This window comes from Prunus mume, linkage group LG7 (assembly GCF_029339155.1).
Source record: "Prunus mume cultivar Tortuosa linkage group LG7, ASM2933915v1, whole genome shotgun sequence".
In the NCBI taxonomy this organism is placed as follows: domain Eukaryota; kingdom Viridiplantae; phylum Streptophyta; class Magnoliopsida; order Rosales; family Rosaceae; genus Prunus; species Prunus mume.
In genome coordinates, this window is record NC_142704.1 from 19,625,086 (window position 1) to 19,763,877 (window position 138,792).

The 138,792-nt window shown below is 36.7% G+C and overlaps 17 protein-coding genes, 4 long non-coding RNA genes and 1 other non-coding gene across 39 annotated transcripts in view; 11 read left to right on the forward strand and 11 right to left on the reverse strand.

The window, feature by feature from the left end:
- The first annotated feature begins 4,121 nt into the window (after positions 1-4,121).
- Positions 4,122-6,077, forward strand: LOC103337316 (cyclin-dependent kinase-like protein). The gene is given in 3 exon segments (XM_089042095.1): positions 4,122-4,351; positions 4,491-4,565; positions 4,567-6,077. Coding segments are annotated over 3 exon segments (1,479 nt in total). The 5' UTR covers positions 4,122-4,255; the 3' UTR covers positions 5,875-6,077.
- Positions 6,078-11,402: 5,325 nt separating this feature from the next.
- Positions 11,403-20,270, forward strand: LOC103337270 (SNARE-interacting protein KEULE). The gene is made up of 21 exons (XM_008240429.3): positions 11,403-11,833; positions 12,486-12,544; positions 13,270-13,351; positions 13,859-13,937; positions 15,160-15,210; positions 15,324-15,420; positions 15,558-15,590; positions 15,793-15,918; positions 16,017-16,208; positions 16,302-16,385; positions 16,464-16,562; positions 16,638-16,714; positions 17,270-17,366; positions 17,903-18,028; positions 18,114-18,209; positions 18,284-18,403; positions 18,484-18,561; positions 19,188-19,378; positions 19,566-19,656; positions 19,745-19,834; positions 19,954-20,270. The coding sequence occupies exons 1-21, from the start codon at positions 11,761-11,763 to the stop codon at positions 20,005-20,007; spliced, it is 1,995 nt and encodes a 664-aa protein (XP_008238651.1). The 5' UTR covers positions 11,403-11,760; the 3' UTR covers positions 20,008-20,270.
- Positions 20,271-21,717: 1,447 nt separating this feature from the next.
- Positions 21,718-25,351, reverse strand: LOC103337271 (photolyase 1). Of its 5 annotated transcripts, none has more exons than XR_016122375.1 (9): positions 24,820-25,351; positions 24,279-24,619; positions 23,955-24,195; positions 23,623-23,731; positions 23,444-23,480; positions 23,159-23,217; positions 22,652-22,733; positions 22,498-22,569; positions 21,718-22,266 (listed from the first exon to the last, which is right to left on the reverse strand). XR_016122375.1 is itself a non-coding variant. In XM_016795734.2 (9 exons), exons 1-9 carry the CDS (start codon positions 25,327-25,329, stop codon positions 22,093-22,095), a joined length of 1,674 nt encoding a protein of 557 aa, XP_016651220.2. In that variant the 5' UTR covers positions 25,330-25,351; the 3' UTR covers positions 21,718-22,092. The 5 variants fall into 5 exon arrangements, 3 of the variants coding, with proteins under 3 accessions (XP_016651220.2, XP_088898223.1, XP_088898222.1); XR_016122374.1 differs by having other exon boundaries at positions 23,444-23,522; XM_016795734.2 differs by having other exon boundaries at positions 23,574-23,731.
- Positions 25,352-30,446: 5,095 nt separating this feature from the next.
- LOC103337272 (uncharacterized) lies at positions 30,447-35,365 on the reverse strand. Of its 2 annotated transcripts, XM_008240431.3 has the most exons (3): positions 32,691-35,365; positions 32,001-32,028; positions 30,447-31,300 (listed from the first exon to the last, which is right to left on the reverse strand). In XM_008240431.3, exons 1-3 carry the CDS (start codon positions 34,972-34,974, stop codon positions 31,222-31,224), a joined length of 2,391 nt encoding a protein of 796 aa, XP_008238653.2. In that variant the 5' UTR covers positions 34,975-35,365; the 3' UTR covers positions 30,447-31,221. The 2 variants fall into 2 exon arrangements, with proteins under 2 accessions (XP_008238653.2, XP_008238654.2); XM_008240432.3 differs by lacking the exon at positions 32,001-32,028.
- LOC148915692 (uncharacterized) lies at positions 35,350-36,350 on the forward strand. The gene is made up of 2 exons (XR_016121909.1): positions 35,350-35,510; positions 35,943-36,350. It is a non-coding gene; the product is annotated as an uncharacterized LOC148915692 (long non-coding RNA).
- Positions 36,351-39,053: 2,703 nt separating this feature from the next.
- On the reverse strand, positions 39,054-39,126 carry TRNAK-CUU (transfer RNA lysine (anticodon CUU)). Its single transcript has one exon. It is a non-coding gene; the product is annotated as a tRNA-Lys (tRNA).
- Positions 39,127-39,944: 818 nt separating this feature from the next.
- Positions 39,945-43,268, reverse strand: LOC103337273 (uncharacterized). Of its 5 annotated transcripts, none has more exons than XR_016122328.1 (3): positions 42,741-43,261; positions 41,971-42,244; positions 39,945-40,804 (listed from the first exon to the last, which is right to left on the reverse strand). It is a non-coding gene; the product is annotated as an uncharacterized LOC103337273 (long non-coding RNA). The 5 variants fall into 5 exon arrangements; XR_016122327.1 differs by having other exon boundaries at positions 41,971-42,227; positions 42,741-43,260; XR_016122326.1 differs by lacking the exon at positions 41,971-42,244 and having other exon boundaries at positions 42,741-43,268.
- Positions 43,269-46,386: 3,118 nt separating this feature from the next.
- On the reverse strand, positions 46,387-49,505 carry LOC103337274 (methylsterol monooxygenase 1-1-like). Its single transcript, XM_008240434.3, has 5 exons — positions 49,017-49,505; positions 48,046-48,368; positions 47,267-47,414; positions 47,145-47,177; positions 46,387-46,805 (listed from the first exon to the last, which is right to left on the reverse strand). Exons 1-5 carry the CDS (start codon positions 49,344-49,346, stop codon positions 46,731-46,733), a joined length of 909 nt encoding a protein of 302 aa, XP_008238656.1. The 5' UTR covers positions 49,347-49,505; the 3' UTR covers positions 46,387-46,730.
- Positions 49,506-58,787: 9,282 nt separating this feature from the next.
- On the forward strand, positions 58,788-61,168 carry LOC103337276 (pentatricopeptide repeat-containing protein At4g22760). Its single transcript, XM_089055865.1, is given in 3 exon segments — positions 58,788-59,774; positions 59,777-60,794; positions 60,933-61,168. Coding segments are annotated over 2 exon segments (1,734 nt in total). The 5' UTR covers positions 58,788-58,885; the 3' UTR covers positions 60,622-60,794; positions 60,933-61,168.
- A 1,553-nt stretch (positions 61,169-62,721) lies between these two features.
- On the forward strand, positions 62,722-64,551 carry LOC103337317 (PPR containing protein). The gene is made up of 3 exons (XM_016795641.2): positions 62,722-63,289; positions 63,592-63,799; positions 64,061-64,551. Exons 1-3 carry the CDS (start codon positions 62,942-62,944, stop codon positions 64,309-64,311), a joined length of 807 nt encoding a protein of 268 aa, XP_016651127.2. The 5' UTR covers positions 62,722-62,941; the 3' UTR covers positions 64,312-64,551.
- A 2,159-nt stretch (positions 64,552-66,710) lies between these two features.
- On the forward strand, positions 66,711-67,805 carry LOC103337277 (uncharacterized). Its single transcript, XM_008240436.3, has 2 exons — positions 66,711-67,460; positions 67,554-67,805. Exons 1-2 carry the CDS (start codon positions 67,079-67,081, stop codon positions 67,718-67,720), a joined length of 549 nt encoding a protein of 182 aa, XP_008238658.1. The 5' UTR covers positions 66,711-67,078; the 3' UTR covers positions 67,721-67,805.
- Positions 67,806-70,379: 2,574 nt separating this feature from the next.
- LOC103337278 (Cornichon family protein) lies at positions 70,380-73,417 on the forward strand. Its single transcript, XM_008240437.2, has 4 exons — positions 70,380-70,781; positions 72,033-72,214; positions 72,839-72,961; positions 73,060-73,417. Exons 1-4 carry the CDS (start codon positions 70,710-70,712, stop codon positions 73,091-73,093), a joined length of 411 nt encoding a protein of 136 aa, XP_008238659.1. The 5' UTR covers positions 70,380-70,709; the 3' UTR covers positions 73,094-73,417.
- A 3,297-nt stretch (positions 73,418-76,714) lies between these two features.
- LOC103337279 (Nucleotide excision repair, TFIIH, subunit TTDA) lies at positions 76,715-78,291 on the forward strand. 3 transcript variants are annotated; one of them, XM_008240439.3, is made up of 3 exons: positions 76,715-76,825; positions 77,399-77,462; positions 77,952-78,291. In XM_008240439.3, exons 2-3 carry the CDS (start codon positions 77,428-77,430, stop codon positions 78,127-78,129), a joined length of 213 nt encoding a protein of 70 aa, XP_008238661.1. In that variant the 5' UTR covers positions 76,715-76,825; positions 77,399-77,427; the 3' UTR covers positions 78,130-78,291. The 3 variants fall into 3 exon arrangements, with proteins under 3 accessions (XP_008238661.1, XP_016651362.1, XP_008238662.1); XM_016795876.2 differs by having other exon boundaries at positions 76,731-76,825; positions 77,404-77,462; XM_008240440.2 differs by having other exon boundaries at positions 76,812-76,888.
- A 673-nt stretch (positions 78,292-78,964) lies between these two features.
- On the forward strand, positions 78,965-82,604 carry CLP2 (CLP protease proteolytic subunit 2). 2 transcript variants are annotated; one of them, XM_008240441.3, is made up of 9 exons: positions 78,965-79,187; positions 79,297-79,340; positions 79,430-79,502; positions 80,448-80,568; positions 81,014-81,151; positions 81,241-81,357; positions 81,728-81,796; positions 81,905-82,000; positions 82,257-82,604. In XM_008240441.3, the coding sequence occupies exons 1-9, from the start codon at positions 79,102-79,104 to the stop codon at positions 82,392-82,394; spliced, it is 882 nt and encodes a 293-aa protein (XP_008238663.1). In that variant the 5' UTR covers positions 78,965-79,101; the 3' UTR covers positions 82,395-82,604. The 2 variants fall into 2 exon arrangements, with proteins under 2 accessions (XP_008238663.1, XP_008238664.1); XM_008240442.3 differs by having other exon boundaries at positions 78,966-79,175.
- Positions 82,605-82,852: 248 nt separating this feature from the next.
- Positions 82,853-83,592, reverse strand: LOC103337318 (uncharacterized; the record flags this gene model as incomplete). The annotated part of the gene is given in 2 exon segments (XM_008240479.2): positions 82,853-83,547; positions 83,550-83,592. Coding segments are annotated over 2 exon segments (600 nt in total), but the record flags the coding sequence as incomplete, so codon positions are not given.
- A 2,117-nt stretch (positions 83,593-85,709) lies between these two features.
- Positions 85,710-87,303, forward strand: LOC148915693 (uncharacterized). 2 transcript variants are annotated; one of them, XR_016121921.1, is made up of 2 exons: positions 85,710-86,957; positions 87,050-87,303. It is a non-coding gene; the product is annotated as an uncharacterized LOC148915693 (long non-coding RNA). The 2 variants fall into 2 exon arrangements; XR_016121922.1 differs by having other exon boundaries at positions 85,710-86,317.
- LOC103337281 (AT hook motif DNA-binding family protein) lies at positions 87,111-92,475 on the reverse strand. Its single transcript, XM_008240443.3, has 5 exons — positions 91,591-92,475; positions 89,432-89,499; positions 89,023-89,154; positions 87,820-87,981; positions 87,111-87,649 (listed from the first exon to the last, which is right to left on the reverse strand). Exons 1-5 carry the CDS (start codon positions 91,949-91,951, stop codon positions 87,416-87,418), a joined length of 957 nt encoding a protein of 318 aa, XP_008238665.1. The 5' UTR covers positions 91,952-92,475; the 3' UTR covers positions 87,111-87,415.
- Positions 92,476-106,625: 14,150 nt separating this feature from the next.
- Positions 106,626-109,819, reverse strand: ACR7 (ACT domain repeat 7). Its single transcript, XM_008240444.3, has 7 exons — positions 109,376-109,819; positions 108,811-108,856; positions 108,564-108,678; positions 108,393-108,460; positions 107,718-108,284; positions 107,507-107,611; positions 106,626-107,412 (listed from the first exon to the last, which is right to left on the reverse strand). Exons 1-7 carry the CDS (start codon positions 109,435-109,437, stop codon positions 107,050-107,052), a joined length of 1,326 nt encoding a protein of 441 aa, XP_008238666.1. The 5' UTR covers positions 109,438-109,819; the 3' UTR covers positions 106,626-107,049.
- Positions 109,820-117,607: 7,788 nt separating this feature from the next.
- Positions 117,608-118,725, reverse strand: LOC148915694 (uncharacterized). Its single transcript, XR_016121984.1, has 2 exons — positions 118,145-118,725; positions 117,608-117,988 (listed from the first exon to the last, which is right to left on the reverse strand). It is a non-coding gene; the product is annotated as an uncharacterized LOC148915694 (long non-coding RNA).
- A 1,001-nt stretch (positions 118,726-119,726) lies between these two features.
- On the reverse strand, positions 119,727-122,535 carry LOC103337284 (F-box/kelch-repeat protein At3g23880-like). Its single transcript, XM_016795911.2, has 3 exons — positions 122,237-122,535; positions 120,397-121,665; positions 119,727-120,068 (listed from the first exon to the last, which is right to left on the reverse strand). The coding sequence occupies exon 2, from the start codon at positions 121,637-121,639 to the stop codon at positions 120,410-120,412; it is 1,230 nt and encodes a 409-aa protein (XP_016651397.2). The 5' UTR covers positions 121,640-121,665; positions 122,237-122,535; the 3' UTR covers positions 119,727-120,068; positions 120,397-120,409.
- An 804-nt stretch (positions 122,536-123,339) lies between these two features.
- Positions 123,340-126,655, reverse strand: LOC148915695 (F-box/kelch-repeat protein At3g23880-like). 4 transcript variants are annotated; one of them, XM_089041388.1, is made up of 3 exons: positions 125,743-126,135; positions 124,097-125,441; positions 123,340-123,588 (listed from the first exon to the last, which is right to left on the reverse strand). In XM_089041388.1, exons 1-2 carry the CDS (start codon positions 125,868-125,870, stop codon positions 124,109-124,111), a joined length of 1,461 nt encoding a protein of 486 aa, XP_088897514.1. In that variant the 5' UTR covers positions 125,871-126,135; the 3' UTR covers positions 123,340-123,588; positions 124,097-124,108. The 4 variants fall into 4 exon arrangements, 3 of the variants coding, with proteins under 3 accessions (XP_088897514.1, XP_008238669.1, XP_016651395.1); XM_008240447.3 differs by having other exon boundaries at positions 124,097-125,424; positions 125,743-126,131; XM_016795909.2 differs by having other exon boundaries at positions 124,097-125,454; positions 125,743-126,131.
- A 10,936-nt stretch (positions 126,656-137,591) lies between these two features.
- Positions 137,592-138,792, forward strand: part of LOC103337285 (ATP-dependent Clp protease ATP-binding subunit CLPT2, chloroplastic) — a 2,923-nt gene continuing 1,722 nt past the window's right edge. The window contains exons 1-3 of one of the 2 annotated variants that reach the window (XM_008240449.3): positions 137,595-137,937; positions 138,057-138,095; positions 138,192-138,301. In XM_008240449.3, the coding sequence (XP_008238671.2) occupies positions 137,699-137,937; positions 138,057-138,095; positions 138,192-138,301 (388 nt within the window). In that variant the 5' untranslated portion in view covers positions 137,595-137,698. Of the gene's footprint in view, positions 137,938-138,056; positions 138,096-138,191; positions 138,302-138,792 lie in introns of both variants that reach the window. The other variant, XM_089041549.1, reaches the window with a different exon arrangement.

Sequence of the window (138,792 nt, forward strand, 5' to 3'; positions counted from 1 at the left end):
TTCATCCAAATAATAAAAAATCATAGAAGAACATATCCAATTAGAGAACTCAGATAAGGAAATCCAAAAACAAAGAATACCCAAATGGTTTTTAATGGTTAGATTACGATATGCATGAGAAGCAAGGATGGCCATGGCCTTCAATTGATAGTCAGATCTTCAACCCGGAAAGAAACCATGAGGCCAAGAGAGAGAAATAACACGATGGAGTCTGATGCGAAGCGAGCGATAGAACATATGAAGGTATTTTGGCGTTTTAGAAAATTACATAGGGTTATTTTTGGTGTTTTGAAATTTTCATTAAAGGGAGCCAAGTGTTTCCCGTGTATTCACTTGGCAGGACTTCTATGAAGAAGCATTTCTCAAGTGCTTCTTAAAAAACCACTTCAAGCGCTTTTGAATATCCCACACCAAAGCGCTTTTACAATTTCTGCCAAACATAATTTTTAAAAGATAGAAGTGTTTTTACCCATTTAGAAGCGCTTTTAGCACAAACGTACTCCTAAATGAGCCCTTAGGTTCAAAGAAAATGGTAGCAACTTGTTTTTTGGTGTTTTCATAAAATATAATAGGGTAATTTAGGTAAAAAATGTCCATTCCGATTCATCCATGATCAATACCACCTCCCTCATTCAAAATGCAATTGCCTTATATCAAGAATTAAAATCATGATTACATGTGAGTCCCGCATAATTTTTCATTCCCAACATGCAAGTAAACAAAGGAATAGTCAGAAATGGGACCCCATTCCTCTCACCCTTTCCAAGTAAGTAAAGATGATATGTCTTTAGGCCTCGTTTGGTTCATAGAACAAATTTAAGGGGAAATCATTTCTCCATGATATTTCCCAAGTGATGGGAAATGGAAGATTCATTTCCATATTTGGTAATGCTAGGAAAGTAACTATGAGATATCATTATATTTCATTTCTCATGTTTGTTTTGAGTATGAATGAAAAACAAAATTGTTATAAATTTTCAATTATACCCATATTAAATCAAATAAAAAAAGAATGCATTTAATGATATATTGTAATTCTAAATTATTAGTAGGGACAAAATAGTCATGAAAAATGTTTATTTAATATTTGTTCATTTTTCCAAACTTTTTCATGAGGAGGGAAAATAAAACTCAAGTTGGGAGGATGACTTCACTTTTCCCCTATTCTCCCATAGGCCGGGCAACAATTTCTTATGTCTGGACTTACCAAATATGGAAAAACAATTGATTTCTCATCCCTAAATCTCATTTTCCATGAACCAAACGAGGTCTTAGAGATCAAGGTGAAATCTTGAAGGCTCCAAGGCATCTTAGCTTCAACGAAACCTCCATATTTGGGTTAAATTCAACTACAATAAAGAAGAACTTTCCTCACACACATTAACATGGTGACATTAAGTGTCGAACTTAAGACCCTTTCTCTTAAGTGTTAAATACGGCTAATCAGCATAAGTAAAGAGAGTGGGGTTTACCTGCGCGTGGTACTTTACAGCAGTAGGCTGATAGACCATATAGATGACACGAGTCAGCGGCTAACTTTGATGGCACAAATAGGAGAGAGCATCAGTCTCCTTTCTTATCGTATGCATGGACCACTCCACTTGGCGATGACTTCTCTCAGCCGCACTGTCTCATTTATTAACTTCACATGCTCACCCAATCTCATCCGTTCAGACCCCAAAAAAAAACACAATCCAATCTCATCTGCCTGACTTCCATCAAATCAAAAAGCCCAATAAATGAGGGTAGATGGGGTGGTTCTGAGAATTGAGAGGAGGGAATTAAACATAGCATTAAATGTTGACACCTTCCAAAGACATCGTCTTAAATACATCACTCTGATTGAGTCTTCTTTTTTAGCTGCTTCATAACTTCTCTTAAAATAATTTCCCCAAATTTCCATATTTCTGAGCTCTCCGATCTTGACCCGCCAGTTGGCTTCACACCGTGAATGTCATAGTTACCTCCTCCTCATGCATCTTCCTATTGGAAAACCTAAATTCACAACAATTTGTACTAGAAGCCTATGTACGTAAACAAAAGCTTTACCATTCGAAAACCTAATTTCATGTTTACTTATTTGCAATGAAAAAGTCGTAAATCAGAAAAGGAAGAACGAGTATGCAATCATCAACTACTCCCCTGATCAATTTACATATTGATTGCACTAGTATTGAATTATGAATTTTAATGCGAAGCACACATTAGTAAATGCAAATTAAGAATTAGAATAATTCCAATGTAAGTAAACATGCCGTCAAAGATTGATATGCAACAACCCTCTAATTAATGGCTTCCCTTCCAGGTATGGTAATATACGCGATGCAACTAATGGCCTCATGCATTTATATATGTAGGAGGAGGCTTTAGAGCATCCACAATGGGTTCCCTAAACTACATTTTTAGACAAATTTTAGGGAGATGAATGATAAAAATGCAACTCCAACCACACTCCCTATCCACCTCCTAAAATAAGGAGTCCTTTAGGAGCTCCTAAATCTGAGGAGAGAGAAATGACTCCTAGTAGCTCTCTATAATTTAATGTTGCTTTATTTAATGAGTATTTCAAACATTTATTTAATGCTAATCATTTTTTTTTTTTTTTAATAGAGATTGACTAATCAAAAAAGAGTTATAACATTTATGACTCTCCAAATTAGGGAGTATGGTTAGGAGTTAAAATTTTTTAGAGAGCTCCTAAAATAGCTTTCTTATATTCTTAGTTAAATTTTAACTAAGAAATAAATAACGTCATTGTGGATACTTTTAGAATTAGTAGCCCACATTACATAAATAAGAGGCAGAACAACAAGGAATAATGAACTTTTACTCGATCCCTGATTTTGATGCACACGACCCAGCTCTTAATGGCATTGCAGCATTCAAATTACATTTCTACAACTTATCAGGTGGACCAACAAAAATTAATGCATATATATATGTATGCAGTACTTCAATGTGAATGTGAGTGAGCACTACTCTGTTGTTCCTCCTTGTACTCGTTAAATTAGAGGACGCTTGTTTAGTTGAGGTTTTAATTGAACTGTGGTCTTGCAATTCAAATACAATACATGAAGTGAGTTTTTGAGTGAGATGCAGAGATATACAAGTGAGTGGAAATGTAATTTGTCCGTTCATATTTGATTGAATTGTTGTGAGTATCACCCATTTAAGATGGAAATGCTCCATATAATGTTAATTGATTTTGAGTTTGATACTCACATTCTAACATCGGATCATAACCATGTTATTAACTTGGCAAATCCAATTATCCCCCATCATCCCATAAGAGCAGTTCCACCGGGAGGCTCCAGCTTATGCAAGAGGTCCCCTAGGCCCCCAATATGGTTTCCAGCACCCAAGTCTGCTGGGCAAGAACCGAGCTCCACCAAGCTGACCTAATGTTGACGTTATTGTAACGTTTGCAATCAATTTAAATAACAAAAGAGTTGAAGGAAAAAAAAAACCAAAAAAATCATAATTTTATTTATTTATAAATACATAATCATATTCTTCACTTCAAACATCGAAACTCTATACAAATTCCTCTCATCATATCTTATGTGAATAATAGTTATCCTTAGGTTGCCATGATAATTGGTAGAAAACCAACAAAAAAATAACTATGACATGTACTATTTATGTAAATAGTAACAGCCATTACCTTCCATTGTCTTTTTTCATGACAAATGAGTGAAAATACTCTAAGAATCGCTCACAGTACACATAATGGAGTGTGTTGAGAGTATCCTACTGCTGATATGGAAACCTAAAAGAGCTTAAAAGATATTGAGTTTTTACCTAATTCACTTTAAACGTGTTAAGTGGGTCTAGTGGGTCAAAATCGAGTTATTAGTGTTTGACAATAACCTGCCTAATAAGTCGTTTGTTATGCTCCTTTATGTAAGTAACCCTGCATTATCTAAATAAGCTCTAACCCATCAAATCAAACTAATTATTATCTTATCGTTTTGGATGCAAGCAACAAGCTTAAGCTTCATTTGACAGCGCGTGGGAACCAGTTTGCCTCCACGGTGATCCATAACCATGATTACTACACGACAAAAAATCAAACATAAGAAAATGAAAAAAAAAAACAAAAACAGACTGAAACACAGAGCGCAAGCAAAAACAGAGCACGAGCAAAGCAAGCACAACCCAAAACTCAGGAAGATAATAATGAGAAAAATTATAAAAAAACCCACGTATATAGATATATGGCCATGACATCCGCTCAACTGAACCGACCCAAACAATGCCACAACAAAACAACACACGAAAATCAAACATGGCTCCTCCTCCTTCCTCCAAGTCCCCTCCTCCTCCTCCTCCACCAACCCATTTCACCCCTGTAAGTGTTGATGCGTTTGTTTCTCGAGAAAATGATAGAAAAGAAAAGAAAATTTCCATCTTTCATATGCCTAACTAAAGATACCCATTAGTTAGTTGTTTTATTAATGGTTTGTTTTATTTTTGTTTGTTGGTTGCAGATTCAAGAATGTGATAAAGAAGGGCAAGAAGATGGGGATTGTACGGACATAGGAGTGAATACTACCACTCCAAAGCATCCACCACCCAACGCCGCCTCCTCATCACAAAAACGGCAGACGCCAAAACACAAAGCGCTCCGACTCTGCAGATTCAGTCACAGCGGAAGAAGCGGACGACGGGTCGGTTTCCTGCAACAAGTGTCGTCCAAACGCCAGGGAGAAGATCTCCGTCGTTCCTCTGGACAACAATGGGATTCACAACAGAAACGCCTCGTCGTACATGCCGAGCCCAAACGGCATTCTCAAGTCGATTTTGTCGTCATTTACTCGGAAGAGCCCGAGAACGCCGATGGGGGCCTACACGACGGCGAGAGAGGAGCAGTGGAAGATAGCGGTGGCGGAGCTCTCGCACAAGCTGGTTCACGCTACGAGGAAGAGAGACGAGGCTCAATTGGAAGCCTCGAGGCTCAAATACTCCATGGCCGAGCTCGAGAAGAAGCTGAACAAGCTCGAAATCTACTGCCACAATTTGAAATCTGGGCTTGACGAATGTAGCGGCAGCAACAACTCGTCGCCGTACCAATTGGGCAAGTCCCAAATCAATCGACGGCGTAGTTTTGGTGGATTCAGCTCAAACGACGTCGTCGAGAAAGTGGTGTTGGAGAATTTCTTGGTTTCGGTCTCGGAGGCCCGGAATTCTATCAGGGGTTTGAGCAGGTCGCTTACTCTGCAGCTCCGGCACATGGGTTTCGGCAAAGTGTATGAGAAAATCTCTGGTCTTCTTCAACCTTACGACGTGAAGCTCTCGTGTTCGAAAAACCCAAGAAGCTTGCTTTTTTACCTGGAGGCTCTGCTGAACAGAGCCTTCTTCGACGAGTTTGAGTCAGCTGGGTTTCAGAAGAACTCGTCCAGCCAAATCCTGAACCCAATGGAGAGGTGCGAGGCGAACTACACGTCGTTTAATGTGCTAAAGGGCTTGACTTGGGATGAGGTTTTGATCAAGGGGACGAAGCATTTCAGCGAGGAGTTTAGTGGGTTTTGCGACAGGAAAATGAGTGAGATTGTGGCTATGTTGGCCTGGAACAGGGCTTGGCCTGAGCCATTGTTGCAGGCTTTCTTTGGGGCTTCAAAGAGCGTCTGGTTGGTGCACCTTTTGGCCAACTCGATTCACCCGAGCTTGCCCATCTACCGGGTCGATAAAGGGGTCGGGTTCGACCCGGTTTACATGGAGGACATGGGCGGAGACAAGGCCGGGAAGCTGGTGCCGTCTGTGGTTAGGATCATGGTGGCGCCTGGGTTCTATGTGTATGGGAGTGTGGTCAAGTGCAAGGTGCTCTGCGGGTACAACAGCAGCAACAAGGATTTGGTCCAGTCTCCATCTTAATTATAGTTTAATTAATCAAACTTTTTGAATTTTGATTAGATTGTTATACTTAATTTGCTGCTGTTTTGATCTGATTATGTGGTAATGATGGTTGTGTTACTTGTTAATGTTATGCGGTGTAATTTGGTGCTTGCATGGGATGTTAATTTTTTACATTTTGGGATCAAATGAAACTGGAAACTGGAAAGTGGCAATTTTTTTTTAACCAAAATTTTGTTCTGTTTGTTTGGTCCCTTCTGATCTTATACTACTAATTATAAAACAACCACTAAAACTGTCTTCATCCAACGGTCCTATTTTATGAAAAGTGGATAGAATCATAAGAGTTACTCAAAATATATAGGCTAACAAAGATTAAAGATGCTTCTCTTGTGAATCATTTTTGGATATTCTAAATCCGACCTGTGCTATATTTTAGTAGATATATGCTGAAACGAATTGCTCACGCTGGGGAGCCGACGAGTGAATGTTGATGCACGTCAACGAGTGAGGCCAACGAGTGAATATTGATGCATGTGAAGTTCATAATGCATTAACTGTTCAATTTTGCCTACGTGTATTTTAGCGTATCATGTTGTGCAATAATGAAGGGAAGCTAGTCTTCTGAGTATTGCAAGCACAGTACCCTATGGCAGAAGCTGAAAAGCACAAGTCGTTGTTGAGCCAAAGATTTTTGACAAGGAAATAGTGTATTCATATTCATATGTAAGGAAATCTAGTCACTCCTTGGGATCAACTTCAAGCATGCCTGCAATTTCATTTTGGATTTTCTTTCACTGTCCTAGTATAAAATACACGGGTCAAACTTTCACGGTATACAATGTTCTTGAGGAGTGAGAGAGACGTTTTGATGTTTCTTTCTTTCTTGTTCTTTTGCTTTGTAGGGCTGATGGGGAGATAAAATTATCATTGGAAAAAAAGAAAATGTACTGGGCTTGGAGTTTGGTTGGCAAAAAGGCTAGTGTGTGTGGCATATATGAACTTTTCACGTGAATTTTCATATTAATCAATATAATCATTTTATTAAATTTAAGGGAAATTATTTGTCAAATAAATACTGTGAACTAATATAAAAGTTCACATTTATGACCCGTATATTATACCCTCACCATAAAACAACTCCTCTATCAAAACCCTAAAACCATTCCCTTAAGCTTTTTATGTTACGCAACTGTTATTGACACATCAAAAGCGTCACTATGCATCTATTCCGTAATTTTTACAAAAGAAGCTTTGTTCATGCAAATTATTCTGATATTTAAAATATACGGAAAAAAAGAAAAAGATTTAAAGGTATGACGCGATGCCACTAAAATTTATCAGCTAATGATTTCTCCAGGAAGATTGTTCTCCACCAAGCTGAGATAGAGCGGAAAGGCACACATGATTTCTTGTGTTTCTTTGCCCCACTGTGCAGTTGTCCCTCTGAGACCATACAACACCGCCTCTTTACAGGCTGGAGATCTACAAGAATTTGGATTTCTCTGAATCACCCCATCATAACATTTCTCAGTTCCTCTGAGATTGGTTTTATCTGAAAATTTTGAAACATTAAGGCCGTTGGTAAATGCCAGAAGTGGCTCCAGCAGAGAGTGCCGTATTCACGTCTCTGCAATCTCATGAATGGCAATTGCTGATAAAAAAAAAGTATCTGCAATCTCATGAAGGACAATTGTTGATAATAAATAAAAAGCATATGTAATCTCATGAACGACCGTTGTTCATTAAAAACTCCCAGATGCCAACTTCTTGGGGTGGGGTGCGATGCCAACTTGCGGATGGGCCAAGTGGTGGTTGATGGGGCTGAACTGTGGGGTCTTGTATATATATATATGGCCTGGAGATCAGACAAGTGCCTCCGGGACACTCTGAGCTGCCACCAATGCCATTTCTTCAATTTGAGAACTAGGGCCAATACTGGCACCTCCGAACTTATGGTACCTTTGTGATGTCGCTCTCTTAGCTTTCCGTTATGCATATCATTTTTTTAAGAGAATTTTTTTATTTTAAAAAAAAATTTGTGGAAAACAAATAGGATTAGGGATAGGCTTATAAGCGTGGTGAAGATTAAAAAAAACATTTGGGAACTAAACAAAGTAAATAAGGGATCCAAATCTAACTTCTAAAAAATAAGTGAGTAAGGCCAGTTATTTTTAACACGTGTTAAAAAAGTATAAGTGAAATGAGTGGATAATTAGAGTAAATGTGGGCCAAACAAAAAGTGAGATTGTATACAATGGGTAAGGATTTTACGTTAAGAATTGGTTAAGGACCTTTTTTTTTTTTTTGGTCGAAAGATGAAATTCATTCCAAGACCTCACCCAAAACGGGAAAGGCACAGAAACAACAAATAAAGCAACCTAGTAAGGAAACACAAAGAAACTAACTAATCAACAATATCATATAAACATGAACAAACAAACTGTCCAAGATAATGATATCATCATATAAACAAAAATAAAAATGACAGAGCTAACTGGATTAAAAACATCAAAACAACCCAGTAAGCAAAACAACATCAAGCACAACAGAAAAACTAAACCACAACAGATTTGCCACCATAAGCCTACTCTCAGAACAACCCTAAGGAAAGGGAAACAGAACCATGAGACATGAAAGAGGCGGTGCGAGCACTCGAGCCGTAGTGGTGCCATGGCTCTATACAAATTTCACAATGTACGCGAGAAGTTGCATTTCAAGTTAGCTGTTGTAGTCAAGAGATGAAGCTAGATCGAGAGGGGAGAGAGAAGGTCTGAGTGATGAACGACCAACAAGAAGCTCAATCTCCACTAAGTTCGAAATCACCAATACACCTAAAGGAAGGCAAGGACCAATCAGAGGATAGCCAAGGACAATGTTGAGAAGATTGGAAGAGTGAAGATTTAGGGGAGCACACATGAATAGAGACATGAAGCCCTACAAATGAGCAAGAAAACTCGAGCATGTCATTAGCTCTACACACAGAGAAAGCTTCGGGCCCAGCAAAATGGGGGCTAGAACATATGGCGGAAGCAATCGAATAGGAGTTGAGAGACGTGCGCGCAAGGGCAAACCTGAAAAATGCAAGTTTGGGCCTTGAGCTCAGATTAGGCCCATGACTCGTCGATTCAAAGAGAATGACAACGCGAGTAGAATCCACTGCTTTGCCATGATGTATGGGTTTTTTCGGGCATTCGAGATCGTTTAGTAGCCCAAAATCCAGTTTTTGTGATTGAGTTTTTGGAAACTTTGTTATATTTCCTATTTTAAATCCTTGTTTATTCCTAGGGTTTCTAGGGTATTTAAACAACTTTAAACCCGTGGTTAGGGTTATGTTATGTTATTCCATATTATCAAAAAAACTAGAGGTTCCCTTATTTCTTCATGGTGGATTCTAGAGTTGTGTGTTTTAAGCCTAGAGCTTGTGTGTTTTAGGCTAAAGCTTGTGTGTTTTAGGCTAAAGCTTAGTCATCAATTGTCACAATTGCGTTAGTATCCATATGCTTCGAGAGGAACCTCAAAAGAGAAACAAACAATGTTGAGAGGGAATGGGGAGGGGCCTCCCCCTCAAAGAGATAAAACGACGCTAAAGGTTGGGTGACCAATTTTCGCTAGGGTTGGGATCTCAGTCATTCATTATATGTGAACTATTAAGGTAAAAGAATAGTTTTTTTTTTTTTTTTTGACTCAGGTGACAAACAATGAGAATACTCTTAAATAAGAGTATAGATATATGCTGCTAATTTTCAAAAAAAAGTTATAGATATACGTGAATTTTTATTGTCCGACAACTTTTGTAGATGTTTATCAAGTTATGAAATTACCTATAAGATGACTAATAGTGCCTAGAGGGGGTGAATAGGCAAATTAAAAATTATAATTAATAAATAAAAATAAACTTCAGTGACTTGATTGATATGGCTTATCAATCCTAAAACATGCAGAACATAAAATAAAGAAACACACATAGAGTTATTTTACGTGGTAAAACCTCACATCTGGGGAAAATTCACGGGACTCCTCAGTCCAAAACAAATCCACTATAGAACGATGATTACAAGAAGCACTCACATACTTATCTTAGACACACTCTAGATCATGTTGACTGATGTCTTTGTAACTCAACTTTTGTCCTGGGATGACCTACCAACTCTCCTTATGTTGAACCTGATACTTGTCATGATTGGTTCAAACTCACTGGAGAAAAACTGTCACCACGGTCTTAGTGCCCTCAATCGTACGAGTTACCAATAAATGCAATATGAATGATAAAAGTGTTTGATAAATCACCAAGTAAAATATGGAACACTTAATGATTTATCTCGAATAAAACTGCAGTTTAAGCATGCAAAATTGATGTTCAAAAGTTGTGAAAGATGAAGAAGACAAAGGTCTGCTTTTATATGCTTTTTGCTCCACCAAAAAATAAAACCACATTCAAAAAGACGAGACTGATTTTCACACAAATAAATTCAATCACCAAAGATTTTTGTCATATTCTAAAGTTAAGGAACTTGTGGTCCAATCAATAGGAAAATAAAAACCCAACAAAGGAAATTTATGATAATCCCACCATTAAAAGAGTCCTAATATTTTTAGGTCAACTACCAAGAATATCTCAACACATTTAATAATGTGATCTGATTAAAACTTGATTTGCAAGTGAATTACTTAAAAGATAAGTAACAAATCATGAATGAAAGAAAGAAAAAATAAGGAAAAAAAAGATATTGCAAAATATGCCTAAATGAGATGCACTCCTAAAAGGATTCTAATTGATTAAAATTCAGGAAGATCACTGAAATAAAATTATATTAGATTCCAAAAACGTTCCTATTATGAGTGTATGAAAAATGATATGTCTTACCCTTCAGATCAAATGTCTAATATGTGTTAAGTCACATTCTAAAATTCGAAGATTACTGAGCTGTTTCAATCCTGTATTTTATGAAAATTAGAGACATCAATTTTGCTTCAATCTTACAGCTAAATGACACTTCCAAACTAATGCTAAGTTCTAGAAAATACCAACACAGTTTCATACTAACAAGTTCATTATGTTATATTGTGATATAGATTAATCATATTTAATTATCTTATTAAACGAGAGTTTGCACGAAAGATGCAGAAAGAATGACAAGAAGCTTCACATCTAAGTTTTTTTTAATTTATTGGAATAAACCACAAGAAGTTGACAGGCCTGAAAAGCATTCTTTTGTATGGTAACTACTAACTTGGTAAATACCTGAAATAAATTTATTTACAATTTTACAAGGGTCATTGTAGATTCAACCGAACGTCATTTCTTTCTATTTATTTTATTTATTTTTTTGAAATATAAAAATACAAATTTATAAATAAATCCAAGCATGTAAAAACCAGAAATGCATGTAAAAACAAAATGCCAAAAAAGAAAAAGAAAAAGTGAAATCTTCGTCAAAGCCACAACAACAACTGCAGCAGGCATAGAAATTTCCAAATTTTCCTCTGAAAAATCTCGACAACAACTACAAGAAAATAAATATAACAAATGAGAAGAAGAAGGGATCAAGTCTTTTCTTTTTCTCAATTTCTCTGTCTCCCTTTCTCTCTCTTTCTCTCTCTCTCCTCTTTCTTTCAGCCAAAACGCGAAATGTATATGCCGGTTCAACATTCCCTCAAAGTCAACACGTCACCAACCCATTACCTTCGGAATTAAAATCATTCATTTTCGTAATTAACTTCCATTTGAAGAAAGAAAACTAGAAAAAGAAAAAAGAAAGGCAAATTCCATTTTCTCTCTCTCTCTCTCTGTGCGACCTCCACCACTGCGCGATCTCTCTCTCTCTCTCCCTCCCCGAGTCTTCCTGCTCGCGAATCGATCGGTCTGGAAAGGAAGAAGAAGAGAAAGGAGAAAAAGCTAGGACTATGTCGTTCTCCGACTCGGATTCGTCGTCCTATGGCGGCGACTACAAGAATTTCAAGCAAATCAGCCGTGACCGTGAGTTCCCTACCTCTCCCCCTTACTCGTTGTCCTTTCAATTCACTTCAATTTCTTTGATTATGCATTTGAATAATTAGTGGCCATCTTATTCAAGCTGTAGGTAAACGAATTTGTGTTCTAATTGGTTTAGAGTTTATTGGATACTGAATGATTTTAGTGATTTAGTAAAATGGCAGTAGCCGTTCAGAAATTAGAAGTTCAATGAATTTATGGAGTTAGTAATCTGTGACTGCATCTACAATTGGTAATGGATGAACTATAAGGTGAGATAGCTAGCTTATGCTGTGTACAATGTGGGAGGACCAATTATCCGTTGTGGTGCAATTTGCACCAGCTAGGGCAGAGTGTATAGGTTGAAAATCTTGTGATAAAGTTCAGAATTCTTTTATAGGGGTGTTGACCAGCTTGTTCTAAAATATGGATCATCATTACCTGTTTTTCATGATTGTGGAGAACTCATTTTGGATTACATTCATTAGATAAGTTGCTGTTACTCTTTATGATTGATGCCGACGACATTGTAGTTTTGTTATTATAAATGTTGTTAGATATCAATATGTTAAAATTAGAGTTTGTTGTGTGGCCATTTTCTGACAGATCGCCTGGTAATTGATCTTTTTTGGTTATTTATCCCAAATTTTATGTTTAGGATTATTGATTGAAATGCTTCGGTCCTGCAAAACGGGGGACTCAAAAGCAACCTGGAAGGTAAATGCAGCTTATATTACGATGTCATTCGTGGTAGATATATGCACTGCTTGTGATTATTTTGGAGGATTCATGCCCCCTTTTCTCTCTCCACACGCATTTGTATACATGTATATCTATTATGTATATCATGTATCTGTCTTTTGATTTATAAATTGATGTGCAAATAATTGAAAAGTGTTTTCATATATTGCATATAGTTTCAAGTAATATAGTTGATAATTTTTTTTAAATTTCTGTAAGTTTAGTATTGTATTTGTAACTTTTAAAAATTAAAAAAAAAATTGTATCAAAATAAGTATCAGGAATTTTTTTGAACGTCAGCAGGAAATACATGTCGTTGATGTGCTTATTATGTGTATACTGCTTGTTTTTCTTTTGGGTCTATGATTGATAAAATTCACCAAGTGTACTGTTAAGGGTGTTTCTTAGTTTTATGTACTCTGGAATATATTTGGTCAATGAATGATTTGATCAAGGACTAAAGGACTCTTAACAGTTGGGAACTGTGACACCATCTTTAGGGTAATGAATTATCATAGTTTCTTTTTATTTTGTTAACCCATTTGCTCTGCAATAAGCTGCCACACATTGAATTTTCTCACACTGGCTAATATCCTCTCTCTCTCTCTCTCTCATAAACTGGTTGATGATTTTCAATGTGATAATTTTCTTCTTTGGTTACCTGCACGTTTCATGTCGTCCTTGAATCTATGTCTCTGCAGGTACTTATTATGGACAAACTTACTGTTAAGATAATGTCTTATGCGTGCAAAATGGCTGATATTACAGACGAAGGCGTTTCATGTAAGAATCAAACGGACCTTTCTTGAGAAGGTTTTTTGCTCTTTTGGGTGTTGTCTTGGTATTAGCTTTCTGCCCAATCTATGTTGTTACCAGTTGTACGAAGAAAATGCTACAATGTTATTATCCTCCTCTCTTTTTTTGGTCAATCACAATTTACCTAAACTTAGAACAGCATGCTGCATGGTTTTTCTTATGTTTGTGCTGTTGCTGTTCTGGCATTGCCTTATGTTTGTTTAATCTGTTGTCCTGTCTTATGGGCTGAGGTAAGCATTCAGTGGTCCAGTTAGGCAAACTGATAGACAGTTATATCTCATGTGATTGTAGATTTGTGAAAAAAACATCGTTGACATTTTAAGCTAATAAGTGGTTGCCTGTTTTCTTCTCTCCCTTAAGTTTTAATTTTTTTGTAAGCCAATCAATTATGATTATATATTGGTATTCCTTTTATTACATTTTCAGTAGTTGGTTTTATTTCTACTAGTTAACGGAATTCGTATTTTCTTGCAGTGGTTGAAGACATATATAGGCGAAGACAGCCATTGCCTTCCATGGATGCCATATACTTCTTCCAGCCTACCAAAGAAAAGTACTACTGATTTAATTTTTTTCGTGTTAATTTTTACTATTAATGTTATTAAGTAAATGATGATTGATACTTATTAGATAGATTGGTTCTTCATCCAGCCTTCCAAAGAGATGTAATACTTTTTAAACTTTGTTGGGATTAATTTTCACGACCAATTTTTTAACTATATGAAAATTGATACCTCTTTTATAGGTTAATTGTACTTTTTCTCTGTTTTACTCAGTCTCTGCTTTGCTTTTTCTTGCTAGTTCTTTTTGTCTTTTCCCTTAGATTATATTTAAAAGTGAAATTAGAGTTAGGTAATGAGGGGGCGGAGAGGGGGAGGGGAAGGACTTGGGACTAATGCCCTTTCTTTTCCCCATTGATGTAAGAAGAACTAAGAGCTACCCTTCTAATCTAATGTCATGCATAGGTGGACTGCTTTGTGAATCTGTATTACAGAACATCATTATGCATTATACCAATTCTGTTTTGAGCCCAAACGTGAGAGAGAAAGTGAGAGCACATTTTGTTATTAAGTATGCTGTTATGTAAATGAGTCAATCTATGTGTTGAATGTATTATTATTGTAGCATTTTGGTACTATGGTTCCTTAATGAATCTTTCCAGAATCTAAAACCATTTTTAGTCATCATCCAAATAACTTAAGCTTTAAGGAATATTGGTAACTAACAGAACGTATCATGATAGTGGAGTGAGAGATCCTGTATTCAAATCCCTACAACTTAACCTTGCAGTTTATGTTATTTCGTGTGTTGGATTCTCTAAGGGTGGAGAGAGGCTCACACTTGAAGCGAGGTTAGAATATAAAGTACTTAATGGTGCACATCCGAACAACTTAATCTTTTGGGAGTAGTGGTACAATAACAGAACTTAACAATCACAAGTTGAGACCTCATAATTTAATTGAATTATTAACTACTTGAATTTGGTTGGAATGGTAGTTATTGTGTTAGTCTCTGTTCTTAAACCGCCTGTTTCCGGTTGAATTTCTGTTAGATATGTTTTTGACCCAAAAATGTTTACTTTTTCTTTCTCACCTCTGTTTCTGGAATCATAAGCAATGTTCATGTTTTTTCTTTAAAAAATTATTTTGGGAATAGATGTGAAATAAGAAAATGTTCTCAGTTATGGTAACGTCAAAATTCATTTGTTGCGTTTTTAACATCAGACATATGGATGGAAACCTTTCTAACTCTCTCTCTGTGGTGCTAATTTGCAGTGTGATCATGTTCTTGTCTGACATGTCTGGAAGAGCACCATTATACAGGAAGTATGTGCAGGAATATCAGTTATTTTTCTTGTTCTAGTTGTTTGTGTGATTTTATCATATGGAAGTCTGAATCTTTTAATGGTTTCTCCCCGTGTATTTTTTTCTATGTGAAGGGCATTTGTTTTCTTCAGCTCTCCTATTTCAAAAGAATTGGTTGGTCACATCAAGAAGGATGCAACTGTTTTAACTCGCATAGCTGCATTGAGAGAGGTTGCATTTCTTTTTCATGGAAATTTTTTGTTCTTAGATTAGTGATTTTGCCAAACTTTGTGTATCAGCCAGTTGCTTCTTTCTTTGTTATTGCTTAAACGTTTATCATCAGATTCTAATTTTGGATAAATATGCAGATGAATTTGGAATATTTTGCCATAGACAGCCAGGTATGTGCAGTCTCCTGATTTGTAGTCCTTATTTATATAACTAAGATATCCCTTTTTAAAAGAATTTTTTTTTAAAAAAAAATTCACAAAAATTTAAGGTTCAAAACATCTTAAGTTGGAAAATCATTTATAGATTTTTACAGTGATTTTGTTCAAAACTAAGGGTTCATTGACTCTCTATTCTGTAATCGTCTTTGCCCAGGCTTTTGTCACCAACAATGAGAGGGCTTTAGAGGAACTTTATGGGGATGAGGAGGATTCACGCAAAGGAGTTGCATGTTTGAATGTGATGGCTGCTCGTGTTGCCACAGTTTTTGCTTCGTTAAGGGTACATGTTGTAATTGAATGTATTTTGATTGAAGATTTTAGTAAATTTTATTTATTTATTTATTTTTCTGAAGCACCTATTTGCCTCTAATTTCCTAGGAATTTCCATTTGTCCGCTATCGAGCTGCCAAGTCACTTGATGCCACCACGATGACCACATTTCGTGATTTAATTCCTACAAAGCTTGCTGCTGGGATCTGGGATTGTCTCATGAAATATAAAAAAACCATTCCGAACTTCCCTGAGACAGAAACATGCGAGTTGCTTATCCTTGACAGATCTGTAGATCAGGTTTTTAGGTGCATGTGTTGGTTATAAAAACATATCATGCTTAGTGGTCCTTGTCTTTATTATTATAATGAATATTCTCATCTGAATTTTCAGATTGCACCTGTCATACATGAATGGACATATGATGCTATGTGTCACGACTTATTAAATATGGATGGAAATAAATATGTGCATGAGGTAAGTTGAAACATCCATTTATGTACATATGCTTTCAAATTTTGTGATGGATACTTTATCAAGGAACTGTATGTACAGGTTCCAAGCAAAACTGGTGGTCCACCTGAGAAAAAAGAGGTTCTTTTAGAGGATCATGATCCAATCTGGCTTGAGCTTCGCCATGCACATATAGCAGATGTATGTCCTGTGCCTATACTTATCTTCTGGGATTCCTTAGCTTTTTTATTTTTAATCACAAACTACCCTTGTCAGGCTAGTGAAAGGTTGCATGAGAAAATGACTAATTTCATAACAAAGAATAAGGCTGCACAAATCCACCATGGTGCAAGGTTCGTGTGTATTTACTCTTAAAAACTGTTATAAGCGACGTACTTATTTCTTTTTTTTAAATGAATTCAAATTATTTATTTATTTCCTAACTTTCCTTCAATATGGAGATAGCTATAAGACACCATTTTGGCCAGAATCTACATCTGAATGAAAACTGGTTGGCATGTAATATTACATAAAATACCCTTTTATCATTTGAGTTGTGCCTAGGGTTGCTCTATAAAGGGCAATGCAAATGTCTATCTGGGTTTTGCTGACACCTGGAATGACTCCACTGTGTAAGATATTTCCATAATGTGACTGCTCCCCTTCCAAAAAAAGGATATGTGATTTGCTCTTTTAGGATTTTTATTATTGGTATTTAAATTTAACCCAAATTTGTGTATAAATAAAATAATTTGATCTTTAATCATTTCCATGCCTTTTTTTTTTCTTCTATCGATTGTATCATACGTGAAAATTTCTGTTTAATGTTTGGAAGCTTATGCAAGTCTATTTGGTATGTCAATTTCTGTCTGGTTCTGTTTCTCACCTAAACATTCACCTTTATATAGAGATGCTCGGGAACTATCTACGAGGGACTTGCAAAAGATGGTTCAAGCATTGCCGCAATACAGTGAACAAATTGACAAGCTATCCCTTCATGTTGAGGTTAGTTCTTTGATAGAGTATCTAATTTAAAGTATCTGTTTGATTTATAAAGTTCCAACAAGTTAAAAATTGGTTTAAGGATTTAAGTTGCTTAAGTATATACGAAAACAACTTATGACAGTGGAGTCTTATTTGTTGTTCATTTGTAATTTCTATTATCTAATAAGGTTCTTAAAAAAAATGTGTTTCTCAGCCTTTAAACGAATGAATTATATGGATTGAGATTATTCCTCCAACCAATTATCCTTTTGCCAATAGCTTATTTGGAAGCTTTGTCCAAATTTGTTTTCTTTTTCCTCCTTGAACTTGCCAATATCCTATTGGAAAAGATAATTTGAGGTTTCATTTTTACCTAACCAAGAGAAGCAACACAGTAGATCAAATTTCTGTTTCACAGAAAATACTAAATAAAAGTATAACGGGATGGGGTAAGATTTACATTAGAAGTGACAGCATATTGAATGACCAAAAGAAATTTCAAGCTGTTGACTTTAAGTATGATAGCCATGGCTTTAGGCAAAATTTGTTTATTCCAGATTGCAGGGAAAGTTAACAGAATTATCCGGGAGCTTGGGCTTCGAGAACTTGGACAGCTGGAGCAGGATCTTGTTTTTGGAGATGCAGGAATGAAAGATGTGATCAAATTTTTGAATACAAAAGATGTAAGAAACTATAGAAGTATATATATGGACGCACCAGATTCCTTGTCATCATATTTTGTAAATAACATATACCACTTTTATGCAGGATACGACTGGTGAAAATAAGTTGCGGTTGTTGATGATTCTTGCAGCCATTTATCCTGAGAAATTTGAGGGTGAGAAGGGTCACAATTTGATGAAGGTTGGTACCACCCCAGGTCAATCAACGTATAGCCTTAGACAAGTGTTCATTGTGATAAATTTCTTTGTTTTCAGTTAGCAAAATTACCACCCGATGATATGAATGCTGTGAATAATATGAGATTGCTTGGGGGATCATCAGATACCAAAAAAAGCTCAATAGCCACTTTTTCTCTGAAGTTTGACATGCATAAGGTGACTGTATATATTAGAATTTTTCTTTAGTTCTTTCAATCGGTTCATCGATATCTAACAAGAGGCTATTCAATTATCAGAAGAAACGTGGAGGTAGGAAAGAACGTCCAAGTGAAGGAGAAACATGGCAGCTTTCGCGTTTTTATCCCATCATAGAGGTACCTTTTAGTTGGTTTTGTTTGTACCCTTTTGAGCATATATGGAATGAATGGTCTGGCTTGTCATATGATTGGATGTCAGTTTATGGTAATGCTTCCAATCTACCTCTAAAATGTATTGGTTCCTGTTTTTGGGACAATCAAACCAAATATAAATGAGTAGCTTGTCTGTTAATTTGATGGCCATGGTGTTGAAGCTTTTGAATTCAAATGAAAAACAAAATATTAGTACTGATACATATTTATAATTGCTCATGTTAAGGTGATTGAGTTTTGCATTTATAAAACCTTTATGAGAAGGCATCTAATGATTCAATAGTCCTAAATAGAAGCTTTTGTCTCCTTGAGGGTTTACTGTGCTAGCAAAGAGTGAGTCCTTTATTGTTGGGGTGGGCAGGGTATTGTTTCTAGTAGTGTTGTTATTGTTAGAATAGAGAGGAGACTTGGAATCTTGGAATTGCTACTTCTATTTGGCCTGTGCTTCATTTTATTGATCTTTCTTTATAATGTTTTCTTGTATTCAAATGGATCTTTCATCACCATGTCGTGAGTCTACTATGCAACTCAGTTCCAATGGTTAAACCTACAAAGTTACGGATTTTGTATCCAAAATTTTCTCCTTTCAGGAACTTGTAGAAAACCTTAGCAAAGGTGAACTGTCTAAGGAGGATTATCCATGTTTAAACGACCCAAGTCCAACTTTTCACGGGACATCACATGGTGCAGCAATACATCAACCTCCAGTTGCTCATTCAATGAGATCAAGACGGGCACCAACATGGGCACGGCCGAAGAATTCTGATGATGGGTATTCTAGGTATCTTGTTACTCTCTGTGTGCTGAGTTGTTATTCCCTTCATTATCAAGAAACCCTAAATAATCAGGGCTACTTATGGGATTATGCATTGTGAAACCTACCATATATAGTAGTTGTGTGTCCTTCCAATGATTATTTATTTATTTTTCTCATAGCTGTAATTTTATTTTTTTCCTGCTGCCTGTAGTGATTCAGTATTAAGGCATGCTTCTAGTGATTTCAAGAAGATGGGACAACGCATATTTGTAGTTATAGTAGGTGGAGCTACTAGATCAGAGGTACAAAAGTGTTCCACTTGTCCTTAAATGAAGTTATGATAATTGCTTTTTCTTGTTATTGAGCTGAGAAATCATGTTTCATTTTCAGCTTAGGGTTTGCCACAAGCTCACAACTAAGCTGAGGAGGGAAGTTATTCTAGGCTCCTCATGTCTTGACGATCCTGCACCTTTTATTACGGTAATGAACTTTAGTTTTGATCTTCAAAGCTTGAGTAGACCTAATATCGTCAGACAAGTTCTACCATCCGCACCAATTAGCAGTAATTTTAAAATGCTGTTGGCTGTTTTAATTTGCAGAAACTAAAAATGATGACGTCAAACGAGCTCTCATTGGATGATCTCCAGATTTGAATGTGGAGGATGCCATGGGAAAGGCTGGGAATGACATTGGTTGTCGCCAATCCAATATGTAACCATAGATGCGTGCATCATCTCATTGTATCCATATTCTTTTCCTTTTTTTTTTTTTTTTTTGTAAAGACCCTACCTTTTGATTTTGGTAGTGGCGCGTTAGACATTCTAGATGGAGCTTAGGCTCTGTTGTTGGTTCTGTGAATCTGTATTATATTGACATGCTGAATCCAGTATTAATATGACCATTAGAAATTCAAAAATTTGAAGCCTAACAACTTTTCTCGTTGCAATGAGGATTGGCACTTTGTCCATTCTAACAGCAGTCCTGATACTTTGCCCAGGATGCTTAGGCAAATCTCCATGATCATTAAAAACCTGTTGATTTCGCCATTTCCAAACATACCAACAAATGAACACAAACAGGGTGCACCAGTCAAAATGCACTCCACTTGGCTTTAGACAGCAAATTCCTTAACAGCCGTGGTTTAATCGGCAAGAAAAAACGTACTTTGAACATTCAAAAACAAAGCCCAAACCTCCCTAGCCCTTGGACAGAACATGGAGGAGAGATTCAGAATACCATCCGCAAAAATTGCAAGAAGGGTTAACTCCCTTCTCAACCTCTGTTCATTAGAAAGCGCTTTACCTTGTAGCGCAAGCCAAAGAAAGATTTCCAATTTAGGAGGAATATTCCACTTCCATAACAGCTTCCAGCTTCTCCAAAATCACTAAAGAGAAGATTATAAGCAGATTTAAGTTAGCTGAAAAGGCCCCAAACCCAATGGGATATTTAATAATTCGTTGCACCACCTAAACCCTAAACCCTAAACCACACTCCTAAGACTCTCTCCACATCTCCCTTTCCATCTCGCCATGTAAAACACTTCAGAACCATGTAAAACACTTTTCCAAGTGGAATGATCTAATCTGGTTTGCAGACAAGGATCCAAAATAGATTGTCCCCTAAGGATCCAAAAAAGAACAAAAAAAATATCCAAGTTATTTTGCACGAGCAGCCAAAACAAGAAGAACCCACTCTGTTGAGAATGGCAAAGGTGAAATAGATATGGTGTTTACATGAAATATTTTTATTTATTTAATGCCCATGAATAAAGAGACTCAATGGTTTACTAAGTGTTTTTATTAGACTTTGGGTCTAGTTTCCGTTATATAATTGGATTTTGCTTTGCAGAAACAGGCCAAGAAGGAATGAGGAAGTACCCCCCAGGCAACACAAGAAGGCCAACCAGAAAAAACCCAAACAGGGAATAGTTGGCAGGAAGAAGGAAGTAGCCCCCGGCAGCATGAGAAAGCCAACCAGAAAAAACCCAAGAATGATGGCAAACCGAAAAGAAAGCGGATGTAGAAAACAAGCTGGAATGTAAGACGATGTTAAATGCGAGAAGGATTAGAGAGGGAGAGAGAGAGAGAGAAATCGACTTGGATTGTAAGAAACCACAAGTGACCATATCAGTCTCTCCCAAAAGCCTCTGTTGGTCTCTGTATTAGTGCATGTTTCTGCAAACTGTTAAGCTTGAATGGATTCTTTTGTTGCACAAATTGGAGAAGAAGGGACATGCATCTGTTTGCTTTTTATTAATACTATTGGGATAACTATTTGGTAATGTACGGCTGAAATATTATTGACTTTCTACTACCTTTGGGACTCAATAGACTCATGTACAGCTGAAATATGATCATAAGCAATTCTGCACTAAAAGAATACATTTATAACTCAAGACACTTTTTAACTGTTTCTGCCAAATGCATGAAAGCTTACAATAGTTTTTCTATAATAAGGCGGCTTTCATGAAATCGATAAATACATTCGCCAAAAAGGGGGAAAAGAAACAGGAATTCCAGTACACAATTGAGCAACAATAAGACCTAGAGCATTCTAAGAGGCATAAAACCTGGCACCAAATGGCTGCAATTTGGGCGGAACCGTGACAGCTTGGAATATAGGTTTTATTGAGAAGGCCTGCAACTCTATTACCTATCTTTCTTTATAAACTGTCTTCTAAGTTCTAACTATGCTTTCGATTCTGCAGATTACTACATTCACTTCAATAACCCAAAGCACTAATAAGTGCAGAGTTCTTTTGCCTTTCTACCAAGTAGACTTTCTGCTTTTCTCTTCTTGGTTTCACCAAGCCTCTTTACATAGGCAATGTATCCATCCACATCAAATTTCCTTTTGCAGCCTGCATAGTTCATGTAACGTATTTTCCCAAAAATTGGACGTTCCTTCCAACCCTGAAATGCCATAATGAAGGATCAAATGAGAGAATCTTTAAGAAAAGATGAACATTCTAATTTCTATGCGATTCATAAGCTCATGGAATCCAGGACCACATCTAACCTAACATTTGTAACTTTGTATCGCATCCAGTTATCGATGGAAAGATTCAATTATGGAAAAGTTAAGATGAAATACAGCTGATATAAAACGCATCACCCAAAGCAAAAAGAGAAATGGACACAGACCTGGTCGTGAACACCACATACTGACCACATGCAACCAACATACCCATTCGGATCCCTTCCATCTATTTCATACTGCAAGAGTTATGAGGCAAAGAATCTAGGTGAAAATTTTGTAACCACCTCCATAAAAGCATTAGAGAACTTAACTTTTTACCTTGTTATTTAGGTATATGGATATTTCAAGGGCTTCTTCAGGACCTCTTGTCCACTCAAGAATCTTTTTTGCCCAATACATCCTGCACATGACTTTCAAAGTCTCATTGGGTGGATAACAAAATCAAAATTTCACACAAGAAAATTTAAAAAAGTAAAACCAACAAATTTTTCTGTTGTGAAAGAAAACATTACCAACATTACGATATTGGCAAGTGAAATGAGAATGAAAAAGTAAAAAGAAGCCTATTGGGACTTAATGAAACACTAACACAGCATGCGATAATAATGTAAGCAAACATAGCAACCACAATGGACATCATGCTCAGTAAATAGCAGCATTGCATAAACAGGAGGACATAACTCCATAATTTTGTTTTTCTTAGAGATTAAGACATAATAATTCAATGAGAATCCACGAAGTTTACAAATATCAGAAAACATTTATAAGCAGAACAGTAAACCATTAAACCATGAAGAGAATATAATCCATCAAAAGGTTACTTGCCGCATAAAACCATGCATCTTCCCATAATAAACCATCTCCAATTGAGAGGCATTCCAGAGCTGAAAATCAAGAGCACAAGAAATAGAAGGTCAGTAGAGATTGATACAAAAGAGGACCCAAAGACATATAACTGAGTTCACAAACAAATACATAATCTGCACAAAGCGCAATCATAGTTATATAAAGGTTGAACAGGAGGAGGTAGGATAACCTAGGCAATGTTCACATACACCCAAAATCTCATTCAAACAAGACATGAAAGACAAGCCCAGAAAATCAACTTACAGGATCGGCTGTTTGCGCCTTCTCCAATTGCTCCTTACTGCAATTTCAGTATTTTGTTCAGATAGTTCATAACCAATCACTTCACAAACAAATATAGCAGAGAGCAACAAATCAAAACCAAGATACTGACGTGTAAATATGTTCTCGCTTATCAAAAGCATGGTCCATCAAAGTCTTACGTGCCCATTCCCATGCCCCTTGTAATGAATCATAATGAGGCTGGTAGAAGCAGAAGTTATCGGCAAGTTCTCGGCGCACAATCAACTCCTCTACAAATGCATCGACTGCCTTAGATACCACGTAGAAATAGGAGTTAAGCAATATATCATACACAATAATTTAGCATAAAGCAAGAGACGAATTAATGATATATGACAGCAAACTGTACTAGGTTCTTGGTGCCCTGGCAGAGTCACACAACATATAATGCAAAATCTAGAGCAAAAACAAATCAAATAGTCCGACTTCAACTTGATTAAGAGTAGTTAAACCTGAATTTGATATTACTAACCTCAGGACAGAGTTTCCGGATGCTACGTGCCTCTAAGGCGCACCTCTGTGCAGATATTTGCCCAAAATGCAAATAGGGAGAAAGACCCGAGAGACCTCTTGGTTTCAAAGGGTTATTCCGGTCTGACGAATAACCCTTCAACCTTTTCGTCAAGAACCCATTTTTGCTACCCATCAAAACTTCCATTGCTGCCTTTTCTCCCGGTTCACACCAATCGATTTCAGTAACTTCTGCTCCTTTCCTAGTTATACACAAGTACAGAATCAACAATGGAATCCCCAATAATCCCAACTAATTGTCAACCAAAGTAAAATGACACCTAACCTCAAAACTTCGTCAATGAGGCTATCCCAGTCAATCAATCGACTAGTGCCCACCCATTTTGTAACTGGTGGCTGCAGCATAGGAAATTCGATTAGGTACTCTGGAAGCTTTTTGTTTATCTTACTCCTTATAGTCCTAGCACTATACTCCAACTTCTCTGATGCCGCCCAAAGGGGCACCACATTGTGTGCATCAACTTCATGTATTGTCACAAAATCACTAACCCTCTTGCAAATTTCCTCTTTACATTTCCGAACTTCCCGTAAGGGTGAGAAGTCCGTTACTAAAAGTGAAGCCCCACATTCACTCACAAAATTGGGTATAGTGTCCTCAGCATTTCCCTGTGTGTAAAAATAGAAACCAAACAAACAAGTCCCCATATATGAGTTACGGACCGTCATGAGATTCCAGAAAGCCAAATAAAGCACATTATTTCAGGGTAACAATCAATTCCAATTTTTTTTATTCTCAGAAAACACAAACAGATTACAAATGCAAAAAAGACCAAATGGGTATTTGAAAAATGTAGTCTTTCACTTACCCGGAAGAGAAAAAATGGAATTTGATGCGTTTCTTCAAGATCACGATGCAATTGTCGCAAACCCCTCAGCATAAACCCTAACTGGCGGGCTTTGGCGCCAAGAAACTGATCAAACAGATTGAACGCCACAGCCACGGGGACATTGGCCTTGTGGGCCTGCTCAACGGCGTGGATCAAGGCCCAATTGTCTCTAACCCTTTGGTCTCTGAACATCCAGTAGACCACGGGACCCATATTTTGACCCGCCGATTTGGACGCTTCTTTCAAAATCCGAACCCGACCCGGTTGCACGGCGGCGGAGTTAGCGGCCATGGATGAGTGGACGGTGAAGAGGAAGGGGAAAAGAGGGTGCTTGCTAACGTGCGCAGGAGGTGAACGGATAATGTGGGCCACGGTCGGTGGGTCGGTGTACGTTAATGGGGGAAGAAACAGAGAATGTGAAGTACGTAGGAAATGAGCGAAGAAAAGGAGGGAAACCAAACGGCTAAAGGTGTGGTTTTGAAAGGACATACGTGGATTAGTTTGAACCTCGGATTGGTTGTTAATACAAAATTTGGTTCTTATTTAATGGCCTTGGACTTTAGCCCAAACATAACTCCTCTGTTCCCCTTGCCCTTGCTGGGCTTGGACTTTGGCCCACCTAAAATATGTCTCTTGATCCATTCCTGAAAATCGGAGTTCATATCACGGTAATAAAAAAAACTTACATATAACAGTTGTATACGTATAAATGATCACATTGTATATACTCGTTATATGTAAGTTATAATGATTTGATACGATTGTCTAAGAATTGTGGTTTTGATTTTGAAAATTTAGATTTTATTCTTGAAATGTCAACCCTTGCTCATTACCATACCTGAACTATACTGATATGATGCTTAACAAAAGTACCTAACTTTTTTTTTCTTCTTTTGCTTTGTTTTTCTGTTATTGCCCAGAAAACCATTATTATGTCTATGACTTTCTTTATTTGTGGTTCCCCAACAGTTCTTAAACCACTTTCCCTAATTTTGGTGCCTCAATTAACGCAAACATTCTCTTCAGGCTACAACAGTGGGTTGCGTATGCCTTAATCATTGGAGTTTATATATGATATCAGTGTTCAACTAATTTTGAGTTTATAATCTTAAAAATTAGATGCTAATGAGCATTGAGTTATAAACTAATCTGCAGCCAAATTAGTGACACTCAAGTACTTACACTAACCCATGACTTATTTAGTTTTTTTGGACAAATTTTGATAACAAAACATGTATCAATGCATCATTCATCATTTCATAGTTTTTTTATTTATAAATATAAGTGATATTGTGAGAATGTGGGAACCAAACACGTGATCTCATCAGATGCATGGATAAATACTATTAACCACTGAAGATACATACCATCATTTGTTAACACTAATAAGGTTTTTCATCCCATTTTACATGGGCTAGGTTAGAAATACGACTTCTACTCTTCTAGTATTACAATTGATTTATTTTTCCTTTTAAAATTCTTCCACTCATACTCTCTTTCAATTTTGTGACTTGTTAGGTGTACCACACCAACAATTGTGTATTGTAATTGCAGCACATGGGAAAAACAAATATTGTTACAAGAATTTATGGGGAAGTCCCACTTAATTTCTTTTGTCCTAAGCAACCCAATTAGTTGGGAATACATATATGATGCACCCACCAAATCTAATTTCCAGATTCTATACAGTATAAAGTGGCTAAAGCTGAGACTGAGTATTGAGTACTAATGAGACATTTGGGCAAATGGGTAGTGGTTGGGTATGAAACTTTACTGAAATGACAACTTTCTTCTACATTGCCAAAAGCCCAAAAGGTGTATGAAACTTTGAAGTTGAAGTGAGAAAGATGAAGGGTAATTTAGGGTTCTTAGTTCCAGTCTTTCTATATAGTATATGGACTACAAAATGAAGCACACACTTTGGTACATATGATATAAAAATACTGACAAAGAAGCCCCAAAAGGAAAAGGTTAAAAATCAAAGGGTGCTGAATCAAATTATGGTAATTGGAGATTTGCCCCCACCATGAGAATTCTGTCAATGCCACCAAAAGCAAGCCACATTTTTAACATTAGTCAAATCATAAGCACCATAGTCACAAGCACTTAATAATATTGTTTAGTGTTAATTTTCTTATACTTACTTTTTCTTTAATATTTAGGATCTGTAACTGTTAATTTAATCTAACGAGCAGAATATTAAGAGAGAAACGCTAGCTACTTTTTCTCGATTTGTCTTTCTAGATTATTTTTTTACCTAATATTTTGACATGTGAATTCCACTTAAACAATAAACAAAATACGAATTAAAAAGATGAACGGGAGAATGACAAATGAGAACGATAGCCAGCAATTTGATATTAAAAAAGTAATTAGGGTTATAAGGAGCTAGTAATAGGATAATGACTCAGTTGAAAGAAATGGAAAGTATAGTAGAGTAGCCATGATTTCGTTGGTTGTCTGTGAAAGGTGAGTGTTAACTAACTAAAGCTTAATTAAATAATTAACTGAAATTGATTCATGTACATGAGATAGAAATTAGAAGGCTGCTATTCATTTCATATTGTGACATTTCCTCTGTGTGCACGTGAGCAGTTTCCTTCAGACTTTTTATTCACAGTTTACGCCAGAAATAATAACATTTGCTTCTAATGTTAATCATGATTATCTCAAGTCTACAAGAGTTTTCCACATGCTTTAAACCAAATTATGACAATGTTTCTTTTTTCAACACAAGCGAGACATTGGAGAAGGAGGATTCGAACACGGGACCTTAAAAATTAGTAGCACGCGCTGGGATGTGGGGGCTTGTTTTTTTTTTTTTTGTCTTCGCCTAGAGTCCCTAGAATCTTGCTCAGTTTTTATCTGATGCAGATGATGGATCATGAGATCATGCATGAAGCCAAGCTGCAACTACAAGTAATCACAAACAAAACAATTATGAATTCCAATCCAGCAGTCAATAGCATCAGCCCCAAAAAAACAAAAACAAAAACAAAAAAAGAAAAACCAGCAGAGCCGCAGCAGACTGAAAGTGGACCACGTGACTAGAACAAGTCTTCTAAGACTAGAAGTTGATCAGATTTTTTTCTCCTGCTCAGTCTGTTCCAAATATATGCATAAAATTCAATCAGACTCTCTGAGTGAAGACTAGGTCTGATCAGTCACCAACTTTCACGGATTTCGCAGGATCATGTGATGAGCTGAATGAATGGTCCAACTCTCATCACCTTCTTTTTGTTTTTGGTTTTGTTTTCTTGTGTTGTTCTGTTTTTCTTTACATCTATGACAAGGTACCATTTAACCAAATTTGAAAGTAAAATAAAATAAACTTCCTTGTACCAATCAATTACCCAACATGCTAAGATTCTGGGTTTGTTTGGTAATTGATCGGGTATAATGAGAGTATGGCAGCATTCTCTCATTGGACTCAATATTAGACTCATTTGTCACTTGGTGGGATGGGAGACGTGCTCCATTTCTCATCCTTTTCCAGCCTCAAATTTCTCCTATTTTATGTCATGCACAATCAGTAAAATCCCATAGTGAATTTTCTTAGCTTCATGGAATCATGGTAAACTCAACCTAAAATCAGTTGGTGACGAGTGGAAAGGTCCATTATCTTTATATGCGTACAACTACTCTGTACTTTTTTAAATTTGGGATAAACTCGCAACACTATAATAAAAAGTAAATGTGAATTTAAATTTATAATTAAAATTACTTGGGACATCTTCCAACCTCATAAAGAGTTCTCACCTTCAGAAAGAGAAAAATATCATTAGACTAAAATTGCAAAACTTTGATAAGATATGGGTGAAATTTACATAAAATTAAGAGGAGATACTTTTTGACTTCCCACTTTTTTTTGTTTTTATAGAAAGCAAACTAACTTCATTCAAATCAGATAAACATCATACAAACAGCCAAAGTTACTGAAAATTTGTAGTGCAACTAAATATCTACCATGTGAAATAACAGTGAAAGTAAATAATTTCAATATTTATTTCTGTGTGAGAAATGAAGCGTGCCAATCGAGGAGCTGACCTCTGTAGTAAAAATTGGTGGTCCATGGATCATACTATTTGGTTTGAAACTATATTGATTATGTGACAGTCTGGTTCCAATAACATAATTTGGTTTGAAACTATAGAATTTGGATAATTCATTGCCAGTTGTGATTATCAATTCTTTCGATGTTATGATGCTGATTCTGCTGAAGCAGTAAGATGAAAATAGGCCCAGTAAGTGCTTGTCTTTGGTAAGAAAAGAAAACAACAAGGACCACAAGCTTGCAAAGCCCCAACAGCCAGCACTGGCATGGCTGCATGGGTTAGGAAATTTAGAAGAAAAAACAAAGAAAGATAATTAACTAGTTAGGCTACTACTGCAAGAGTAGATTATAAGAAAATTATTTCAACATCTCAACTACTTCATCATGCTTTAGTTTTTAATTTGCACTACCTCTAATTATATAACGACGCGTGGTGAATTGAGATGATACAAAAAACAGTACTTTTATAATAAGTCAATTGCGTTAATCATTCTCCTGAAGGTTAAGTTCACACCAATAATTACAGCATTAGCCATGGATTTCACATAATCCCCACTGCTAATCATATATCCTCTTTCTGTGAGTTGATTGCAACTAAAATCAACATTTCTTTTTTGGTCGAAATAAAATGAACATTTTATGTAAAAACTAAGAAAGCAAAGAAAAAAAGAGATTGATAATGAGTAGCATTGGAATAGGGAAGATTCTTGTATAAAGAGAGTGTCTTCCTATGATTAGTATTATATTTCCTTTCCCTTTTACAGCAGAAGAATGAGTGGGGAGAGGGAGAGAGACAGAGACAGAGAGGCATAGTTGGTGAGCAGTCAGTGTTAGTGACCTCTGCCGACAAGGATTTCTGTCTCTCACAAAAAAAGAGTAATTAGGAGGTAATTAATATATTAATACCATAATTAATTCTGTCTACATTTCTACTCACTTCACTCAACCATCTAAAAGTGAGAGAGAGAGAGAGAGAGAGAGAGAGACCCACAAGAATACTTGATTGTGAGGTGGTGGGTGTGAGTTGGTGAGTTTTGAAATTAACCCCAGCAGATAAAGAGAGAAATTTGCTAGCTGTGTGCAGTTTCTTGAGAAGAAAAAAAAAACAAAAAAGAAAGATCTGCGGTGCAGAGAGCAGAATGAGAAAAGCATGCATGAAAAGATGCTGAAAGAACCTGTTATAGGTCTCCCTACTTGGGATACTACTTTACCTGGAATGAAAAAAGAGCAGGTGACTAGCTATTTTGTCAATCGGTTGGTTCCCATAGTCATTACCAAATAGTACGGCTGTACCATATACCATTCTGCAATATGTACAATATTTGTTTTTGCGACTCTTTTCACTAATAAAGATCTCCATAATTTATCTTCTCAATTTCGACTCAATTACAAGTAATAGGTAATTACGTGACGTAGATTTACACAAGATTTGTGTTCCGGAATAAAAAATGAGAGTTATTATTGACATTCTAGAAAAGTCGCCTTATATTTCTTTCATACGTTTTTGTAAAGAAATAGTGCATGATGATTTTTCTTAAATTAACGATAAGAGTTCCAAAAAGAATAAATAAATAATTATGCGTAAACCATGTGGTTGTAAACAAGTGATTAGACAACTACATATACATAGAGACGATATCGATGCATGCATCAGTTTCGAAGACCACTAGCTGTTAAATATGTAGTTTTTCAACTCCAAGAGGACTAAACAAGTCAAGGACCCCAAATGAAAAATGAGCCTAAAACTTGGACTGTTGCATCGTTCTCAAGCATCTTCTGTGTTGCTTCATGCCGACAGTCTTCTTTTGCAATTGGGTTCTTTCAACACCTTTCTTGCAATCATGGGAAGCATCGCCCAATTACACTCTCTCTGCATGAACAACTTTCATGAAGCTTTGGAATGTTTAAAAGAGAAGTTATCCCAAAAACAAAGCTCTGTGATTTGATTTGATGGCAGAAAAGAAACCCTCTGATCCTATCTCCATGACCAAACCAAAGCTTGGAAAAAGACTTCCACTTCTCTCAGTTTTTTTTTTTTTCATGGTGATGTGGGGGCTCCACTTTTTCGAAGGACACAAAAACCAGAACCAAATAAAAGTGGATGAGATAGAAACAGTTAGAAGTGCTCCTCCAGCTCTAAAGCTTTTTATGCTCGAGGTCTTTACAAGGCTGTTGTTGACCCCCACACTTTCTGAAACTCAGCTTGCCATTCACCCAACCCATTTAGTGCAAAGCTCTCTGCTCCTCTCTGCAAAGGACACGTCATTGCAGAAATTTCAGGTCAAAAATCCTTTCTTTGGATCCCTTTTTGGCAAACCCTTCTTTTGTCATGGTCCAATGGTTATGCTAACAACCAACCATCTTAAGGTGGCCTCTCCAGTCCAATAATATCTTTGTCGAATGCTTCTGCCAAAAAAGAGAGGAGATAACATTAGCATAATTCTATCCAGCTAATTATGCAGCTCAAATAACTGTAGTTAGTGATTTCACATCTAAACAGAAGTTGTCAACACATAGCAAAACTTTTCTGGTTTGGCAGATTGGATAAATCCAAACTCCAAACCCACAACATTTCTGTGATTAAACTCGAAGAACAACTTGATTCAAGTCCTTCAGGAACCTAAAGAAAAGTAAATTCAACACCAGAAGTGGAAAGAAACTGAAATTTTTATGAGTTGGGTTTTTGACTGGGCAGGTATTTTGATTGAAGAAGTAAAAGGCATGTCTAAGCATAACAAATAGAGATATTCATAAGAAACAAGATCGTTCAGTCATTTTATTGTCTTGGTACGAGGATGTTGATTGAATAAGACCTCTGGATAAGCAAATGAGGACCGCAAAACCCTCTGGCTTCTAATTCCTAAAAGATAAGCTGCAAGGTTTTGGGTGAAACCCTTCTCATGATTCTTCACCTACAGAACAAAGGAAAAGGGTTTGACTCCACACTTTAATCTAAAATTTCAGTTGGACTGTTGGACGATTTTGAAGATTAATTTTGCAACTTTTGCAGACAGAAAGTCAATCCCCTTTGTAGAAAATATACTTCATCAATAATGGCAACATGGAGGAGCTATTATTATGACAGTTGAATTACAGAAGAAAGCACCTTCTGCTTAGGATGCAAAAAATGGCTCCTGCAGTTTAAAAGCAAGATAATTGATGCAGTCAGTGATACCTTGTTCAGAAAGAAGAAAAATCACATAATTGCATTACGCAAATTACAAGCCAAATCAAAATAGCTACACAATCTATCCATGAGAATAAACTCTATTTTAGTTCTTTAATTATAGCTTAATTAGTTTAAACTCTATTTTAAAAAGTAAAAGGAGGAAAAAGAAAAGGTCAATCTGGAGATTTGATATTAAAACAAAGGAGAAATAATAAAACCTTCCCCTTTACAAAATATTATTTATCTCAAAGTACTTGAGGTACAAAAATTTTACAACATCCTTCCTGTTCTTAGCTCAGCATCCTCTTTCTTCACAAACAAGAAGTGTTCCTTTTCAGCAAACCCAAAAACTTCAAAATCATGCTAGGGTGAAAATGGGCAGTGGCTCAAATCATGAGGCTGTGCAGTACTAGAAATACAAATTCAATCCCTACAGTGTCCCTCTTTCCCTGACCTTACTGCCCTAAAATCTTCTAGAGAGTAAGTAAACAGGTACAACATGAAGAAAAAAAAAATAGTGAAAAGAATTCAATAAATCCTACAAATTTCAATTTCTACTCAAGGAAAAAAAAAAAAGTTACACTGAGGATGTATCAACAAGAACTTCAGTTAACACATCATCCTCACCGTTTGCTAAGGCAAGTAGCTCTGCATCCTTATCTTCATCACAGGAAAAATCCCGCCTCTCAAGTTTGGAATGAGCTGCAATGAATATCAACTTCTGTGCCTTGTCCATGCCCACCCTTGAGTGCCCATGGGCAGACACCCATCTCAATAAAGACCAATTGCATTTGAACCCACATGAAGTTGCATGTAGGAAGATGAGCCTAACTGCAACTTTCCCTAGTGACTTAAATTCAGTGAGGTATGTCTCCCACACAAGCCGACTGCTCTGTGGGTTAGCAATTCTCATCTTGCCTGTAATGGGATCCCTTTCCTTCATCTGTACAGCACGTGCATATACCGGATCAAGCCCTTCTGTTCTCCATTTCATGAGTTCCATTAGTGCAATATGGGCCTCCTCCCTCGTCACAAGCCGGGTTATGAGCTTGTCCACATCCTTCTCCTGCTCTGGTGTCAACAATTTGAAAGGTGGAAGATACTTCCCACTATTATCCCTAATCAAATAAAGTGGATCAAGTATAAATGCAGCAGCCCAAGCTGGATGGTAATTCTTCTTGAACCGCCTTTCAATCACCTTCTCCACCGGTTCTTCAGCAATGTGGAAATTGGAACACCAATCCTTCACTTTTGCTCTTAGCTCATCCCAAAGTGGGAGGCATTTCCCAACCAGTGGCCTCTCTGTTTCAATTTCTTGAGCCATATCCTTGATCAACTTAACCAAGGAATGCACTGCCTCCAATTCATTCCAAAACCCCACATCCCCAATCATCTCAGCAACTTCTCTAGCTGTTGGGTCCTCCATGGACGCCACTTTATAAGATTCATCCAGCAGGACCAACTGAAGTGCTCTGGCTGAGCTCAGAATATCCTCAAGCATTACATGCACTGATCCAAAGTTGACCATTTCAAACTCACGCAAGGGCACTCTTAATAACCCAGCATGACCATATTCTTGGGACTGATACTTATGAAAGCTACTCCTAACCTGAGACTTGTTATTCACGAAATTTGCAAGCTTGAAACAATTTTCAGTCACAGCCTTAAACAATGGAAGTTCCTTACTGAAATCCTTAATCAAACTATTGAACCCCTGAAACTGACAAGAAAGATTAACCATCCAGTGATTCTGAGTCTCTAAATTCCTCAATGCCTTGGACTTAAACTTGTCTGCTACTATTCCTACACACTGATGCACAACATTCCCACAAATGCTTGTCACTGTGTCCCACAAAACCTCCTCAGCATACGTAGAAGGCACAGAGCCACCCACAAACACAGCTCTCCTGTACAAACTAGTCCCATTGGGAAGATTCACAGTCAAATTCACAAGACCATCCTCCCCAAACGCACCAAAGCTCTTGTTCTTCCACCCATCAGAGGCAACCTGAAAGAACATGGCGTCTCTAATTCTGGCCTCTGACTCGGCCTTAGCTTCCTCAAACTTAGCATCGAGTCTTGACCCAGTGAACTCCCTCCGAGAAATCGCCGGTAAACCCACCTGGTTGAGAAAAGCTCTGAACTTCGGGTGCTCAAGGCTCGAAAACGAGACCGACCCACAAGACTCAAACACCCAATCAGCCAAAAAATCAAGCGCAAATTCCACCTGGGTCTTACTCAGCGTAGGCCCAGGTGAAGTTTTGGGACTCTTGAGCTTCTTCACACTGTCCTCCAGCATCGCCAGAGCTCCCAAGTCGTCTTTCCCACCGGATAACACCAAATGCGGCTGATGGGTCACAGCCGTTACCGCCGTATGAGCCGTCGCCGTCGTCGGAGAATAAGTGAGCTCGCCGCAGAACCGGGTCGGGTCCACTATCGCAAGCGGCGGAACATGGTACGACGACGTCGAGGCCGAAACCGAAACGGAAACCGAAGACGAGCTTCGCTTCCGATGGTTATGGTGGACCGGAGTGGGAGAGGGGGGCAAGTTGATCGTGGAAGAAGGCGAGAGAGACGAAATGGGTTTGGCGACGGAGTTGAAATTGGGGCAAGTCCCGCGCTTTAAATGCTCGGAGGCGGTGCGCGACGGGTTCGAGGCGGAGAAAACGGCGTCGCATAGGGAGCACCGGAGCTTCACCGCCTTGGGCAACCCAGTATCGGTGTTGTGGACCAGCATAGGCTCCAAGTGAGCCCAGTACCAAGCCCCTTTGCCCTTTATCGCCTTCGTCCGGACCATCACAAGCCCTTCGTACCTCTTGTGCACGGCTTTGGCCGCCGCCTCGTCAGCCGACGCTGACGTGTCCACCCCCAGAACTCCCACTGCCTGCGTGGTGGTGTTGGTAGCCGCCATTACCGAGGACCCAAGTGAGAAACAAAAAAAAACAAAACAAAAAAAAAAAAAAAAAAAAAGCAGGACAGAGTTGTAGGCACGCTAGCGAAATTTCAAGACTTTGAGGTCGTTGAATTGCAAAATCATGCAATTGGTCAGCCTCTTGTGACCATCGTCGTTGAAAGGAACACGACGGCGTTTTTGGGGTGGTGGCATTTGGCCGGAGGAGGAGAAAACAGCGGGGTTGGGCGGGTCTCCATTACCCGACCCGGCGATCTGGATATCTCAGACTCAGACTGAGATGGGTTTGGTTTGGTTCACTTAAGCTTGTATATTTCTTTCTTTTTTTCCTTTTTTTTTGGTTTGAAATTTTCTTGTTTGAGAGGCTCTGTCTCTCAGAGAAAAGAGAAATAGGGACAAAACCCAAGTGAAAGAGATGTTATGTAAGGTGCTCAGTGGAGGGCACGTGACGTCACGCGCCACCACGGTGAGCGTGGGGAAACACTGGTGCGTTTCGTTGATGGAATTGGAAACTACGACCGTGCGGTCACCGTGAGGTAATATTAATAATGCCAACACTCACAGTCTCACACGGACAGAAACAGTACCTGACATTGATCATCACCCCCTCCTCATTGGAGCGTGATCCGCACGTGCCATGCAGGGTTTTGGGGTTTTTGTTTTCATAAATTTATTTATTTTTTTTATTTTTTTTTGCTCTCTTTACTTTTCCTTTCTGTGTGTTGTTGGGTCTTGTTTGTGGGTCCTTGTGGGGAAGGGCTTTCTTTGTCTGTTTCTTTCTTTTTCTTTTCTTTCCGCAGATTACATAATTTTATTATTTTTATTTTTTCTCTTGCTCAATTTGAAATTTTATTGAATTTTTTAAATATTTTTAAATGGGAAAAATGGGGACCATTTCTGATTTTTTTTCCCCACAAGTTAATTTAGGTTTCCTATTGTGACTTGTTGTTCATGTGGTTTTTATTCAGGATGGAGACATAAAAGGGCAACCTAGGAATTCAATGAATTCCAACCAGTTCCTTCTGGGCCAGTGTTGACCAAGACAAGGAAGGAGAATTTGCCTTGAAAAGGGTCACCAAATGCCCCTCTCTCTCTCTCTCTCTCCTCTCTCTCTCTCTCTTCTGATTATTTAATGATGTCACAGATATTATAGCATTGTTTTATTTACCACAATAATTATATTATATTATTATATGTTGTAATGCATCCAGTACAGTCTCTTCTTTTTATATCTGTTTACTGTTTTCATTTTTTAGTGTGTAATTTTAAAAGCCTCAAAGAGTAGAGTAGGTGGGTAGCTGCCATTCATGGCCCAAGTGAGAGGCTGTGTGTACATCTTGACACAATCCCTTTTCATTCATGAACTTGCTTTTTTATATTGGATCCCTGTCGTTAATGTTTTCTCACTCACAACCTGTCACATATCTATATAGTAATTTCATTTAATAAGGATATGCTTAATCTTCAATTAGCTGTTGATTTAATTATATTTTTCGAGAAAATTTGTTGCGAAATGTGTCAAGTTCGAATTCTAATTTTGCAGATTAAAAAAAAAAAAGAATACGATGGTCACGTTCAAATCTTCTATTTATTGACTGAATAATAACGAGTAATAACTCTGCGTAGAGATATAATAATATCAGTGTACAGAAATTTGGGGAGTTAGATACAACTCTCACCCTCTCTGATTTTTGAATTCGGTTTTAGGGCGTTGTCCTGGGAACCAAATTGAGCATGAGTTGATTGGGAAATTAAATAGAGTTTCTTTTAGCCACCAAAGGGTCCATGAGCTAATTAAGTATTAATCAAGATTCACAACTGATGTTGTCAATAAAATTGACCCAGTAGTCAATTCCAATGGGTCAATAGCCACATGCCCAACTGTCATCCACATTCTGATGACCCAACCCATAAAATGGATTTGAAGTTTTTGCCTTCAATTACATACAAAGGATTTGATGTCTTTAACCCAAATTAGTTGGTCGTGTTGTCTTGTTCACATTTAAATTTTAAGTACCACTTATAAAGAGAGGCATTGATGTAGCCTTAATTAAGGTTTTTGGTTTTTTTTTTTTTTTTTCAATCACATATAAAGGATTTGATGTCTTTACCCCAAATTAGCTGGTCCTGTTGTCTTGTTCGCATTTAAATTCTAAGTATCACTTATAAATAGAGGCGTCGATGTAGGCCTAATTAAGAGTTTGTTTTTTAGTATTTTTTAAATATAAGCGATAGTCTAAATTAGAAGGGAGATGAATTTCTCTCGCACACACAAATGATGCCGTGATTTAGTATTAAAAAAGATGATTTGTAGATCCTCTTGTTTTGGCTCAACATATACGGCAAAAGGAATGCCAACAACATTGCAATTTTGGCAAGAAATAAATCCCTCGTAGGCTTTGTCATTTTCAAAACTTGATATTTCTCAAGAATGGCAAGGATGTTTCTAGTTTTAAAATGCAGAGGTCTTTGTCCACTTGGCTATTTCAGGTTCTCCTTTTGGACTTTGGATTTGACAAATCTCAGATTGAACACATGTTTATAATAAACCTTGTGGATATAGATAATGTCAAATCTCAGATTCAGAGTTTCATTAGTAAACATGTTTTGGCTCCTCTTCCTCTTCTCCAAGCTCCCAGTAGCTTCTTACCTTTATACTTTTTTTTATTGAAGAAAAAAATGTAGGTTATGATGAAAGATTGGGTCTACCACCACCAGATGGTGAATGGTTAATTTGCTCAAAGTTTACGCTATCATGAAAATTTGAAATGATGGATTTATTTATTCAACATTTGGTACAAAAACGACTTTCACTAGTAAATTATTCAACATTTTGGTACAAAAACGAATTTCAAATGATGCTCAATCTGTTATCTCGTGCTCTGACGCGGTTTATGTTAATCGAAATCATCCTTGATTGATCCTGTTATGGATAATATTGAATCTCATTTGTTTTTAAGCAAGTATTAATGACGTATCTATGTATAATTAATTTGGTGAGTCGAGAATAGTATTATTATTGGTATAAAATTATTGTGATTCAAAATTTGATTTGTTAATATTATAATCGAAACACATTACGTGACGTGAAATTATCGCACACAAAATGAGACTTATAAAATATGTACCGGATCATACATACACTTTTGTAAGAAACCATACACTTTGACCAAAACATGGATTAAACACATACACATTGATTTGCACCACCTATTAAAACATGGATAGATGCATGGTTGCTGAAGTGTTGTAATCTCCGAACTCATTCATTGGCCATTATTAACTTTAAATTGGTGCAATCTTCTTTTGTTTTCTTGTATTTTACATTAGTGCAATGATCTAACTCTCATAAACTTTGATTATTTTTCTTTTTTATTATGCTAGCTAGACAAAAATGATATATTAAAATAAAATGAGGATGTTGAAACTAGGTCAATTGACATGCTACCATTTTAAAAGTCTAACAACATCCATGAGTTTGTGTTTGCTTAGGAACCTAAATCCATGACGAAAGTGAGGAGAGATGCTTGGATACAACCGGAGATGTATCCCCATGGCATGCTGGTAATGATTAGGTGAGGGATCAAAGCCATGTGTAAATGGCAAGGATTAAGAAGCTGACATTCCCCTAATGATTCTTCCATAAAAGAAAAGCTATGGAATCTAGGAAATGATGAGAAAGCTCATTTTGCAAATTCACCTGCTCTTCAAAAGTAGGGGGAAAAGAAAGAAGAGAAAAAGCTGGCGGCCAGATGAAGCACATGATTGATTGCAGGGGCCACTGTAATGCGTTTAGGTGTAAGTTGTAGTGCTTTACTTCAACTCTGAGGATTAAGATTTTGTCTGCTACAGATGAGATGATTACCTGATGGCTTAATTGGCTATGGACCCTTGATTAGCGTCTGATTATTATAATGGAAATGCAATTTCTATTTTATTTTTGGAAGAAAGAAGGAGAAAAAACAAAGAAGAGGAACGAAGGAAAGAGAAGAATTTATTCGAAATTGTAACAGGGAAGACTGGGCCGCATGGCATGAGCCGAGAATGGCGGGTTAACTTTCAAAAAAATTTATACTTGGCGCCCACCGTGGGGCTCGAACCCACGACCACAAGGTTAAGAGCCTTGCGCTCTACCAACTGAGCTAGACGGGCAATGTTTGATTAGACGCCGCCTTATTATTATTAATAGGAGTCCCACATCGGGAAAGTATAATAGTAATTTGCACCTTAAGTATAGGGGTTTCATTAATAATAGCACCAAGGCCTTTGGGATAAAACCCCACACTTATAATAACCAAAAAATGATATATTGGATTTAGGTGGCTAAGTTGGGGACAATATCGGTGCTAGTGGGTGGGCCTATGCGGGTTTGGTACTAACATTGCATAGGACCGGTGGGGTAATCCTACGAGTGTTCGATACCAACACGCATTAGTGTGGGTGGTGGGCCTATGCATTGGTTTTGGTGTGTATCAGCACGCATAAAATGAAGGTCAACTACTAATAGTACCGAGGCCTTTTGTAAATTTTTTATTTGCATCCTCATCTCTTTGTATTAAATTACTTTGTATAAAATTTTGTATTAAATTACGTATTAAATTACTTTTTCAAATTTGGTTAAACAAAATTGAATTATTTACTACAACGTTGAATTTATCTAGAGACCCCAAAGACAAGAAAACAGTTGTGATTGCTTTCAAAGTCCAGCATCTTCCACAATTTAAAAAATCAATCTAAATGCGGTGTCTTCAGTCCATATACAGTTGCATAAGCTAAGTTAGAACTGGAAACTGGCTCTGAAGAAATGCTATAACAAGTTTTAAAACCTTTTCAGTAGTTTTTTTGAATTGGGTATTGCACATGGACTTGAGGCTTCAAATGCCATAAGCCCACATGGCCCATTTGACTTTAACAAATCGATCACCAGGAGCATACAATTTCATAAACTGAAAGAGAATGGCAAGTTGAGATGTGTACATTTCATATTTTGATTTCATACTCCGGCTAAAGAAACACCGGCAATTAAATTTCGGGATCACAAACACTGCACGAGTTCATAATATTATAATTTGAACATTCTGCCAAAAACACAAGTCTGGACTCTGAACCTTACAATCTAACTGATTTTGAAATCCATCCCCACCCCTTCTCTCTCTGAAGCTACCCAAAATCACAACTCTGAAAAACCCAAAGTTAATCTGCCCCTGAGCCACTAAAAGCTTCTACTTTACCACCCTAGCATGGTGATGTCAACTAGAAAATCAGATGTTTCGTAGAGTTGTCACCAGTGAGAACAATACCGAAAGGGCATTTCTGCAGGCAAGGTTACGCAGTCTCCATGCTAATCAGATTTAAGATCTACAGTAGAATTATTATATGAACCACTGTCTTGGACACCAAAACTTTCCTCTTTCAACTGATATGGATCACCGAGATTGGTTAGACGGGAGAAACAAATGCAAAATCCAAGATAAAAAGACCTGTCATGCCAATTCAATTTTATAACTGAGGCGGTTGCCGGTAAGGCCGTAAGCAAAATATGGGGAAAGTGTGAAAGTAGTCCTGGAAGCAACCAATTGATAATCTCAGGAGAAAAGGTTTTGCAGGTTTACCTTCGTAAGGATCTTCTTCTGATACCTGTATCCCTATTGGAATTGATCAAGAGTGAATGATTGCCAAATCAATCAGCTAAGATCATTAGAAAAGCATACCATGTCAGTTCCATAAATGTAATCACAGCAGGTGAAAACTGAAGCAAAATTGCTATGGCTTTGTCCTCCAACATAGTGTTGGTAATCGTGGTACTTAGCACCGCCAGGGGAAGTCATCACTGTATAATAAACCATAGATTACAACTTGATCCACATCAAATACAGTGGTCAAACTTCAGTGCACAAGATACAAAACAAGCGTACAACGAGCAGATATTGAAAAGACACCATACGGTTCTTGAGGTTCTTGAGCTTCCTAAAAAAATATAAAAATAAACAGTATGGAATAAGTCATCGCAGACTCATACATGCAATCCAAGCAACTACCCTGAATTCATAGATTGTAGCAGTCTAACTAGCACATACAAGTTCTAAGGCTTCCTCCTCAGCCAACCCACTAGGGGACTAATGTAATACCCTATGTGACTGAACTAGCTCTTTATCCACAAACATTCCACCTATAAGGTGGCAGAAGCCTCACTAACGTAATTCTCTAGTATGCAGTTAATCTCATGGGTCTTTCACCATAGCAGTTGCCAAAAAATAACTTTTCATTTTTTGTTTTAGATCAGTAATCACCTCCTGTATTTGGAGCAACTTTCAACATTACAGGCAACCCACCACATGCAGCTGTGATCAGATACAAGTAAGACAATCACTTCTGGCAAAGGATTTTTTTTTTTGTATCAGCCCTTTCCCACATCTCTCTCTGAAGTGCTACCATAGTGGCATGAGGAAAGTATACATATCTGAATTATTATGTTAACAATAAGGCTTAAACACACCGATCAAAAATAACATTCAACGCACAAAAAGCTGACTCAGAAACCAAAATTCATGTACTACCTCTTGCAGATAAACCAAACGCATGTAGTGCTTGTATAAAAGCTTGACGATCAGCATTTAAGCATGAAAGTTGATTTGATAAAACTCATGCAACCTCCGTTTGAAGAATGTTTTATAACTATCATGGTGCTGAATAAGACATTATTGACCAACATTCAACCTATTTGCTTTTCCCCCCATAAATTTTATTTGTCGATGTGCAAATGATTACTTTTGCCAGATCATTCAAAGAAAAAGGCATTATTGTACTGATCCTAGACCCCGTCATTGAAGTGAAGGAACTGTTTAAGATCCTTCAAATTAAAAGTACTTTTACCATAGAATTCTATTAGTAAGGAGAGACAGGAATTCCAAAGTTGTCATTATTCAGTCACAATCAGCTAACGAAGAAAATGACCGCAAGCACCAAAAAACAAAAAGCAAAATGCAGCATGTGTACCCGCTGCGTGTTTTCAATGGCCCCAATCTGCTCCACAACCAGAATGTGACCATGTGGCCAGGAGCATATGGTGTTGCAAACCCAAATGGAGCAGTGTACTTATGGTGAACTCTGTGGATTTTCTCATACCCCAATTTGCTATGCAAAAATCTGTGAATGCAGTAGTTGGTATAATCTTCTACCAAGAAATAAACTAACAATTGGAAAAGCTTCTCCCATCCAGAAGGCAATGGCGATCCAGTTCGAATCCCTATTATCTGCTTGTAAACAGAATCTAAGCATATTCAAAAATATGCCCAAAGAGAAATTATTACAGGAAATAGAGGAGAGAAAATTACAAACTTTAATCACCCCGTAATTGATGCAGGTATGCTAAGAATAAAATACATAAATAAATGCCCAAAAAAAGTATTCTGAGGCACAATAATCTCAAAAATGAGGAAATCCCCCTTCCTCCACAAACCCCCCCACCCCAACAAAAAATCCTATTACACAAAACCTATAAGAGATACTAAAATAAAAGGAACCAACCCAATATTTTACAAAACCCCGCATACCCAATTCCACATATTCAACATTCTTCAAAACCACGCAATCCGAATTCCACAAATTCAATCATTTTCAAAACCCAGCAACAATTCCACAAATTCAATCATTTTCAAAACCATGCAAACCCAATTCACAAATTCAATAATTTTCAGTATCCCGCAAACCCAATTCCACAAAGTCGCAGATTGGAATTCAATGAACCCGAAAGACGAAATCCGAACCTGTATAGAAGGGTAAGAGACGAGCTGAAAATGGCCAACAACGAGAAGGAACATGCGCATAACATCCTTGTAGAACTTGAGCATTTCATAGAAGGGCAATCAGACTTTGGGCTGGATCTTGTAGCTGTCGAGGCCGGCCCATCTGAGAACCTCTGCGAAAACGAGGGGGAGAGGGACGACGGAGAAGATGACGAAGAGGAAGAGAATGTTGTCGGCCAGATAAAGCACATGATTGCAGGGGCCACTATATGTATGTTGGTGTAAGTTCGACTGTTCGAGTGGTTTACTTCAACTCTGAGAATGAGAATCACTAAGGAAGAAAGAAAAATAAAACTGACGAAGAAGAAGAAAGAAATTTTTTGAAGAAAAAGATAGAAAACATGAACCAAAAAGAAGAAAAAAAATTCGAAGTTGTAAGAGGGAAGGATCATGGGTCGACAAAGATTTTCAAAAATTAGTCTCGTCTACAACCGCGGGTATCGAACAAACGACCACGATGTTAAAAGCTTCGCGTGGAAGCAACTGAGATACACGAGCTTTTGTCGATTAATCATCGCATTATTAATTTTTATAGAGTCCCACATCGGGAAAGTATAATAGTAATTTACACCTTAAATATAGGGTTGTTAGGCTTTTGGAGATTTAAACCACACGCCTATAATAATCAAAAAATATATATTGAATTTAGGTGGTTAAGTTGGGGACAATATCGGTGCTAGTGGTGGGCCTATACATAGTGTCGGTGGGGTAATCCTACTAGTGTTTGATACTAACACGCATTAGTGTGTGTGGTGGGCCTATGCATTGGTTCGGTGTACCAACACGCATAAAATGAAGGCCTTTACTACTAAGAGCAACTCTAGCGCTGCTATCAAACTGGGCAAAGGCCCCTGGCAAGCCCAATGCACCGACCACTTGCAGGCAAGCCCAAGGGTAGATTTTGCTGGCGACACGATGTTATCTTGATGTCGTGAGCAAAAAAAAATCTAAAAAATTATAAAAAATTCAATTTTTTAATTAAAAAACCAAAAAATTATGGATGTTTTCCCTATAAATACATAACAATTTTATTCACTTTCCCTATAAATACATAACAATTATATATTTTGTTGCATATATATATATATTTTTTTTCTTGCCCTTGACTTGCCTTAGACTTTGCCCTCATGGGTGGAACCACAAATGCAAAGGCTGACACTATTCACGTGAATAGTTGCAGCTCTTGCTTGCCCTTACTTTAGACTTAGCTCTTGTGGGTGGAAGTGCTCTAATAACACTGAGCCATTTTGTAAATGTTTTAGGGAGCTTCACTAATATATCTAAAATAGGGGCTGAAATTATAAATAAAAAAAAATCACACATGGAATGCACTTTAGGAACACACCTAAAACTCATTTACTACATTAAGAAATTAGTGTTTAAGTTCTTATAAATTACATGACTGCCATTGATCAACCTAAAAAAGAAGACCAACACAAAAAACTTAAATAACACCCAAAAACAAGCCCATCCCAATTTTATAAAAAAAACCCAAATAATTTATTACAAACAAAAGGTCTTGAAAATCATAGTTTCATTAACGTGTCATGTGAATTAATGATTGTAATGTTTTACACCTTTATTGTCATGTTGATTAATTGTTGTAATGTTCCAGTTTATGGTAATAACACTGCTCTGTCATGTTGATTAATGGTTGTAATATTCCAGTGTATGGGCAATAACACTGCTAGTTTCCTATAACATCATATTTCTAATGCATGTTTACCCCTGTAATGTTCCAATGTAGGGTAATAACACTGCTAGTTTCCTATGATATCCTATTTCTAATGCATGTCTACCCATGTAATGTTCCAGTCTAGGATAATAACATTGCTAGTTTATTGTCATGCTGATTAATATATGTAATGTTCCAATCTAGGGTAATAACACTGCTAGTTTATTGTCATATTGATTAATGGTTGTAATGTTCTAGTTTAGGGTAATAACAATATTAGTTTCATATGACATCCTATTTATAATACATGTCTACTATTGTAATGTTCTAGTCTAGGGTAATAACATTGCTAGTTTCCTATGACATTCTATTTCTAATGCATATCTACCCCTGTAATGTTCTAGTCTAGGGTAATAACACTGCTATTTCCTATGACATTCTATTTCTAATGCATGTTTACCTCTGTAATGTTCCAGTCTAGAGTAATAACACTGCTAGTTTACTATTATGTTGATTAATGCTTGTTATGTTGCTATTTCTAATACATGTCCACCAAAGAAAAGATGAAGAAAGAACAAACTAGACCAACTCAAAACAAGTTGAGCCCAGATTGTTAATACTATTATGTCATAGAAGTATATAGTTAATACTCTGTCATAGAAGTACATTGTTAATACTCTGTCACATAAGTATATTGTTAAACAAAAATGAGATTCATAACTGAAATAATAACAAAAGTTGAATCGATCATCAAATCTTAAAATACATTTCGAAAATCAACTAAAATCAGAAGAGAAACACATAATTGAAGCAAAAGATAAAAATCTCAAGTCCAAACCAAACAACGACGACGACGATGATGATAACAACAACGATGATGTGGCGAAAGAGGAGTAGAGCTCCAAGATGAGAAGTAGAGCTAAGAGCATCTTATTGAGGTTTGTTCAAGGTCTTGAACAATCTGAAAAAAGAAAAAATCAATAGAAGCATGATTTTAGAATAAGAAATCGAAGGTGAAATATTGAAAATTGAAAATTAAAGATGAATAATATAGTTGGACATGAGATTGAGATTTAATGGAAGCTTCTCTTGCTCCAACACCAGAGAAAACACCAGCGAGAAAGGAGAAAATAAATCTGATTTGGTTTTTTGGCAGATTTGGGCATATTTAGTTTTATGGCAGATCTGATTTTTTAGCAGATCTGGACAGATCTGATTTTCCTCTCTTAAATATATAGTACAAGGACAATATTGGTATTTAACACACAAATGAACTAAAAACAACTATTAAATTAAAAAATTGACATTGAGTTTTTTTTGGGTGTATTTATAATTTTTTAATAATGTAGAGTTTCTTTATAAAACTATGCCTAAAATTGGGTATATAACTAAATTTCTAAATTTTTTATTCACATATCCACGTCTTTTCGTATAAGATTACATATCTTTTTCAAATCTGGCCAAACAAAATGGGATTATTTACTACAACGTTGAATTTATCTAGAGACCCCAAAGACAAGGCAACAGTTGTGATTGCTTATGATACTCTTCCAAAGTCCAGCATCTTCCACAATTTATGTTTATTCAAGCCTCTGAAGGCAATTGGATCACATAACTACGGGGCCTTTTCACCGTAGCCATCTTTCTCGCTTTCAGAAAACAGTTTAACCAGAAGGCGATGAAAACATTATAAGCTGGAGAACTTTATGCGTTAGAACACCAAAAAATTGGATGAGCAATGCTATAACATGTTTAACAACCCTTTCAATAGTGTTTTTTTTATTTTATAAATTGGATATGGCGCATGGACTTGAGGCTTCAAATGCCATTTGGCATTAACAAAATCGATCACCAGGAGCATAAAAGTTCATAAACTGAAGAGAATGGAAATTTGAGATGTGCGGAATTCATATTTTGATTTCAAACTCCTGCTAAAGAAACACTGGCAATTAAATTTCAGGATCACAAACACTGCACGAGTTCATAATATTATAATTTGAACATACTGCCAAAAACACAAGTCTGAACTCTGAACCTTACAATCTAAAGTGATTTTGAATCTCCACCCACACCACCAACACCCCCCCCACCCAAAGCTACCCAAAATCACAACTCTGAAAAACCCAAAGTCAATCTGCTCCTGAGCCACTAAAAGCTTCTACTTTCCACCCTAGCATAGTGATGTCAACTTGAAAATCAGAGGTTTTGTAGAGTTGTCACTAGCGAGAACAATACTGAAAGGGCATTTCTGCAGGCAAGGTTACGCAGTCTCCGTGCTAATCAGATTTAAGATCTACAGTAGAATTATTATATGAGCCTCCGTTTTGGACAGCATTACTTTCCTCTTTCAACTGAAATAGATCACCGAGAGTGATTAGAAGAAAGGGACAAACAAATGTAAAATCCATGATAAAAAGACTTAGTGCATCAACGCATGAAACTAGTCCTAGAAGCAACTAACCAGTTACCAATTTCTGCCTAGAGGTAAAAGAAATTCACTAACTAAATCACCTGTACTATTATTAGAGAAAAAAAATATCAACTGGTTGCATTGATTAAATACATGTTGAGCTATATCAATCAGAGTCTTGATTTCCCATATGTTCAAGAACTAAAATGTCAATCATGCTCAACCGAGATGCCACAATACTTAATTGATAATCTCAGGAGAAAAGGTTCTGCAGGTTTACCTTCTTAAGGATCTTCTTCTGATACCGAAATCCCTGTTGGAATTGATCAAGAGTTAATGATTGCCAAATAAATCAGTTAAGATCATTTGAGAAGCAAACGCCACATCAAGATAGTATTTTACCTTGTCAGTTCCATAAATGAAATCACAGTAGGTGAACACTGAAGCAAAATTGCTCTGGCTTTGTCCTCCAACATAGTGATGGTAATCATGGTACTCAGCACCGCCATAAAATGGGATATATTTTGTGGGAGTCCAGGGGAAGTCATAACTGTATAATAAACCATAGATTACAACTTGCTCCGCATCAAATACAGTAGTCAAAACTTCAGTGCAGAAGATACAAAACAAGGATACAGTGCAGATAATGAGAAGACACCATATGGTTCTTGAGCTCCCTAAAAAAATTTAAAATAAACTATATGGAAGAAGTCATCGCAGACTCATACATGCAATCCAGAGCAGTTAGTCCTTCCAAAAAATTACTTTTCATTTTTTGTTTTAGATCTGTAATCACTTCCTATAATCAGAGTAACTTTCAATATTACAGGCAACCCACCACATGCAGCTGTGATCAGATATAAGTAAGACGATTACTTCTGGCAAGGGGCTTTTTTGGGTATCAGCCCTTTCCCCCAAAAATTTTATTTGTCAATGTGCAAATGATTACTTTTGCCAGATCATTAGGAGAAAAGGGCATTAGTGTACTGATCCTAGCCCATCATTAAAAGTGAAACAACTGTTTAAGATCCTTCAAATCAAAAGTACTTAGCATAGAATTCTATTAGTAAAGAGAGAGGATAGGAAGGAATTCCAAAGTTGTCATTATTAAGTCACAATCAACTAAAGAAGAAAATGACCGCAAGCACCGAAAAACTAAAAGCAAAATGCAGCATGCGTACCCGCTGTGTGTTTCAATGGCCTCAACCTGCCGCAGTGCTATCCACGACCAGAATGTGACCATGTGCCCAGGAACCATTGCTGGACCGAGAAAAGATGGGATACCAAGGATCAAAATCTCAGCCCAATGAGCATATGGCGCTGCAAACCCAATTGGAGCAGTGTACTCATGGTGAACTCGGTGGATTTTCTCATACCCCCATTTGTTATGCAAAAATCTGTGAATCCAGTAGTTGGTATAATCTTCTACCAAGAAATAAACTAACAATTGGCAAAGCATCTCCCATCCAGAAGGCAATGGCAATCCCGTTCGAATCCCTATTATCTGCTTGTAAACAGAATCTAAGCGTATTAAAAAATACACCCAAAGATACATTATTACAGGAAATAGAGGAGAGAAAATTACGAACTTTAATCACCCTGTACAGGCACAATAATCTCATTAAGAAAACTGAAAAGCTTCGTAAGAGTAACCCTTACGTTTACATGAAATGTGGACATTTTTTCTCAAAATTCACATGCCTTACGTTTTACGCAGAATGCAAAGCCCCCCCACCACACAAATCCCATTACACAAAACCGATAAGAGATACTAAAATAAAAGGAACTAACCCAATATTTTACAAAACCCGCAAACCCAATTTCGCATATTCAAAATTCTTCAAAACCACGCAATCCTAGTTCCACAAATTCAATATTCTAGGAAACCCCGAAAACCCAATTCCAAACATCCACTACTTTTGATAACCCAGCAGACCCAATTCCACATATTCAATCATTTTCAAAACCCAGCACACCCAATTCCACAAATCAATTATTTTCAAAACCCAGCAAACCCAATTCCACAAATTCAATCATTTTCAAAACCCAGCAAACCCAATTCGCAAATTCAATATTTTTCAGAATTCCGCAAAACCCAATTCCACAAAATCGGATATTGGAATTCGATGAACCCGAAAGAAGAAATTCGAACCTGGACAGAAGGGTAAGAGACGAGCTGAAGAGGGCCAACAACGAGAATGAACATGCGCATGACATCCTTGTAGCACTTGAGCATGTCAGAGAAGGGCAATCGGACTTTGGGCTGGATCTTGTAGCGGTCGAGGCCGGCCCATCTGAGAACCTCGGCGAAAACGAGAGGGAGAGGAACGACGGAGAAGATGACGAAGAGGAAGAGAATGTTGTGGAGGTAGAGCACGTAATCGGACTTGGAAGCCGAGTAGTTGAACCACAGAGTCTCGGCAAAGGTGAGGTTTCGGCCCAGAGCCGAAGCGGCCTCCTCGAGAGTCTGGTAAGGCAGCATTGGACGGTGCCGATGGTTCTCCGACGAGTATGATCAACGCCGGCGATTGGCGATTGGCGATGAGCTTGACGGTGGAAGAGAGAGAGAGAGAGAGAGAGGAGGGGGGAGATTAGGTACACTTAGCTGCAGGGGTGTGGGCTGGAGGAGGTTTTGTTGGTTAAAATATGCGGGAATTTTAAACAACCTTTTAGAGAATCGCGCAGTGGGCATCATACAATTATACTGACAGGGATGATAATTTTCCCAACTAGTAAAACTATTTTATTTTATTGCCCAAAAAAAAAAAAACTATTTTATTTTTTACTTTATTTACTCATCAGTGGTTTCATTTCTATAAATATGATTGCCAAATATTGAGATCTATGTTAATTAGCAAAAATTACGTGTGCAAAATTGACACGAAATCAAAACGGAATTGAGATAAAGATGCCGTGTTTTTCTCATGTTCGTGTATAAATATAGAAAGTAAATTTAGGTTTTAGCCAAAAAAAAATTTTCATTTTTGAAAAAGCCAAAGTTTTTTAAAAAGACAGAAAAATCTCTCAACTTTTCAAATCAAAGACATGCGATGTAAAGGATTCCTTAGAAAATCCAAAAATAAATAAGGGTAATTTTGTCCATTTTGACTTCTTTTAAAAAATTTCTCTCTCCTTTATTTTTTTACAAAGTCTCCCAATTGCCGAGCTGACATTTGACCCGAAATTTATATAAAGCACAATTAACACAAATTGACACGTTGTCATGTAAAGTTATGTTTCTTCATATAATGTGTATTGGACTTTGTGAGTAGTGTAGTTAGAGATAATATCAATATTGCTGGTTATGAGCCGGTTAATTCATTTTTCTAAAATTTAACAATACACACACTATATGTTATATTATTAAACCGTAAATTATTAGCATTTTGATGGATTAAATGTGAAGGATGGTTAATATAAAGTTTTGAAATATTTGAATATCAATGGTGGGGCATGCTATAAAATATTTACTGCAAAAAGAGGATATGTGGACCAACATGAGCCTGAGGAAGATCATGTTAACATGTAGCACTTGAAATGATATAAAAAGTCAAGTGCGGGTGGCTGGAGATTTCTGCAGCTCCGTGGCTTCAAAAAGAATGTCGTATCTTGGTTGCGCCACGTCAACAGTGGAAGCACGTGACATGCATGCATGCAAGCTAACTTTGAGACTTTTGAGTTGGAAATTAAAAAAAAACATTTAGGTTGCTTCTAGTTGTGCACTAAGGAACAAGGGGGAGGTCGTAACCAACGAAGCAAGATCCTGTTCTTATTGAAACAAACAAACTTCAAATTTCTTATTCTATTTCCAATGTTTTATATATGCATATTTTCTGCATCTCAGTGATGGGATGAAATTGGTTAAAAATTAGCGGTAGGGATTAAATTGGCGATAAAATTTAATATCAAAGTTAAATTGGTCGGAAAAAAAATTTAGGGTGAATATTTCGATAAACGTGATATTCAAGGTGATTTTCGGCAAATAACCCTTGATATTTTTATTTTCTTAATTTCAAGTGGGGCAGATTGTATTTATGGGGAAAGGAATTGCAGGGAAATGTTGGTCGATGGAGCGATGATAAAGACTAGAGAGCATACAAATTCCCTTAAAAATGAGGTAAAAGTGGGAACTATGTATGGTTTTATCTCATCAACTCATTTAGTTGACTCATTAGATGATAATCATGTAACATTATTCAAAATATAAATATGGAACTAGAGAATGATGAGATGATAACAAATGAAAGGCTTCATTTTTTAACATATGGTTTTATTGACGATATATTCTAGTAAGATAATACGGTCGTCAACGATTTGACAAAAATATTTATATCTAAAAAAATTATTGATGTGTCGGTATCTCTTTATACATGTTTGATAAAGAATAAAAAAGTGGATAATGAAGATCGAATTTGAGACCTCTTACAAACAAAGTTCTGATAATATTATGAAGAGAGCTTTGTCGAACAAACTATAATGATAGGTTAACACGCAGGCTTTGGATTCAATTAAAGTAATAATTAATATAAATAGAAATCCAACTTTACTCAGTCAGCATTCGCTGACCACGTTGTAAAACCCATGAATGATTGTATTGAAACATAAAATCGTGAATCAAGGACTTTGAGTCGCATCCCACTCATCTAATCAGATAGCTGATTATGAACTATGCAGATTTTAATAGTAGCATAACATAACCACACAGTATTGAAATAAGAAAATAACTTTATGAAAAGAAGAAATATAAGTCGGCTGATGATCATGAGAAAGATAAAAACCCTAATGCTCATCCGAAGAAAAAAAAAACATGATTTTACTTTAACCCACCCCCCACTTTCTCACTTTTATTCAGAAGTCATTATTTCCTTTGATGTTGAATTGAAACTTGAAAGTTTGCCTCATAATGGATATATGCAGAAAACGCAGAAAACGAATTGAGGGTTAAAAAAGAAGATGAAGCATGAGAGCATGACTACTTTAGTGTGTGAAAATGATAGTTTATTATGGACACCACCTTTATGCAGCTGCATTCCATCATTCAATTTGTTCTCTCCGAGTTTCAAGTTACATCTCTCTCTCTCTCTCTCTCTCTCTCTCTCTCTCTCTCTCAAAAATTGAATACTGCTAGTATTCTTCATACCTCAAAAGTTCATATCTTTACAAGAATCTTACCAAGTCTACTTTCTGATTTTTATTCCAATGGTTTACTCATACAGTCATAACTTGTACACATTTAGTGGGAGCATAAATAGTTAATCCCCTTTTAAATTATTAATTAGCTGTGAAATGTGAAAATTTTCAATCTCATCCATGTTGTTTTTGCAACAAAGCTTCCTGTAATGGATTGCATAAGACTGTTTGGTTAGTAAAATTGTGAGTTTTGAATTCTACACCTGAAACCTAATCTGGTTCAACTAATTTGGTTTGGTTTTATCATTAAGTAGGTTGAATCGGTTGTGCTAAGGTTGCGATAGGAATGTCGATCCCTACAAAAGAAAACTTCTGTACACTAAAATATAACTGTAGCCGTATCTCAAGTGAATTATACACCAAACACTAACATTCCCGTACCATGGAAAATTATTCTCCAAATCCATGACTCCGCATTATCTTCATCTGTTGAGTGAAATCAATTGAATGGACAAAGGACAAAATTATGTCAAAGTAGGCATCGAGATGGGCCCGAGCTTCACATTGTGGTGTGATCGGCCCCCACCAAAGCACCATTGATCAGTGGTACCATCTCCTCCTGTGTTGAAGTGGTGATGGTGATGTGACGTGTGCAAATGATTTGGTGCGTGGACTATCTTGACTCTAGCATGGGAAAGCCGACCTCTTTTTCTTATGCCTTGTCGTATATAAGATCATGATCTTTCATCAACTTTTGCTAATCCATGCTGATTGATTAGCAAAGCCATGCCATGTGACTGTTAATCTCCATGCTTTCCTCAAAAGGGGTTTTGGTTTTAGAATCAAGTGAGTCATTCTAGTAATTTGCTCCTACGACCATCTAATCTAAATGTTCTTTTCAAGTCTTCCACCATCATGATATTGAGAATCATTGTGGTCATTTTTGACCCAAAACTTGCAAATGCCCCTTCTCCTTCTTGAATTTACTTGTGCGTGAATCATGAGTGACACTTGGTCAAATTTGGACTTGCATGAGAATCTTTTTCTAGTAGCCTTTCATCCGCTGCAACTCAGCTAGCACTTTTGAAAAGAGAATTTCAAAATATTTCTCCAAATATAGATATTAATATTAGTGCACATATAGATTGATTGAGTTAAAATTCTGGCTTAGTCACTGAGTGCGGTCTAATTAAAAGAAGGCATGCACTTAGATATTAAAATTTTATTATTAAAATTAAACACGTGCTATTTTTTAACTAGATTATATTACCATTAAATACTGTCACGTGACAGAGATATCCCCACGAAAGTTTATCTTTAATATAATGTGTTTGTTCAAATGCTCGAGGAGGTCTCACTTTTACATAAGATTGTATTATGTGGACAACGGTTGGATTGCTGGAACAACTGGGGCTACAACAGCTGAAGGTAATTTTAGTAAAAATTAGCTTTTTAGAGAATGTCAGGATTTATTGAGGAAGGAGGAGACAAGGAAGCAGTGTTCTCGTATACAGTGGCTGTAACATGGAGATCGTTATACCAAATATTTTCATGCAGTGACAAAAAGAAGGGGCATGTCAATAACATTAAGGGGTTGTTTGATGACAATGGACATTGTCAATGGTTAGAGAATCCAAGTCAAATTCAATCGGTGTTGCTGTCATATTTATGAATCTTTTTTGTTCAGAGGAGGGATATGATATTGACGTGGTTTTGGTGGGTATTGAAACTTATCTTGCTATTCTAAATGGGGGAAATGGAGCTGGATGGTCTTAATCATACACTCTGTCTTGCTATTCTAAAATGGGGAAATGGAGCTGGATGGTCTTAATCATACACTTATCTCTCTTATTCCAAAGATACCAAACCCACAGTTTGCCAGAAAATATCGTCCAATCTGTTTGTGCAATGTGGTGTATAAGATCATTGCAAAATCCATTGCTAATCGATTGAAGTTAGTCTTGCCATCAATGATCTCCCCTTCTCAAAGTGTTTTTGTTTTTTGGCCTGGGAGATGCATATTTGATAGTAAGAGGGGCTGAGATTTTTTAAGTTGATTTTTAAAATTTTTTTGTTTTGTTAGAATGTTATTTTATTATTTTAAATAAATTTTTTTGTTAGTAGGTGGGTCCCACAGTAGACACGTCAGCATTTAACAATTGACTACACAGTTAACTTAACGGAATGATGAAATTGAACGATGTTGCAAATGTAAGGGTGTAAATTGATAAAATTGATACCCTAGAGTCCATATTGAGAACCACCCCAAACCAGCAGGGTGTCTTTTGTCGTTAGCCCTTATTTTTATTATGTACTAAAGGTTTCTCAAGTATTTTGAAACTGGCTGAAACGCATGAAGCTATTTGTGGTGTGTCAGTAGCACAGAACGCACCTTCCATAACACATCTACTCTTTATAGAAGATAGCCTATTGTTTGCTCATGCAAATCCAACTCAATTTGGCTTTAAAAATGTTGATACCGTTACTAACCGAGCAACTAGCTAAGCTAGATCAGCCACGTGCCATGCTTTGAGAGGTCATCACCTTAGCCAAAGAAGTCTTACCACAAGTCATTGCTCTAAGCAATGCAAAGAGTCCCACATTGGAAGATTACAAGAGGTGGAGACTCCCCTCACCTATAAAGAAAGACTACTCTTCACTTAGAAAAGGGTCTTGGATCTTGACCCTTGGGCCTTGGACTCTTAGGCTTTGTACCTTAGGCCTTGAGCCTTATTTCCTTTATCTTTGGGTCTAATCCCTTGTACAAATGTAAACAAACATTATCATAATGAGAACATCATTCTCCTTGGATGTAGCTTATTCATTAAGGGTGAATCACGTATATCTCATCTTCTGTATATTTATCGCTTGCCCAAGTCTTCACACACATGCTGAAGATCTTCACCTTCACCCATCATCCACCACTTCATACCTATCTAAGTTGATACCCATTTTTGACATCAACAAAAGAGATCTTTACTTTATATGAAAGAGCATCGGGCAAAAAAAAATTAACTTGGAGAAATCAACTATTACTTTTGGTCCTAACTTAGAACCTGCATTACATGGTATTATTGAGTCTATTCTTCCAATCCCTATGGTTCCTTTCATGAGGAGTATCTTGGTTTATCGACAATGGTTGGTAGGAATAAACGCCAAATTTTCTAAAAGATGAAAGACAGATTGAGAACAGGTGCTACAAAGTTGGAAGGGAAAGCTTATTTCAATTGTTGGTGAGGAAGTTTTGATCAAGGTGGTTGCACAATCGATTTCTACGTATATCATGAGATGTTTTCAGTTGCCAGTGAGCATTTGTAAGGAAATCCGACTTCATTGCTCAATTTTGATGGACACACATGGGAAGGGATAAGGGAATTCATTGGCTAACATGGGAGGATTTATGCAAGGCCAAGGATGGGGTTTGGGGTTTAAAGATACACAAGATTTTAACCAAGCCATGTTGGCTAAAATGGCATGGAAAATTCATATTGTACCACATTCTCTTATTACTCAATTACTCTGAGAAAAGTATTATACTAGGAGAAGGTTTTTGGAAGTCTATGCAAGTCATGGTTCCTCATATTTATGGCGTCGTGTGATATAAGGGCAAGATTTGTTGAAGAAGAGCCTTCGCTGGAGAATTGAGAAAGGTGAGTCAGTGGGTGTTTATGTTGATAGGTGGCTACTGACACCAACTACATTCATGGTCTCGTCCCTTCCAACTATTCCTATTACTAAGTATGCGATCCCATGATGCGATGCATGATGCTATATTTTATCTGCATTGAGTGGTATACAGTGAGAAGTGGATATTGGGTTGCTTGCTTTGAAAAACAAGGACAGAAAAGGAGGTTAAGGCAAGGGGAGTCTAGTTACCCAACTATACAAAGCGTGTGGAAATAGATTTGGAAGTTGAAATTACCGCCTAAGGCACGATTTTTCCTTTGGCGTGCATTAAAAAATGTTATTCCATGCCGAGCTATTCTTGCACGTCTACATGTGATATCCTCAGGTGTATGTATTCGATGTTTGAGAGCTGATGACGATTTGGTGCATCGTTGTGGTCTTGTAAGTTTGCACGACGGGTTTGGAAGTGTTCCCCTTTCTATTAACTAGTTGAGACACAACAGGTATGTTCTTTCATGGATCTTTTTACCATGTTCATACCACTTTCCAGGATGAGGATTTATGTTTATTCACGGTGATAGCTTGATAATTTGGGCTGAGAGAAACAAGAGTCTCCATGGAGGCGTAATAAGAGACCATTTTGCAGTTTATGACACATCACTAGCCTTTTATAAGGATTTTGTTGATTTATGTCCATCTCCTAAGTTACCTCGCCATGTTGCTAGCTACTTCTTGTTGGAAACCTATTGATGGTAACTTACTGAGACTAAATGTTGATGAGGCATGTTATGTGGCTGATAGAAAGATGGGGCTAGGAGTAGTAGTCTGAAATTCCAAAGGGAAATTAATGGGTGCCATGGCTAAACCGGTAATTGGTTGTCTTTCCCTTAATGCTTTTGAAGCCTTGGCTATGATTGCAGGTTGTCAAATGGCAATAGATGCATGATTCACAAAGCTGATTATTGAAAGTGATTGCTTGGAGGTGATTAACGTCGTAAACCGAACTGAATTTGACATGAGCATGGAAGAAGAGTCAATAGAGGAGCTGAAAGAGTTACTCCGTCGTTTTGTATTTGTATCCTTGCAACACCAACCTCGTACATGTAATTTTGTGGCTTACCAATTAGTCAAATTTACTTTATCTTGTAATGAGATATGTTATTGGATGGAATAGGGGCTTAGCTCACTTTTACCTTCAGGATGATTTGCGTTCTTTACATTCTATTGATGAATAAAGTTTTTAGAAATTTAGTTATATACCCAATCTTAGACATATTTTTATAAAAAAACCCTATACTTTAAAAACTATAACTACACCCAAAAAAACCCAAAAATTGGCAGTTGTCAATTTTTTCAATTTAATAGTTGTTTTTTAGTTTATTTGTGTGTGTTAAATACCTATATTGCCCTTGTATCATGGATTTGAGAGAGAAAAATCAGATTTGCCCATATCTGCCAAAAACCCACATCTGCAAAAAACCACATCTACTATAAAAACCAAATCTGCCAAAAAACCAAATCAGATTTATTTTCTCCTTTTTTGTTGGTGCTTTCTCTGGTGTTGGAGCAAGATGAGCTTCCATTGAAGCTCAATCTCAGGTCCAACTATATTTTGCATCTTTAATCTACAATTTTCAATATTTCACATTCGATTTCTTGTTTTAAAATCGTGCTTCTATTGTTTTTTTCTTCGGATTGTTCAAGACCTCGAGCGAACCTTGATCAAATGTTTTTAGCTATACTCCTCATCTTCGAGCTCTACTCCTCTTCGCCACGTCATCGTCGTCGTCGTTGTCATCATAATTGTTGTCGTTGTTGTTTGGTTTGGATTTGAGATTTTTGATTTTTTGCTTCAATTATGTGTTTCTCTTCGGATTTTAGTTGATTTTCAAAATTTATTTTAAGATTTGATGATCGATTTATTGTTGATTACTATTTCAGTTATGGGTCTTATTTTTGTTTAACAATATACTTCTATGACAGAATATTAACAATGTACTTCTATTACAGAATATTAACAACGTACTTCTATGACATAATAATATTAACAATTTAGGCTCAACTTGTTTTTAGTTGGTCTGGTTTGTTCTTTCTTCATCTTTTCTTTGTTGGACATGCATTAGAAATAGCAATATGACAATCATTAATCAACATGATAGTAAACTAGCAATATTATTACCTTAAACTGGAACATTACAAGGGTAGACATGCATTAGAAATAGGATGTCATATGAAACTAGCAGTGTTATTACCCTAGACTAGAACATTACAAGGGTAGAGATGTATTAGAAATATGATATCATAGGAAACTAGCAGTGTTATTACCCTAAACTGGAACATTACAGGGGGTAGACATGCATTAGAAATAGGATTTCATAGGAAACTAGCAGTGTTATTACTCTAGACTGGAACATTACAGCAATTAATCAACATGATAGTAAACTAGCAACGTTATTACCCTAGACTGGAACATTACAGCCGTTAATCAACATGACAGTAAACTAGCAATGTTATTACCTTAGACTGGAACATTACAAAGGTATACATGTATTAAAAATATGATGTCATATGAAACTGGAAGTGTTATTACCCTAGACTGGAACATTACATGGATAGACATACATTAGAAATAGGATGTCATAGGAAAATAGCAGTGTTATTACCCTAGACTGAAACATTACAGTCATTAATCAACATAACAACAAACTAGCAGTGTTATTACCCTAGACTGAAACATTACAACTATTAATCAACATGACAGTAAATGTGTGGAATATTACAGTCATTAATCAACATAACACATTAATGAAGCCATGGTGTGTTTCTAAAGTGCATTCTATGTGGGGGTTTTTTTTAAAAAAAAATTTCAACCCTTATTTTGGGTATATTAGTGAAGCTCCCTAACGTCATTAGCTTTTGGCCTTTAATAATTTAAAAAAAAAAATCTTCAAATGCCTTGAAGAATATCAGAAATCTTAGTCAAAAACAAAAAGAGAGAAAATCTCGGTAATCATTTGGACCACTACATCCCACTTCACAACAAAACAGGGCCAAGGAAATCCAAGTTGAACTCGGCTTACTGGGCCTTTAGGCCCAAGCCCATCATCAACTCAAACTTTGGTACTCTTATGTCTTGTCTAAGAAGGTGATCAAAGCTCAACTATCTGAAAGTGCAAAATTTGCCACCTGAACTTGGAGAAGGTTTTGAAAACTTGATCTCAGTTCTTCCCACTTCCTTTTCCAAAGCATGAAGAGAAGAAGAACATGAATCCAAATGGTCCAAATCTTGTATTTTTACTGAATAAAAGTCTCACCTTGAACCAACTAAAACAAATCCATGCACCCATTATCACCAATGGCCTTAACGACCTTCAGAGCCTCTTGCTCCGCCATGTCCTCCACTCAAATTTCACTTACTCTAGAACTATAGCTCAGTATGTGCACCAAATCCTTCACAATTTGCAAAACCCAGATGACTTTTCATGGGGTTGTGCCATTCGTTTCTTCTCTCTGCATTTCCAGTACAAAACGGCTTTGTCTCTTTACGTTCAAATCAAAAGGCTAGGACTGTGCCCAACTAGTTTTGCTGTGTCCTCAGCTCTAAGGGCATGTGCTAGGATTGTACATAAGGTGTGCGGGACTTCAATCCATGCCCAGGTTCATAAGTATGGGTTTTGCGGCTGTGTTTATGTACAAACTGCCCTTGTGGACTTGTATTCTAAACTGGGTGACATGGAAACTGCACGGAAGGTGTTTGATGGAATGACAGAGAAGAATGTGGTTTCTTGGAATTCTATCTTATCTGGGTATTTGAAAGCTGGGAATATGGAAGAGGCTCAGGTGGTGTTTGATGAGATTCCGAATAAGGATGTTGTGTCTTGGAATTCAATGGTTTCGGGGTATGCAAGAATAGGAAATATGGACAAGGCGTTTTTCTTGTTTCAACAAATTCCAGAGAGGAGTTCAGCATCTTGGAATGCAATGATTAGTGGTTTTGCGGATTGTGGAAGAATGGAATCGGCACGAAGCATTTTTGATTCCATGCCATTAAGAAATAAAGTTTCTTGGATTGCCATGATTAGCGGGTACTCAAAATGCGGCAATGTTGAGTCTGCTCGTCAACTCTTTGATCAGATGAGTGAGAAAGACGTGCTTTCTTTAATGCCATGATAGCTTGCTATGCGCAAAATAGTCAACCAAAGGATGCCCTTGAGCTGTTCAACCAGATACTTAAACGGAAGGTGAATATTCAACCAAATGAGATGACTTTGGCGAGTGTTATATCTGCTAGTTCACAACTGGGAGATTTGAAATTTGGGTTATGGATTGAGACGTATATGAGTAAGGATGGAATTGAATTAGATGATCATTTGGCTACTGCTTTACTTGACTTGTACACAAAATGTGGAGACATTGAAAGGGCATATAAGTTGTTTCATGGCTTGAAAAAGAGAGATGTAGTTGCTTATTCAGCGATGATCTTGGGTTGCGGCATAAATGGTAAGGCAGTTGATGCAACCAAGATGTTTGAGGAGATGGTAAGCGCCCAAATTTGCCCAAATTCGGTCACATACACTGGGCTACTAACTGCCTATAACCATGCTGGTTTGGTTGAAGAAGGCTACCGATGCTTTAATTCAATGAATGACCATGGAGTTGTGCCTTCAGGCGATCATTATGGGATCATGGTCGACCTTTTAGGCAGGGCAGGACAGTTCGATAAAGCACTTGAGCTAATAAGGAGCATGCCGATGCAACCTCAAGCTGGGGTGTGGGGAGCCTTGCTTCTTGCTTGCTCATTACACAATAATGTTGAGCTTGGAGAGATTGCCGCTCGGAATTGCTTTAAATTGGAGCCTGATAAAAGCGGTTATTATGCTCTTCTTGCCAACATTTATGCTTCTGCTGAGAGATGGGACGACGCGAGGAGATTGAGAAAGGTTATGGAGAAGAAAGGATTCACCAAGATTCCTGGGTGTAGCTGGATGCAATCAATTTGAATTGTTTTACAATTACAAGCTCAGAAGTACAACATGTGCAATAGTTGGGCAGAAAAAGTTAGAATTCCTGTAGAAAACCAGATGAATTCTGTGGACTGTCCTCAGCTGGCAAAGACTTTTCTCGTAGGTCTCCTCTTTTCATTCTTCAATTCTTTACCTAGCAAGGTACACAAGTAAGATTTTCTTGATCTTCAGCTAACTCCTTGGTTGAGTTTATGTAACAGTAATAATTGTTATTTTAAATCACTAAAGAAACTGTTTAAAAACAGGAATATTTTAGACCATCTCCATTTATTGTGGTTGTGTTGCAGCATTTGCTTTGTGCTCCATGGAATCGAAGCTGAAACTCTTAGAAGTATGAGGACTCATTTGGTATTCCCAGATTTGAGGCCGTTTTGTTTGGGCCTTAAAGAAAAGGCTTCCAAACTCTGTATATTTAAATATTTTAAACATGTTTCTTAAATAATAATAAAAACATGTAATCCTATACAGTATTTTATGATTTCGACAAGTTGGCCAAACTAAGGAGAAAGCAATCTGTGAATCATTGCTAACTTTAGATCTCTTTAATAGCAACTCCACCCATTTGCCCTTAGCCATGGTGAAGGGAGCTAAGCTACTATTTATGTGAATAGTAGTTGCTTTGCAAATAATATTTTCCGTTTCCACCCGTTGTCATGGCAAAGGGCACTATTCATTTTTTTTATTTTTTTCACAAATTTTTTTACCTCAATAATTAATTTGGATAATATTTTCGGATAAGATTTTCAGGTTCTTACATGTCAATACTATTCATATCTCATAATCGGATAAAATTTTCAATTTCAAATTTCATATAAATTTTTTAAAAAATTGGCTGGTATTTATAGAAAAAAAATTCATTAATTTATGGGTATTTAAAAAAAAATTTGAATTTTTCCAGTATTTTATTGCAAAAAAATTGGATGTCGTTGGATTGGAGGAAAAAATCATATCGGAGAGCCCAGACGACGCCATGTGACAATAGAAAAAAATTAAATGAGTGGTGACGCCACCAGCATCAAGAACAACCCTCGTTTTGGATATTGGTGAACTAGCCTTCGGCTAGCCCGAGTTGCGTGGGACCCACTCCAGCCCTTGCTTGGGCTCATCAACTGGAAACAAATTTTTTGTTTTTTTTCCCCAACCCGAGGCTCAGTGGCCTTGCTGGAATCGCTCTAATGGCATGTTTATTAATTCACAATCGAAATCAAAATAAGAGTTAAATTCCGATTACGAATTACTCATGCTTATTAAACTAATTAGATGACCCATTATTACCTAATGGATAAAATGTCCCACTCCAATACGTTATAACGACTTATTTTCAGGTGTTTTTGTCAAAGCCTAAAAATTTGATTTTGTGCATCATGTTTTAAATCTTGAAGTCACCGTCTTTTAGCCTAATTGGCTCGGTACAATCTGGAAGGTAGTGTTCCCTTCTAATTGGATGGACGGTTTGTCAATTTCTACGACAATATTTATTATTTTATTTACATCTTGTGCGCATGTACTCGTGAAAGCAATTTAATTAGGCATATTAGAGCAGTGAAATTCCATTTGCACCCCACCAATTACTTATTCTGGTGCAGGATGGTGGACGCATTATTTTCGTCAATTATTCTAATTTAGACCTGTAAATGAGTCGGATATGAATTAGATCATTCAAATTTGTTTGAATAATTTAACGAATTAACAAATTATGTCACAAGATCTATCTTCTATTAATGACATCAAATTCATATGAAAATCCGATCCATTAACAACTCTATCCTAACATACAAGTGGAGCAACCAGACAACTTGATATATTTATATTCTCTCACATGTCATGGCCAAAGAGAAAGGGACCTTGGCACACCTACACCATTCCTCACGCTTCAACACCTCCGTCCGCAACCTTAAATACACCCTCAATTCAATTGGCACAAGGCAGAAGAATCTTTAATAATATTCTCTCATGGTTTGGCAAAAAAAAAAAAACAAAAAAGAAGCAAGACCTCAAGGGCATTTTTGACATTACAAACCTACCAATAAAAAATAGTGATGTTGACTGAGAATAAAAAAAAGCAGTTATTACACTGTGCAGCACAAAGAACCTTTCCCTTCCCTCTCAAGCAAAACCCACCAACTTCCTTTACCCCCCTCAACTTCCATTTTCCATCTGAGTTTCTTCTCCTCTCAAATCTCAAAGCTTCCAAAACCCAATAAACAAACAACCCATATTCAAACTTTTATTTTCTTCCCAAATCTTAATCAACCCACTATTTATACTTTGATTTTACAACTAGATATTTATTTACATGTCAGAGAGGGGTCACCGGCGACGATCTCAGGCGACCAGAGGCCGGAAAGTAAGGACGCCGAACCCCTCGCCGTCGCCGCACCGACCGACGAGCTCTCAACCTCGGCGATCGCCCAGGCAGCACCACCATCACCACCACTCTAAGCCTATCAAGATTCTCAAGCGATGCTCTTCCGAGCCCATATTTTTCTGCTCGTCGGCTGGTAGCGATTTTGGGGAGGAGGGTTTTCGTGTTCGAGACCTGGGGTCGGATCCGGAGGGTGTTCTGTTCCGGCCTCAGACTTGTACGGACATCTTTGCTTCGTCTCCTTCGTTGATGATGCCCTTCTCCCCCAAGAAGCACGAGGTACGACGGTCAAAATGGCACACAGTTTTGTTTTGGCCTTTTCATTTTCATTTATTTATTTATTTTATTTTTATGTTTTTCGGAAGGGGATTTTTGGGTTTTGAATTGGGTTGAATTGTAGGGACCTTTTTTTTTCAATAATGATTTTCATTTACTGTTTAGAATATTTTGATAGTTCAAAATCATCTACATGACCTGCTTGTACTTCTCTCTGTTCATTTGAAGTTGAAACTAAAATGGATTAATCTTAATAAATTAGTATGAACTTAGGGAGCTGAGATGTGGTAGATTTGGCCATACAGGGATACATGAAAGATGCAAAGGTGGTTTTGAATGTGTCCGTTGAAGGAAGCCCGGGACCGGTTCGAGCCATGGTTAAGCTGAGATCTACAGTGGACGAGACAATCAAGCTTGTTGTTGACAAGTATAGCAAAGAAGGTCGAACTCCCAAGCTTGATAAGGATGAGGCATTGTCATTTGAGTTGCATCAGTCCTATTTCAGCCTTCAAAGTAAGTGAAAAAAGTTCGATTTTTTTGTTCAAATTTAGTCTGTTTAACAACGTAATTGCATTAGAAATTGAAGTTTCTCTTTGGTGAGCTTCTTGTTTTATCAGGTGAAAGTGTTTTTTTTTAATGTTGGACTGATTCATAACAAATCACCATTTACTTGACAGATGCAATGAGAAGAAGTTTGTGTACTGACCAGTGTTTGATTTTGTTCTTTCCGAACTAGGATTACAATTTTTGTTGATCACTAGTTTGATTGAATAGGTTTGGATAAATCAGAAGTAATTGGGGATTGTGGCAGCAGAAGCTTCTATCTTCGAAAAAACAGCAGCAATCACAGTAGCAACAATGGAGGATCAACTTCTTTCACCTCTGAAGCCGTTCCTGCGAGAGCAAACTCTCCTCCACCGTTGGCTCGCCCTGTCTTCTTACTCCCGAATTTTTTCGCTCGTAAACTTGGCAAAATCATCAGGAGGACGCATAAGCTTTGGAGAATCATAATCTGCATGAAATGAGCTGTACAAAGAACCCAAAAAAAAAAAAACCATTGCTCTAGAGTAACTCAAAATATTATTCATGTTGCTCAAGAAAAAGCCTCTAGATGCGGATGTCAACCGGACCACATCTATGCGATGCATTGTCGTCATTCTTTCTTCTTACCTTTTGAATTTGATTTATGTAATGCTGTAAAGATTCCCTTATTACAGGATTCACATGTATATAAATGAAGAACAAGAAAATACCAATTTTGTTCATTTTCTTTTTCTTCATTAATTACAACGTACAATTGCTTATTTATGTGCCCTGAATCTGTTAAATTTCATGGAAACGGGTCAGCGATCCACTACTAACAACACCGATATTGTCCCAAACTTAACCACCTACAAAGCCTAGTGGATATGATGGTTTTATCACAAAAAGCTTCAGTGATATTAGTAGTGGAACCATTCATTATATATTTTATTTTATTTTGTCAAGTTTCCGATGTGGAACTTACATTCTTCAACAGAATCTAGGATTTGCAAATTTACTCAATTTTCAAATTTGCTTCATGACTTTCTTTCTGTCAACTATTTGTATTTATCTAAGTCTCAATTGCTCTCATAGTTTCTTTAGGTTCGTTAAATCGATTTAGTAATTTCTCTAATGAATTCTGCAATTGTGTCTACATCCACAACTTAATATGTGCATATATACATATATGTATATTTTTTCGTTAATTAATTCAAAAGAGATTTAGACTTTCCTTTCTTCTTTTAAGAAACCAAAGTATTATGTGATCACAAACATGGTCTAGCCTAGTGGAAATGATCTTAAATTGCATATCAGTAATCTTAGGTTCGAATCCAAATGACATTTTGATAGTGTGTGGAAGAAAAATCTCCTCCTATAATGTCGGTTGTGTATATAAAAATAAAAGGGTGATCAGAATATAACATATGTTTTTTTTTTCCCTACATGGGCTGCCGAAAGAAATGTAAATTTGCGTGGCGTTAGTGTGAACCAAGAGAAAAAACTTTTGAGTTGTAATGTGGATGTCTTTATCTTATTCTTAACTTTTGACCATAAAAAGGGAGCTAGCACCGGCCAAGGAATGTTTGAGTTTCCACTACACCCTAATACTTAATACTTATGGTTGAAAATGTTCTGCCTCTTGCATATAATTTTGGTTTTGGTTCTGCTTCTTGTCAACTTTTAGTTATCATCTCTTTGGTAAATTCGTAAAAAAATCTTTCATTCTATTGAGTCATTTATCAAATAAGTTAGGAACATCTTTATAGGGCTCACTTTGCATTGTATTTCACTAATCCAAGCGTCTATTTTGGAGATATTCATTCAAAGATCATCTCTGCAAAAAAATCACTTGAATCTGATATCATTTGACTACTCAATTAAATTATTGAAATTTAAATGATTTCTTGAAGCACCGTATTCATTGATTTTGTTGGTCTTAATTAGATGTCTTAATTATTTTCAATTATCATGATTTTTTGTAAAGATGATCTCTGAATGAATATGTGAAAAATAAAGGGTTTGGATAGTTGAATTTTTTTAATCTTCGGGAACCTTAATGGGTGTCCCTCAAATAAAATTATTTAAAGAATTCCTATATATATAGTTATTTTCTCATTCGGATGCCATTATAAATAGGAAAGAAAGCATAAAAAAGTAGTAGAAAATACATGGCGTTTACACGACAATAACATCTGGACGTACGTATAGGAGAGAGTGATAATTTCATCCCATGAATTAGTCGACTTTACGGGTTGATTGTCAACTTTTGAGGTTTCCGCCATTCAAGGTAGGGACTCCAAAATGAAATTAAGCCAACAATAATATATTGAAAATTCTCTTAAAGGCAACCAAATATTTGTGTTCAGGCAAGCCATGGCTGTGCCTTCACGACAAGTCAACACCAGTGTTGTCCTGGCAAGTCTCCTCCTTCAACTAGAACACTCTAAAAGGTATTTTCCCATTACGGGCGCTTTTCGTTTGCTTCCACATCACGTGTCCCCAATTGATAGACAACAAGTCTTCGCCTAGTTAGGCTTCCTTATAGACAAAGGATTACCATGGAAATTGACAATAAAATGGAATCTCATACCAATCTTTAAGTCTTCATTCCAAACCAAATTATGCTTACTAATTGGTTACACGAACATGTAACTTTGGAAAGGAAAATAGAGGTACTACTACAATTACGTAACACTTTTTTTTGGAAAATACTACTACATTTACGTAACACTTTTTTAACAGAGACGATACACAATGTAATATATAAATGTGATTTCTCCAACATTTCTCGTAACTGTGTAACGTATGCGTCATCTTCTAGTTAACTAATCAGGGTGTTGTATCAACTCTCTGCTAGAGTAGAAAGAAACCCACAAATGTGGTCCCACGTAGATGAGTTTAACCAGTTGAGAAAATAGAAAAAGTTTTACTCATTTCCTTTATTAACAGTTGGAACCAGTGGCATGCAGCAGCCTAACCGTCGTAATAAAGTAAAAGTCCAGGTACCTTTTGAAGATACGTTACTTCTGGGAAGCTTCTTGCTTTCTTCTTTTTATCTGCAGCATATCGAAAACCTTGGACGGAAGTCTCTCTGTACTGTACCTCTCTACATTTGTCCACAGACTCGACAGCACTCAGCAGCTCAACTGTTCAACATATTATGACAAACCCCGACTCTCATCTCTCTCACTCTCATTTTCTCACACAAGCAATTCCACAAACACCTTCCCTACATTCTTCATTCTCGCGTTCTCGCAACCACAAACCATGATTCAACGATCACACCATTACCGGCGAAACCACCTCCACGCTGTTCCTCCGGCGACCTCCGGGAGGGGGCTAGCGCTTCATACGTTTCCTCCGGAGAGTCGCACCGGCGAGCTGGTTCGCAGGCGCGGCGGCCTCATCTCCGTCCCCATGAAGCTTTGGCAGCCGCCGGAGACCCACCGCCGGATGACGAAGCTCCTTCTAAACGTGACGATCGAGAGGAGCTTAGGGCCTGTGCAGGTGGTAATGTCGCCGGAGAACACCGTCAGCGATTTGATCAAGGCGGCCGTAGAGATTTACGTGAGGGAGAAGAGAAGGCCTTTGGTGAAGGAGACCGATCCGCACCGTTTCGAGCTTCACTACTCGCAGTTCAGCTTGGAGAGTAAGCAGGCACTTTGGTTGCTATGACGTGGCGTGCTATGAATGGTTGTTGTATTCAAGGCCTGTAATTAAATACTTTTTAATGTGTGTGCAGGTTTGAAGGGAGATGAGAAGTTGATCAAGTTGGGGTCTAGGAATTTCTTTTTGTGCAGCTCAAAGTCAAAGCCCTCTGCCAATCATTCCAATTGCTGCGGGGAGGCAAAGAAGGCAACCAGGAATTCTCCATTTCCTTGGGCAAAGTTTATGGATTTCTTGCTGTAAATTGATGTTGCCTTTTCATGATGTATTTCATCAATCATGCATGTTTCTATAACAAGTTTTCTCTCAAGTGAAATGTTGTGGTTTAGATGTGGAATTTTTTTTAACAAGCCGTTTGGTTAACATATTGTTATGATATCACATATGGGTCCTCCTTAACACTTCATACCTCTTCTAACATTGGAAAGAGAGTATTTCTAAATGGTTATTAGTCTATTCCTAATCTACTCTTAGCAAGCATCAAATTTGTGACGACGTCTAATGGGTCATACTAGATTGGACTATTTCAATTGAATTTGACAAGTATATAAGTTGTTGTTTGACATGTTAAGATTGGACAATAATTCAACATATTGTGTCTTATAAGTCTAATATAAACGGATATGACTCCATAAAGACTTGTTTGGACTTGATTCCAATTCAGTCCAAACCAAAGCCACCAAACGAGGCCAAAGTTTGTCATGATGTTTGATCTCCAGTTATACTTTTTTTTTTCCTTTCTCAATATTAGAATAGGTCATCCGTTCGAATTCTCTCTCCTCCATTAAATTAGAAAAAGTTTGGATTTTGAATGTTCGGTCTTACATGCATAAGACTGGGCTAGCCTTCGGCAGCCTTCATGGGCTTTTTAATTTTGTTAGGTGGATCTCGGTATGCTAATGTTTGATTTGATGTTGGGCCTATTTGACTAGCTCTTACTTGCACAAGTATTGGGCTTATGTAATTTTTTTTTTGTTTCTTTCTTTGGTCCAATGCTAGTATTTACTTATTTATTTTTTCTTAAAACATGTGAATTAAGGGGTTGTCATTTGGCACACGGACCCACGGGCCGTTGAGGGCCCACCCAACCGATTAATAAAATACAAATTTATAAGACCAATTAATAAAAATCATGATACAGCCTGTTAGTTAGTGGGCTAGGCTTGAATTCGGGTGTTTAAAGTCTGACCTAGATTATAAGCCCAACCTAGCCCGTTTGAGCCCATAAAAGCCTAGCTCGCAAGTTTGAAGTTTATCGAATTTCAGCCTTTAATAACAAAAATGTTTTTATCATCTCAATCGCATACACAAAGTTGATTTTCCTACAACTTTCATATATACTGTCATTCCCGCCGTTAGTAAATATGTTAAACCATTAATGTGGCAATAAATGTTCTACGTAGATCCACTCATATGGTGCCACGTAGTCTGACAATATTATTAATTAAATCAATAAGAAAATATTATGGCTTTTTATCACAAAACGTCCTTGACATTTGTGAAACTATCAAATTGCATTCTTAAAGTTTTTTTGTATCACTCATGGTCCCTAACGTTAATATAAGTGCTCTTAAATAGTTCATCTATAAAAAAACTTAAATTCAGGGATATAATCGTCAAATCAATTCAAAATTAGAATATATATATATATATATATATATATATATATATTCTCTCTCTCTCTCTCTCTCTCTCTCTCTCTCTCTCATCTTTTTGAACTTCCTGGCTGTAGCTGCTCTGCAACACCACATTGTCTTGCTCAGAATAATTTGAACCATTTGAGGGCCACTTTTATTGGTAAGTTTCGGTTTTCTAATAACTATGTATAGTTTTGAGCTTTTTTTTTCTCTTTCTGAAAGATCAAATTTTTGGGGGTATAAAACAATTTGAATTCATGCTTGTTGCTGGGTTTCTTTTATTTTTCTCATTTCCTTCCTAAATTGTAGCCCATGACATGTCTCTTTTGTGGAGTAGTTATTCATTGTTAGTCCATGACAAATTTTATTTTTTTTTCTTTTGCTGTTTGATTAAAAGTTTTATAAGGACAAAAGTTGAATTGCAACAAATATTTGATTAAAAGTTGTTTTTTTCTTTTGCTGTTTGTTTGGCTGAAGGCTACATAAGCTGGAATACTTCTTGTGTTTCCTTAAAAACGGCAATGAAGCAATCAAATAACATATGGATTTGACGCCAACAGTGCCCGTGTGGAGATTGGAAGTGTTACATTCAGTATGAAGGAGATGATCTGGGCTCGGTAAGTTCTCAGCATGTAAAGAGTAAGACAACTCCATCTTCGTCATCATCAGAAGCTGTCTTCTTCACTCCTTATGTTGGTCAAATTTTTAAACTGATGATGATGCTTTTGAATACTACAGCAATTTTGCTTGGAAGAAAGTGTTTTCAATTAGAAAAGCACGCTCAACCAAAAGCCAAAACTTTGGGATTTATAGACGAGATTTTGTTTGTTATCGGTCAGGATTTAATCAACCAAGAAAAAAGGCCAACGTGGAGCATCCTAGGGAGAGAAAATCAGTACGATGCGGATGCGATGCAAAGTTGTATTTGACAAAGGAAATTATAAAAAATATATTTTATAATTTTGAATTGATTTGATAATTATATTCCTGTATTTAATAGGTTTTTAATAAATGGACTATTTAAGAGCACCTATATTAACGTTATGGACTATAAGTGATATAAAAAAACTTTAAAAGTGTAATCTGATAGTTTCATAAATGTCAAGACGTTTTGTGATAAAAAGCCAAATATTATTAATGAATTAAATAAATAAATAAATATCCCATACAGACCCACTCATATAATGCCACCTAAACCTGGCCCACAAGCCCCAAATGGAGATTATCGTTTTTTGGTTTATTAAGGAAAAAAAAAAACAAAAGGTGGAAAAAAACCAAAATGGCATTAATCGTTCATCCTCGGGGCACCGCGTTGGCTTGAAAGACTTGACTACCATTCTCGATTCTCCTCCGACCGTCCCCAAAAAAAAATAATAATAAACGAAAGGGAAACTGCTCCGATCCTTTCCGTGCAGCCGCAGCAAAACGCTAAAGACCCAGCCGCGCGAACTGCGCTCACGCACCTCTGTTAGCACATCTCATTCTGGGGGCTGCTATCTGCGCACGTAGAATCGAACACACACACACACACACACGCACACAGAAGAGAGAAAGAGAGATTAAGTCAGTAGTGTGAGAGGAAGAGGAGGAAGAGCATGGAAGATCTCTACGTTTGGCTCATCTCCTTCTTCTTCCTCATAGCCTTACTTGCCCTGGTTGTTTTCCAGGTCAATCCCTAAAACCCCTTTTCATTGTTATTTAACTTTTTTTAAAATTATTATTCAATTTGACATGCATTATAATGAGCTCCTTTTCAATTTCAATTTCAATTTTATGGCTTAAAAGAAAGCAATCAAACAAACGAAAAAAGTTCACTTCTTGCTCGCCAAAATGGCACTTTTAGTTTAAAAAGTCTATTTATGTGTCACAGTGTGTGTGTGTGTGTGTTTTGACAATAATTTCTATGTTGGTGATACAAGAATAAAAGAATTAGGTACATTACTGGCAAATGCTAATAGAAAACATAGTGCAACTTGGAAGCTCATAGATTTAATGAAAATGCATTTTCCCTTTTGAGTAAGTTTTGTGTGTGTGTGCATTTTGTAATATAACATATGGGTTTCTCTACAAATTTAAAGTTCAACCGTGGATTCCTATGGCTTATAGCTTAGCTTAACTAGATATGATCCAAATGCATTTGTTCCTTCTATGGGCTTCTAATCTCTCTTATGGCTACTTACATTTGGTAGATTCTTAAAATCCTTTCTTTTTCTTTCTTGTTCGCTTACTTTGTCATTATTTCATAATGGGAGTTCAGTAAGTCTATCCCTTAGTTTATTTTTCTTTCTTATGTTTTCTAGAATGGAGTTTTTCGAGTCAAATGGATGTTTATTTAGTCCTTTTTCGTGGCGATTGGAATTGTCTTCCAATCCCAATGTTAAGTTGAAGCCGAAACCAAAGTACCATCATGAAGGAGTTCTGCTGGAAGAATTTCCTGGAGACTACAAACAAATGAAATATCAGAAAAATTTGCCTCATAGTTTCTATTTTCGATCAAGAGAAAATGGAGACATATTTGATTCAGTTATATATTCTTTTTTCCACATGAAACCTGAAAAGTGGTTGTTACCCGTTACCTTGGTAGCACCAAGTTAGGATTTTCTGGTGTTACCTTTATTTTTCTTCAGTTTTGTTAGACTTGGTTTGGCAACCCCCATACCCAATTATTGTAGCTTGTTGAGGTGCTTAAGCACCAATCATCTTGTATCTGTGATGGCAATGCTAATGGCAGTAAGAGCAACTGTTTTAATGTTGAAATGGCTGGTGTTAAGAGTATGTTAGGGCGTAGATGTCTCTTTTAAAATGTTAAGGCATAGATATAACTATTATGTATAATCGTATAGTATCTGATTGGCATAATATTATTTCTACTGTTATACTTTTAAGGGATATGAAATTTACCATTTCAATTGTTGCAGCTGATGTGTCTAGCGGATCTAGAGTTTGATTATATCAACCCTTATGACTCTTCAAACCGGATAAACAGAGTGATTCTGCCTGAGTATATTGCAGAAGGAGTTCTAGGTGCCTTCTTTCTTCTAACAGGGCATTGGTGCATGTCACTGTTTTGTGGTCCATACCTCTACTATAATGTGAAACTGTAAGTTCTCTTACATTCCATATAATGCTGATGCAATGCATTATGATTACTTTGAACCTTGAAGTAAAGAGAAGAAAAAGATGAAGCTAGGATTACCAAAATAAAGACATATGCAAAAATAAGAATAGACAAGAAATCAAACAAATAGGGAAAAGTGATTCTTGAGATGAAAGACAAGATAAACACTAAGAATCTAGAGTTAAGTTGGGGAAGAGAGCAGAAAAGAAAGGAGGGAGGAGGATTGGGGATGGGAAGGACAGCTTTATCATAATTTTAAAATTATTTACAATTACCATCTCTGCCGAATAATTAATGTTTGAGCCCTCATGTAGTTTTGTTCCGACTTGTAGACACAAAAACACAACATTTAGATAAGTATTAGAACGCTTCTTCAAGGCTTCAGACAGTGTCACTGATTTTTGGATGTACATGGAAATGTAGGTTCCACACATGCTGGCTGATGATACTTAAACCCAAGTGCCATGGATAATTTTATGATATAGCTGTAATTTCTAGACAAATTTATGCTTTAATGCAGTGATCGTCTCTTTGGTGTTGTGAGCTACTGAATGTGCTATCTGTTTAGTTTTATGTTCTGACTAAGCATCCTCTTTTTTTGATTAGGTATATGAGAAAGCAGCACCTGGTAGATGTTACTGAGATATTCAATATGCTTCACAAAGAAAAGAAGATCCGGCTTTTCAAACTCTTCTATCTTGTTTTCCTCCTGTTTCTCTCGATATTCTGGTACATGGCTCAGAAAGTTGCACTTCTTCTTTCAACTGTTCTTTTTCTGTATGTTCAATACTGCTTAGTTGCATTATCTTTTCACACATTTTTTGTAGGATGATTCTAACTGCATTGGAAGACCATGAATAATGAGGGACAACGGCTGCGTTAACGGATTGTCTGAATGGTTGCCGCTAATTGCTGCTCCTTATCAAGATTGTTGCCACCAAATTATGACTGATGTAGTTTGTGGGAGATGGGTCAAGGGTTGTATGATTGTGTGGGATGGTAAATTCGTCGGTATATTTCTGTGACATTTTTTCAAACTTCTGTTATAGCTGTAGTTTAAGGGATTTAGGGTTGTGTTTTCATAGATTGGCAGGTTCAAGCAAATCTAAACTCGTGGGATAATATTTCGTGATTCAGTATTCAGACATTTTGCTGTCTCAAATATAATTCGGTGTTAATGAACAATGGATACCTGCATGCATTGCAAGCTCCCTTTGGTTTTTTTAGTCTAGCTTAACTTCTGTTTTCTTTATTAATCCACATAATCATGATATAAGCTTCCGATTGCACAGCAATTTAGTGACGAGTCCCTCTTTAAATGTGTAAGTAAGATCAAATTCACTTTTAGAAATAAACCTCAATTTTTATAATTTAGCCATGGCACTGGTTGATGTGGCTAAACTGGCAAAACAGGCATGGCTTGCATTCACCAAGGCCTCTTTAGCAGCCATGGTTATGACATGATTGGCGATTGAGACGGAGGGGATGATTGATAATTCATCAAGTTCATACACGATTTTTTGAGTTTTATAATTTGATGTGTAAATTTTAAACCACCAAATTAAAATTTACAAATTTATAAATAAACCCAATTCTAGACATGTATTTATAAAAAAACCCAAGTACTATTTAAACATAGAAACACACCCAAAATCAACCCCAAAGTCAACTTTTTGGGTGTGTTTATAAATGAATTTTGAGTGTGTGTAATGATGGGTTTTGGGTGTGTTTATATGTTTAAATAGTACTTGGGTTTTTTTATAATTTCAACTCCCATTTTGGGTGTTTTATGAAACTCTCATTAAAATTTTGGTTATGACTCTGGTTATGCAGTTTCTATTTTATTTTTGGTAGATTACATCATTATCAAATTGGGTCTGGAAAAAAAAAACGAAGAAGAAGAAAGAAACAAATAATTTGAAGTTGTAACAGGGAAGCCTGGGCAATTGTTGTGGCTAGGATTATAAAAAATTTAGGACATGTTTACGTATCAGTAATAGAGAAATTAAGGAATCAAAGAATTTAGGAATTGGAGAACTGTATGGGAAGAATCATTCCCATTAAGCTGTTTACTAAACATATGGAATTAGTAATGGAATAGGATTGATTCTCATTGTTATTGTTTACTAATTTGCATGAATCAGAATCCAAATTAATTTTAGAATTATGGTAAAGTGATAAGGGTATTTTTGGAAGTTATTAAGAGAAAACATGAATGGGAATCGTATCGATTACTCCCTACTAGTTAATCTGATTCCTAGTTTTGAGGGAATGTGATTACGGATTTTGAGGTGGGATTCACTTATTTTTTCATTCATGATTGCAAATAAACGCATGAGAAGACAGGAATGGAAATCATTCCCTTTCCTTCCATACCCATTACTGATACGTAAACATGCCCTTATAGTAATCGCACACCCTGGGATTCGAATCAACGGCAACAAAGTTTTAAGGGCATCGAGCGCTACCAAGTGAGCTAGACTGGCTGCTGTTGATTAAGTACCGGATTATTATTTTTTATAGAGTCCTACATCGGGAAAGTATAATAGTAATTTACACTTTAAATATAAGGGTTTCATTGATAATAGCACCAAGGCCTTTAGGATAAAACCCCACACCTATAATAATCAAAAAGAAATATATTGGATTTAGGTTGTTAAGTTGGGGACTATATCGGTGCTAGTGGGTGAACCTATGTGGGATTTGGTACTAGCATTGCATAGTGCCGGTAGGGTAATCCTACGATGGTTCGGTACCAACACGCATTAGTGTGAATGGTGGTCCTATGCATTGGTTCAGTGTACCAATACGCATAAAATGGAGGCCCACTGCTAATAGCACCGAGGCCTTTTGTAAATTTTTTATTCGTCCGCATCTTTTCATATTAAATTACATGTTTAATTTCTTTTTCAAATCTGGCCAAACAAAATGGAATTTTTAGTACACCGTTGAATTTAATTAAGAGACCCCAAAGACAAAAGGCAACAGTTGTGATTGCTTATGTACTCCTTCAAAGCCCAACATCTCCCACAATTTATGTTTATTCAAGCCACTGAAAGCAATTGGATCACATAACTACGATTTTTTACCCAAAAAAAAAAAAACCACAGTTTAACACACCCAAAATAAATTAGTGTTGAAGCAAAATTACATGCAATCAACTTAAAAGAAAAAAAAAACTTAAATAGCTAGGTTTCTATCATATTGATTAATGATTGTAATGTTCCTAGTTGATTAATGGCGAAACCCCGATAGACAATTTACATAAAATAAGTCTTAATTATGTACATTTCTAATTCATATTTACCCCTGTCTCCTGTGCTTTCCAACTTATCTCAAATTACCACTTGTGTTTGCAAACGGCTCTAAAGTTTCACATCCTATTTAAAATGTCTACCGTAATGTTCTCAAGGTAATAACACTTAGTTTCCTTGACATCCTATTTCTAAGGTAATAACGTAGTTTTATGAAGTCCTATTTCTAATGCATGTTACCCATTGTTCATCCCCCAAAATTCCGTAACCCATCCTTTATTGTTATTCTCATCCACCAATTTGGCAATCATCAAAGTCATTTCTCCTCACGGCGACATGGGTATCAAAAGAACCAACGACGTTGTCCTCTACCATCCTCACACCTCATCCGCTACCAACCGCCCGATCGCCAAAAAAATCAAGAAATTGGCGATTTTACCCAAAATCTCCATCGCTCGTTCGAGCACCATTTGCTTGATTTAAGTATGGTTTTTCAACCTCTCTTTCTTGAGTTGTGTTGGTTATGAGAAATTTCTGAGTTTTGGAGGGTAAATAAGCGATGAACAGTAACAAAGGGGATGAGTTGTTTAATTTTGGAAGGATGAACGAACGTCAGAATAAACTTCAAAAAAGGAAAAAGTAACGTGAGACGGTTTTTAAACGTTAGGTACTTTGAGTCGTTCAAACACAAGTGGTAATATGAGATAAGTTGGAAACACAGGGGGCATGTACATAATTAAACCTAAAAATAAAAACCCGTAATTAAGATTTAAATTTAGTAATGAAGGCTTAGCTGCAATCCTTTGGAGTGGTGATTGCTACTTTTATATTGTTTCATTTCTCATATTAATTGTTATACTTTTGTTCAGTGGATGTGTTTGATGGTCTGGAAGTAGATATGGGTTTTTTTTTTAAAAAAATTTAATTTTATTTAAAAAAAGTTTAGGTGGAGATTGGCTACTCCCATCACTAGCGCCAAAACAGACCCACAATCTCGAATCGGAAGGACTTACGACTAATTTATCAGTTGGGTTTTCAACTCTTAATTTTATTTTTCTTAGTTTTTTGTGTCAATTTTTTGCTTAATTATATATGTAATTTGTAACAGTTTGACAATGTTATATTTATTCTAATGGTCAACAGTAGATGTATGAATGCAAATAAAATTATCTGGAATAAAAAAAAACTCTTTTAAAAAGAAATAAAATAAATTATTTATTAATAAACAAAAGAAATTAAATAAAATAGAAGAGAGACTGCGCTAAATACACTTTGAGAGGGTGACCACAACCGAAACCCCGATAGACAGATAAAAGCTCCACCGACCTCTGCATCAGAGGTATGTATGCAAATGTTAACATCTTCAAGTTCAAAATTCGATCTTGTTCGTTGCTTCTCCATGGTTTGCCTTTTGATTCTACCATCTATTTGGGCAATTTAAATATTTTTATTTAACTTTTTTGCTTCTTTTGGGACTTCTGGGTTCGCAGAAAGAGCTTGGAATCGTTGTTTTTCTGGGCGTGTAATTGTGTTTGTTCCTTATACTGAACGGGTTAATGGGTTTGAGCTAATTTGGGTTTATTTTGTTTCATATGCTGTTCATAACAATTTTTTGTGTTTTCGCCATAATCTCTATGATATTATATTTGCGTAAAAGAATTAGTTTAGGTACTGAATCCATCAAACACTGACTAAATATGTATAGGGTTTAACAGAGACTGCTATGTCATGTAATGGAACTATTTTCATTGCTTTGATTAATTCTTTCTTGTGACGCTTAGGACTAGAATTTATACCATTAAGCTTTGGCTTAAGCATATCGTCTCTCTCTTCCTTTGTATGCTAAGGCTTAGGATCATTATAATCGAAGTATCTTGGTCTCATCTCTTGGTTTTTGTTGCTTTTGTTGCAGTTCAGAATTTTTGAGGGTTTTGATACGAGATGGTGAACGCCACTAAAGGATTGTTCGTCTCTTGGTAAGATAATTGTGTGAACTTTCTGTTGTGCATTTCTTAATTTTATCAAAACAAGCATGGGTTTCGAGGATATTTGGTTGCGGTTCCTCCTCTCCTTCACATATTATAAAACTTTGTCAAAACATAATAATGAAAATATGAGAAGTTTAACATTTTGTATTGCTGATTGTCATTTGGTTTGACAGCTTTTCTCTTTTGAGTGTTAGTCTTGACCTTTTTTGTACTGGTAGCTCCAATGGAGGGTATGGTCTTCACAGGTTGACTATAATGTTTTTGAGTTGAAAGTGAGGCCTTGATTATGAAGCTTCTGGCTTGTGTAAATTCTATGATACAAAGAGCAATCCACCAAATAGATTTTGATTTATCCAGGCATTGATTGCCTGTTGACTTGATCCAGCAGTTCCTAAAAGAGTAGTTTGAGTTGCTTCTTTTTCCCTCGTCAAGCTCTCTTTGTTTCCGAAACCAACCATTTGTAATTCTCTTGTGCAGCGACATACCTATGGCGCAATTCATCATCAATTACAACAATACACTGCCCCCTTCACAGCAATTCATAATACATGTCTTGGATAGTACTCACCTGTTTGTGCAGCCCCATGCAGCTGAAATGATAAGAAGCGCCATTTCCGAATTTAGAGATCAGAATTCTTATGAGAAGCCTACTTGAATCCTTTTAGAGACCAAAATGGTCACATTGTATTTGTATCTTGGTTTTTTTGTGTCCATGTATCAAATCTCCCTTCCAGCTCTTTGTCAACTGTAGCTCTTATTTGAACACATTGAAGTGAGCCACAGAGCTTTTTGGAAAAAAATTGGTTGACGTTCTAAACTGGTTGTGCAAGGATAATGGGTTCTTTTCCTTTGCTTGCTTGTGTGAATCTATTGAGATTGGATGATTTAATTCTAAACCACCAAATTAAGATTTTGTCTGCTACTTACTGTTGTGCTCCTTGATGACTCTGGTTATTATAATGGAAAATGCAATTTCTGTTTTATTTTTGATAGACATCAACTTGGGTTCTGGAAAAAAAAAAAAAAAAAAACGAAGAAGAATAGAAGAAAAGATTCTAAAAAATATGTACTCATTTTCGCCAACCGCGGTGCTCGAACAGATGACCGAAACGTTAAAGGCCTTGAGCTCTGCCAACTGAGCTAGATATACCGTTATTATTCTTATTTATAGAGTCCCACATCGGGCTATATAATTATAATTTACACCTTAAATATAGGAGTGCTATTGCTAATAGCATCAAGGCCTTTGGAATAAAACCCTACACTTATAATAACCAAAAGGAAATCTATTGGATTTAGATAGCTAAGTTGAGGACAATATCAGTGTTAGTGGTTGGGCTTATGCAAGATCTGGTACTAGCATTGTATAGTCCAACACGCATAAAATAGAGGCCCACTTCTAATAGCACTGAGGCCTTTTGTCAAAAAATTATTCGCATTTCCGCATCTTTTCGTATTAAATTACATTTTTAATTTCTTTTTAAAATCTGGCAAAACAAAGAAAAAAGAAAGAGACAACCTCTACCCAGAAAAAAGAACAAGTGTTGCCGGCTCTAGCGGATCCCGCCTCAGTCTATTTCTTCTTCCTATATCCCAAGCTCCCAACTTCCCATCTCTGTTTGCGAAAATGGCAGTCTCTTTTCACCCGACCACTTCTACTCCAAGCTTTCAGCCCCAAGCTAGACTCGCTTCTCCTCTCAGGTTCTCTCCCACGTGGGTTTTGCTGTTTTTTACTCTCTTTTCTTCTTTAATTAATTTTTAAACTCAAGAAAACAAGATAAATGAATGTTTTTAATTGTAATCAGCAATTTGTATTCCACAGTTGTGCAGCAAAGCATTATTCAGGGTTAAAGCTTCAATCTTTAGGTACTCACTGCCTCTCTTGTTAGATAATTTTGGTCTTCTTTTCTGCGACGTGTCAATAATTGATTTGCTTTTCTTTTAACAAAACTAAGGAACTTTTGGAGCTAAAAACCCCAACTTGACGGTTGAGTTCTATGGCAAAGTTAATAAGAGCCTTCAATCCAGGTAACTAAATTATGGGCTTGTGTATACATTTCTTTAATCCTCCCGAATTTTGATGGTTTTGTGCCAAAAGTTAGCGTATATCCAATATATTGGTGGTGCCCACTTAAACTTTTTTAAGAGTATTAACAGGGTGTAATTATCCTAGTGCAGCTAAGGCAATCCTGCTTCATTAAACTTCATTATGGTGTTTGAATGAGTTTCTTGTGTACTGGTTTCCTAAAAATTTATCCGTTTGAATTTTGGGCTATGCGGCAACAATGAGATTGTTTATTTGTTTGTTGTATTATATAGGGGAGTTTTAACCATAACAAGACACTCAAAATCGTGAATCTTAGACTTGTTTCTTTGTTCCTGAATGAAGTATCGTTGTGGGATTGCAAAGATGTGGCTGATTATAGCCTATAATCACAAGATAAAAACTGAGGCTGGCTTGTTTCTGTTGTATGGTAAAAATTATAATTGTTTGTTCTATTCTTGACATGCCATCTAAGGTGTTACATTATGTATATCTTAGAATTATTTGAATAATAAGTGGTATATCCCTGATATTTGCTGTATGTTACTTACACCACACCACCACCCGACACACCCACCCAACCATGCGGGGGGCCTTAGAGATATGAAGTGCAAATTCATATTTTTAGGAGCATAACTTATCCTCATTACTAGGTTAGTGCCCACTCTGTTGTCAGGTTAAAATATATATTTACAAGTATCCTGAAGTCCCAGTGGATGGGGAAGCTAATGCTTGTGATTCGTTTTGATTACTGTTGCATTAGTTATTATTGTTCTCTAAGTCACTCTTTAGTTCTACCATTTTTCAGGAAAATAAATATGCTCAATTTGGTTTGATTCTTTTAAAATAAACAGAATAAGTTACAATTTTGCATGAAAACTTTTTTTTATATCCATGGATGATGCATCTCTATGTCTGAACTTTTTCAGGACACGTAACCAAAGACCATCACGAGCGCGAATTGGAATGATGCCTATAGGGACACCAAAGGTGCCCTATAGAACTCCTGGTGAGGGAACTTGGCAATGGGTTGATTTGTGGAATGCTCTAGTAAGTCATTACAGTTAATTTCATATGAATTGGACATGCAGTTTGTTGACATAGAAGGTTATAGGTACATGTTATAAAATTAGATACGATACACATCTAGGGATGTCCCTTTATTTTGTGTATTGGTAGCAAGGAGGCTTGCAGTCCACTCATGCGGATTATTTGAACCAATTTCCTTTTACATCTCGGTTGAAGCCTTTTTCTTTGTATTTTTTTTATCCAAATATTTCAAATGATCCTGTGCATTTAGTATTTGATTTCTATTTTCAATTCCAAATCTTCCCTAAACCTATCTTGGTAGCTAGATAAAAAAAAAAAATTTAAAAAGTAGATCAACTTGACATCTTAAGTCAACTTTTTTGAGTGGTTTCAACTTAATGGAGTTTTAGTGGAATCCCATTTTATTGTGTTTCTCTAAAAAATCTTCTGTTTTCTGGGAATGTAGTACCGAGAACGTGTTATCTTCATTGGGCAGAATATAGATGAAGAGTTTAGCAATCAGATTTTGGCAACAATGCTGTACCTTGACACTATTGATTCTTCCAAAAGGCTTTATATGTATATCAATGGTCCTGGTGGAGATGTGAGTATCAGATTTTCATGATGATTATACTTATTTCTTGATAATCTTTTTCCATGTTTCATATATCTGAAACTTGCACCATTTTGCAGCTTACTCCGAGCATGGCTATCTATGATACTATGCAGAGCTTAAAGAGTCCTGTTGGCACCCATTGTGTGGGCTATGCCTATAATTTAGCAGCCTTTCTTCTTGCAGCTGGAGAAAAGGTAATAGTACTGAATCCAAGTTGATAACATCCTTAATATTAATGCTCATCACGAAAGTGGTGAACTCAAGTTTTTTTTTTTTTTTTTTGGCCTCAGAAGTGCAGAAGTTAATACAGCTAAATAGTGCTGTGATGATGTGGGGGAATCTAATTTTCTATAGAAAATGACTGATGATGGCCTTTCATGTCCATTTTGTTGCTATCCGAGCTCTTTTTTTCACACATGCTATTTTGCAACCCCTGTACCTTAATGATTTGATGCATTATCTTTATGTTCGATGTGACTTAAAAGGATTGTTGCTTTCATCTATTTCTAACTAAGATGGTTGAACTCTGAAATTCCACCTTTTTAAAATTTCTGCTTTGCTTAGGGCAATCGATTTGCAATGCCACTATCAAGGATTGCGCTACAATCTCCTGCCGGGGCTGCTCGTGGTCAGGTATTACTGCTTCCTGTCATGCCATCAAAAGCTGCGATATATACCTTTCATGTTTGTAGATTTTTGGTCCTTGTGGTGTTCACGAATCTTTACAAAATCTTGTGGCAGGCTGATGACATACAAAATGAAGCAAATGAACTTCTCAGAATCAAAGATTACCTTTATAACGAGTTGGCTAAGAACACTGGCCAGCCAGTTGAAAAGGTTAGCTAGTTTGACAAGTAAAACCTATAATCACTTTTGGGTTAGGTGGTTTTATGACCACATTAAGCGTTGTTACTTATCGATTTCAATAAGTGATGCACAAGCTTGATGAATTACCATTTACAAGATTAAGCATTATAAGTTATTGTTTCTTAGTCTGAAGTTGAATGATGACTAACTTTAGACATCACCTGAACAAAAGATGCCTGTGTTGATCTTGGATTCAATTTTGATATTCTGAACTGTTTATATGCAGATTAACAAAGACTTAGGTCGGATGAAGCGGTTTAATGCACAGGAGGCTCTCGAGTATGGGCTCATTGATCGTGTAGTTAGGCCACCTCGTATTAAGGCTGACGCACCTCCCAAGGATGCCGGAACAGGTCTTGGTTAGTGTAACTGTTGCTCGTCTGGCAAATTGGATGATGGTAGCTATGTAGTGTTCAAAATGTTTCTGAAGTTCATTTTTATGTTCATGTAGTATTCTACTTAACCATAATTGTTGCATAGAATTTTTGTCCCTTTGATCTTTCGAAGGAAGCAAAACACATGAAGTCTTTTGGAAATAACTATTTGCTAAAAAAGGTGTTATAATTTTTACTCACAGGTTTGTACATTAAGGTTGCCTAGAGAAGAAAAATATATAGATTCATCTATTGTGTGGTCGAATTCTCTTTTTCCATTGACTATCTAATGAGGGGCAGTGAAAGCGGTATTATTTACAAAGATTCCCCAACAAAAAGGGGATTATAAGATGAATAGCAATATAGAAATCAGTTATGGTCTTGAAGATAATAAAGTCCTAAGAAAGGTACACATTATAGGGCAGAGAATGAAAGAGAGAGACAAAGGAAAAGAAAAGTAAGTTTGTATTATTTTCTTGAGTTTTGCTACATACAGAGGTTAAACTACAAATTTGATTATTTCATCTATCTTCTTGATAAATTTGAGGTTAATCTGTCTGCATCTGTAAGGCGTTGTAATACTTATTCACAAGTAGCTAAACTGCAAAGGATTGGAGATACTATCCCTTAACCTCTCCTCCTTCCATCCCTTGTTAACCTTATCAATGAAGTCTTCGATTCTTTTCTCCAAATTACTGTCCTGTTCATCCATGTCTCCCCAACCAATCTCGTCATCGCTACCATTGTCGTCATCATCTTCGTTGTAACCATCAGAATCAAAGCTATAATCTTCACTTTCGTCATCAACACGGTCACTGCCATTGTCATAACCATCCAGATTCAAGTATTTATCACTCTTTGTATCCTCAACATCATTGTCTGCATCTTCTTCTAGTTCATACTGATGATATCGGAAAGGTATGATACCGTCAACTTCCCCGGAAGATGGCCTGTGACTTCCAACAATTATGGCGACGATGATGATGTTAAATAGTGAAACCACAAACAGAGGATTGGATGAGAAATGAAGACTGCGTTTCGAGATTGATTGCAGCAAAGAGCTGAGGACAAGAGCAGCAGCTATGAAGAGTAAGAGAAAGAAAGTTCCTGGTACCCCAACAACCCTCATGCCCTGGTTTAAACAAACAGGTGTGATTGTGATAGTTTAATTCTGAAGTCTCCTCTGTGAAGGGATTATCATTTATAGAGTTTGGAGCTTTTTGCATCAACCTATTTGTTTTAGGTGGTTTTCCCGGAAAGTTTGATAGAGTTATACTATTTGTGTACTCTAAGTTTGATAGCGTATATTATGGTTAAGTAATGAAAACTTCCAAGCATAATTTAGCCCCTAATTTTCTGGGTTTCCAGAAAACATGAGGCCTCTCTAGCTAAAATCTGACCGTGTCTTAGAACCCACCTAGAAAAGGACAAGCCAAAAGTCCAAGTTTCACCACCCATTTCACAATTGGGTGTAATTTGGGCAAACATAAAATTAATCAAGACAATACAAATTTGAAGTATGTGTTGGGAGAACCAAAGTCATCCTGATCATTAGTTTAATATGTTTTAATGTCTCAATAATGGTATTATTTTGGTTATCTTCACAAGAAATGGTCGGAATTTTGAAACCCTAGCATTATTCGTGGATGTAAATCAACTATATCACACTCTGGTATTGGACAAGCCAATTTGAGCAGAACATTAGTGGAGATGGCTTTGAGAAAGTGACTTGGAGATGTTGATAACTGATTACTTCTACGTTTGGATATAAAACAGAATTTCTGGGAAACTTCAATGGAGGCTTTCTCTAGGCTCTTTTTAAAAAAAAAATACAAAAAACAAAAAAGGAAGAAGAAGAAACTTCCTAGGCGTTGACCTCAAGATTTTTTTTATTTTTTATTTTTTATTTGGTTTTTTGCATGAAACTTCTTGGAGATGAGGAATCATCCCAAGATTCTGGGATGATTTGAAGCGGACGGATTGAGAAAAAAAAAATGCAAGTATAGCTGACTAAGAAATGTGTTTTTGTTTGTTGCAACGGAAACACACACTTTGGGGTGATACCATAGTATAAAATATCGATAATATCGACGAAATATCGAGGACATTATCGTTTTTTCAGATTACTGATATTTCGGAACGTATCTATACACATATTGTATAAATATCGATAATATCGAAAAATATCGATGTCGATAATTTCGCTCATACTTCAGCAATATTTTGTCAAAAATATCGATGTAATGAAAAAAAGGGGAAAAAAAAACACAAAGCACACACTCAAAGGGGATTCAAACTCTTGCTATTTCACTCATCCAACGCCTTAACCACCATGTTATTTATGTTTTTGTGATAATATGCTAATATGTATATTTATATTGTTTTGTTTTGAACTGTTTTTGCAAGAATCAGATTTTCACATGAGAATGTGAGTGACTTTTCCTTTTAGGAAGGAATTGAGCGCCTCATGAAAAGAATTTGAGATCTAATCTTCAAATGATTTTGCTTATGGACAATGTCAACCAATCTCGAATCCATATGGGTGACATGTTAACAATTACATGCAAAACTATTTTGGGGATTTATCATTTGATGACTACTCTTTCACAATACACTTTCTCTACACATAGAGATGATGAAGATAGTGAAAATTTTGAACCTCATAAGGACTCTATGTGGTACTAAATCACTCATATATCTTATCATGCTATGTATAAAGTATATAATATTGTAGTAAATCATTATATATAAATGATTATGATGTGCTTAATCTTCTTTCATTAATTACTATATATTTTCTACACTCACAGTGTTTGTCAGCTTGCTATATAATCAACTTAAATCAGTTAAACCCATCATGCAATGCATTTCCTTCCAATTTTTTGTGATAAACTACTAGATAATTGACTAAATAAACATTCTCCAAAGTTTCAATAAAAATTTCCGAGTTTTTCTTACAATTTCCGTAGTTTTTATTCAATTATTATCGATATCGATAATATCTCGATATTTCCATTGAAATATCCATATTTTTGGACTACCGATATTTCTGATACCATCGATATTTTAGACCTTGAGTGATACAGAGCCAAGGAGACGGACTAAATAGAATGAGTGTTGCTATTTCCACCCACTTGTCCTATTTTTCCACCCACCTTATCTTCCCACCCACCATATAAATTTTAACAAACACAATCCTATCTTTCCACCCACCATTATTCCTAAAATACCCTTTAATTATAATATTAAGAGTCAATTCTATATTTTTGCTTGTTTTTATGTTTAGGTGTAATAAAATATTCATAGAATTTATAAAACTCAATTAAAAAAAAATTAAAAACAAAAACCCATCCGCACCCCTTCCCCGACCCCAACCTCTAGCCCCACCCAACTGCCCAGATTCATCCCCAAAAACCCAAGCCTCTACACCACAGTCGCCTCCACCACTGAGAAACTGATGTGGATTCAATCAACTTCTTGATGCGAATCATAGCTCTAAAGCAAGAATCTAAAATCAATTTCCTTTCAAGGTGGCTACAGGTATTTTAATTGTTTTAATTTTGCCATATAATCATTAAAGCATTGGGCTTTGTTTAAAATACATGTAAGTGATTTGGAGGCAGCTGAAATTCTCATCAATGTTGACCATGAAGAACCAAGTTGGTGGGTTTGGGTAACGGAAGATATGATTCCGGGCAAAGTTGAGGATATGAGTGGAATTGACAATGAAAGCTATGTTCTTGTCAGTGGGTAACGCTCTGGTTTCACAATATTCATATGGTTCTTAACTGAAGGGGGAATGGATTGTGCTGGGTACAGTACAAAGGTGGGTGCTTGGGGAAGTGGGGGAGATGGCTGCCGTGCAGTGGAGCAAAAGGGAGAAGGGTGGGGCGTGCGTGTTGTGAGGGAAGAGGTTTGATATTTGTTAATAATCTTTTTAGTTTTTTTTTTATAATCATTTTCTTATGTTTTTTAATTGGTTTTAATGATTTTAACCCATTTTGTAAAGGGTAAATTGGTCTTTAAAATTTACAAGATTAGGTGGGTGAGGAAATAGGACAGGTATGTGAAAATAACAACACTCAATAGAATTGACCGTGAGTGGTTCTTTCCATCGGATTTGTTAAATCCCATTGTTTATATACAAATTTATAAATAAACCTAATCCTAGACATGTATTTATAAAAAAACCCAAGCACTATTTAAACATAGAAACACACCCAAAATCAACCCCAAAGTCAACTTTTTGGGTGTGTTCATAAATGGGTTTGAGTGTGTGTAATGATGGGTTTTGGGTGTGTTTATATGTTTAAATAGTGCTTAGATTTTTTTATAATTTCAACCCCCATTTTGGATGTTTTAGTGAAACCCCTTGTTTATATCACTTTATAAATCTCAATGCCAATGATGAATTCTTGATGTTGACGACAGTTGACTTGAGTTGAGCTCACTGACCGTTTAACAAATGAAAGAGACACGAAATCTTTGAAAGCAAAAACAATCCAAAGTCAGTGTATTGTTCTCAGGCACCAAAGTTTTAAATGGGCACAGAGGTTACCTAAATTCCTGTCTTCAACCTTCATCTGACCAAGTCAAAGGGATGAAAGCTGAGTTTTACAGAGTTACTACCATTTTTATTTTGCAGAAGTTAAAACCATTGCTGAGTTGAACCAACAGAAGCAAACAATTGAGACACAGTCAATCAATAGGTCTCAAACAACTTCCAAATCACATTACATCAATTCCAAAGAAAGACGGATTCTGGTGCTAATATTACATCATCAAACTACTCTAGAGGACACAACGGGCTACATAAGCAGCACTAGAAGCCTACCTAAGCGGCTAATTTAAATAACACCTCAAATGGGAAACCCCATGACGATACTAGTAGTCAACAAGTTTACAGACAACAAACAAGGAGAAGTGAGATCCAACAGCTGGGACTTGGGAGTTTAATCTGCCACTGTGGTCAGTCAGAAACCTCATATTGCAACTATAAGTGCATGCTCTTTCAGATTACACCTCCAGGCAAAGATACATTAATGTCAGTCTTGGTTTTCGGATCCGATGGCAATGAAGACCAATTATCTCCACGGAAGGAAGTCGAAGATGAGAAGTTTGGTTTTGGATCAACACTAGAAATAGGAACAGCCATAGTTGGCGTTGCATTAGAGATGTAATCATGTTTCTGTTTCTTGGGCTTCTGCTCATGCTGGTTTCCTGACAGAAAACTGCCTACTACAACCTGATTTAAATCAAGGAAGAAATCTCAGATCATGGTTTCTTGTGATTAAAAAGTCAGCTCATAACCATGCTGACTTTCTGGGTTTCTTTTGGATGCAAATGGCCAAGGTTGGTCCTAAAAGTTTGAACTCAAGGATGGGGGTAGAAATTCGGAAATAAAAAAAGCCATACCTGCACAGGACTTGCAGCTACTAACAGACCAGCTACACCACCACCTACAACACGCCCATCTGGACTTGCCAAAGAAACGCTCATCCCACCTGATCTGCTTCTTGTCCCCCCAGTTTCATTGGGCATAAATGAACCAGATAAAGATAGTATCTCAAAACGCCCCTGCAAGAACAAGAATGCAAAGAGATGGGAATTCCACTTGTGGTTCACGAAAGAAGATATAATAACCACAAAAGATACGATATTGGAAATTTAAATGTACAAACATAAAGAATCCGTCTTTCATTTAGGCAAATTCAATGAAAAACAATCATTAAATCAATTATCAGAAATGAGGGCTGCATAAGGGGAAAAGGTGGAAAACCATGTGGATTGAGGCAGTAACAAGTTTGACAAGAGCTATGCATGATACAGGCCTAATGTACCAGAACCAAACAGTTATGCAAGGATAATGGACTAATTTAGTACATTTCCAAATCATGAGTGGAAAGACTTAAGGCATAATTCTTCCAATCTAACAATTCCAATGCTGAAATTTTGATTATAGCATAAGTATTAGTCTTCATTCATTATAACCACTCGTCCCTATTGGCTATTAGACTACACTTTACTGTCAACTGCGATTCTCTTGTCTGGTTCTAGTTATGGGGCTGTAACAGCACCACAGCTGCTAAGATGTTCATTAATCTACTTGTCTAATAAATGGACAAAAGTTCACTTATCCCCAAAAAAGAGAAGAACAGTAGGCTCAAGGGATTTAACTACAAACTGACTAATAGAATAAGCCTCACTTTTCACATTATGACAAAATAAGTACATAACTGGCATGCCAACAAAAAGCTCCCATCTTAAAGGGGAGGGAAAAAAAAACTCACAGCCCATGTAATGTAAGGACTAAGCATTCTTAATAACAAACTAGCTACCAACTCAAGAAGTTTCAGCATACTCATTAACAGTGACAATGGAAAGGAATCAGAGTAAGAGCATACTACTCAATATAATCAGCAATAAGGAAAAAAAACATCAACTCTGAAAACTAATTATGCTTATAATGCTACATATAGCAGAACATTACAGAAATAAAATACATATAAAAAACTAAACAAGTTATTTTTAATAGAATATCAACAATACCTCAAAAATGGCACATTACTGAACTAACAGAAATAAAGATATCATCAAAATGAGGATAAGATGCATCACCTCATATGTCAATGTACCGCCAGAAGAATCAGGCTGACGAAGTGTCACACTTGATATAACACCATTTGCGGAGAGCACACATATAGCTCGAGGACCTTGTTGAGAAAATGATATAATCTTCATCATGACATCCTAAGACAACCACAGTTGTTACAGGAAAAGTCAACTTAAGTGCTTAAAGTAGTCATTGAAGTGAAGAACCAAGAAACTAGTAACATAAAAGATCTGAAAATGTAAAAAAGTCACTAATTAGTGAAAGAACCAAAGAACAGCCGCCGAACCTAGTACTTACAATCGGCCATCTCCAGCTATTTAAGCAATATAACCATTCATTTAGACCAACCATTGACATCATGAAGGTTCTCGCAATGCAGGATATGACATAAACATAATTATTAGAGTTAATTACCTCGCCCGAATTAACAGTGATGATATGGGGTGTAAAATTAGCACCGACAGAGCATGCAACCCATTCACCTACAAAAGAAAAAAAAAGGAACTCTTGCAGGATTAGCCACATAAAACGGAGCTGTCCACTTTGTGATAGGTTTTTTGACATATGCCCTTCACATCAAGGTACTTGTTCCCTAAATCAAAATAAGGCAAAGTAATGTAGAGCCTAAATAATCTTTCCATCATTAGTTAAAAAACATTAATCTTCAGTTTTTAACAAAAAAGAGTGTTGACTCAGACTTGGCCAACTGCAGATCTCAACAGACAACAACAATGACATCATCATCAACCACAAAAACAGATCAGGAAACTTTAATTATTATGCTTACATGCTTGTTTTATGTAATCCCAAGAAAATTATAAATAATAATACTATCACGTTAAATGCAAGTAATCATCATAAAAAAAATTCCATCTGAGGCTTGTTGGTGTTATACTAGAATTAAAGGGCTCATAGCAGCCATCAACAAGGGTGGAGAACTTGTCAGTTAGCCATATTCCTAATTTCCTACCATCACAGATTCCAGTATGGATTTTCCAAGCCTCCACTAGTGTGATTGCAAATAATTTGTACAGAAGTGGTCATCTATAAACAAAAAGTGCAGATACAAACACACACCAACAGAAATTATATGCATTGCCATTCACATCAAAAAATAAACATATGCATTTCCATAATTATTGCTTAAGTCACTACATATTTACAATTTACCACCTTTACTTCAGTCACAAAAAGATAAAACACTAATACACATGCCTGATCAACATTGATTGAAAATATTAGGTAATGTTTACAGATTAGCTAGCAATGGAAATCTGTTGGACAGTAGGTGGTATAACTACAGTCCCAAAAGAATTTTAATTACTCCTGGTTATTCCAAACAAATGTAATTATTATAAAAATTGAGACGAGTACTCATTTATGCTAAATCAAAATAGCCAATATTTCCTTAACCTATCTTCTTGTATAAAGCAGAATAATTTTTCATATATCCAAAAGAGAGAAAAAGAAAGGCATGACAATTGTAAAGAAGCATAACCAGTGTACCAAAACAATAACGTAAGGACCTAGGATTCTTGTATAAGTGAAAGAATAAACTAGTAGATTATCCAAAAGGATAAAGGAAAACAAAAAAAGAGATATATAATGCATGGATGAAACTAATTCACTGAAGGACTGGAAGTAAATGTCAGTCCCAAATTTATTTGAAAAATATGATAAAATCTGCATACAAACAAAAACAGAATAATTATCTTACTAAAACTGATAACCAACAATTAATCAAATTCCACATGGCACATTTCTGCTAATGATTGGTAGCTGGGATTATAAATTTTCATGCAGACGCTCATGTGAAGCCAGCAGATGACAAACTAGAATCACATACGAGCAAATATGTGTCATAATAAATATTCCACCATCCATCTTTTCAAAGAATACTATGAAAGTTGACTGGCCCAATACAATGCAAAACTATGAATGTAGATGCTAATGGAAACTCCTAAGCTTCAATACTCTTGGTAGAAAGGATCGCAATACATGCTAAGACTCAAATAACAAAGACCAACGACAACTAGAATTTCATTCTGAGAAACCAACGATACAACATAAAATCAGAACTAAGTCGCTAACAGGGACAAGACATAAATAAAAGAGGGGAAATTATTTCCTTCTTTAGATCTGTCAGCCATTTTAAGACAGGTTTCAAGTCCAAGTCTGTTCACCATCACTTGCAGACTTTAGCATGTACAAAGTTGGCACCTGGCATAATTTTCTTCCTCAAAAAGGTGAGAGGTGCCAAAGGACAGCCATAACGAGAAGATTCCATCATTCCCATACCAACCCACAAAAACTCATCTGTTCAGAACTACCACCACACACACCAAGATCTTACTAAGGGTATCCAATCAGAGGTCCCACATCTACCCAACGAGAATCATATAAACCCGAAAGCTATACCCTCTTAAATCCAACCCCTTACATGAGTAAATCTCACCCAATCCCCACACAGAAACAACACAAACCAACACTAAAAATCTCAACTTTAGCTCAAAAACAAGCATAAAATCACTCAAACTCAAAAGGGTATGTGCAAATAAGCATTATTTCATTACCTAAATTCTCCACCTCATACTTGGTCTTGCTCACTGAGCTGGTTGGCTTCACTTTCCCGCGCTTCTCCGCCGAGAAATCTATCACCGGAGGCGGCGCAGAGGACGATATCGGCTTTGGTGAAAGCGCCATGGTCACACTCCCGTCTGGTCCGTACTTCCTTGGCCTCCCCCTCTTCTTCTTCATCGGCAAAGACCCAGCCGCCGGCAGAGCCGCCGCCGGTGGCGGAGCAACCGGCGCCGGAGGTGTTGATCCGGCGTTATGGGTTGTGTTTTCAGACCTTGGAGCCACATGGTAGTCTGACGGAGCATCTGATGCCACCACTGTAACCCCACTACTATTCACTCCTTCCCTACCCTCCATAGTTAACCTTAAACCCTCAAAAATTGTATCTTTTGAGCTTTTTAACAAAAACCCATTTTTACTTTACTAATCTAAATCACTCGAAAAATAGCTCAGTGTTCCAAAATTTGAAAACTGAACCAGAAATTATACCTGAAACAGAAAACCCAGATGGAGAAAAAAATTAAAGAGAAAAAGAGCTACAACACTCAAGCTTCCTGAGCTTTGAACACAAAAACTACAAGAGAAACTATTACAAGGAAAAATTAGCTGCAAAAGAGTAGTTTTATTCAAAGCTCTTTTATTTAAAGCAAAGTTGGCTTGAAAAACAGAGCTCAAAGGGTGAAGAAATTGATTTAAATTTTTTCCAATGGAAAAAAAATTGATTTTTATTCGTAGAGTGTGAAGAAAAAGATTTGATCTTTTGAGCTCTTTGATTTCTGGTTTTGTGATTAGAATGGAAATTGTTCAGATAATAGTAAGAAAGGTTGTTTTTTGTTTTTCAGCTTATTGGGTGCCTAACTCTCCTAAGACTGTCCGAATTGAGATTAAAAAAATGAAATGTAAAATAAAAAAGAATAAAATATTAAATAATGAGCAAATTTTGAATTTGTAATGATTTTTTTATGATTTTTTAATGTTAAAATATATATTTCTTGTTTTGGTTGGAATCCGGTGAGAAATAATATATAAAATAAAATTGGTAGTGGGTAGGGGATTTTCTTATTCTTTCTTTTTTTAAGCATATTTTTTGCTTGAAATATGGGCAAAAGTGAAATGGAGTAATTATTGTTGTTATTATTTTTATAGTTTTTAGGTGAATGGAAAAAGTAAAATTAGGTTGCCAAGGCATGAAGAAAAGAAATTGTCTAGAAAAGGGAAAAAGATGGGGTGGGGTGGGCTTGGGCAGGCATCAACTTTTTGAGTTATGGCAAGCGCCATCTGGTACAAGTAACAAAATTTTAATAAAATAAAAAAAGCAAAATCATACCAACCAAAAAAAAACAAAAACAAAAATCATAAAGGGATAAGATGAAATTTTCATTTTCATTCTACACACTTTTGCTTCTTGTAACTCACAACTCTGGTTTCACTTTTGCTGCCTCCACATTTTCATTCAGCATAATGGTAAAGAAGGTTTTGAAAAATCAATGGAAATTCAGAATTTTGGTTTCAATGTTTAGAAGTCATGGAAATTTTATTCTGATACCAATAGAATTTTACTTGTGACAACATAAATATATGGATTTGATTCCTCATTATAATTTATAATAAAATTAAAACCAATAAATGAGTTTAGGAAACACAAAATTTTCCTAAACATGAGTTTAGAATGAAAACATCCATTTTTTATGGATTTTGAATACTCATAGAATAGCGGAACGCAAAATAATGACGCATACTATACGTGGAAATGCATTTCTAAGAAATACGAAATGCATTCCTTATTGGTACGTTCCTGGTGCCGAGCATGATTCGTGACATGGAAATAAATTTTAAGGAATATGAAAACTCATTCATTATTCGTGCGGTCTTCGTGCCGATCTGCCGCGACATGGAAATGAATTTTAAGGAATATGAAAATCATTCCTTACCCGTGCGCTCCTAGTGTCGAGCATGTGGCGCGACACAAAAATAAATTTTAAGGAATATGAAACTCATTCCTTACTTATGCAGTCCTAGTACCGAGTATGTGGCCCGACATAGAAATGCAGTTTTAAGTAATATGAAACCCATTTTATACTGTACATAGCCCCATCATTGTTCGAGTCCTGCTGCTGGCAGTCATTATTAGTGTGCGATATGTAATTTCCTACATAAATCCATACTAGTGGTAGTTGGCAGTTAGGTGCCACGCGTAAGTCCTTATAGCTCAAGATTATGGTTCTACTCTGGCCCTAGTGGTGAGAGTAGCTAATCTCCCCCTAAATTTTTCTTCATTAAAATAAAAAACTCATTTTATACTAGTGCAAATCATGTAAAAAAACTCATTCCTTACCAGGGCAGACCTAGTAAAGAGCATGTGGAGCGACTACACAAAATCCCCAAACTTATAAGGACCCCAAAATTTTTAACCCGCCTTTAAGTAATGTAATTTTAATATATATATATATATATTACAAATAAATAATATAGCCCACCATATAAAAAAAAAAGAGTAATGATGATGAATTTTATTTATAAAATTAATGATTATGAGAATCAATATTGATTTTGTTAATGAATTATAAGTTTTAGTTATAAAACTTTCTTTGTAGCATCAATACATGGTTAAAAACAAAACAAAAACAAAATGTGTGCTTGTTTTTTTTGTTGAGAAATTATGGAATTGCATTCATAATTCAGCCATAAAATGTGTGCTTTTTTATGTGTCACTTGAACCATACTCTTATTTTTAAATATATTTTAGCATAATGTATTATTTTTATTGGTTATTTATTTAAAAAGTGTTACTTTGATATAAACTATTTAGGCAAAATTGTAGCAATGGTCTCTGGACTAAGACTAAACTTTACTTTTCATCCCTCATATTGTTAAATTATTACAGTGATGTTTCAATTAGATCTCATGTTGCATCATTGGTCTTTCCATCAACTTAGTTAAATTTTCTGTCAAAATTAAGGGCAAATTGGGAAATTCATAATTTCTCTCTCTCTCTCTCTCTGCTCCCCTCCTGTGCGCTCTCCCTCTTCCCCCGACGATTTCTTCTTCCCTCATTCCCCCATGACTACCATCTGCAAGCTCCAACCCTCAAACCTATCCCACAACCACCTTCTACCGTAGCCCACAACCCTAAAATTTTCTCCCTATTGATATAAAAAAGGATGAAGGTGAGGTCTTAGCCTCGAATGAGGGGGGGAATATAGACACTAGGCGTAGCCTTTTTTTTTTTTTTTTGGACAAAAAGTTAGTCGAGCACTCTCATGCTCACCTATTAATCCCTTATCTTTAATAAGCATTGCTATCGCCAGTCTCGCAATCTTTAATTTGGGTGGGTGAAGAAATTGGGGGATCAGGGCTAGAGAGAGAGATATATATTTGATTTATTTTTTAAATTTTTTGTGTGAAAAGACATTGTTGCCCATGCCAAGTAGGACTTGTCATTGCCATGTCATCATTTTTAACGGAAAAGTTGACTGAAGATAATACCAAAATAACAATTTAACAATAAAAGTAAAGTTTGGTCTTAGTCTAGGGACCATTGCTATAATTTTGCCAACTATTTAAATACAACTAAACTATATGTATTTCTATTATTTATATCTATACGTTTCACTATATTTACTGTTAATGTGCAAAAAATTAGAGAAGCCGAAGTGTATTAACGCCTAATATAATGTATGTTCATAAGTAGGGATGTTATATTAATAGCTGTCCGATTAAGAAGGTGTTTGGCCATGCTCCCACAATGAAGAGAGGAGGGTTGCTTAAGCATGGTTGGATCAGCTTATTACAAGGAATACCAGATAGATGGTGACACCTGGCTGGGATTAGGATTCAAATTGCTTATATTCGCTTCTAACCAGGCCACCTGGAGGGTCTGCTCATGTGATTTTTGACCAAGTATCCTCTTCGGGTGAATTCATCGGTACCGACCAGACCAAGCCTTTGTTCGGGGGAGGATGGTGGTTGGTCGCCCTAAGTATGTTTGGTCGGGTCAATTCCATCAAATGGTGAGATTAGTGCTCTTTAGGTAGCCCAGGTGACGTCATGCCATTAGCCAATCTGGAACTCCGACATGTTAACAAGATGTTTATAGCTTGGAATATGGGCATAGTTTTGAGCAGGACAATTCATACTGGGTACATAAAGCATGAATATCTTATTCAAAAAGGGTGATGATGAGTTGAAATAGAATGCATGCTCACAGAAAATTTCTATTTTGTTTAAAGACGCAAAGAAGGGAAAGAGAAGTAGTTGAAGGGCATGGTGTGCATAAATAAATGGATAGTAGATGTTAGTGGTTGCACATGTTGGAGCCTTATCTCGTATTTTTAGTGTCTTATCATCGTTATCAGATAAATAGTTGTTATTAGACAATAGTGGAATCTCATGACTTTTTGGCATTACAACAAACAAGGTTTAACTACATTTGGATTTTGACGCCCAACAAAACACCCTGGCTGGACTTCAAAATAAATTAAAAAAACTTGTTCAAGTTTGGACAGGACTTAAAACCCTCCTATTGGCCACTTAAAAGGTTCATTTTACCTATCCCAACACTTTGCATTGCCAAGAACTATATAAATACAAAAAGTATATAAACAGGGTATCTTATTTCACATGCATTGGAAAAAAAAAAAAAAGATTCGTCTGAAAGTATATAAACATGGTATCTTATTTCACTTCGGAGAAAAAACACCTCTGACGTACTTTTTCAGAAAATCACTTAAAGTGATTATTTAGAGGAGTGATTCTTCTTAAATAAAAAAAATGATTATTGGCCTCTCCAAATCACTCCTAAACAATCATTTATTTAAAAAGAGAGAGAGATGGGAAGAAGCGGACAAATGAGAAATGTTAAACAACACGTAGAATTTTATATAATATGAAAACTGAACACATTTTTAAATGATCTATTAATTTGTTTCTTTTGAAAACATTTATCTATTTTTTTCTCTATATTTCGACTAAAATAAAATATTTTAATATCTCGAGCACTCGGGTTTTTTTAATTTTTTAATTTTAAAAGCTTGTGTCAGAAAATTGATTAGAGATTGTAGAAATTTTGGAAGATATCACACTTGGAAGACAATCAAATTAACTTGAATAAGGGACCACAAAGCATTGACTAAGCAAATGCAAATTATTATGTCTTTAATATTCAAAAGACTAAAGCATCCTTTTCAAATTGGGCATAGATGAGTTACCAAAACGCAAGGAAAATATTAAAGAAATTAGGGTTAGATAAGAACAACTAATTATTTAATTGTTTGAGCATTTGAAAAATAGGGTGATGAATTCGATGCACATTAGCTTCCACAAGTTTCTTTTTCTTTTTATTTGTCTAAGTATTATTGGCCTGCAAGTTTGGCATCAGTTTTTTATTCTCCTATTTCTTTTTTCTTTCTTTAATTATAATGAAAATGAAATCCCAATGTTAAAATAAATGAAAAAAAAAGAAAATTGAATTATTACACTGTAACACAAATATAAAGAAAAGGAAAAAGTAATAATAAAAATTAGATTAATAAATGTATGATATAGTTGAAGACGTAGTTTGTCATATTTACCAACTGCAGGTCCATATCAAAACACAGATTGTGAAATCTCAAGGAGCATGGGAATTTAATTTATTTTTATGCAATTTGCACCTAGCTTTAGATAAAGTGAATTGTGAAAAACAAACCTATATGCATATAATATGAAAATGAATATATATGACGTGTATAAATGAATTTTTTGTTGTTGGTGGACATGGACAGTCCGAAAATATACACGACGTTGTCAAATTGTGTATCTAAACCATGTATTCAGATAAGAATTAACCTAATTAATTATTTCGACATTTCAACTTAGAATTAACTTCGTAACTTTATGTGTTATGGGGGTTTTTCTGTTGTTGCTAGAATTAAGGGCGTGTGAAAAAAAAGGTTCTAACATGTTTTTCTTTCTCGTCACTTTTCTTTATAGGTGAATTGGGTCTTTCTCATCACTTTCACTTTCTTAAATCTCTCCTCTCTGTTAAGTAAACAAAAACGGAAAAACAGACTTTGTCAAAAGAGGGTTCTTTTTTAATGTTGGCGTGATGAAATTGCAATCTTGCATGCCAAAGGATTCTCTGCAAGAATTGGTGATTTACTGACCATTTTGACCAGTGTTAATTATTTTCGTAAGGCTTGGCGACTTTTATTGACCAATATAAATTCATGTTTTTTCACATCGAGACTCCAAATCAGTTGAAATATGAGTCAAACGGGTTAGAGTCTACATCATTTCGTGTCAAAGATTAAAAATTATCAGGTCAAAGATCTGTATATGCTCAGTTTAATGTTTAAGGCTTTCGTTTAGTTTAGTAACGTGAGCTTTTAACTAAACATAAGATTGAAGTGATTGGTTTTTTGATTGCGTCCTAAAATGAGAGGTGAATTAATATTAGTTCACTTCTTTGAAGTAGTACAAAGCACGCCCTATACTCTCGGGTTAGTAGAGTCCCTCACCCGTGAGAGGGTAGCAAACTTAATGATTAAGGCTTTCTCTTAAAAACAGAAAACATAAATGTAGCTTTAATCTCTTATGTTCTATAGTCGCATGATCTTACCTTTTTTTTTAATATTTGGATAAATTTTGGCATCAACAATATGTGTTTTCCATTTTTGAAGTTATGGTTCTAGTTATGAAACTTGAAATACATCACTAGATTAGCAATAAATAAATAAATAAAAGGAATATTAATTATTATTTTTTCCTCTGTCCTTTTGTTTATGAAATAGCGAAACTGTTACAAAATTATCAAATGATTTTATGCAACTAAAAACTTAAAAGTTGGCTTAACTTTACTTTAAAATAACAAGACAAAAACAAGAAAAGAAAAAAAGAGAGTTTTGATGACCACAATTTTTCCCCACCCCCTCTTTTACTTTTATTTTGTGATCTTTCTTTTTTGTTACATTGGAAGGAAAGAGACTTTGGGGTTTCGATCTTGGGTGCCAAGTAGGAGGAAGGGGGAGGGCCACAACGACTGTGGTAATCCCGCTCGACTTATTTTGTGATCTTTTACTTTAACTTTCTTATTGGATAGATCATTTCATTTTCCCGCCAACTTGTTTAAACTTTTTTGTTAGCAATTTGATTTACTAAAAAGGAGGTGGGAGGAATTTGGGGCGTTTGGTTATAACTCAAAGGTTGTGGAATAACTTAATTGTCATTTAAGGTCAATTTATTATTTCTCAAAGATTTTTTTTTATTATAATTATTTTTTCAAGTTTTAGTCAACAGAAAATTGCATTCAAAATTCAGGAGAGGGCACATCAACAACATATGCAATATAAATTTTTTATTTTTCACTTTCTAACAATGAGCCCCAAAGGGTCAATACAAATCTACTGCTAAAAAACCAGCAAGCTTGGTTAAATCAAACATCATCAATGAAAAACAAAATCTAAAGAACAAACTCTCACATAGGCTTGGAAATTCCATGCAAAAAACCAACTAAACCAAACGGGTCATTTTACGTCAGTTAAGGCTTAAAATCGGTAATCAATTTCGGATTAGTTTTAAATACTGACCGAAATAATTAGTACTCAAGTGAGTATTATATTTTTTTACTTGTTAGTAACCGAACCAAACCGAATCAAACCAAAAATTTATATAGACGACGACAGACTCAGCACAACAAAGTCAAATGAAGCCGCATTCTCTGTATTTCGACTCAAATAAATCTAGTGAACCCTATGAAATCGCTTATATACCGTGAAGTAAAGGAAGGGAATAATGCTTTGTTTGACTCCATTGCAGACCTGCCAACAGACTACAGTCCTCACTGATTGGATTGGATCCTGTATTTGGTTCAGCCCAATAAGAAAAAATTACGTGTCTCTCTCAAAGGGCAAAACATAGTAAACGTGGGCATCTTGTAAAATGTCTTCCAAGGCGCCCCCCCCAACAACAAATGACTGCAAGAAGAAAAATAAGCATGTGCAGATTTGGTATGACATTTAGATATCCCACTGCTCACTGGTCAGTGCTCAGCAGTCTCTATTAAAGTTTGCATCAGCAATTCAACCCAAACCAGTCCAAACACCCACCAATTAAGATTCTGCTTTTCAATTATAAAAGGAACCCAAGATTCAAATTCAACCCACTTCTCCTTGTTGCTTTCCTTGGTCAAGCTCTAGAATGGACACCATATTGTTTCATCATGTCGCGCACTTTCTCTTTATTGGTACTTTTCATGACAACCTGTTTTCTGTTGCCAGAACTATGGGGCTTTGTGCTTCTTGCTTAGCCCAAGTTTGTTAAATCTGATTTTCTGGGTCAAGTTTAGCCCAAATAATTAAGAATAAGACATGTCCAGTCCATTCACATTATAAGTTTCTTGTTGCTGTTGGGCTATGAATTTTATTCTTTGTTCTTGGTCTTGAGCTTGGCTTATGTATAATTCACATGAAACGTACAATTAAAACAAGTCTATAAATTATAAACTCCATACGCATAATCATGGTTAACTTTTTACTTTATATTTATGGAATTATGGTTATGCATATAAACACGTGTCAAGTGTTGAGAATAATGATAAAGATACACCTAGAGTTAAAGTGGTGAGCAAAAATATTCTTTTGAAAAATTAGGTGAATCTACCACCAAACACTATAATAATAAAATTTTAAGTTAATTTACAAATTAGTACCAATTCAACCAATCTGGTATGTGATAAGTAATAAACATGCTGCAAAGCACAAATTTTTTTTTTCAAAGCATAATGCAAAGTTTTCTACATAAATGATTGAGAATTCAAATGAAGTCTCTAATTCATGATTGTGATTTGATTCAAAATTCTTTATGATGTACGCGTCATGTTTCTTTTCATAAACTACGAAAAAGAAAGCCGGGAAATTTCTTTTCTAAATTCTCACGCTAAGCAGAAGCACCCTTTGTGGCCTCTAATTAACAGATGCCTTAAACTACTATATTTTCTGTCAACCATACATGATATTCAACAGTTCATGAATTACAAGAAGAAAATGCCAAATGCTTGCATGGCTTAGATTCTGCTTACAAACAGAAAAGGGTCCTCTTTTAGCATCCAAGATTCCAATTTGAGCAAGTCTCCTTGTTGTGTTTTCCTTCGTGAAACTTCAGCTGACTTTGCTGCATAAATTTGATCACGAAATTTAATTATTTAATAATAACAAAGCTTCCAATGTACTGGAACATACAAAGATAGCCGCCTAGGAAATTTGAAACTTCCAATAAGATAGAAATGACCAAGAAAATCAGAAAGAGTTTTAAAAAAAATGTTTCCAAGAACTGTTGCATTGTGTTTCTCCCCCTAAATGTGTTGCTCTCTTGGCCTATATCATTGCTGCTATATGGGTATCTCAAGGGTCAAACTGTACTTGAATTTTTTTTTTCCCATTTCCTTGCCAATTGGGCTATATTCCTTGTCCAATTAAATTGAACTTAAGTGAATGAAAAATGCATAATTAACATGATATCAGAGTCTTTCTTTGCAAGTGGTCCTCAGTTTGACTCATGTTCCGCTTCTTTGTTGGCCCTATCGCTTAAGGTTTCTGGACTAGCTGTTGTTTAACAATGGGAAAGTACAATTTATTTGGTTTTATTTTACAATGTGCTCCTAACCTAAGTTCCTTTTTTTTTTTGGGGGGGTCAAATATGCTACTAAGTTTAAAATTGGAAGTTTCTTGATGGATTTTCTGCTGTACGGAATTTCTGCGCGCACACACACAAAAAAAAGGCCAACCTGGTTGGCTGGAACCTTGTACTTCACGCAGAAGATGATATAAACATAACAAAATGTTGTCCAGGCCTAAAATAAAAAAAATTAAAAAAAATAGTTATCCATGAAGTTGCAACTTTACAACAATTGGCTAAGCATATTTTAGTATCTGGGAATCTTCTTTACAGGAAGCAAAATTTCAAAGAAAAAGAAGGGTTTGAATTTGCTGAGCTCAGAATTCAGATAGATATGTAGATAGATACCTTCTCATTTGCCGCAGATTTTGCTATGTGAACAAGTGAGAAAAGGGAAAGGCAAAGGCAAAAGGCCAAGGCAAAGCATAAAGAGAGAGATTCCCTACTACACATTAAAAATTGCGGCTCATATCAAACAAGCCTAACAAAGAAGCACTCAGCTTTGCCAGATTCTCCATCTATGCAATTAACATGAAGATTAAGAAAGGAATTACAATTCATCAGATTATATTCAGAATATCTCTATCTTCTACGCTCTCTTTTGTAAAAAGTAAATTCTAACCAAGATTTGGGTAGGCTTCGATTCGACTACCCGAAAAAAAAGTTTGATTTCTCATTAATTTTACTTGGTCGACAACTCGACAATGCTGATAAGTTTTTATGTTTTACACTCAATGCCAACCTGCTATCAGGAATAATATGTTGGAAGATCGTATTTACTTTAGATCTTTAAGTCACATTCAGATTCAATATTTGTTCATTTCACTTTAAATCTGAGTTGCTAGCTCTTTCTTGTAAGAAGTTTTTTTGAGCTTTATTCCTCATGAGTACATGACTGCAACTCATCTACTGTATGGTAGGTGCAACATTATTATAACTGCATCTTCCAGAAACTTAATTGGGAGATATTTGGTACGTGACAACTCTGCACAATTACTTCCCTAAAGAATGGCATGAGCTGGTATAAACACGTATGTCTTTATTTCAAGAATAATGCAGGGAGTTCAATTCAACGATCATAACCATTTATATTTTAGGTCATTCCTGCGAAAAACTTAATCATTCTGATTTTTTGGAGCTGTTTGTTCATCTAAAATATGCGGAAAAAAACAAAGCTGTTTGGTCATTAGATAAGATTAAAAACAAAATATGAATACTAAAATGGCTAAACTATTTCCGATTTTTTGAATGAAGATTTGAAAAATAACATCTGGCTTGACCACTACCATCACTATCTTTATGAGCCAAAGCCAAAGCCAAAGCCAGTTGGGTTTAAAATATCTTATCAAAAATGACAACTAGGGATGTTCAAATTTATACATAATTGATATCAACCAGATTATACGACAAAAAAGTGGCTGATAATAATTTTATTTTGTCAGAAAACATGCCTAAGCACAAAGCATCCTATCCTGTTGAAACATTGGATCAGCATATGCTCTTCTGGATGCAGCTTGCATCAGCTGGAAACGTCATTGATATGCCTACAACTAGAAAAGGCCAAGCAAGAATTTGCTAGATTCCATCTACAAACACAAGAGGAGTTAAATGAGCAGCCAAGACATGATGTTAAACCAAGTCTCTCTTTTGTTGGATTCTTTCGTTCCAACTTTGGCGGCTTTGTAAGATTAAAACTAAAATAATTATATATTTTTTTCAGTTGCCATTGGAATAATGGTAGGGAGGAGGACTAATGCAGATGGGACACTAGTGCCGAAGATTATTATAAGTTTTAAGTTACCACAAAGGGAAAGCGCAAGAGAAAGAGGATGCTCATCCAGAAGTCGGTACTTTTCCAAGAGGCCATTTCACAAGAATTCAGGATATGGGACAGAAAAAAGAGATGTAATCCATAGTAAAATGATACTTTACAACAATTTAATTTGCTTATTTCGTAACAACCAACGTGGCACACACATGTATAACATTTTCGTACATTATAATTGAAACATAATTATAACATATGTATATGACATGATTTAACTAGACGGTGTATGTCACTCAAACTGGCACAAAGTCTCCACCGAAGTTTTTCTCCCGACAAAAGGTTCCTGATCAAAGTTGGCTGAGAATCTCTCTCCTTTATTCTTGTTTACAAAAACAAAAGTGCTACTAGATAAACTGGGGGGCATGCTCTGCATAATATACTTATGTAATTTATAAGAGTATAGGACATCTTTACACGCATGCATGCATGGTGAAGAACTGCAAAGCTGTAAGAACGTGAGAACTAGAATTGGCCAGAGCTATATAGACAAGCTTAAAAAATAAATTCCACTAACAAAAGATAAGCGGCCTATAGTAAACAAACAAGTCCTGCTAAGAACCTATGCAGTTACTTTGTTTGATTCTCCGATCAAAAACTGTTTGAGGAATTGGGTAGCTGGCAATTGGAATGAAACGACAATTGAACAGACTGATATTTTGATTAAACTAATAGGTCTTTAATTCTGTCTATTAGTATGCTAATCTCTCTTGGCTTATTTTCTGTCAATTTCTTGGTGACTAATTAATGTGGTAAGTGAATGTGTTATGAGGTAAATGTCAAGACAGAGAGTTGGTTGGTTTGGATGGATCCTTGTCCTGTATTAATTCATGGAGAAAAGGGTACAGAAACGCAAGGACAAGATAAAAGACATGTGGGGTTTCAATTTAAAATCTAAAAATATCAGTCTAAAACATGCATGAAATTCTGTGTTACATATGGACAACACCAGATTTCTACTTGAACAAATTTCAACTTGTGTTACATACTTGGAACAAAATAGCAGGCTCAGACGAGGTCTGTTTTGGATACGGCATTGCTCTTCGATCTAAAATGTTTAATTCTAAATTCTAGAGCGACGTTATCTTGAATACGAGCACAATAAATCGTACAGAAAATATAAGCAGAGCAGGATCTTATTTTGAATGTATGTGGTCCTCTGTTCGATTAAAACCAACGTGGTCCCTCATTTAGTCATATATCATGCATGTTACATTCATAATATCTGTATACATATTTGTCAACCAAAAGGGCATACTGTCGTTGTGGAAATAAATACTGATCCATTAAAACATGGATGTCAAGGGCAGATTCTATGTCGAAGTAGATTCAAAAGAGAATCGCATGCACAATAAATTGAAAACGATCGCGACAGGCTGAGGATTTTGCTAGTTGGTAACAGCCTTTTGCAATAGCCCCAAGCCGCATGGGAAAGACAAGAAGATTGCCTTGCCTTGCCTCTTGCAACGTTGAAAGTTTCCAATATTGGATCGACAATGCATGTGCCACCCTTTAAATAATAGGCACATAGGTAGCTCCTCCACTAGCTAGCCTGGCTAGGTATGTTTTTTTATGGCAAAACATATGACTTTTCCGGGCCCTTGTTTCAGCTTTTTGAGCCCCCAAAAAACCACAAGGTATCAAACTTCTCATGTGCTAGTTTAGAGACCATGGTACCAGAAGGGCACAGATAAAAAGGACGAGAGAAAACAGGTCCATGTAAAGCAGAGCCCCAGAGAGAGAGAGAGAGAGAGAGAGAGTAAAAAAAAATAGTGTGAGAAATTAACTTTGGGGCATGTGATTCATTCTCAGGGCTGCAGTAGATTCATTCAGTCAAAAAACAAAAGAAATGTAAATTAATCTGTCACTGCACATGCAAGGCCAGCTAAGCGTTTTAACCGGCGCAGTCAGAGGCAGGGCTCTTCCAAACCTGCCAAACCTAATCTTCTAAAGAGCTCTTCACTATATGGAGCATGGACCACAATCTACACCACAAAATTTAAAGTCTTGATGAACTAGAGGTATTTGCCCATTGGCCATTGGATTGAATGTGAGGAAAGTAGAAAGTGGCTCTTGGAGGGTTAAAATTGAATGCCCAAATGGAAAAAAGAAGAAAAAAACAACTCAATGAGAAGTTGGTTGCCACTATTATGATTTCATCTTCTTATACAAGTCAACAATACATCGAAAATATTTGCACATGTGAGTTCAGCTAATTGATCAGGATAGTATACACGTCCCTTTACATCAACGTAAAAGTTACTTTCGAAAGAAATTTAACTAGACAATTCTATTTTAAACCCTTATCTTTTACAACGTAGGCCTAAATAATATGATCAAAATATGGGATTATGTTTAAATGAGTATTTAGAATAGCAAAATAGGGAGGCATGGAAGAAGACAAAGCTGCAAGTAGAAATTGTTCGACCAACTGTCGGGAGTCGTGGTGTTTGCATTGGACACATAAACACATTAGCAAAGGCTAAAGACAACAAGCCGTTCTTTCTCTAACACCAACGCCCCTTCCAAACTATTTTATTTAATCCATTCCAATAATTTCTCTCTCTCTTTTTCTTGCCTTTGACCACTTTCAAATCCAATTTGTCTCAAGCAGTTGATGAATAATTTGAATTGGTTTGTTAATCCACTAATCCCTATTGGATTTGGACCCAAACCTACTTCAAATATATTAAATTTCAATCATCAAATTCTTAGATTTTTGTTTGTCCAAACATGCAGATATAAGACTATCCATCTTGTCGGTTGGCCAATTAGGCGTTGTTTGTGTCGGATATAATTTTCACTGCCCATACATATAATTTTGGCTATGCAATTTATATGTAGACAAAATTATGTGCATTTTGGTAGCGAAGAAATGGATGAAAATTGCTTACCAATAAAGGGAATTAAAAATTCGTATAAAAGACATGAGTATTTTATGAATACTACTTGTCTCCTTATCGGTAAAGATATATTACTTATTTCTGTGAATCACAGTTTGATACATATATAAAAATAATTCATTATAAGAAAAGGAGATGGAAAACAATATCTCAAATATTTTATTGAGATTTTATTTCTATCCAAACACTCAAAAATTTATTTTCCCATCCATTTGCCTTTCCTTTAAGTTTTCATACCAAAACACAAAAAAAAAATATTAAAAACCAGGACCGACAGTCACGGATACAGCCGACGGCTTTGCTTTAATTTGTATAAAAATATATTTTGTTTAGAAACTAGAAGACTTTCGGATGCAAAATACCCATATTTTCTCTTATTTAGACTTGGTCACATGTTTGAAGTTGATTTGACGTTATTAGGGTTCATATGATTCTATGCGTTCACATTTTCTAGAGAACTTGGTTTTTCTCATTTGGATTTCAAAGTTCCAAACAGTCAACCATTGATTTTCTTCTGTGTTTATTCTTTTTGTGATGTATAATTTTCCCTGAGCTTTCATATTATACTAACTGAGGGATTAGATTCTTCCCCCATTGCACACAAAAGTGAAAAAGGAAAAAAAAAAGGTTGTGGGTGGGATGGCAAAAGAGATTAATAAAAATAAATATTTAATTAAAAAAATAAAGTCAACCATTAAAGCTAATACTTAACAAGTAGTTCTCCCTCTCCTGTACACATGTGTGGTGCTGTATAAACCCCCAAACTCTACTATTTTCTTTTACCTAACATTCCCTTTCCTTCTGCCAGCAACAAACCAATATCACTACCCACCAAATCTAAACTTCCCTCTACCAATTCAAACAAAAGCATTTAAAATGGTGGGCCTTGTCCTCTATTTGTGCCCTATCAATTCATCCAACTAAACCCACCTACAATAACAACTACTATCACCAAATTCTCACCCCCACTCTTTCCTCTTTATGTACAATGCTCAAACCCCAAGCAAAGAATCATATCATATGCCAGCCAGCACAGTGAATGATAAAAACTTCCTACAAACCAAATGGAAACTTCCTCAAGAGTGAGATCTGATGAGACCCAAATTGTACAGATTCCTTCTCACTAGGCTCCCAAGTGATAACAAGACTGCCCCACCAACACCGACTGCTTGCTCCTCCCTTTCCCCCTTTGCATGATAAATCAATGGCAGTTCCTTCACTTTTAAGTCACTCAACCCTATTTTTTGCCTCACTGATTCAATGGTGTTGGGATCTGCAGGGTTTCCAATTGCATCAGTCACATAGAAAACGTTCAGGGCATTGGCCTTTGTTGTGGAAATCTCGGCCCTTGTCACGTTTAGACCGTTCTCTCGGAACGTTCTTGTAACATATGCTAGAAGACCTGGTCTATCCTCAGTGCATAGTTCTAGCCTCACACCCTGAGATGCAATAACCCAATTGAACCATTAGCATTTGCAACATCATGGAACATTCAACAAAATCAAATGATTAACAATTCAATTTAAGTAATACCTCAGAAGCTCTTCTTTGAATGGCAGCTTGTAAGCATTGGATTACGCGCTGTCGTTCGGGTTCAGAACTAATTGGGGTTCCATCAGTGTGCCTAATGTAAAATTCCTGAAACATAATTCAACCACAAAACCCAAGTCATTTTCATGTTTCAACATTATAATAAAACCAGAACATGCCATAAACCAAACTAATAAGGAAAATAGATACATACCATGTGTCCTCTATCCCCTGCTGTTTTAACAGTGGCGTGAAATACCACATAGTCCATGTCTGTCAAAGTGCAAACAACATCAAACAAAAGCTTTGCTCTATCCTTGCACTGAATATTTACTATCGAATAACCCCTTTCAGCCCAATTCTGCACCGTGATCACCGGTGAGTCGGTGCTGTGCTGCAAAATGGGCTTCCTATCATAATCACGATCTGCAAACATCATTTGATGCAGCCTTCTTTCGGTGTGCGTAACTGCCATGGAAACAGAGGTTTTCGCGCTCCGAATATCGTTGTCTCCCTTGAGAACATTCCTTAACCGCGCTTCAATTCTGTCAATTTTCTGCGAGTCTTCAATTGGGCAACCAGAATCACAGTCCTTAACGTAAATTAGGGAGGCGATCCGGCCGTTGTGCGTCCACACCTTGGACTCAACCACATTGCATTGCAGGTCAGCTAGCACTGCAAAGACCTCGGAGAGAAGGCCAAGCCGGTCTGTTCCGGTGAGCTCAAGTGCTGTTAAACCGTTGCTGCAGTTGGATGTCCCAAAGTGAATTGTTCCAAGTGACTGTCAAATACAAAGAAATTAAGCAATTTCAGTTTCAATTCTGTAAAGGATCATAAACTTTAACAATAATGTCTTTTCATTAAATTGGGATTGAATGAATTAACTTACCTGTTCAATGTAATGAATGACGCTCTCATCCGTTAATTTATCCCCGTTTTGATCAGTGACATGAAAGACTGCAGCAGAAACCAAAAAGTCTCATTAAGAAACAAAATTCAAGAAATAAAATGCAACAGTAAAAAAAAAAGAAAAAAAAAAAGAATAATTTGATTTTCTTACCATCCATGAACCACCGTCCATCAGAAGAAATGTACGCTTTTTTAATGGTGAGGTTAAGATCCGTGAGGACCTGAACAGCCTCGAGAAGAATCCCATGCCTTCTAGCACTGTCGACCTGGAAAATCCAAAAACAAAACAGCGATTGATACACGATTAGTCAATTTTGTGTTCTGGAAAAAATCAAACCTTCTTTTTGGGTTTTCGGAAGGCATTGAAATTAGACATTTGGGTTTTCGTAGAAGCAAACCTTGACTAAAGTCGCAGTGGAGCAGACGGCATTATCGATCACGACCCTGCAAAGCAAAAGCAGCGAATGGTCAAGTCAGAGAAACACCACCAAAGCCACACCACACCACCTTTCGTTTATTTTATTTTATTTTTATTTTTTATTTCCCCAAGTGTTTAAATTTCAAAATGCTTTGAAAAGTCTGATGAAACGGGAAAATTGTAAGAAAAGTCAGAAAATAAAAAATTATGAAACTTAGGTGCGAAAATAAATGTAAGGTTGAAATTTAGTAAAGTTGGCAGCACCACTATGAAGAGGGGAAATCGACAAGAGATCTGGATCGGTGAAATTTTCTCGAGAAAGCAAGAGAAAGTTCGAGATCACAGCACATCCAAAAAGTACTAAACCCAGAAAAGCCGGAAATTCCATAATACCAGGGAAAAAATCAAACTGAAAACAAATTAAAAACTCGAAGCCGTTGAAAACCCAACAAATTTGTTTTTTTAAAAAGTCGTGAATGGTAGCCACTAACACTTTCAACAAAATCAGAAATTGAAACCCAATGTTGAAGAAGCGATGTATCTACCTGGGAGTGTTCATACGGAAGACGAGTTTCTCATATTCGTCGAGACAAGCAGTCCACTCCATGGCTCTAAATTTGTTTCAGAGAAAACAGAGGACTTTGAGGTAAAAATGAAGCCAAGGAATGAAGACGAAGCTGTTGCTTGGCCTTTAAACAGTCTCACAAACTCTCTGTGTGTGTGTTAGCGACGACAGAATCGAAGAAACAGAAGAACCAAAAACTTTGCCGCCGTATCAAACAAAGCTCAATGCCTTGTGCCTTCAGACTCTCGCTCTCTCAGACCTTCGGCTAAATCGCCATGAACAAACCTCACACAAGCACCAACCTTCTCTTCCTCTCTCTCTCTCTCTCTATAAACTAGAAGGAAATGAGTCACTATTCTCTCTCTCTCTTGAGCTCTCTGTTTCCAAGCGCAAAGCACGCCTTGTTCTTAACACTCTGCGTCTTGCCTTCTTTGGAGGTCATATATATTTATTTCCAAATTTACTTTCTATAAATCATATTTTATTCTCTACCCATATAAATTAATATTTTATTCTTTTATTTTTTTATTATTTTCCTAACCACGCCCTTACGCAAAGAGCGAGGGCGGGTACTAGTTAGTTACTACTCCTCGCATGGCATGGGCAGGGCCTGCCCGCCTTAACCGAACTCGCACTCTCACTCTTAAAAGGTCAACTATTAGTTACACGTGGCGACTGATCCCTTCCCCCTTCTGGTTTCATGCGTCCATCTCGGATGCCACGTGAGAGGAAGCGGGTCCCATGTTGATTGTTGATTAAGTTGGGATTTGCGGATCGGAATCATGACGTGGTGGGCACACCGGCTTGCACCGGCTTTTCGGCTTTTCCTCTGTCATTGTTTTCGGCCGGTTTTTCTTGTGCCTCAGTCGCTCTTAATGGCAGTTCCGTAATTTTCACCACATAGACCGTTAAACTGGTCGTTTTGATGATGTTTCTAGTTGAGGAATATTCGGATCGACGTAACATTGCGTCATCAGTTCGAGTTAATCGTACCCTAATTGTTCTTGTTACGCTAATTAACTTAACGACGATCCGAAACGACGTGGTGTATTTTAATTGGCGGGGATCGCACGATTGGCGCGCATGTCTTTAGACGTAGTCGTGGAGGCACGCGCTTCGGACTTATTATGTCGCGGCCCTCCCCTAACGGAAGGCGATATTAATTTTTCAAAATGCTTAGCGCCCCGACACGTGTCGAGAGCAGGAGTGACATCAACTAAATCGCCTCGCGAAGGGCCACGTTGGGCTCGGGGGTGGGCCATCCTGGTCTGACAATCACGTGCCTGCTCCATCACAAAACACGTTGGCTGCTTGGCAGCTGTCTGTGGCTACCGAACTGCCTACGTGGCATCGACCCGCGTAATAAAACGCTGCCGTCCCGTACCTAACGGTGAAGAGACGACTCTTCCCCACACTACCTACCTACGACATGCGCTGCACTTAACGGAATACGCAGGCTCCGTTATATTTGAAATCGCGGAGGGAGGGAGGGAAGGGAAAGGAAGCGTCGGTTATGAAAGTGACAGGTGTGGCGGTTAAACACTTGAAACGCACCGCTTCATTCAAGTGCAGTGGCGGGAAGATGGCCGCGTTTCCCGCCAAGTCGGAAAGAGGTGGGGTGGTGTGGGGTCCACAAATTATCACGGGGAAGAGAAAATTCCACCGTAATATCCATATCGATATTGAGCAAAGGTGGGTCCCGTTGGCCTTTCGAAGCGAGAAAAGCTGGTTTAGTGGCTGGAAAGGAATGGTGACACGTCGATGACAGTCCAGTACGACGTCGTCGAATCAGTCTCTGTCCCGTCGGAACAAAATATCTTTTTCTTTTTTAATAATTTAAATTTCGGATTTATGGGAATTCCCGCTTTTTTTCTTGGGTCTGCTTTTTGACCGTTAAGTCTATGGAATGGCGCGAAAATCGAAACCCACATTCACGTAATAACACTGTTTGGGGCTGGGTTTTGTGGGTAGGGGGGTGGATTCTATACAACGGCGCCGCAGAATTCTCCGTGAGACACTCGCGGCATGTCTTAAGCTCAACGTGATTAACTGTTTGATTTGCTCTGCTATGGAATATTTGCATTTTCCTTGCACGTCTGTGTGTTTGTTTTTTTTTTTCCTTTCCATGAGGATGTGTACCTTCGTCAGAAGATCTTGGCCGTCAAATTAGGGGTTACAAGTTTTGTCAGTTTTGGAAGCAGGCTTTGGTCAAAATCTCAAACTAGTAGCCATGTGAGCTCGTGGGGGAGGCTCTGAGTCTTTCTTTGACTTCCGTTTAGGATGCAGAGCAGAAGAGCGCATTAGGAATGGTCCCTTTTTGTATAAACACGTACACATGTGTCACATTTTATTTGAATTTCGTCCTTCTTGGTTTCCCATTTGAGAATTGGATCATCAATTTTGTGATCTTTCATTTTTGTCAATTTGATCCTTTTCTCAAATGGGTATTTTCCATAGAAAGAAAAAAAATAAGAAAGATCCCTAATGGCATTTGGTGTGTTCTCCGATTTCAAAACTATGACCGCGTGAGCAGCTTGTGGTCCATATCTAATTTCTTCATGTTTTTATTATTTAAAAACAAAACATTTCAATAAATTTGGATGGATATGACTTATCTTTTGTGTCACAAACGTGCTGAGATTTAACATAATTTTATCCAACAAACATCCTTTTTATTGATGTAATGAATGAGGTCATGCACGTAGGATGTATTCTTATATGTAAAAACACACAGTGCTATTTTAAATTAAGATCATATTGGAATTGTGTGTATCTCATATGTGTGTGTCTGTGCATGGCAATGGCATGCACATATCTTAGAAACTTCATTTGGGGATTATGTAAAAAAGGATCGCATTCATGTAAAAAATGATCGTATTTCAGAAAGTCTATTCTTTAATGTCGAAAATATACAAATATTTAAAGGGTACAAGAAAATCTACATGTGAATCTCTAATGGTCGCGCCTCTCCAATTTAGATTGCAAAAGCAGAGACGGTGGGATCACTATGAGACGGCTGACATTTCAACTCAAGAGCAAGCAGAAATGATAAAGCAGCTGCAAGACCTACCCAAGAAAACGTAAACAGGGGGCAATAGAACTGGCGAAGTCCTTGGGGGTCCCGGGTAGGTTTGCCTTGCAAGACTGGTTTCAAATCTGCATGCTTTGATTTTCTTATACGATCTAGAAAGTAGAAATTGATCACAAGTCTTTTGACCTACGACCTACTTCATTTTTAATACCAAAAAGTATTCTTGATTTCGTATTGGAGGTCCTAGATTACATTTATAAATACTTGACCAAAAAAAGAAGAAGAAGAGAAGAGACTTTGAGTGCACATTTTGTGTGGCCATATAGATTGTAGTCCATACTCAAACTAACTTACAAATTAGTAAATTAATATGTAATATGATTTTGACCAATAGCTACGCATACTTGATGATACATCAAAAATTACTCTAAGAAACTTAATTATCATACATCAAATTATGATTTGCGGCTATGCATACGCTTTCTCCGTTCCTCAATTAAATTATTATTATTTTTTTATATATGTGAAAGTCTAAGGGTCTGTTTGATATAGAGGAAATGAGAGTGAGAATGGTTGATTCGATGAGGTTTCCTTTAACATCACGTTTCGAGGATGTTTTATCTGATATATATATATATATTTTAAAAGTCCTATTGCAACAAACAAGTTTGGCATTCCTAAAATCAGATTCTGCAAAGGCATTTTCCGGGTGCAATTTGGTACTACGTGACCACCATATATTTGCTGCAATAGTTGGTACGAAATCAAGTTTGCCAACTGGAGAATTGGGGGTTGGAGAAGAGGACCTGTCAGGACATTGAACAATATGAAAATCCTTCGAATTAATGTCAACAATAAGATTGTGACTGCTTAATGTTGCCCCCATTTCCCACCCAATAATAAAAATAATATTTGACAATTTCAGAGTTGTGGCCACTTGTAGCCCTTTTGGCTTCCCTTGAGAAGACAGCATACCCAATTGGACATCTCTCAATTTCTCATTTGAAAACACCAACATTTAAATCAGTAATTATAAATTATATAATTTCTTCACCATATGCTAGCACTTACTAACCATGGAAATTAAGATAAGGACGTATATGATTGTGATCAGTTTTTGTAGATGGAGTGCATGGTTGGTGCAAAATTTGCCACTAACCTTGATTAGCTCATGCTGGCATATTGCATGCCCGTCCTAAAAAAACATTTTAAACAATTTTAATTAATTCATTGCCAATCTTTTATTCTAACCCTACTTTTAGAATTTGCGGTTTCTTTGGCACCAAAGGATTCTTAGACTGAGGCACAAAATCCTCACAACTTCTTAGATTTAGGTCCAAAACGATTAGTTGTTATTGGATTTAATCTTTGCGTTTTTGGTTCTAGATGTAGGTCCTTTGACATTTATTACTTTTTTGTTGTGTCGATTTTACCCTTTGAGGTAAATAAGGAAAACTCATTGAAAATCTAAATTTAATGCATTATTTCCTTGTAATTGAATTCCAGAATTTAAATTTTGAATTCTTTCCTTGATAATATTCTTAATATATAGATACAATATAATTTAATCAATAAAAAGTAAAAACCCACATATTATACCAATCGATCAGACAAGCACCCACATTAAATTATGTACATAACATAAAGGTAAATAGTATTATTATTAGCAATGAAAAGTACTTAGTGATAAATCTTGTTACCTATAAGCTAGGAACATAAATTAGAAGACTACTTATAAGTCAGATTCAAAAATAGACAAAATAAAATTGTATGTTGCCTATAAAAAAAAGGTACATAAAATATTATTACACATTGTGGAACATATGGAAAAAAAAAACATATATATACCTATGCAATGGGTAATATGACATAAATAACTATTACCCGATTCAAGTCATAAGGGGCAACATTAGAACAAAAAATGATTTTAAAAATAAAATATTAAAAAATAAATATAATTATATGTGGCACAAAAGTCAAAGGACTTGAATTAAAATCACCAAATCTAAGGATTAAACCCAACTTCTCAATAAGAATTTGGATCTATATCAAATTTTCTAAGAGAGAGAGAGAGAGAGAGAGAGCCCTCTCGAAACCAGGTCACAATTTCCTACTATGCAATATGTGCCAAAAATTGAACTCTTATGGTAAATGTGAAATAAAATACTCTATCATAGAACTTACATATTAGTTAATTTTTTTTTATAGCAAAATAAGACCGATTGCAAAGGTATTTCATTAACCCATGAATTATTTATGCATATATAAATCAATTTTCTAGCACCCATATGTCATTGCTTAGGTGATAAAATTCCAGTTTAGTAGTTATCAAAATTTGGATTAGTAACTTTACTAGGTTTCCTCAAGCACATACCCCAAGTAATGAGTGATCACATCACATAGGTTTTGACCCGTTAATGCATTCTCTAAAATATCTGTCTGGATGCATAATTAGATTAGTAGAAGGTTGACCTTTTAAGCATCTTTTTGATCTTGTCAAGGACTGATTTGATTAAGCATTTTTTTTAGAAGAGCATGCAGAATGATGTAGCTTTGTTAATTAATTGGTGAATTCTCCATAGTAATTGAAACTGTTAATCAGAAATTAACACGATGATTGGGTCAATATGTGGGTAAATGATGGTATTCCCCTTCCAACTAGTAGTGTTTTTTCAACATAAAGTATCAATGCCGGTGGACAGACAATTAATTACATTATTATAAAACCCTTCTTTTCTAAGCAACAAAATCAAGAGGGAGATCTCGCTTTTCATTTGTGACTAAGACATGTTTTACCTTTGCTTAGTGTGGCTAAGTTAATATTATACCCTAGAAAACTAAAAAATGACGTTTCAAAGTTAATTTTAAAAATATGTGTTCGGTAGAACGAGCATGTCACTAACCACCCTATCATGCAAGCAACATATATGACGTGTTGGGTAATTGTGAGAAGAGTAATGACGTATAAAACCGTCCCATTTTGAAGTTTATTGGGTAAAAGATTAACTATGAGACAAATTGTAAACTCAAATGTTCTAAACTCGAATATTAACAATGAAAGGACCGAATTTAGTTTGATATTGTGAAATTATAGGAAGTTTTTTTCATTGCAAAAAAATTAAGAAAAATTAAAGTAGCTCAATCATTAAACAAAGTGATGGCCAAATAAAATAATAATAATAAATAAATAAAAATCATCAAACAGAGCAACCCTTGATCTTTTTCCCCTCGAGCAACCTCTAGAACACAAAATTTTCAAGGTTACCCTACTTGCCGACTGCCAAATCATGGTCTCCACACAGACACAATGGTTGGTGCTGCCCCTTGAGAGATTTACATGCCCCCACATGCAATGTTTTTGTCTCTTTGTTTGAACAAGATCGAAATTCCACATTCTAATTTGACTATTCAGCATTATCACATTCTCTGTGCCAAGTCTGCTAGTCTAATTTCCCTTCTCCTCAATTTACTGCACCAAATCAGACGGAAACCATATCCTTTGTCTACAGCAAAACGGCTGCTAAATTAATTTTGTGGGTGCCACCTTCTTGAAGACTTTGTTGTGATATATGCCATTCACAATTGGTGAGTCACCCTTCTTGTGGAAAATTTCACATGGGATTTTGGTGCCCTTGTCAAAAGGGGTCAAATGCCCCTTCCCATTTTTCCTTTTTGGGGATAAGCGATAGGAATTTATTTACAAAATACTTTTACAACGGGTCAATACACTCATAACTAGGTATCAAACAATCACAATAATATGACAACCTACTGAAGAATACCCTCTCATCACTTGTTGCCTATTCACATGGCACCACATGACATTGCAAATGAGTTGGCCCTGCCTTTTCATGACACAGTGCTTCCATGATTGGTGGCCAATACTGGGCATACATACCCTTCTGATCTGAAACCCTATGCTCATATAGCTTAAAAAAATAGCTGCTACTACCCCTTTTCACTTTTCAGTGATGTATATGATCAGAAACATAATATTGTCCTTTTGCTTTCTTTCTTTTTCTCATATGCAAAATGAACATGTTTTCTGGATTGGATCCAAGAACCCTTTGAAGAGATAGGGACAATGTGAACAGTGAGTTTTGTAAATGTGTTGGGTTGGAAGTTGGAAGATTTATTTTTCTGGGTTGATGATGAGGGCACATCATTTACTTATAATAATATAAACCTGTGAATGCACATGCTCAAAGTCCCATTCAGTCACCCCTCATTGATCACAATTCACAAGTGATGTGCTTATCAAGCATAGGTTCAGTAAATGAGTCCAGCCCCAGATGAGTTAAGGCTATTTAAGCTCTATTCATTGATGATACACACTGGCAATGAAATTGTTTAAAAAGTTTTGAATTGCATTGTTTGGGGCCCCTTTTGATCACATTTGCCTTTTTTGTTTTCAGTTTTTACAGTTTATCTATGGTTGGTCTTTGGGTTTATTAAGGGTTTATAAATGGCATAAGCTTTCGCGGGAACTTTTATTTATTGTAAAAAATTTCATTTTTCGTCATAGTTCTGTCTAATTTCTATTTAGATCCCCTCTCCTTTTTTTTTTTTCTTGGACCGCTCCGTTTTTGTAATGCGACTTTATCTCCACATGCCCATTTGTTTTTTTTCACTTCCCCCGAAGGCCCAATTTCTCTATAATTCCAACAAACATGTTTGTGTTTTGGGATAAAATCAAATAACTTCATTAACTGAAAACAAAGCTGAAAAAACAGCCATAATACAATTGAACTTGAAGACCATCTCAGTGGCTCTGTTCAAAATCTTTCATAAAAAAGGCCTAAAAGAGGAAAATTCGGTGAAGAAAAACACCTCATGTATCCGACATTAACATAAAATACAGCTTAAATTATGTTTTAAAGAAATGTATTTTTTGAGTTTAGGCTTCAAAACTTGTGTTGGAAAGGTGGCTGCTTTAATCAGATAAATAAAACCACAATTGATTTGCTAATAACTTAAAACAATTTTCTTATAACAAATAAAAACTTAAAACAAATTTTATTTGATTTCCTGGGGACAGATCATTGTACAACTCTTGCCTTGTACACATTGCACAAGCAGCCATGATAGAATGTTGGAGGACTGATATGGAAATGTCGATGCTGTTTTTTTTTTGGTGGAAAGGATGCTTCATTAAGCCCAAGGGCAGGCCAAAAACAGCCAAAAATACATAAACAAGAGTTGAAAAGGAAACACACCAAAGCCAGAATCAGCTGAGTGCAAACAGAAGTTTCCTCCCCAACATGGGAAATAAAGGAAGTTACATTGGGGGACCAGGAAGTCCATCAGAAGTATTTTTTTTGTCGGAATCAAGTTTCATTGATAGAAAGGTAATGCCAATTACAAGATAGTGGAACTCATAAAAATGAGTCCAAACAAATGCAACAGTAAAAGCCCACTAGAAATAAAACTCAAACATGCATAAAGCGAGCCCAAAACTGACATAAAGCAAGAACCAACCAAAAGCAGAAACACCACCAAACGCCAAAGCAACGCTGCCGCTGCTTCCATGAAGATCACCAGGACTAATGATGAGTGAAGGAACTGCAAACACACCAAAACACACAAAACAAATACAAAAACCGCAAATTTGAAAATCTCTCGCAATACATAAATCGACCATCAAAGACTCAATAACTTCTACAAAAACGAAACCACCAAAGCACAAACAGGGAAACAACAGCCAATCCAAGAACAAACCTGGGAAAACACTTCCCAAAGCCAAAGAAACCAACATCCGAAGCAAGGAAGGAGGTGGTAACAACCTAAGAATGAAAGGAGGTGGTGCAAGCACCCGAGCAAGAGCTCTACACATCTTCTGAAAGGGACACCAAAAATCGTGTTTGGGATTAGTCGCTGCAGCCCATGGGGGCCAATAGATCAAGAGGGAGATAGAGTCCTTGAAGAAGCCATATAAGGAGGGAGGAATTTAAAGGGAGCTGAGAAATTAAAAATAAAAAGAAAAGAAGATAATATAGATAGAATGAAGAGGAAGATGGAAGACGGATGACGGAAATTGGAAATTGAAAGGAGTATCGAGGGGGAGGGGAGGTGGGGTAGTGACCACCTCCCCCCTTTGCTGCGTTGAAAGACTAAGGGTTTGAGAGAGAGGGTGCGGCGCTTCAAACTTGTGCTGTTTATTTGGCTTTCATCGTCCATCAGAAGTTAAGACTCAAACAATAGAAGGTGGTGGACAGGTTGCCCATTGAATTTCACCCACTGTCTGAGATCTGGCGGACTCAGAAATTTTTTAGCGGAGGTGCAATATTGACTAAGTATTAAAAATGGTTTTTTCGGAATAATCATTTTCTCAAGATAATTTTTGGCGGCTTTTATTCCTTACACATCAAATAAGAAAACTTGATTTTATGGGATTTTAGTATGAAGTATATATTGACTTAATGAGCCATTATTTTTAGCCTAAATCGTATTTTGCACTAAAACCGAATTTTCATATTTTGATTTGGTGGGAATTTTATTTTCTAGTATTTTTATTTGAATCCAAATGGGGAGTTCTTCCTTATTTACATTGTAAACTTAAGTAAATGGAGTAATATAAAAATAAATAAAAGCAAAAGGACAAAGACATTTACTTAAATGTTGAAAATGGAAATAAGGTAATCTGTACACCAGTTGAGCAAACGGGCAATTTGAAGCGCCTACAATGATTTTTCCGGCGAGGAGGAGGTGCAGCTGCACCTCCTTGGGCCTTACTAGGTCCGCCAGTGGTCTGAGATCCAATTCTTGTAGAGCTGCTCGATTTTTCTTGCGAGGGATCCATCGCCAATCCACGGATTCAAAAGACGATGATCGTCTTCGTGTCGATGCTATTTGTTTTTATTATTTTTTGGTCTCAATCTCATTCCCATTCTCATCCCCCCTCCTCTCACTTACCTCAACAAACAGGATTGTGCAATCAACATATCCAACTCCAAAAGTCACAGGTTCCATGGAAACTATTAATCAACAACCAATCATTGGGTTAATATACCTACACATTTCGAATGTGAAGCAATATATATCACATGCAAATACAAGTATATTCAATACATTAGCATTCGAAAGTTACTACTAAATCTATCTAATTTAGTTATGTCTAATTTGTTTTATGAGGTACAACAAAAATGTCATAAAGCTAGATTGAGGATGCCACTCTTGTCATAAGGCATAAGAGTGACTCCGTCATGGTAGGAATGTAATTAGATTGTTAAGCCTATCATATGAATGTTAACTTATGTGAATAAAATTTATCAAAATGGATTGATTCAAACAAGATTTGCAGTTGCTTAAAAGCGGGTGCAATTGCAGAAGCATTTAAACTGGTGCAAAGCCAATAGAAATTAGTAACTAGATACTTCCATAGTTCCATTACAGTTTTTCAAAAGCTGAAGAATAAATAGTCCAACAACTACTACAGAAAGCAAATTAGATATAACAAGTTCATGCTAAGAAATTACACCACAACATCAGGCACTTCAGGCATACAACACTACTGCCCTACAAATCTGCAACACAATAAACAAGAAAACGAAAAATATGTTAGCTCATGAGAGAACAAGAGAATGGCGTTACTGTGCATCAGGCATCAGGCACATCGGGTGACAGGCGTTTCCACGCATCAAATCTGCAACAAAAGAAAACAAGAAAAGTACTTGTTTAATCAATGCTTAAGCACGAAACTTCCTCTTCATGCTTACATGAATGAAAGCTAAATTGTAAAAGGACCTATTTTACAAATGAGAAACATTGGAAATGGGATTAATGAATGAATTGCACAATCCTATTACAGCAGCAAATTAAACCATTTAAATGAATACACAAACTTCACAACAGTAGCAGCAACAGCAATTTAGTCACTAATTTGGCTTTTAATGAACATAAAAATCTGGCAAACAAAGAATTACAATGTCTTGAAAAGTAACGTTCTGTTCTCAGAACTATAACCACATTACCTCTTCTTGCTCTTTAGTAAGACTCTGCATTGTTCTTGTTGAGTAAGAGGAGGCTCTCTTTATAAAAGCCAACATTGCAATATTGATATCCAGAAATCCCAAGATTTTTAAACTCTTTGCTCACAAGGTCTAGTGATACTAGTTCCTGCCTTGATTTGTCAGTGAGAAGCACCAGTACTTCACCACTCTTCCTAAAATATAAGGCCCTGGGTAAAAGTCTTTCTGGACCTTGTGGACCAAGGGTAATCAGTTTGGTCCATGACTCCTTTATGCCATACTCTTTCATCACCCATATCTCAAGAAAAGAATCTTCACACCTGTTATCCATAATGAACAGAGTGATAGATTTTCTGTTATCTGAAACAGACAATCGCAAACCCAAGTCATATTTCCATTGGATACTCTTCGGCATAGGCATCTTACGGAAGACCTCCTTGCCCAGGTCAAAATTCAATATAAAATAGTAAAGACCACCATTTGTTTTGCAGAATACAGGCCAATGGAGAGCCCCATTAACAAAAGCACTGGATGCGCGTCCATCTGTTAGACATGTAGGAGAAACACAACCAAGACTGCTCCATGTGCCGGTGGCCAGGGAATAAACCTCAGCAAGAGTTGGTGTCCCACGTTGATCCAGTAAAGTGACAACTCTCACAACCTTATAGTCATTGGTCATAGCATCAAAACCAAATCCAATTGAGGCATCGTACCCACGATGTGTAACAAATCTAACTTTAGGCTTGGGAAGGGTCAGTAACTTTCTAATGGCTGGGTTAAATATAAAGAAGTTGTAACCATAACGGTAGATATCATCCGCAAAGCAGACTAGCCCGTCACAAATGCCGACCACACGAAGATGTGAGTTCCACAGTTCTTGCTTTCGAGGAATTGTAAATTCTATCTTGGCGTACTCATCGAAAGCCTGGTTATCATAATGCACAGAGTGAACCTCGTCGTCTACCTTGTCCATGACCGTTTTGCCGAGGAAGGTGGTCACCTCCAAACCAGAAACTCTGTGGAGTAGGAGGTGAACGTCATCGACTGTTGGGCTGAGGTGGGTGTGGATAAAGCTTGGGTTTATGATCATGGACTTCCATGCCTTGCACACTGAGGTGCATTTGACCATAGATTTAACGGGCAACCTAATTAGGATCTCTTGTATGATTTCCTGAGGAAAAGATCCTGCCATCTCTCCAAATTTCAATTCGTGCATACCTTGTGTGATATCTTGTATGTTATCCATGTCTTGCACACTCTCAGTTATACCAACTGAAAACAAAACAAAAACCTATATTTGAGAATTTTATAAAATAAATAAAGAAAGGGAGTTTTACTAAAACACCCAAAATGGGGGCTGAAATTATAAAAAAACCCAACACCCAAAACACTTTGTAAACACACCCAAAACCTATCATTACACACACTCAAAACCCATTTATCAACACACCCAAAAAATATACAATTGTTGATTTTGGGGTTGATTTTGGGTGTGTTTCTATGTTTAAATAGTGTTTGGGTTTTTTTTTATAAATACATATCTAGGATTGGATTTATTTATAAATTTGTACAAGGAGGGGGTGTTCTGAAAGCAGAGTCACATTCATATACATAAAATATAAAACTAAAAACTAAAAAGATCCAGTAATAAGGAGCAACAAAAACCCTAAACTGTCATATTTTTCAGATCAAACCCAACATCCACTCTACAATTAAAAATTCAAATCCATCAGGAAAAAAAAAAAAAAACTAACGCTAAATCCAAACCCACCATTCTTATAAGAAACATAAAAGCTGTAAAAAAAATCCCAGAAAAACGAAGAGAAAAAGTTCAGGAACTTACAATTTCTGGTCCTGATGAGCAGAGCAGAGCCGAAGCTGAGGAAACGTCTGGTTCTTGTGCTGTGCCAGAGAAGAAGAGTGCAAAAGAGAAAAGAACCCTTTCTAGCTTCTTCTGGGACATTCTTTTCCGTACATGGTGGTCCGCTCAAACCCTAATGGATCATTCTGGAGATCTCTCTTTCTCTATTTATATGCTGAGATTGCCTGCCCACGTCTAAAAAGCTCCGTACCGAATTAAAAGCTCGATTAAAGTTTATCTATGGTTCGTCTTAGGGTTTATTAAAGGGTTTATGAATTGCATAAGCTTTCGCGGGAACTAATTTTTATTGTAGAAATTTTCGTTTTTCGCCATAATTCTGTCTAATTTCTAACTTTTTTCTTGGACCACTTAATTTTTGTAATGCGACTTTATATCCACAAGCCCATTCTGTTTTTTCCCCCGAAGGCCCATTCGTTAGTTTATTACAATTTCTCTCTAATTCCAACATACATTTCTGTGTTTTGGGATCATTAACTGAAAACAAAGCTAAAAAAACAGCCATTATACAATGGAACTTGAAGACCATCTCAGTGGCTCTGTTCGAAATCTCGTCATAAAAAACTCCAAAAGAGGAAAATTCGGTGAAGAAAAACACTTTATGTATCCGACATTAACATAAAATACAGTTTTAATTATGTTTTAAAGAAATTTACTTTTTGAGTTCAGGCTACAAAACTTGTGTCGGAAAGGTGGCTGCTTTAATCAGATAAATAAAACCACAATTTATTTGCTAATAACTTTAAACAATTTTTAATTTATTTTCCGAGGACAGATTATACAACTCTTGCCATGTGTTGGGCGGCCTGACATATGGAAATGTCGATGCTAGTTGTTATTGTTTTTTGGTCTCAATCCCATTCCCCCTCCCCTCACTTACCTCAACAAACAGGATTGTGCAATCAACATACCCAACTCAAAAAGTCTCAGGTTCCATGTAAACTATTAATCAACAACCAATCATTGGGTTAATATACCTACACATTTCGAATGTGAAGCACAATATATCAAATGCAAATACTGCTGATTGTTGAGCCGAGGAAATTTACTTTAAAAAGACAACAAAATTGCAATATCAAATCATTTGATAGATGATTCCACAGAAAGAGGTATATAGTTAGAACTGCATAACCAATTCAAAGATTTAACAGGTGCATAATTCCATAGGTCGATCCAATTTTTTCAAACACTATATTTATAAAAAAGTAAAAACTACTTGAGAAAATGTATCAGAACTTGAGATAAGAAGTTCCATGTCAACAAAATGCACCATCATTTCAGGCACTGAAGGAAAACGACATTGCAGCACTACAAATCTGTCACAAACAAAAACGAATAAAGACCACGGTTAGGAGTGCGAATATAACTTCCAATTCATGCTTTACATAAATGAAGACTAATTGGAAAATTAACTACTGTGTGCATGAAAACCATTGGAAAAGGAATTCAATGCACAAACTGTTGAACAATTCTATTTACAGCAGTAAGTTAGACCATGTAATATGAATGCATAAAGTTCACTATGGAAAGGAAACAGCAACAGTTCCACAGTCCACTTCTTAAAGTCAAACCAAGTTGATATTGTTGTCACAAAAGTTACAAAACTACAAGCACTTGCAAAAAAACCAGTCTAACCATATTTATCTGGTTTGAACCTTGCTTTCTGGATTGAGTTTAGACGAAAGATCAGTTAATGAACATAAAAGAACCCACATCAATTTAATCATCCATCAGGCTCTTAGCGAATATAAATATCTGGCAAGCAAAGAATTAAAATTGTTCTTCACAAGCAATGCTCTGCTCTCAGCATTATAATCACATTACCTGTTCTTTCTCTTAGTACGAAACTGCATCTGTCTGGTCAGATAAGACAAGGCTCTCTTTGTAGGAATCGACGTTGCAATATTGATATCCTTCTCCAGAAATCCCAAGATTTTTAATGGTTTTGCTCACAAGGTCTAGCGATACTAACTCGTGATTTGATTTTGCACGGTGCCCATAAAAAGTATATTGATTACTAAGTATTGAACCTGTAGAAAATGCTACCTTAGCTCCAGAAAGTATCAATAATACTTCACCGTTCTTCCTAAAACATGACGCCCTGGGTAGAAGTCTTTCTGGCCCTTGTGGACCAAGAGTAATCAATTTGGTCCATGACTCCTCCATGCCATACTCTTTCATCACCCATACTTCAAGAAAAGAGTCTTCACATCTATAATCCATCGAGAACAGAGCAATGGATTTTCCATCTCCTGAAATAGACAACCATAATCCCAGGTGGTAATTATATTCTATTAAACTCTTTGGCACCCGTATCTCGCGAAATAACTTACTGCCCACCTCAAATGTCAAGATAAAATAGTGTGAGCCATAATCTGTTCGACGGAGTGCAGGCCAGTGAAGAGCCCCATTAACAAAAGCTTGGGATGCCCGACTTAATTGACATGAAGGAGTAACAGAACCAACACTGGTCCATGAGCCAGTAGCTAGTGAATAAACCTCAGCAAGAGTTGGCCCCACACCTTCATGCTGTAAAGTTACAACTCGCACAACCTTATAGTCATTGGTATTAGCATCAAAACCGAACCCAATAGAAGCATTGTACCCACCATGTGTCCTAAAGGTAATAGCAGGCCTGGGAAGGGTCACTAACTTTCTAATGGCTGGATTCCATATAAAGAAGTTGTAACAATAACAGAACATATCATCCGCAAGGCAGATTAGCCCGTCACAAGTGCCAACCACACGAAGATGTTCATTGAGCACTTCTTGCTTTGGAGCAATTGGAAATTCTATCTTGGCATACTCGTCAAAAGCCTGGTTATCATAATGCAGAGAATAAACCTCTTCTGTTACTTTGCTTACGATGGCTCTGTGGCCGCTAGTGGAGCTCTCTCTACCAGAAACCCTGTGGACTAGGAAGAGGTGCCTGTCGTTCATGTTATTAATTTGGCTGAGGTGGGCGCGGGTAAATCTTTTGTTCATGATCATGGACCTCCATGCCTTGCACACTGAGGTGCATTTGATCAAAGATTTAACGGGTAGCCTAAGTAGGATCTCATGTATGATTTCTTGAGGAAAAGAGAGTGCCATCGCTTCAAATTTCAATTCCTGCATCCCTTTTGTGATATCTTCTTGTATGTCATCCATGTCTTGCACATTCAAATAGCTATAACAACGGACTAAAATAATAGAAACAAAAAACATCTATAACTGCGATAAAACCCAGAGTAACATTCATCTACATAAACGATAAAACTAAAACTAGAAAGTCCAATAATAAGAAGCAACAAGAACCCTAAATGAAATGTCACAATTTTCATATCAAATCCAATCTCAACTCTGTAAATGAAAAATCCAAACCCATCAGAAAAAACCTAACACTAAATCCAAACCCACCATTTTTCTAAGAAACAGAAAAGCTCTAAAGCAAATTCCAGAAAAAGAAGACAAAAACTTGAGCAACTTACAATTTCCGGTCCTGCTGAGCGGAGCCGAAGAAATGGAGCTGACGAGGCGACGTCGTTCGTTGTGCTGCGTTAAAGAAGAAGAGTGAAGAAGAAAAGACACGTAGAACCCTTTCTAGCTTGGAGGACATTCATCTCTGTACATGATAGTGAGGTAAGAGAGGCGTCGGCTGAAACCCTAGGGACCTCTCTTCTCTTCTCTATTTATATGCTCTGTTACTGCTTGCCTTCGTAGCTTGATTAAAGTTCATCTTTGGGTTTATGAATTGCAAAAGCTTTTCCAGGAACAATTTTATTATAGAAATTTCTTTGGGAAATAGCCATTAATGCCACCGGTTTTTAAGTTTTAAGTGGAAATATCAGCCCTCCCCAAAATTTTTGCAAATACCACCTATAAATATATATTTATTATCCAGTTATTGCCCACATAATACTTTATCTGAAATTTAGTTCTCTCTAAGCTCTCTATTCGTTCTCTCTCTCTCTCTCTCTCTCTCTCTCTCTCTCTCTCTCTCTCTCTCTCTGCTCTCTTTATCTCTCTCTAACCCAGCTCTCATTCTCTTTTCGTGCAGAGGTATCCTTCTCACGCAGCTCTGTCTCGGTAGCGCTCTTTGGTTTGAATTGTCCCCATCTCTTTGTTATGAATCTGGAAACCCCTCATCGACCCCATCTTCTAGGTATGTCTTCTAAATAACGTAAGGTCGCAGCTGGCTTGCAACCTTGAAGCTCTACTCCATTGCTGACCTCCAATAGGAGGTGTTGATGGTCATTTTGTTAATATCTGTGGAATTCTATGAAATATGTTTTATTTTGATTGCTTGGGTTGCTGTGAAATTGGTTTTATTTTAATTGCTTTGGGTAATGTTTTTGAATCTTGATGCTCATCCGTCTGGGTTTTTACCAAATGCATTGAGATTGCTCAAGATATGTCAATCTTGAAATTTGGGATTTTCCATTTGATGTATTAGATTTTTATAGTGTAATTGTGATGATATATTGTTTAGTGCTGTGTTATTGGTGTTTTATTGCTGTTGTGTTGTTGTTATATTTCTGTTGTATTGCTATTGTATTGCTTGGTTATTGTGGTTGTATTGCAATGATTTGGTTGTGGCTTCATATCTGTTAATGAAATGTTGTTTTGTCATGGTCAGAAATGGAGACAATTGTTATTCTGGTTTTGACAGACCGCCTGAATTTCCCAAACAGGCGGACCGTCTTGGTGCCGACATCTCCCGATGCCGGGCCCACTTACTAAAACCCGAGACATCCTACCAAAATTTTGGCAGAGTCTCCCCTGTAAAATGCTCAAACCCAATAACATTCAACCTGCATAATTTACATAATATAAATCCCAACTGCCAGCATGCTTTCAACATACAATAATCCTAAGTAAAGTGGCCTCCGGCCTCAAGTAACGACCTAACATGGGCAATAACAGAGCATCTAACAGAATTTGTTTACAACAAACAGTTGAGTAGAAGGAATTTACACAAGTCCTATCTACGGATGGAATGTTTTGAGCTCATACTTTGCTCGAACGCTTTCAAGAGCAACTACTGCCTGGGGGACACAAAACAGAAATATGTGAGTGGACAAAAATAAAGTTTGCATTTAAAACAACATAATAACCCCACCGTGTAAAAATAATGCTCAAGCATGCAGTTTCACAATCCATAAACCAAATACTCAAAACATAAAATCCCAAAGTCCAATAACTCTCAAAATCTCCAACCACAACTCCATTCCCAAAATATGCAACTCTCGCCAACCCATACATATATATATATATATATATAAGTATATAACTATAATATAACATATACTTCTCTCCATACTAATGTACCGGAAAACAATCCAACCGGGGGATTGTTTGGCTGGTACGCAGGATTTCAAGCACTAACCCGCGTCCAGGGATGAGTAGTCCAATCGGGGGACGGAACTCCATAGCTCACACGCCGGCACTGCCAATGACACGTGTAGCTCACATATCTCATAACAAGTCCTACGCGCGCAGACGGTATCATCACCCCACCGGCACTGCCAACGAGGTGTGTGATAATACTAAGCAATATACATACTCTTCCCATACGCCGGCACTGCCAATGACACGTATGGGAAGTGTCTCACACACCGGCACTGCCAACGACATGTGTGAGACCCACAATCTCATGGCCTTCCCACCCCACCAGCACTGCCAATGACGTGTGTGGGAAGCCTAGTAACTAGGGAATGGTACTCACCTAACATACTCATACAACCATCCCTCAAACTCATATCTTTCCACAATCTCACCACAACAACTCCTCATACTCTATGCATAGGCAATATAGATAGACATCCCAAAATCCATATAAACATATTCATCATACTCAAATATATCCATACCCAAAATATATTGCCAATACGTATAAGAATATTCAAACCCATCAACCAAATACTTATTAAATCACATTTACCATTTAAAAACATATGCACAAATCTTTTATCAATAAAACAATGCGAATGCTTGAAAACAAAGTCCACTCACAGATAATCCCAAACTGCCCGGCCCCAAGAGGGTCCTACCGGCTGCGTATGATGGACCAAATTACCTATTTCGAGATACGAACTCTTGATTAATATAACGCACTTCAAAATGAAAATTCACAAAAGGAAATACTTAAATCCCCAAGTTCCCGGTGCGCGTACGTCCAATAGGATATCGTAAGGTCCACTTACAGGTTTGGGAATCGCTTCCAATCGTACGGTTATCGCTAATCCCTCAAACTTTGAATTATTGAATCGGAACATTCGGGGCTCCGATTCACGATCTGCGAATTCCTATAGGTTTCTAAGAGTACCTAGATCAACATACTTCAACTTGGAAACGGTCCAACGGTTAGAACCCATCGAACCTGGATAACGGACAATATACGAAATCCGTTCGATAGTCAAACGACATCCAAATTGAGATCCGTAAAATTCTACGCACTCGTGACAACCTAAGGATCTCATCAGGATAAAAAGCAACTTCACCAGCCTTGCCCACGAGCCGCCACACGCGCCGGCAGCGCTTGGGTGTGTAGAGAAATTTCCAGCGATGGAAAATCTCCACACCAACGCTCACCCTTCCTACCCTAGCTTTTTCTCAAGGTCAGGATCACTTTCTTCAACTACCACAAGGTCCAATTCGTACGGGAACTAGCCGGAATTTCAAATTGAAAACCGGCCAAAACCTAACTTCTAAAATCAATTTCCAAACTTCAAAATCATTCTAATCTAACCCTATAAACAGCTAGAGCACGTAAAAAGGAGAAGAAACCTCACCTGGTTCACCGAAAATGGACGGCGGAGACGGCGATGCGATAGCGAAAACCTCCGGTTTGAACCAGTCAATATCGTGGCGGATTTCGAGCTTTCGGTAGGGATAACAGTGGGTTTTGATTGACGAGTCGAGCGGACCGGTCTCGAGGGTGAGGTGGCGACGTGGCGGTGTGAGGGTTTTTTCCGTTAGGTGAACAAGTGAAACACCGGGGGTTCGCGCACGAGAGTGAATCGGGAGAGAGAGAGAGAGTGTGTGAGGTAAAAGTGAAAAATCTGATTTTTACCAAACTTTTTTAATAATTACGGTTCCGCCATCGAACTTAATTTGATCGCCAAGACTTCGTTACAACTCCGATTCAAGCCTACCGCCTGTCTACGGATTCGTCTCAGTACCACCTACACAACCAAACCACTCATGGTCCCAAAATCTTCCCGGATAAGAAAATGACCAAAATTACCCTTAACCCAAGAGTAAATTCATAATTTCTCTTAATTTAATTAAAATAAGAATAAATTGGAGTCGGGGTGTTACAGGTTTGCTACAATGGAAAATGGGTAACCTCAAAGAAGATGTACAAATACGAATGGGGTGACTCAAAATGCTTAATAGTACCACGGACCATCACATTTGCTGAACTGTTGGATCATATGCATCATATTGGTAATACAAACATGGAAGACAAGGTTTGCTTAAAGTTCTCAGTTTTGATGGCCTCGAATGAGTGGAAGTACATAAAGATTGAGGACGATGATGTAGGGTATCCCACCGCCCAAGCAGCCATCTAGTATTAGGCATTTGATGGATAATTTAGGGGTTGAAAGAGGAAGGAGCATGAGGTTTTGTGGTGGCATGTTTCTGTAATTTAGGGGGGGATGTGATGGTGATGCAAGGCATGATTTGTATATATAAAGTCCATATTGAAGGTGTGTACTATAGGCCATCTGTCTTTTAAGGGATGTATACTTCAACCCTTTTCCAATTTTTAATTTAATGTTGGTTTACTTCTTTTTAATTTTTTTTATCTAAGATATTTTACAAACCATGCTGATGCAGTACCTACTGCAAAAGGATCGTATTGCAACTCAGTTGTACTCTTATTGACATCATATTGCCATTAAACACATGAATATTGCGGATTTATTGCCTCTATATCGCCATTGTATTGGACATGGATAAACTGTATACGCAGAAATATAAAAAGAGGCATCATAATTCCATAAAATCTACTTTTCAAACTTACATAATACAAGTAGAGGCCACCCTATAGTTACTTAATACAAAAAGAGGCTAACTGAACATGATTCCATTTTACATGTTGTTTTCACTACATTTACAGCCAATCTAAAGTCATATTAAAGTGTCACAAATTTGCTGCTGTTGCCACATTCGAAGTTGCATATTCTTTAATTGCGGCGACCGCGACCCATGAAATTCATGACCCTGCCCACAGTGATGTTGTCCCAGTTTCCTTTTGAATCCACTATTTTTGCAAACTTACGAAATAGTTCGAATCCGGTTTCCACTTGTTGTTGCTTCAGCTAGGCCATTTCATCAGATTCCTTGAATACCATAATTGCAGTGGCAAAGGCAATTTCAATTTTGGCTTTCAACCCTTGTCTTTCACTCTGTTTTTCACGTGTCCTTCAAATTACTTGTCTCTCACTCCAATTTCTGTCTCAGAAGGATTTAAGTCTTTACCTTACATATCTCCAGACACCAGATAATCATGACACAGCTTAAGCTACAATAGGAATGTGTGGTAGCAGAAGCCTAATTGAGAACAATTCAACAAGAAGACATCAGGAAACAATTTATTGACTTCAAGGTATAATGTAATGGAACGTCCTATCAATCAGTGGCAACCACAATAATGACTGCAATATGCCCTCCTTTCAAATGTAAGGAAATTAATGAAATTGGCACCATCCCTTCAGTTTTTCTTAACAAAATAAGAGGTTTGTATATATTGTCTGCGTTATCAACATCAAAGATAAATGAATAAATAAACCATCAAAACTGTAAAAAATGTTTGTTACACATGTACAATTAAAACATTAAAAGTTCACCTCATAAACAGAGTTCTTTAAGTATTCATACACAAAAAAGAAAAGCAAAAGCTTAAAGAGTTAGCTTATAGCAAAATCCATGGCCCCATTTCTCTAAACCACACCTGCTGGTGACATGTTCCCATCTTCACTCATTTCCTGCTTTGTTTTAAGCAGACAATGATCAAGCACAAAACAACAAACTTTTAAAGAACTCATATTACACCACATATGGTTCTTTGCGCTTTGTTTAGACATTGAATATTCATCCCCAAACTGAAATTCCAAATAATCACAAGAGAATATGAAAAACAAAGAGAACTTATCCATATCCAATATGCAAGCCCTAAAGTTAGAAAACAGAATAAAAGCAATAATATGTCAAATTAACAAGCATTATTCTAAAACAAAAAGTATTATATGGTTGGGAGCATACAAGTTATAAATGATATACACAGGTTAATTGTCTTTGACTTTAGATATCATTTTCAAGAAAGAAAATAGATACCGATTAGACTTGTAAGAAGGTTACATACATTGGTCATAAAGACCCATAGTAAGCCACCAAATACCAATTAATAACTGCTACAAAAACCCAGATGAGACACAGAGGTGCTTCACGGCTCCTCATCCTCTTCAAACCTCTCTTGTTATTTCTTTTGTTTTCTCTCTTCTCTTTCTAAATCTTGAATGCAAACCAACTGTTGAGGCCCAAAAAATCCATGGTTGGGCCCGAATAAATTTCTAGCCCAAGACGATATATTATTGGAAAAAGATCCGATTTGGAGCACATGAAAGTATGACATACACGAGTCATACTCCGCATGCCATGCTAAATAAAAAATCCGTCAAGCTAGGAATTGAGATTAAAATTATAAAATGCATTTAGCTCTGCAAATCCATGCCAATTATCCTATCAAGCGCCATATTTAAAAGCATGCCAAGCAACATGCCATGCCAAGCGGGAAATTATTATTTCACACCCAATCGCACTACAAGCTTGAGTGGGCCCAAGCCACTCAAATGCCCGGGGCTTGCTTGAGTGGGTTGTGGTATGGATGGTAACGAATTGTCATGGGGCCCATTGATGGGCCGAGAAATGGAAGTCTCGGGTCGCTTGGGGGCCTCGGGACTCAAGCCCATTTTCTTAGGCTCAAACGTGGGTAAGCACAAGAGAGGAAATAGCCCAATTGCTTCAACTACAGTAGCCCAACCAAAATAACCCATTACTTTAGATAGCCCATAAAGCCCAAATATTTGGTGAATTTAACCCACTTATTAGATGACTTGGTCTTCTATATTAAAGGGCCCATACCATTTGAATAAAAGGAGTCCAAGGCCTTCAACACTTGGCTAAAGCAGAAGGCCACGAAGAAAGCCAAAGATTCACATGTGAGGGGCTGCTGGGAGAACAAATTCCAAGTGCAAGCATTCAAGAAACCAAAGGGTATTGGCACGCAGGGGAAGATGCTATCCCTTAAACCAGCAGGCGCACCCATTTTCTTTCCTTCATCAGATTTGGCCGTGAAAAGGAGGAAAGAAGAGAAAAAAGATGGGTGAAAATGGAAGCTCTCCTCTGAAGCTGCTGAAGCCTCGAGCTCCCAAAAATCCCTGATTTTGTGGGATTGGGCAGAACTGATTTTTGCCTCCATGAGGTAAGTCAAGAAAGAGGAGAAGAAAGGAAGAGGAAAGCTTAGCTAGATTGGAAAGAAACCATTAGGGTTTCTTGGAGAAGACCCATTACCAGCAGCTATAAATAGGACCCCTTCTACCCAACACGACACAACCCACAACCCAGAACCCACAACCTTCAGAGAGCAAGCTTTCTCTTTCACATGCAAACCTAAGAATTTTCGTGCTATCCTTCCTCATTTTTCTTTATTTCCCTTTTTTTGGCAGATTGATGAAGCTTTGACAGAGTCACTGTCAGTTTCGGAAACTGCGAAAGTCACCCAAAACTCTTCACCATCCTTCTCCCTCTTCATCAAACCTCCTTAGAACCTCTCTCCCTCTCCATTAGAACCTCTGTACCTCATAAGGAACCCACATATGTCTCTCCTAAAGTGCTAAACCCATGATAATTTTTGCTCCCATGCCATAAGTCACTCATGCCAAGCTAGAATATTTATCTGTAATTTGTTGTCATTTTCATTTGTGAAGGTAACCAAGGAGTTTCTTAAGGCGTCATCACCCTTTCGAGACATCCTTGGGTCTTGATCTTCGAACTCAGACACAAGGGGACACTTGCATCAGATTGCTCTTTACAAAGACCCACTTCTTTGCGAAGAAAAAAAGCCCCTACACCAACCAAATTAAATGCCAATCAAAACACACCTTTTAATTTGCCAAACTACTGAGACCAATATGGATGCAAGGCAGCGGTTTAGGTCTTGGAATTTGGTGATTTTTGGGTTTTTAAGTATGACAGACAGAAATTGATTTTGGAGGAAGGAAATTGACAAGAGATGGAGGTTGTGAGAGGTTGAGAACAAAGACGACGATGGTTGACAGAGGGACGATGATAGAGGGTTTGAGGGAAAGAGAGGGAGAGGGTTTTGGAACGAAATCAGAGCGCCAAATTTGAAACTTAGTGAAACAAAAAAAAAAAAAAACAGCAGCACCTGAACAAAAATTCGAGGAAACAATCAGACATCTATGATGCCTAATAACCCTCAAAACAATCATACATCTATGATGCCTAAGCCCTAAACCAATTTCTGAGAAACCCCTAAACCCTATACTTATTTCAAAGAACCCACTAAACCAATTTAAGAGAAACCCCCAAACCCTAAACCAATTTCAAACAAACGCTTAAATCAATTTCATACAAACCCATAAACCCTAAGCCGTAAGAAAATGTCGATGAACAATACCTGTTTGAGGTGAACGATGGTGTTGATCTTCGATGAACAGATTCCGTTGGGAGAGGAAAAAAGAAGAGAGAGTGACAGCTGAGCGACGAGAGACGAGAGAGTCGAGCTGAGTGACGAGAGAGTGAAGAGACTGTGAGAGACGGAGCCAATAGAGAGCTGATTGGCGGAAGGTAAATTTCAGAAAAAATGTTAGGTGAGCAATAAGTGGACAATAAATATATATTTATAGATGGTATTTATAAAATTTTTAGGGAGGGATGATATTTCCACTTAAAACTTAAAAACCGGTGGCATTAAGGGCTATTTCCCAATTTCTTTTTATCTCCAAAATTCTATCTAATTTCTATTTTGACCCCTTCTTCTTTTAGTACCTTGCTTTTTTTATTATTGGAATTACCCTAATTAAAGTTGGATCGCATGAAACTTTATCTTCACAGGCCCATTCGGTTTTTCTTTTCCCTGCATGCCCATTCGTTAATTTCTTGCTAATTCCAACAAATTAAGAGCACTAGTCTTGCCTTTCCAAAAATAAAATAAAAGTCTTGAATTTGGCTATGATTTGCATCCTTATGGAATTTTTATGTTTTTCAATTAGTATTTTGTTTTTCTGAACTATTGATTTTTGCCCGAACATCTTTAGCAGATGATGAATTATTCAGTTAAGAAAAGTGGGCTTATGCAACAACAAATAAACATGAATATTTTAGAAGGGAGAAGTCATGGGCCGTCCTATAACTAAGGCAAGGTAGGCTACTGCCTACCCCAAAATTTTCAAAAATAAAAAATACCCATATAAAATAGGCTAACCCATGTGAAACATACAAACCAATGCCCACCCAAAAAGTAAGTCATATGTTATGTATGCATAACCTAAAATTTATCCTCTTTAATTATCTCCTCTTTGATTTTTGGAATTTTGTTGAGATGTTTGATTTGATATTGGTATTGTTGAGATGTTTTGATTTGTTGTTGGTATGTTAATGTTTGATTAAAGGCATTGATGTTATTATGATAATTTATTTGATTTTTTGTTGGGATGTTGGATTAAATAGGTTATCTTTTGTTATGTCAGATCACAATTCGAATCTCAAGAAAATAAAGAAATTGTTGGAATTTGTTTTTAAAGAAAAAGAATAGTTTTTTTTTTCGCTATACTTTTACTTATGTATAGAGATGCATTTGAGGGTAAAACTCATTATGTCCTCATACTAGGTGTATATTTTTATGTTTATTAATGAGATTCACTCATAACCTTGAGTTTTTAATGTGAGTTTCACCCAGTTGAATTACAAATCCTAGATCCGCCACTGGGAGAAGTTATAAGGTGTTGATATTATATCATTTTGTGGGGATTATATGGGATAAGTATTCTTCATGAGTAATCCTTCTTCTACCTTCAATTTGATAAATTTTTTTTTTTTTTTATAACATGCTTTAAATATAGGAAATTGACCTATCTAAATCTAATCATAGGAACACAACCAGAGGCTCTCTCTCTCTACTAGTCCCCAACCCTTCAGCGTCGCTTTTGGGGGGGAGGTGTTCTGCCCCTCCTCCCTCCCCTCATCTTCCTCTTTTTTTCTCCTTCCCCCTTTTCCCTCCTCTTCCTTTCTCTCTGTTTATTTCTCATTGTTTCCCTCTTTCTTTTACTGTTTCCTCCTCACCCTCCGTGGTGATTTTGCCTCACCCTCTGTGGTCCCCACCCAAAATGGGTGTTTTTCCCCTGAGCTTTGTCTCATATTTGGGGCTTCTTGCCTTCACTTCGGTTTCCTTTAGTTTTTTTTTTCCTGTTTTTCCTCAAGTTAAGCCTACTCTGTGAGACCCTTTATCTCCAATCTCTTCATCTCCTTTCTTCCCCAGCCACCTTCACTTTTCACCCTCCACTTCTTATATCTACACTCTCCTCATCTCTTCTATGTAGTGATGTTGTCCATCCATGGCCAACAACTTCATCTGGGCGTTTGTTCTCAACTACCACCGTTTGCTCATCGGTTCCTCGTCCACCACTCATGTTGTTCTTCCTCGGTGGTGTGTGGTGGTTCGTGGCTGCAATTAAAGTGCATCCTGCACTTCACACTTGGATTATGGGAGCACTTCCTCGCGGGTGGCCTGCTCACCCCATCTTCCGTTGGCCTTTTGATACCCCCGTGTCGGTTACTCCTCCTTGGTGGTGGCGATCTGTTTCTGTGGTGTTGTTGGCATGCTATGAGTGGCTGCTTCTGTGTTCTAGATCAGGGTTTCTTTGTTTAATATTTTATGGGCTTTTGTTATTTATTTGGTTTTCTATCATTGGGCCTGCTATACGTGTTGGTATTGGGCTGCATTGGAAATGAGTTTTCTCAATTTATAATGTTTCCCACTATTAATGAATAGTATTCCCTGACCAAAAAAAGGAACACAACTAGAGTTTCATAGCATTGGACAGAGATGGCTACTTCCATGACCCAAATTCATATGTAATAAAAAAAACTATAAACCAAAAACGAAAGTATTTGCGAAATGCTCTCTACACTCCCTATTAAAAATAACTTCCACTTACTTTTAGCTTGTATTTTGTTTATAGGTTACTAGCCTCTTCGCACGCACTTCCGCGATTGTGAGAGGCTTTTTTTTTATAAAAAAATTTAAATTTATTTTAAAATTAAAAAAGATAATAGGTAGTTGTGTTCCATAAAAATAGGATTCATTATCTGATTTTTCTTTTAATTTTAATTTTTTAAATATGAAAAAGTGTGAATTTACCATATTATTCTCATTTAATTAATAATTTTAATTCTTAATGTTTGCATTAACTAATGACATTTTTTGGTATTTTGAATGTTTTACCATTCTCTGCCTTTTGCTTTATATATGTATATATAAAATATATATAGATAATGTATTATGTTATTAGATTATATGTTTAGAATTTATAAATATAATTATTTAACTTTGTACCTCCTATTATCCACACAATTTCATAATTCACAAGTTCATCATTCTTAATCATGCGAAATAGAACATGTAAACAAATGTATATAGCATGTGGTTTGCAAGTCACACTCACTTCGTGTTCTAACAAGATGTGCATATTTAAGTTCTCAACATGCAAATATTTTTTTTTAAAACTGTTTGTTGAAATGGCTTTTTTTCTCTACTACATTGCAATCGGTGTGTTGATAAACAGTAGAAATAACAAAACAATTGAAGATAGATCACAAAGCTGTATTACCATCCATTTTGAATCGGATTCTAAGGAACTAATGGATTGCATCAAACATCACAATCATGAAAGCAACAAAATATTGGTGTAAAACGGTTGAAATTTGGTGTCTAAGGGATGATGTTTGTGGTGAAACCTCTCAAGAAATAGGTTGAGTCCAATTATCAACACCCAAACTACAACTAGCACAATTTCAACCGGAAAAGTTATAATGAGGGCTTAAAGTGAGGAGGTTATTTGAGGAGGTCAAATCTCACCATCAACAAATGTAAAGAAATCATGGGACTTAAATATTTTAAATGTTTCGAAGGTCGGATCGGTCTCCTCAAATAACCTCCTCACTTTAACTCCTCATTGTAAAAGCTCCCCAATTTCAACGGCCATAAAAGAATTTGGGTGGAAGGAAGCCCAACCCAAGTTCAAACACAAAGGTGCACAGAAAACGACGCGTCTCGTTCTTGCTTCCAAGTTACAAATTCCAATCCATATCCTTCCACATATCCAATTCACTGAGGCTCCATTTGGTTTTCCAAAAATGGCCGCTCACTCTCTGTCCAAGCTTCCAACATCTACCACAGCTCTCATTCCCAATCACAGAACCAAACCCGGCCTAGATTCGCCAACTCTGACGCGGAATTTGAGACCCGACGGTTTGCAGAAGCCATGGCTGGGAGCCAACAGTCTCTCGCTTCAGTCCTCAAGCCTCAGAGTCAGAACCCAAGAGCCAAAGCTACGACCTTTCTCTGCCACAGTCTGCCTCAGCCTCCCTACAGCGTGAGTCCCGTTTTCTCACTTTTCCAAGTCCCTCTTTCATGAATTTTCAATTTTGTTTCTTTTTCACGTTTTGGATGACCAAGCTGTTGTTTCAGATGCTTCTGATTTGGTCATTACAGAAATGTGGAAGGAGTTTCATTCACTGAGAAAGTGCCCAAGTGAGTGTCTTTTTAATATCTTTTGTGGGCTTAGTGTTTTTTATTTCTGGGTTTGTTGTTGGGATTGAGGTTTTGGTATTGGGTGAGTGGATGCAGATGGTCTTGGAGGGCTATAAAGTCATTTGCCATGGGTGAATTGGAAGCCAGGAAGCTCAAGTATGCAACTACTGGGACTGAAGCAATTCTTATGGGTATCCTCATAGAGGGTAAGCAAATTTCTGACTCTTTTAAGCTTTCATTGTTGTTAATTTTTTAGTTAATGACTCAATTGCTTTTGAATGTTTTTTCTCTGATCATAGTGCAAGTAGTTGGGTTGATTGGTGCTGCTATAATTAAGTATTGATTCCATTTTCGATAATGTTGTATCCGATTTTAAGATGGAGTCAAACAATCAGAGTTAAAGGACTAGATTATGTAAGACTAGAACTGCAAATTTCGAAATTTAGTTGGTTGCGATGTGCATGAGTATAATGTAGTCTTCAAGTGAGCTGCATAAGTTGAAGCTTAGTTAGAAAATTGTGCTGGTTAGAAGGGCCCTTGTGTAGTTGTGCGCATGCTTCTATCTTATGCATAATAGCTTAGTCGTGAAATTAGGAAAGTTACAATCCAAAAACAACAACTAAAGGCTAAATGGGGATGCAAATATAAGATACAAAGCGTCTTCTTACTATATAAAAAAAATCTTACGAATATCTGA

What these genes read in the sequence shown, in the direction of transcription:
- LOC103337278 (XM_008240437.2), top strand. Translation starts at nt 70,710, where the DNA reads ATGGAAGATCTCTACGTTTGGCTCATCTCCTTCTTCTTCCTCATAGCC. An exon ending in TTGCCCTGGTTGTTTTCCAG is followed by an intron (nt 70,782 to 72,032) that starts GTCAATCCCTAA and finishes CAATTGTTGCAG; the next exon opens with CTGATGTGTCTAGCGGATCT. An exon ending in CTGTTTCTCTCGATATTCTG is followed by an intron (nt 72,962 to 73,059) that starts GTACATGGCTCA and finishes CATTTTTTGTAG; the next exon opens with GATGATTCTAACTGCATTGG.
- LOC103337279 (XM_008240439.3), top strand. Translation starts at nt 77,428, where the DNA reads ATGGTGAACGCCACTAAAGGATTGTTCGTCTCTTG. An exon ending in AAAGGATTGTTCGTCTCTTG is followed by an intron (nt 77,463 to 77,951) that starts GTAAGATAATTG and finishes TCTCTTGTGCAG; the next exon opens with CGACATACCTATGGCGCAAT.
- ACR7 (XM_008240444.3), bottom strand. Translation starts at nt 109,437, where the DNA reads ATGGAGTGGACTGCTTGTCTCGACGAATATGAGAAACTCGTCTTCCGT. An exon ending in TTCCGTATGAACACTCCCAG is followed by an intron (nt 108,857 to 109,375) that starts GTAGATACATCG and finishes TTTGCTTTGCAG; the next exon opens with GGTCGTGATCGATAATGCCG. An exon ending in TTCAAAGAAGAGCTTCTGAG is followed by an intron (nt 107,413 to 107,506) that starts GTATTACTTAAA and finishes ATTGCATCTCAG; the next exon opens with GGTGTGAGGCTAGAACTATG.
- LOC103337277 (XM_008240436.3), top strand. Translation starts at nt 67,079, where the DNA reads ATGATTCAACGATCACACCATTACCGGCGAAACCACCTCCACGCTGTT. An exon ending in CTCGCAGTTCAGCTTGGAGA is followed by an intron (nt 67,461 to 67,553) that starts GTAAGCAGGCAC and finishes ATGTGTGTGCAG; the next exon opens with GTTTGAAGGGAGATGAGAAG.
- LOC103337281 (XM_008240443.3), bottom strand. Translation starts at nt 91,951, where the DNA reads ATGGAGGGTAGGGAAGGAGTGAATAGTAGTGGGGTTACAGTGGTGGCA. An exon ending in TCACTGTTAATTCGGGCGAG is followed by an intron (nt 89,155 to 89,431) that starts GTAATTAACTCT and finishes TGGTTGTCTTAG; the next exon opens with GATGTCATGATGAAGATTAT. An exon ending in TAGCTGCAAGTCCTGTGCAG is followed by an intron (nt 87,650 to 87,819) that starts GTATGGCTTTTT and finishes GATTTAAATCAG; the next exon opens with GTTGTAGTAGGCAGTTTTCT.
- LOC103337271 (XM_016795734.2), bottom strand. Translation starts at nt 25,329, where the DNA reads ATGTCCTTTCAAAACCACACCTTTAGCCGTTTGGTTTCCCTCCTTTTC. An exon ending in CTCATTGACGAAGTTTTGAG is followed by an intron (nt 24,196 to 24,278) that starts GTTAGGTGTCAT and finishes GTGTATAACTAG; the next exon opens with GAAAGGAGCAGAAGTTACTG. An exon ending in TCCGGAAACTCTGTCCTGAG is followed by an intron (nt 23,732 to 23,954) that starts GTTAGTAATATC and finishes GTGGTATCTAAG; the next exon opens with GCAGTCGATGCATTTGTAGA.
- LOC103337317 (XM_016795641.2), top strand. Translation starts at nt 62,942, where the DNA reads ATGTCAGAGAGGGGTCACCGGCGACGATCTCAGGCGACCAGAGGCCGG. An exon ending in TCTCCCCCAAGAAGCACGAG is followed by an intron (nt 63,290 to 63,591) that starts GTACGACGGTCA and finishes TTGGCCATACAG; the next exon opens with GGATACATGAAAGATGCAAA. An exon ending in GTCCTATTTCAGCCTTCAAA is followed by an intron (nt 63,800 to 64,060) that starts GTAAGTGAAAAA and finishes TTGATTGAATAG; the next exon opens with GTTTGGATAAATCAGAAGTA.
- LOC103337270 (XM_008240429.3), top strand. Translation starts at nt 11,761, where the DNA reads ATGTCGTTCTCCGACTCGGATTCGTCGTCCTATGGCGGCGACTACAAG. An exon ending in TTGACAGATCTGTAGATCAG is followed by an intron (nt 16,209 to 16,301) that starts GTTTTTAGGTGC and finishes CTGAATTTTCAG; the next exon opens with ATTGCACCTGTCATACATGA. An exon ending in AATTTTTGAATACAAAAGAT is followed by an intron (nt 18,029 to 18,113) that starts GTAAGAAACTAT and finishes ACTTTTATGCAG; the next exon opens with GATACGACTGGTGAAAATAA.
- LOC103337272 (XM_008240431.3), bottom strand. Translation starts at nt 34,974, where the DNA reads ATGGCGGCTACCAACACCACCACGCAGGCAGTGGGAGTTCTGGGGGTG. An exon ending in GCTACTTGCCTTAGCAAACG is followed by an intron (nt 32,029 to 32,690) that starts GTGAGGATGATG and finishes TTTAAACTGCAG; the next exon opens with GAGCCATTTTTTGCATCCTA. An exon ending in TTTTGCATCCTAAGCAGAAG is followed by an intron (nt 31,301 to 32,000) that starts GTGCTTTCTTCT and finishes CTTTTTTGGCAG; the next exon opens with AAGCATTCGACAAAGATATT.
- CLP2 (XM_008240441.3), top strand. Translation starts at nt 79,102, where the DNA reads ATGGCAGTCTCTTTTCACCCGACCACTTCTACTCCAAGCTTTCAGCCC. An exon ending in CCTCTCAGGTTCTCTCCCAC is followed by an intron (nt 79,188 to 79,296) that starts GTGGGTTTTGCT and finishes TGTATTCCACAG; the next exon opens with TTGTGCAGCAAAGCATTATT. An exon ending in CTGGCCAGCCAGTTGAAAAG is followed by an intron (nt 82,001 to 82,256) that starts GTTAGCTAGTTT and finishes GTTTATATGCAG; the next exon opens with ATTAACAAAGACTTAGGTCG.
- LOC148915695 (XM_089041388.1), bottom strand. Translation starts at nt 125,870, where the DNA reads ATGTCCTCCAAGCTAGAAAGGGTTCTACGTGTCTTTTCTTCTTCACTC. An exon ending in GCTCAGCAGGACCGGAAATT is followed by an intron (nt 125,442 to 125,742) that starts GTAAGTTGCTCA and finishes CCGTTGTTATAG; the next exon opens with CTATTTGAATGTGCAAGACA.
- LOC103337274 (XM_008240434.3), bottom strand. Translation starts at nt 49,346, where the DNA reads ATGCTGCCTTACCAGACTCTCGAGGAGGCCGCTTCGGCTCTGGGCCGA. An exon ending in GCCATTGAAACACACAGCGG is followed by an intron (nt 47,415 to 48,045) that starts GTACGCATGCTG and finishes TTTATTATACAG; the next exon opens with TTATGACTTCCCCTGGACTC. An exon ending in AGAAGAAGATCCTTAAGAAG is followed by an intron (nt 46,806 to 47,144) that starts GTAAACCTGCAG and finishes GATCTATTTCAG; the next exon opens with TTGAAAGAGGAAAGTAATGC.
- LOC103337284 (XM_016795911.2), bottom strand. Translation starts at nt 121,639, where the DNA reads ATGGATAACATACAAGATATCACACAAGGTATGCACGAATTGAAATTT.